General features: G+C 39.2%; 2 protein-coding genes across 2 annotated transcripts; one reads left to right on the top strand and one right to left on the bottom strand.

Annotated features, from left to right (window-relative positions):
* Positions 1–9,101: 9,101 nt before the first annotated feature.
* Positions 9,102–27,215, top strand: sec22a (SEC22 homolog A, vesicle trafficking protein). The gene is made up of 7 exons (XM_053328911.1): positions 9,102–9,180; positions 12,652–12,862; positions 16,597–16,760; positions 18,109–18,288; positions 20,067–20,185; positions 21,404–21,469; positions 22,977–27,215. Exons 2-7 carry the CDS (start codon positions 12,681–12,683, stop codon positions 23,175–23,177), a joined length of 912 nt encoding a protein of 303 aa, XP_053184886.1. The 5' UTR covers positions 9,102–9,180; positions 12,652–12,680; the 3' UTR covers positions 23,178–27,215.
* A 3,823-nt stretch (positions 27,216–31,038) lies between these two features.
* Positions 31,039–123,899, bottom strand: adcy5 (adenylate cyclase 5). Its single transcript, XM_053328097.1, has 21 exons — positions 122,964–123,899; positions 81,313–81,462; positions 78,122–78,243; positions 63,171–63,282; positions 58,558–58,685; positions 57,050–57,208; positions 56,794–56,935; positions 52,881–53,018; positions 49,136–49,158; positions 45,829–45,988; positions 43,561–43,658; positions 41,302–41,389; positions 38,735–38,851; positions 38,472–38,624; positions 36,358–36,536; positions 36,219–36,239; positions 35,212–35,344; positions 33,538–33,801; positions 32,723–32,927; positions 32,507–32,631; positions 31,039–31,314 (listed from the first exon to the last, which is right to left on the bottom strand). Exons 1-21 carry the CDS (start codon positions 123,897–123,899, stop codon positions 31,186–31,188), a joined length of 3,582 nt encoding a protein of 1,193 aa, XP_053184072.1. The 3' UTR covers positions 31,039–31,185.
* Positions 123,900–142,956: the final 19,057 nt, after the last annotated feature.

Raw genomic sequence — 142,956 nt, 5'->3', positions numbered from 1 at the left:
ACTGACCCCCTGCTGAACCCATGGTGGTAGTGGGTGGTGTTGGTGGTGGTGGTGGTGGGCCATCCAATCCATCATTAAAGGTGGTTGCCACACCGTCTGTCACTCCACTAGGGGTCCTAATTCAGTCCCGTCAGCCCCCTTCGCTGTGTCTCCAGAAGAGAGACAGAATGCTGATACACATGTCGGTTCCCATATTTTTGTACAGAACCTTCACGTCTCCAGTCCAGAGCCATCCAGAATATTGCTTTATTATCCTCTCACATCTGTTAGATCACTTTATTTAACATCTGAAAAATCCCAAAGCTAGCAAAATGTGAAGTGCTACTGTAGGTAATGAGGTACTGTAGCAATGTAGAAGAAGTGAAATTATGTCCAAAGGTTCAATATTCTGCATGGTTCTGGGCCACCATGATTAGTTTTTGATTTTAGGAAATACTCTTTGTTTAGTTTTTTGTTTTGCATAAAACTGTGGCCTTAAGAATAAAATAAAAAATAGAGGGAATTACTGAAATATAGATATGAATGGAAAGGAATCAGAGGCCTGGCGCCCATGCAATTCCCTCAAGTCACGGACCAGAACAAAGCAAAGGAGAACAGAATTAAAAAAAAAAAAAAAAAAAGATGAATGCCAAATATTACTGCACATAGCCCTTGATATTTCTATGCTTCATCCATTTCCAAATATGAACAACATTCACCGCTGTAGTTTTACCTCTTTTACCTCCGCTGTTCACTCTAAATGAGATTTCGTCCATGTCGGTGAGAGATGAGAGAAGGGCCAATTTACATAAGCACGGGAGATGTTCGAGTGCGGCGGCTAAATATTGCATGTCGATGATAGAAAAAAAACCCACCATGTCCACCGATGTAATCACACATTCGACCCCGTAGCCCCTCAGTCCTCTCTGCATTCACTCATTGTTTCAGGGAAATGCTGGAATAATTCACACCGCCGGTTTATACTTTGGACATTCAGGGTGTTGATTAAAGGGTCCCCACTTTGTTTTATGCCAATGTCATTCCACCGAGAGCTTAAACAACGACACTCTGGCCAGCTTTGCCTCAGTGTGGAATGGCTCAGCTCGGGTTAGACTGGACAATCACTCTCTCTCTCGCTCTATCTCTGGCCCTCCGTCATAATTAATGGAAGGACTTCACAGAACATCCGAGGAGTAATTAAGTATTAAGTGAGTGAAGTCTCCAGACTCCCTCCCGCTTCTCGTAGCGTAACACCATCATCAATTCGGGGCCATTATCTTTACCTTTGTGGCACTTTTCTTAATACTGTGTGTTTTCAACTCCCACGCTTCGGCCGCTATAAATATTTAAAAGGCTTATCTGTAGCTGAACTTGTGTTTTATTATTCAAGACTTTGGTTTCTTTCATTATGAAAAAGGTTCTCAGGGATAGCGAAACACAATTAAAGGGAACTAGTTTGTTTGTAATTTTGCATTCCAGTTGAATCATTTTGAGCCCTTTGGTCACCAAATTAAATATTGTTTACATTTGTATCCCATGGGAATAAAAAAACTGATTGAATGATCCTTTTTCTGTGCTGTATCATGACATGTATTGAATAAGACGTACTGTCAGTAGATGTTACTGAACCATTTCTCGTCAAACATAAACATTGTGATTCTTAACGGACTCGTTCCAAGTGAAACTGTCTCAAATGTTCTGGCTGGCACCAAACACTGTTTTTTTTTGTGTTGAGTGTTCAATGTGACGATTTCATGGTATGCAAGAGCATTTTGGAAGAACGCTTTATACAGTAAGGTGTTGACATATCGCTGTAATTAGGTGTTCGTCTCCTCTCGAGAGGAAAACGATAATTCTCATTGTTTACTCTATCCATTTGTTTTCTTTGGGAGCCTCTGCAGTGACATCACATGTATGTTGAATTATAGAAAGACCCAAAGGTATCCATGTTGTGTGGGAATTTATCACACTTATGCCAAGAAGTCATTGTTGCCTCCGTTGATTTTCCATGCCCAGCCATATGTACAGTTTTGCCCCTTACACTAAGGACCTTGTGAGATGAAAAAATAAAGTCAAAACCTTTCCCAAACATTGCTCACCTGTTGTTTTAATACAGTGTTGAAATCTATCGCCTCTTTGTGTCATTCTACACCCAACAGGTGACAAGATTGGTCAGACAGTCAGTCAGTCGACCGCTTTGGTCCAAACAAAAAAGTTTTGGATTGCCAGGATGTTTTGTACAGACATTCATGGTCCCCAGAGGATGTGTCCTATGGATTTTGGTGATCCCTTGACTTTTTATCCAGCACCACCAGCATCTGGTGAAAACATACCTAAAATATCTTCTCCTGTGTCATTCTACAACCAACAGATGGCATGATCAGTCGGTCAGTCCACCACTTTGACTGACTAAGACAAAACAAAACAGAACACAAAATCTATTGGATTGGCATGAAATTTGGTACAAATATTCATGCTCCCCATAGGATGTTTCCTGTAGATTTTGGTGACCCTGTGACTTTTTATCCAGCACCACCAGCAGGTGAAAATTCCCCTTATCCAGTAAAATATATCTAAAATATCTCCTCATCCACTTGATGGGTTGACACAAAGGTTTGTACAGTTCATGGTTCCTAGACAGTGTATTCTAATGACTATGATAACCCCCCCCCCCTCCCCCGACTTTGTAGCACCACCTTGTGGATCACATTTTTAGTGAAATATCCCAACATCTGTTGGATGGATTGCCATGAAATTTGGAACAGATATTCATGTTCCCTACAGGATGGGTCATATAGACTTTGGTGATCCCAGCAGGTGAAATTTCCCTTTTCTAATAAAGTCTGTCTAAAATATCACCTCATCCACTCTTGATGGATTGGCACAAAGGTTTGTACATTATTAGTGGTTCCAAGACAGTATATTCTAATGACTATGGTGGTTTATATCACCACTAAGAGAACCATATTATTAGTTTTTATATCTCAACATCTGTTGGGTGGATTGCCATTAAATTTGATCCAGACATTCATGTTCCCCACAGGATGAATCCTAGTAACTTTGGGATCTAGTCATCATCAGGTGAAATTTTAAATTTGTCCAATACTTGGTTTATACTTGAAAACTTTATATACTTTTTATGAACTTTAATACTTTATACTGTGAAACTAATGACAATCCCACTTGTGTGTGCTTGGTGCAAATGTACTAATGCTAATATGCTAAACTAAGAGATAAGTAAAATAGATTAAAGTAACCAACACTAGAAACAAAAGAGGAATAATAAAAGATTTTCAACATTATGACTGTTATTTCCACCATCAGTCATTGTTCTCAGTGCCATCATCACTGTAATGACCAATGTTCATGTGCCTATGAAGCTCAATCTTTGTGCTCTACTGAATGATGATGCTCTTCCTGTGTTGAAGGTTGGCAAACATTGTTAAAAATGCCACACAGTAAAAACACACACAGTAGACACATGGTCATTTGTTCACTGACACAGCGTTGTGGAAGCTTCAGAGCGTGAGAACATGTTTCAAGTGAGCGTATCATTACACCACACAATAGTTGGCACAATGAAATAAATGGAAGTTGACCTTGTTGGGTCACCAAGCTGATGGACTGTCCTGGTAAGAGCCATTTTCGTGCGGGTTTTATTTTGACATTTTTCACCGTTCCGCATTTAAGAAGGGAAACAAATGGACAACAAGCAGCTCTCAGCAGATCTGACACTGATGGTTTTATTATGAGAAATGGCTGGAAAACGGCAGCGGGACCTAAAAGTGACCCTGCTACGCCGTGACGTCCGTGAACCTCTTAGCTCCACATCTCCACAACTTCAGTATTTCCAGACTGACAAGCATGTTAAATATTACCAGTCATAGGATCAAGGTCCTTGGTAAACCTGTGGGGAATATAGTCCGCACACACACGAGCCAGGAGTGACTTTGAGACTGAAGTTTCTCGTCTTGGGTGTTTGCAGTCTACATGTCTGCTTCGATAAAGTGTTGTTATTGAAATGCACGCAGTGTTGAACCCCAGCGGTCTGATTAATGCCTGTGAGCGCAGGCAGGAATGCCCTCTCAATCCCAATTTCACCTGAGAAGATTTTCAAAGGGGACGTGATACTTTTTCATGCTTGAGAGCGTTCATTGCTTTTTTGGTGTGTGTATATTTGGAGGGGGGTGGACAAGCTTTTTAACCTTTAGACAGTAAGTATAAGAAATGGAGGGCAGAGGGTTGCTAATGCAAAGTCAAGGTCTGCTTAAATTCAAGTACCCTTCATAGGAGCCATTTTACCATCATGGATAATTGTGTTTGGGGTTGTTCAGGATTTTATCTGCTGGATGTCAATTTGCATTCATTCATTTTTTCCCCCCACCTGCCTGTCCTCTAGCTCACCTCTGCTTGTTTTTGTCATCATTATGTTATTCATGCTCTTTTTTATTCTTTGTACAAGCCCTACCCGACCCCTCGTTCATCAAATGCATCTTTTTTCTTTTTTTTTTAAAGGCGACTTTCATCTTGATAAATGATATTTCTTTGGATCTTTTCTGTACATTCATTCGTTTCATCTCATTATTTTTGCAGTGTTCAATATGCTGACGCTCGGACAAATTGGGACCAAATACAAGCAGCCGGAGAAATAAATAGACCTCTAAGTATCTGCTTGTGAGAGATAAAGATTTTCTTTACCTCATTTCTCACAAGGCAGTAATTAAAATCATTTGCATCCCCCCTGCTGGAAGATCCATATGTTTACTCTCTGTGCAGTTTAATGGGGCCGTCATTCAACAAAAGAACCCTTTTATTATATTATTGATAGAAATTGGTAAATTATGGTTTTGGAAATCAATCATAGGTACAATATGAAAATGTCAAATGCTGACCCTTGATTGAATTGAAACTGTCAGAGGAAAATGAACACGCCTGCTACAGTGTCCAAATACAATGGATGGTTCTACTAATGAATGTAAAATGGATTTATGGATCCATCCATAACTCCATCTTCCTCTGAGTCTATGAGTGTGTCTGCTGGAAAGGACTTTTATGGTACCCATCAAATATTTTGTAGATATTGAGTCTTGATTGGCAGCAGCCAGTCACACAGTTTACAGCTTGAATTTATAGGTGAACTGCCATCGAGGCATTTACAGTCAGTTATTTATGATCACAAGTCTCTCAATCAAGAGCACACATGATTCAACCAATCAGCTGTCTGAAGATTGAGATCAGTTGATTAATTGAGTGGTGTGCTCCTGATGGGTTGGAATGAAAACCTGGAGCCACATGAACCTGTATGGAATAGTTTGGACATTCCTGATTTAACATATCATATCATTGAATGTATTTTCCATTTAAACTAGCTTGTTTTGACTGTTCAACATACCTGCAGCACTACACCAGAATAAAACTCAATATTTATAGAGCACTCCAACAGTTCAATGCTTCCATTCAATTTTGCACTCAAGAAAAAAAAAGATCAAATCTTTTTCAGCACCGGCTGACACATCCTTCCCATAAGGCATTTTGATAGCGTATAACCCTCAACAAATATATATAATCCATGTGTGTCTGGTTAGTTTCCTACAGTCTGGCCCAGAAGAGGATTTCTAAGATAGCTTACTACTGGACACACAGGCATGAAATTTGGCTTGGATATTTATGTTCCTCAGTGGATGATTTCTAGTGATTTTGCAGGGCCTCTGGATGAAAAGACTTTAAATTCTAATGAGCCCATGGTCTTCCTTTTAGCACTGCCATAAGGATGAACTTTTTAATGGTCTGTTCAAAATGATGAACATTTCAGCCTCTGGGGACTACTAATATAAATCAATCAATCAATTAATTAATTAATCAATCAATCAATCAAACAAACTTTATTTATACAGCAGCTTTCATACAGGTTAATGTGGTTCAAATTGCTTCACAGTTGATTGACAAGTTGATAATAAGACAGAACAAGTGGCAACATAAAGAAAAGGAACAAAAAAAAGAACAAATAAAAAAGAAAAAGAATTGAGACCAATGCACACAAGAGAAAATAAGCATGATAAAAATGTTTTTATAAATAAAGTAAAATAAATGAATAGATAAATAAATAAGAAAAATAAGTAATTAAGAAAAATAAATGACTATATAAATAAGTAAATAAAAATACAAATAAGAGTGAATAAGAGAAAAAAGTGTATTAAATTGAGTAAATACTAGTTTAAATAGATTAAAAGACAACAGAGAGAATAAAATCAAAATAAAATAAAACTTATAAAATGATAATAATAATAATAATAATAATGATAATAATGATAATAATCAATTAAATATAATTAGATGTAAAAAGCTTTATGCATTTGTTACAATATAATATAACATAACATAACATAACATAATATAATATAATATAATCTTATGTACATCAGCAAAGACAGGTAAAAAGAAAGTAATTATCCTGCTAACAGAAACAAGCAATAGTATAGCAGATATATTTTAAAACCTGTCTCAGTTATCAGAAGTAGCAGCTGGGCTACAAGCTGAACTGTGTAATGATGACATCCATCCTGTTACTGAGACATTCACTGCTCATGCATTCCAACACTGATGTGTTTGCACAACTGTTTAGACTGTGTCACCATGACTGGGCGACATCGCCTTCCTCCCACCTGACATCCTCTGCACCCAACACTGAGACCTGTGGCTATTCATCAACGTGTCAGCGGCTCCCAGCATCCATCATCTATTTTCACCCTGCCAGTCTCTCTCTCTCTCTCACACACACAAAATCATGTTTCCATCACTTCAGAGGACATTACATTGACTTATACTAACCTTAACCTTACCTAACCTTAACTTTAAAACAGCCTAAAATCTACTATTTGCATTAACATGACTCCTTTGAGATCCCATGTGACTGTATAATCACATTTATGTCCCCACACCATGATGAATGCCTGCTACACAAAGCCATGAGGACAGTAGGGAGGGTCTCTCAGGCTGACACACTGCCCGGCCTCAGAGGAAATTGCATGGCTACGTGTGAAGGATGAGGCCACTAACCGTATCTGTATTGTTGTTTTCATTTCCTTCCAGCCACAATTGCGGGGTTTTTTTTCTTTTTCTCCTCCATATTCTAACAGGAAATGTATGAAAGTAGGAGAAAATGCTGATGTCAGTGAGTGGCCTATTTCAGGTTGGCAGGCGCCTGGTACACATTATTCATTTTTCATGTTGTTTTAATTTTAAATATTCAAAAATTCACAGTGTCGGATGCTGGGAGTACAGAGCTAATTTGTGAGTGGCTTACAGTGGGGAAGAAGCAACTGGGCCAACCGGCAGAGATGAGTATGAAAGAAGAATGTTCTGGAAATCTTTCTATCACACTAGTCACACTTGCAGTCTATCCATCTTGCAGCCCAGTTGTATCTCCATTGTGCTCCAGGTGACTGGGTGACATCACACTGATACAATAAACATTAAAATCTGCTTTCTTATTTCAAGTCCCAGCACCACACAAGTTAAAGGAACAAGAGCCTGTGATGGTGTTATACCTCAGATCAGCTTCAGTGCTCATTGGTATTGTTTCTACAGTCAGAACTCTACAGAAGGGATGAACACCATTTTTCCAAAACACATCCCCTCATTTACTGTTTTGATGATGATGATGGAGAGAACTGTCTAACACATCAGTCCAGAATCTCCCACAAGTGTTCAGTTGGGTTGAGATGTGGTGAGTGTCGAGGTAATATAATATGATTCACATCACTTTCATACTCAGTCAGCCCCTACATCTAAGTAAGGCGATAGCCTTACCTTGATGAGATCAATGTGTGGATGACTCATAAAATCACAACAACTCATTAGCCTACATGTAAGTAAGGCTATAGCCTTACTACAGTCCCTACATCTAAGTAAGGCTATAGCCTTCCTTTGATGAGATCAATGTGTGGATGACTCATAAAATCACAACAACTGATTAGCCTACATCTAAGTAGGGCTATAGCCTTACCTTGATGAGATCAATGTGTGGATCAGGGTTTACGTTAGCCGGTATATTCCGGCTTTTGGCTGGTACAGTATAACGTGTAATTGGCCGGCAGATTAAGATATCAACGGACAAAATGTCCGGCAGGAAAAACGTCAAATAAATAAATACATGTATTCATTAATAACATATCAAATACTAATATTATCATATAATATTATGTGATATAACCTATTGCCTTGACAACAATAACAACAACAAAGTTGTGCAAAAGTTTTGTTTCCTTCTGTTTCATTGAGAACTTCACTGAGTGTTTGATCATGTCACTGACTGCAGCACTTATAAATCGTATGAATGTGAATTATATGTGGAATTTGGACCAGACAAACATCTACTGTAGAATAATGTCTGTATTTAATACTGAGGAGTGATTTTCACAGTTATATCTGCAGGAGTGAGCCCTCTTAATTCATTCATTTCTCAACATTAGTCAGCAACAACATTCAAAATCAGACCACGAATAAATAAACAAATACATAAATAGATAAACACAGTGCACAAATGCAAAAACTACATACATGAGAAATGAACTCCTTCTTGCAGAAGAATATTAATAATAATAATAGTAAGTGTGATTTATATAGCGCTTTTCACAAACCCAAGGACGCTTTACAATGGACACCAATGTTGGTGATAGTAACTGTCTAAATGTTGTTATATTGTTGTCTGGCCCTCAATATAATGACAATAAAGCTACTACTACTACTACTGCTACTATGTACATTTTATATTCATTTGTTCTTATTTTGAGGAAGCTCTATCTTTAAATATCCATTTTAATGTGTGTGCAGATGTTAAAATCTCCCTGATATTATTATTATGTATTATTATGTTTTTTATCATTATTAATGTATTTATGTCAACAGTGTCCTTATTATTTTATTATTATTAATTATTTAGTCATTATTTATTCATTTATGTCAACCGTATCTTTATTGTTATTATTTATTTATTTATTTATATATACGTATGTATTTCTTTATGAGAGAGATTTTTTTTCCCTTTGGCGCTGATGGGGGATTTGGTTTACCCACAATGCATAGCGTCACAGCCACGTAAACGTCCAGTGTCGCTGCAGTTAGCAGTTAGCAGTTAGCTGTGTGCAAAGAGACACAGCTGCACATCACTGATTTCTACATGATGCTACACTCGTTTAGCAGGTACTGCACACTTAACTACCTTTATTAACCTATCAGACGCGTGAGTGTTGTTTCCAGGTGGACTAAAAGCCTTGTCATTGGTCTCTGGATGTAAAGTAGCTAGCTAAGGGAAATGTTGCAAAAGCTAATAGAGTTAGCTGCTAACCTTTCTGTGCTGTAAATTAGCAGCTCGCATTAAAGGAGACTTAGCAGCAAATAAACCGTGTAGCTAGTATATTCAGTGTTAGACTGGCAGTGGCAGAGTTAACATATTAATAAACCAGCTAGCTGCTGCACAGATGAAAGCTACGTTACTGACAGACATTCACTAACATTAACTAGCTGATTTGTTACACGTCTTCTTCCTGTCTAATCATAGAGTAGAGTCTTTCTGGTGGCTCAGTGTATCAGACGTGTTAATGTTGAGCTCTGGAGTGTGTTTCGAAGTTGTTTGTCCTGCATGAATGCTGTCAATTCTCGGAGCTAATGTTAGCTTCATTTCAGTTACTTTGTGGAGCTGTCCATGGTTCTAACACGCTGACCACACTAGACCACACACTGAGGATACACCCACTGTACACTCGCTGCATACCACACACCTACTACACAACTCACACACACCTACTACACAACTCACACACACCTACTGAACACCTACTACACAACTGACCACACACCTACTACACAACTCACACACACCTACTAAACAAGTGACCACGCACCTACTACACAACTGAAACACACCTTCTGCACACCTTCTACACAACTGATACACACCTACTACACAACTGACCACGCACCTACTACACAACTGACACATACCCACTACACAATTGACAGCACGTTGATCCACACTCTGATCAGTCACCTACTACACAACTGACCACACACCTTCTGCACACCTACTACACAACTGATACACACCTACTGCACACCTACTACACGACTGACCACGCACGTACTACACAACTGACACACACCCACTACATAATTGACAGCACGTTGATCCACACTCTGATCAGTCACCTACTACACAACTGACCACACACCTACTACACAGAAACTGACACACACCTACTACACAACTGACACACACCTACTACTACACAACTGACACACACCTACTACACAACTTACCACACACTGACTAGACAAATAACACACACCTACTACACAACTGACCACACACCTACACAACTGACTGAACCGAGTTAATGAACTGGAGGTATTCCAGAAAGTGGGTTATGTGAAAACTCAGAGTAAATTAAACCTGAGATGAGGGGAATTCTGTGTTATCTGTTCTAGAAAGAGAAGGTAGTGAAACTCTGACTCAGTCACCATGGTAACTGACTCTGTTTTCTATAAGGAACCGAGTTTCTACCTGTCTCCTCCCATCTGAAGCAAGCTGCCAGACATGGCTTGTCCGTTTCTTCGCAATCCGATAGATATGGAGGCAGAATTAATTTGCAATGTCTTACGTCAGGAGAGGATTTTCAGAGCTCAATTGGATTTGCTCTCATTCCCAGATGAATATCTGTTTGAACAGTATCACTTTTTATTGCATTCAATAATTTCTTAACATTCTCAGGCCAAACTTATCCAGGCAACACAGCAACATTTTGTGCATCGTTTTTATGCAAATGATAAATTGTGTTAAATGTTAATCTACTAAGCAGGATATTAGGCGAGAGGACATATGTGTTAAAACAGCAGTGGTTTCAATTACTACATGTTGAAATAGCCACTGAATTAATATTTACTTTGTTTAATAGCCTACGTCAATTATTTTCTTTTTTTTTTTTCTTTTCTGAATGATGGTTTTGTATTTCATTTTTAGCTGCTTCCATTTACGTTACACCACTTTTTCACCTGTGTGCTCGAGGTATCGGGGCTCCATTGATGTTGGCTTTTTATAGTGGTCGCGCACTCACTTAATTCAAGGTGAACATACTCTGAGTATGAACTAAATCAAAATCAAACCAGATATTCAGAGTTTCCCATCTCAGAGTAAGTCAACTCAGAGTTCAGGGTCAGACTTAGTTTGTTGAACCTCCTTTCTGGAATAACTAAGTATGATAACATATGATAACATCTCCCTTAGCCAATTAAAATATAATGAAAAATAAATTCAGAAATCAAAATACTTAATTTTTTAAAATACAAGTCATTTTCATCAAGCGTAAACCTTATTCTACATGTTTAGCCAGTATTACACACTAGTGAGTGAATGTACTGAATTATACATGTGTATGCATTAAATCACAGCTGGATAAATCAGCTGTTTATTTTGATAGAGTTATTAAGATAGCTCTTTAGTTAACTTTAAATTCATGTATATCTCAGTATATGTGGATGTGTGTCTCTAATATGTATGTTAATGACTGTGTGTACGTAGTTGTATTTTTTAAGAGAAAATAAATGGATAAAAATAGTAGTTATACTAATTGTTGTCTGCTCTATTGCTGCAGATCACATTGTTAGTTCAATGATTTGTATTGTTGTTTTCCTTCACACATAGTGTCTCTGTTGTAATGATCATCTACTCAGAAGCAGCATATTCACCTACATGATAGCACATTAGTGACTTTTAATAATCAAATGCATTGGTATTAGTATCACATTCTGGCTTCAGTATCTGATCAAATCCAGTTTCTTTGGTTTAATTTCACCTATTCTTACTATATATATATATATATATATATATAAAACTTTTGAATCAGTCTTTTGAAGTCATCAGCTTTGTTCTGGGAGGACTCCATCACTTTTCCCTGTGGGTGCTATAGTGCAGGTGTCTAATAAGCTCATTAGCTGCTTTTAAAGCTTTTATAATTGAACAGCTCTCCATATAAAATACACTGTGTCCGCTCCACATGTGTTCAAGCCTTATGAAACATAAAGCTTATTTTAATGTTCTGACATGATGTTAGGTTGTGGATGGGGGATTGTGAGGAACAACAGTGAGGCAGGAGATTGCTATGAAAAGAGATGTAACACACATTGTAGCAATATAAGCAGCTAGAACAGTAAGGTAGAGATGTTATAAGTACCTTTTGAACTCTGAAACCAAAAAAACTAACTAACTAACTGAAAACAACCTGAAATATAAAATATAAAAATGTATTGTGTTGGAATCCACCCATAAAGTGCCTGCAGTCATAGTTGAATTAGCCTCACACACCTATTGTTGCACATATATTGCTGAGACACTACATTAAACTGTTATTATTATATTATATAATATTTCATGTTTATTAGTAAGAGAATGAACTGTCTAAGTGTTTCACTGTAAGATATAAAGCTGAACATTTCCATCCACTGTCTAAACAGCAAAACTAAAGCAGTACCTTCATTTGATTTCTCTATTTGTTACAGTAAAATCCTCAGTAGTATAGAAAAATTATAGTATTTTTTTTACTCATTTAGAGTGAGGTGAACATGAAACACAGCTTAAGACTCATCGCACTTCTGATCTCTCTCTCTCCATGTCTGCAGGGTTTCAGTGACGGTGTCAGAGCTGTAAGATGTCGATGGTGGTGTTTGCCTCCGTGGTCCGGGTCGGGGACGGCCTGCCTCTGTCCGCGTCCACCGACTATGAGCAGGACAAAGAGCTACAGGAGACCAAGAAGCACCTCAAAGGTCTCTCCAAGAAGCTGAGCCAGTTCCCCGACCGCTGCACGCTCAGGACGGGACCGTATAATGTCAAGTAGGTGTCACATTGTTGATGTAAACACACCACCTTCAAACCACCTATTAGTTTAAAATGGCATAATAAGGCAAATATATCCAGTATATCTTATGTTAAAAGTGGATAATATTTAGTATTTTCCAAGAAACTCAAATCCAGAGATTCACTTTTATAGATTTATTTCATCTCCATCCTTTAACTTCCATAGGCGATTAAAGGTTTGCAGCTGGCACTCCTCCTGACCCCTCTAACAAAGTTTTGATGCAACAAAAAGCTTTTTAATGTCATCAATATGACAGCGAGGCCTTAATTTGAGGTGTTAAACTGTTTGTAAAAAAAAAAAAAAAAAAAGCTAAAACCAGAAATCTTTTAGCATTTTTAACTTGGTATATGAATAATATACTTGTTGGGAAAAAAAAAGTTGAGTGATTTTTCTGTTGATTTATTAGCTCATCATCACAGACCTAATTAGGCCTGTCACAATAATTACAGTATCGACTTATTATACATAATTATCAACATCATCACGTTTATATATTGACTTATCGTATGATATATGGACATGATATCATTATATCAGTGGTATAAAATGATCTTCAAATGACAATAATATTGTTTATCGTGATTATTTCTGAGACAATATATCGTCCAACAAAAGCAGTTATGGTGACAGTCATAGAACTAATGCAAAGCTTCAGGAAACTGACAGAACATCCTGCTCTCACACATCTACACCATCTGTGCCTGGCCCCTGGTTTTCCTCTCTGTGTCATTAATCACCTGGTTGTTGTGCTGTCTGTCATCCGTCAGACACTTTCATCCAGAAGACTAAACAGCGCTACAACAGCCCTCGCTCTCTGTCCACTAAGATCAACCTGGCTGACATGCAGACGGAGATCAAGCTGAGACCGCCGTACCAGCTGTCCAATATGACAGCGAGGCCTTAATTTGAGGTGTTAAACTGTTTGTAAAAAAAAAAAAAAAAAAAGCCCCTCTGGCGGCGAGAAAAATGCTTTGAAAGTCTCTCTCGCTCTCTCTCTCACGCACTGTTTGTTAAAGGCTAATTAGTCTTATTAAGATAGAGGACGCTAGTTTAAAAGGAAGTCGGAGTGAGCCGTCAGCGAGCCGCGCCGTGCCGTTCAACAAGCGCCGTCCGCTTCGATAAGTGTCTCTTTCATCAGTGAGAGCCTGGAGCGTGTGAAGAAAAGAAGGTTAGGAGACAGAGAAGGTCAGAGTGAGGCAGGCATGGGTTAATCTGTTCTGTGATATATGAGCTCCTTTTAGAGGCTGCTCTTATGACTTCAATATCGCTGTAAACACACACACACAAATATGTGCATCTTATATTACGCTCATGTTTTTCTTCTTCTTTTTTTCCCTTTCTTTTTTAACATAGCTTTTTACTCCTTTTTAGATACTTTTAATGTGAAGGGCTTGATGTATGTAATTTGTTTTGTTGTAAAGCACTTCGAGCTGCATTTCCTGTATGAAAGCTGCTATACAAACAAAGTTATTAATATCTGACTTCATTTGGAGTTATTGGGGAGACTAGTGTACACTAGATGACATAGTTTCAAGCCCTGTTCAGTATTTTTATAATATCCCTATAGAGATTTAGAGCATATCAGTTATATGGAGGATTAGATTTGCCTTTAGACTTTTTTGTTGTTGTCACACACTGTGAGATGGGTCTAATAAAATCTATGTCACACTGCTCACTATCAATTTGAAGCTGTCACATTGTGCAGTCAATGTGTGAACTGTAGCACCGCCAAGAAAAGACAAAGAAGTATATAAAAGCAGAAGATTTCCTTTTTTTCACCTCTATTGTTTTGTGTGTTTGTTTGCTTTTCCCTCTAACTTTATTTAAACATGCCACTCAGGAATGTATTCTGCATTATTTCATATTTCATTGTAAGAATTTGGTCTTAAAGTTATGACAAGGCAAATTTAATTTTTATAGCATATTTCAACAACACTGCAATTCAAAGTGCTTAATATAAAACATAAAAAGCATCAATACAAGGAATAAAAGCAAGAAAAAGACATTTAAATACGATTAAAAGTGTTTAAATGGATATAAAATGAAGATAAAATAAAAGATTTCCTCATGATTGTCAACCTTGTGTCTCAACAGTGTAGCAGAGCCTTTAGTGACTTTACAGTAAGCTTAACAGGCTGGTACATGTTATCTCTAAAATATTTACAGTCAAATACCTGATAGTAGTGATGGATTTTGGAGGAGTGCAGGCTTCTGTCAGATGCTCCTTAATCAGCAGCAGGTGTCTGAGGTCATCTCATCAGTGCTCGCTGCTTGTTTCTCTCTACAGGCTTTAACTAAAGAAGACGCTGACTTTGAGGTTAGGGCTCATACATTTTGGAATTTATTCCCTTTGAACTTTTTTTCTGTTGCTTCAGTTTTTTTTATTGTGAAACACTTAGTGACAGATGCTTTAGAAAGGTGCTATATAAATTAATTTTACTTTGTTACTATTGGTATAAAACCTAATTACATCCATATTAGTATTGCCAATCAGCCTTTATTTCTAAAGCAGCTTTCATACAGGTTCATGTAGTTCAAAGTGTTTCATACTGAGGACAACATAAAGAAAAGGAATAAAAATAAAGAACAAATTGCAAAGAAAAAAAGTAATAATAAAAAAAGGATTCATAGTAAAAATCTAAAATTGATAAAGTAAAATAAATAAGAGAAAATAAAATAATAAGAGAGAATTAGAGGAAAAGTTAGAGTAAAAAAACTAGGTTAAAATAGATTAAAAACACAAAACAAAAGTAAAATTGAATAAAAGATAAAGTTTAATAAAACCTAGAGTTAAAAACTAGGTTAAAAAATATTAAAAAGACAGAAGAAACTGACAAATAAAATCAATAATATGAAACATTTAGAAGTTTGATAATATTTAGGATTTCTAATAAAAATCTTAAGGTTAAATAAAAATAAGAGAATTAGAGAAAAAGTGTATTAAAAGTTAGAGAAAAGAATAGTTTAAAAAACATTAAAGACAAAAAACCACTGAATAAAATCGATCAGAAAAAAATAAAGTAGAACAAAACAATTTAATTTATTTTTACAAAGCTAGAGCCGCAATATGAACAATTGTATAAGCTCATGAGATGCATGTGGCAGCCAGCCTCTGTGAGTTCTGAGCCACCATAACTAAACATTGACACGCTGGCATCAGATAAACCCTCATCCTTCACATATCTCCTGTACCTCTGTTTTTTTTTTTTTTGTTTTTTTGTGAAGTCCCATGATAAGCATCGCCTCAGTCTGTACTGTTTGTAGACATTTATGTTCCACATCAATTTAGATGTTGTTGTGATAACCGGCTTTTCCCTCAGTTGCGCTCTGAGCTGTTCAGATAACGTACGAGTCTTTGTGTCTGGGGAATTTAATTTGTGCTCCGTGTATCAAATAACACCGCAGGGCCCAAAAAGATGCTGTCTGCCATACTGCATTAGAATGTGCTGCTTTGTTTAATTAGCTGTGAATGTGCAAATGTTAGTGTGTACTTTACTGCATTCAGAGCTGCAGAAATTCCATTGTATTTTCTTTTTCTTTTCTCGGAAATCTGCACCTTATTTAGCTCAGTGTCCTAATTACAGTTTCTCCATAGTTTGTGTCATAATGAGTGTGTGTGTGTGTGTGTGTGTGTGTGTGTGTGTGTGTGTGTGTGTGTGTGTGTGTGTGTGTGTGTGTGTGTGTGTGTGTGTGTGTGTGTGTGTTTCAGTTTCACGAGCTCGCTGGGTGTCGGGTATATGATGGTGTGCACTGCAAACTACCCCAACGTGCTGGCCTTCTGCTTCCTGGACGAGCTGCAGAAGGAGTTCATCGTCACCTACGACACGAAGAGGATCAGCAACGCCGTGCGGCCGTACTCCTTCATCGAGTTTGGTGAGCCACGTGGAGTGTTACAGCTGAACCTCATTATGTCAGTCACCAAGAGTCAAAGAGCAAAGGCTTCTATGTAGACTCATCAATGTGATCAACTATTGGTCAATGAAAGGGAGAAAAATAGGAAAACTCCTACAAGTTTAGCCTCATGTCACCAACTCTCCAATCCCACCCCCCAGCCCCCTTGCATTATTATGCTATTATATTATCATTATATCAGTGGTATAAAATGATCCTCAAATGACAATAATATCATGTATCGTGATTATTTCTGAGATGATATATCGTCCAATAAAAGTAGTTATCATGACATGCCTAATATCATTTAGACTGAAGTTGAGAGCAATCAAGTCACAAGAAGTGTTCAAATCAGCTTATTGTATGTAATTCAGAGCCAGAGACAGCGACAGTACCTCCCACTTGGTAAAAACAATTTCAAAATAAAAGCCCCCACCTTTAAATTTGAACTCGATGAACGAAATTTCGAAGGCATATGTATCACGTCAAGATGCACGAAAAAGCCTATTGGAGCAGTAATCTATGTCCAACATGAATCCAGCCATTTGAATTTCCTTTGCAATTTTTGCAAGTGTAAGTGTTATTTCGACCCTTTCTTGAAATATCCGATAACAGCTCAGGTCTGAAGACATGAAGGCTGAAGGCAGCCGGGCAGGGGTGCGAGGGCCCAATCAACACTGCCTGCACCTTTAATTTTGTACTTATGTATGTATGAATTGTTTAGTTTGTAAAATATTGTAAAACGTTGTGAAAGGCCCCTAGAAGTGAACATCTTCAAAATTGCTTGATTTGTATAACCAACCGCTCAAAACCCGAACATATTAGCAGTCATATAAAAATTTGAAAAAACAGCCAAGCGTTACATTTAAAAAGCTAAAACCAGAAATCTTTTAGCATTTTTAACTTGGTATATGAATAATATACTTGTTGGGAAAAAAAAGTTGAGTGATTTTTCTGTTGATTTATTAGCTCATCATCACAGACCTAATTAGGCCTGTCACAATAATTACAGTATCGACTTATTATACATAATTATCAACATCATCACGTTTATATATTGACTTATCGTATGATATATGGACATGATATCATTATATCAGTGGTATAAAATGATCTTCAAATGACAATAATATTGTTTATCGTGATTATTTCTGAGACAATATATCGTCCAACAAAAGCAGTTATGGTGACAGTCATAGAACTAATGCAAAGCTTCAGGAAACTGACAGAACATCCTGCTCTCACACATCTACACCATCTGTGCCTGGCCCCTGGTTTTCCTCTCTGTGTCATTAATCACCTGGTTGTTGTGCTGTCTGTCATCCGTCAGACACTTTCATCCAGAAGACTAAACAGCGCTACAACAGCCCTCGCTCTCTGTCCACTAAGATCAACCTGGCTGACATGCAGACGGAGATCAAGCTGAGACCGCCGTACCAGCTGTCCCCCGAGGACCTGCAGACCATCAACGGATTCTCAGTGCACGCGCCCTCCAAGTACAAGGGCATAGGTGGGACACGAGCTGCTGCCACCACGCATACACACACATACATACACACACACACACACACACACACACACACACACACACACACATACATACACACACATATACCGTAGATGCTCCATTTAAGCATGAAAGAGGTTTGCTAGTGTAATAGACTACTTAGTTAATTTCTCTCCTGAGGATCGATAAACTCTTATCTTCCCCTGATACTTGGCATTATTAGTCTTTGTAACACAGTGACATTGAAAGGTTACTGGTGATGTCTGCAGTAAACTGTATCCTTCACTACAGCAGTGAAAGAACACTGAATGCACCATCACACCTGTCAATGTTCATTTCTGAGCCGCTGGGTCTGATAATACATGGAGACTGTGTGTGTTGCTGTTTTGATGTTTAAAGGAGCAGTCCAGCAAAATTAACCCACTTTCTGCAATCTTAAATACGTCCTCTGCTTGCATATAAATGTGGTTATATTTTACTGTACTATACTGCGTTATACTGTCAATCATGTAGAATATCACATGACAGAAGTCTGCTCTTCTGTACCTTTTAATGACATATATTCTTTTAATAATAGTTTTTTATACATAATCAGCAGCTTCCCCATCACTTTCTTTCTTTTTTCCCCTTTTAGATACTTTTTATTTAGTTCAAACAGATGGAACATCATACAATACCCCCTCCCCAGACCACTGTACAGCACACCCAAACAGAAGAGAGAGGGGGGGGGGGGCAAACAATAAAATAAAATTCCATTAAGAAGACTAAAACCAACAATACACTTTTTGACTTCTGTAGCCTGTAACTGTAACCAACCTTTTTTACTTCCTACATGGGAATCTATAAAAATGGCTGACATTTTTTAGAAAGACGCAGTAATGTCATAAAACAGCTGGACTCTGCAGTTTTTGTCAAACTCAGGCAGGGGGGAATAATGTATGTGTTAATCACATTTGGTGCCGCAATGAGTATTTCAGACAGAGTTTTGTGTGTGTGTGTGTGTGTGTGTGTGTGTGTGTGTGTGTGTGTGTGTGTGTGTGTGTGTGTGTGTGTTTTTCTGGTAATGGTAATGAAGAAACATTTCAGCCAGTGCTGCATTGTGGCTCATTGATGTGTTTGTAATTGTTTTGCTGGGGGGGGGGCGGGGGGGGCGAGGAGCTCTGTGACACAGGGGAAAAGGATAGATAAAGCTTTTGTGCCTGTTAGCAGGCCTTTCATGGCATATGTTATAGTAAAATATCCCCAGCCTTATTCCTTTAGGATAGTGTGTCTAGTGGCTGAATATCCCTCTACTTAGTCTAACAGCTCCTCTGTCCTCTGTGGCTCAGACTCTCTGCCTCTCAGCCGCTCCAGAAAGCAACCCTTTTGTAAGCATCGTCACACCTCGACTGCCCCGAGCCCAGTGATGCCACCTCAGGTCACTTAGAGCTGCTGTGCCCACCCCCCCCACCCCCCCGCCTCCCCACCACCACCACCACTTCTTGACATCCTCTTCAAGGCAGCTCTCCATGCGTTGTTCACTCTCCGCTGCCCTTGCCAGTCTCACTTTCCTAAGAACATAAATCATTTGGTCCAGAGGGGTGAAGTATGCTAATCTGATCATAGTGACACATCGCTCTGCTTACCATGCCAAAAATGTGCTGGAAGACAGAAATCGGTGCATTTCATAAAACGGTACATTTTGTCAAAGCAAAGACTTTTTACCTAATGATGTGGTTAGTTCATTAGTCCAGGCTGATTTCGCAGAGTTGGTAACACTGTGCGTCCTTCCTTGCTTCCAGCTCCCACACAGATGTTGGAGCCGGTGACTCTCCCAGGCATTGTCTCCTGTGTGCTCAGTGTCCTCTGCGGAGGCCTGAACCTGCTGAGAGGAGTCCACGCTATTGAGAGTATACTACAGGTGAGGATATGACCTATATGACATTCAGACAGTCAGTTTGTCTTAAAAGAAAAGTCTTATTTTCTTGGTTTTGGCTGTCTGTCATGTAGTTAATAACAATAATGTTTTCATAAAATGACTGCCTGAGTCATGGGAACTAGGGTTGGGTGATGTCAACACAATTGGCATATGACCTCGTCCACAGTGAAACATTGTTACGGACAATGGCGTTGGGATGGGCCACAACAGTAATGTGATGACTGTAGCTGTCGTCAACTCAAGTACTACACGCAGCTCACTGTCTCTTCTTTCTCTACTGCACCAGAACTCTCTCAAACACACACACACACACACACACACACACACACACACAGCACTCGGCCCTGCCCGCAGTGAAACAGGAGAGAAACTCAGCGCGACCATAAATGACAGGAAAATGCAGTAGATGCTCACACTGCACATAAATTAAATAAATAGGACAAAAAAACAGTCTGTACTGCATTCCACTGTCATTTACAGTCACACTGAGTTTCTTCTCTTTCACTGTGTGTGTGTGTGTGTGTGTGTGTGAATGGAGGAGAGGAGACATAATGAAACAGGTGGAGCTGACAACAACTAACTGCACTTGTTACATTACTGTAAGAACAATCCAAACTTCACTAATAAACAGCCAATAAGTCTCTTTAAATGACATGAAAGAGTACGGTCTAGACCTGCTCTATGTGAAAAGTGCCTTGAGATGACTTTTATAAATAATGATTGATGGATAGAGGCTTAGTGGTTGATGACTGTCTTCCATTGATGATAAACAATGGTATCGTCCAACTCTAGTAGGAACACGGCTACATTGTTAAGATGAAGTCTGATAGGTGGAGAAACACAAGCTGTCATACAATCAAACAGTTTTAAACAAAGCCCTGGCTTAGCAAAATATCAAACTTTATTGTAGATGTTATCATATAATGTCACAATGTAAAATACTAATAGAACCAATCAAAACAAAGGCAAAACTACCAAAATGTTTCCTTTTAAGAAAAGTTTGTAGAAAGTAACTGTGGTGCTGCAAATGTGAAATATCATATTGTGTAAATCTAGCAGACTAAAAAAGGTAGGGGGGTGACGAAATCCCACAAACTGTTAATATTCTTGTCATGTTGGTTTCATGATGCCTAGTCTAGACATGGATGACTGGTGCTAAAAGATAACCCTGTTCTCTCTACCTTTTCTCCCCATCTCCAGAACGACGATGAAGACTTTAATTATGTGATTGCCTTCTTCCTCGGCACAGCGGCCTGTCTGTATCAGGTAAGTGATAGTCTGTGGTAAGAGCAGCCCATCACCGGCTGACTGGCTGACTAACAGCCTTGCACTTTACAGCTCAGCAGCTTGTCAGCTAGACTAACATTAGCAAAAGCTCAGTGCCTTTCACCCCCACTAAAACATATTCATCGCCTCTGTTGTGCACTTCTTGATACTAAATGGAGCACTTGAGATCGGTACACTGATGGGAGGGAAAAAAAGTTTTCAGACAGGATTTCTTACTTTAAAGGATAGTTTTGATTTTTGGAAGTGGGTGTGTATGAAGTAGTTATGCATATTCAGTGAATTATCATTAGACACCCTCAGTTTGGAGAAGCAGGCATAGAAGCTAAGTGTCTTCTGCCAGCAGCATAATGTATCTCAGCCACCTAAATAAAAGCCTACATAAAAAGATCAATATCAGTTTAAGTGTATGCTATATTTAGAATATGTTCACCACTTTACTTTGCCATCATGTCTGCCCTGTCTGACAGGAAGGTAAAGCAGTGAAAATATTGTAAATATATCATACACTTCTACTGATAGTGATTTTTTAAAAGTATCTAGAATATGTTATGTACAGTGCTTAGCGTCTGTGCCGATACTTGTGCCTGCCCCCTCTGCCAACACCTGTCCACTGTCTGGATAATTACCTCAGAAAGTCTGAACTATCTATTTTAACCAGACAGGCATCGTACAGATTAAACCACTCATTTTAGAATTTGTGTCAAATTTGTGCCATATAAGCCGTGGTTTGATGAGCAGTTTAAGGTAAGACCCGACTCCTTGCCTGAACAAGCCTGATTGTTCAGGCAAGGACAGCTCTGGGCCTGACTCTGCCTCTTGGACCAAAGTCAGACATTTTGGTTGGCTGTTTTGCAATTTGAGCAGTTCCATGATCCAATTTCATGCATGACTGCTGTCAAAAGATGCATTTTAAAGCATAGTAAGCTTGTTTTAATATTACTGGGGTAACCACTAGTACATACTGTGTCTAAAACTGCAGTGTTAGCTGTGACTGCTGTGATATCAAACTGAAGACAATCATATTGTCCATATATCCAGATTGTCTGCCTCTGTATTCATATATTTTCTTCATACTCTGCTCATAGAAAATGTAGAAAGCAGTATTACATTTTTCTTTTTGTCAGCATTGTGGAGGATGCGGCCGCCTTGTTAGGGTAAACTTTATTGGACCAAATGGACTGGAGGCTCCTGTGCTAATGCCCAGTGTGAGCTCCCTCTACAAGTCGCGGCTGGTTAATTGATCCCTGCAGTGCGAGCATAAAAGTTGCAGGTTGCAAAAAGGCTTATTTAAAAACCTGTAGTGTGAGGTAACACAATACACAAGACTAATAACAAAGCACATTGTCTGGCTGGCTTTACTGAGCAGACTCATTGGTCCATGAAGGACATTAAAGATGGACAGACGTTATTGCTCAGTGCCAGTCTTCAATGACTGACATTTGCAGCGTGCAGCATTTCAATTCTTCTTCTGCCATTTTCCTTTCAGTGCTACCTGTTTGCCTACTTCTCCGTGTGGAGGAACAGTAAGTCCTTCCTGGCCTTTGCACTCATCTGTCTGTCCAACATGTATCTTTATGAACTGAGGAACATGTGGCAGATCCTCTTCCATGTGGCGGTGGGGGCCTTCATGACCCTGCAAATCAAACTGAGGCAACCACTGGGCAAAGCACCAGATTACAACGTCTGACAAAAGGCCTTAAACACAAAAGGACTTAACGGACCTCCACTCAGACGTCCCCCACACACACACGCGCGCAGCACAGATGGCACAGAAGCCGGTCTGGGTACAACGTTCAGGAAGACAAACCAAAAACAAAAAAATAGTGGCAGCACCACAGTTCCTGTCTGCACCATCCATCGTCCAGTGATCACAGAGTGGACTTGGAGGAAACTATGCCGCAGCACCGAGCATATATGGATCTTATTTGATTGAATTTTTTTTGGAGCCATTGTTTAACAAATATGTTTGCTTATTTAAAGTTGAAGTCAGAGTCCTGCACATGAGCAGTTCTGCAAACCTGTACCTTCCACATAGCTGCAAAGTAAAGTGAACCAAACCTACAGTATACTCACACACATCAACACACACACTCTGTTAAAAGCTGTCTAATTGCTACTGGAATGTATTTTTCAGTTTTTTAGATGGAGGTGCAAATACAACATCTGTTTTGACCAATACCAAATTTTTTTTTTTTTCCCTTAAAAAATTAAAGGTGCAGTGTGTAGAATTTAGTGGCATCTAGCAGAACAGACTTGCTAGAAATAGAATATAATATTCATAAGTTCATTTTAATTATGCATAATCACTTGAAAATAAGAATCATTGTGGGTCCACTTCCATGAATGACACCATGTTGCCCTGCCATGTTTCTACAGAAGCCCAGAATGGACAAACTAACACTAGCTCTAGAGAGGGGCTTTCACATTTTTCGCCACCATAGTTTCTTGTACATTCCTCACCGCTAGATGCCAGTAAATGCCTCACACTGGTCCTTTTAAATGACACTGATCAAGTGAATCAATGTTAAGTTTTGTCCTAACTCAAAGCCATCATATAGAGACCCTGGTGTAGATACATGCAGTCTGAAATGAGTAGGAGTGGTTTAAATCAAGGAAAGAATAAGTCATCAATACTTTAGTTGTGCTGCAGAGCATGTTGCCAAATGTTCATAATACAAACCTGACATGAATCATTCTCTCTCATCGCTCTGTTATCTCCTTAGCTCCACCAACAACCCATGTAGTGTTAACTAGGCTGAATAGATTGTAGCAGCATTTGCTAAAGATCAACCACAAAGGCTGCAAGACTTTAACTCTTACATACTGTCCATATTATTTTGACCCGGTCTTAAATTCCCCTACGTAAAAAGTGTCTATACCAAATGTTGAACCACAGATGTGTTTAGAAAGCATCAATAGTCAATCTGACTGATCAATAAATGTGTGATTAAACCTTGATTCATGGTTTTACACCACTCATTTATGGAGAAAAAACAGCTTCTCTCACACAACATCATGTCCTATTTTACCTAAGACATGAAAATATAAAAAGGAATCCTCATAACTACTATCTTATTAAAACTATTAACTATTCATTAAACTAACAGACATGCCAATAGATATGGGTCAAATTTGACCCAGAACCCCAGAAAAGCCTCAATGGACAAACATTTCTAGCATCTATACAAAAGTATGACATTTTGGGCCACTTTAGTCATAACATTTCAGAGTAAAAGACATTTGGGGAGTTTTTACTGCTGTCATGTCAAAACGGCTCAAATTTAAACCAAACAGTATGTAAGGCCTGCTTTTTTCCTTCTTTTTTTCTCTCTCTCTTTTCTTTTCTCATTACATGCACTTTTTGCACACATACCAACGTGTACCTGACCTGGTGCAGAACGTTGGTCTAGGTCTTGGTTTAAAACTATGCAAAGCTGCCTCGTGTGTGTGTGTGTGTGTGTGTGTGTGTGTGTGTCCTTCATCTCAGCGTCAGTGTATTCTGTTATATCTGATTTTGCATTTGTCATTTTGTACTCTGTTAATTTAGCTATTTATTTACCAACTGACGCGGCCAGTGAAGACTTCTACACATTTGTATTAGTTTTTATTTGTTTTACGATTGCTCAATGTTTTTTTAACTCTGACTGATGTCTAGCCATCACTAAGTCACTCATCCTCCAGCTGACACACACAGCATGTTAGCATTCATTCCCTACTTCCTCGCCTACACAGCTCCGAGCATATGCCAGTGTCAAGCGACTGTGTCAATAAACAGGTCTGTGTTGGCAGCGACGAAGACGCGCGGCTGTGTTGTCGAGGCCGACGGCTGCCTGTAGCATCCGAGCTACCCCGAGCTGCGTTTCCTCCCACCCGAGCCCCCCCCCCATCCTCGATTCAGACACGCTGGCGTCTGCCACAAGACAAAAAAAACTCTATTTCACCCTCTGCCTGTGTGATGGATATTAGCAGCGTTCACATTTAACACAATTACAATGAGGAGATGCCACATTCATCGTCGTTAGGCAGGGTGAGATTTGTTAAGGGAATTATGGGAAGGTTTCCTGGCTTCTTGCACACCACACACCAACAAATAATAGCAAACAAATGGAGAAGAATAGAGAATTATATCATGTCTTTATTCATTGTACGCGAGTAGCTCGACATTTGCGTTAAGATTGTTAGAAGTTGTTTTTCTTTGAAATAGTCAGTTTCTCTGGATGACGAGTGTGTGTGTGTGTGTGTGTGTGTGTGTGTGTGTGTGTGTGTGTGTGTGTGTGTGTGTGTGTGTGCTCCACGTCCATCTGGCATCTGCACTACAGATCTGTCAGGGGACCCTGTTAAAAAACTCGGGGCCTCTTATGATTCATCATCGCGCTGTCTGAATGTTCTCTGCTTTGCAACAGCGGGACCACACCTACATGACCTAATAGCTTCTTTCTTTTTTTTTTTAAACCACGTGGATCAGGATTGAGCTTCACTGGCTCAGATTGTTCATCACATTCTCCTTTTTTTCCACAGCTAAGTTCCAGTAACTGTGTAGAGTGGGTGTGATGTATGAGAAAAGGAGAATTAAACACAAGGTTTCTATACTGGTTTATCTATGTGTGGGAGATGAATGTGATTATTTCCAGCTCTTTAAAACTTTGAAGTGAACTTCTACAAACCTACTGTATGTGTTGTGCTAAATTTTTAATGTTTTATTTTATACTAGAGTGTCATGTGACGCCTTTTTAAAGCCCCTTCCACTCATGATTAGCATATACATATTATGAACTCTGTCTAATGTTAAATTTAGTAAATGAAGACCTGGGGAAAGAAGAATGGGATGTAATGAATTGGAAAATGTGTTCCAACACTGGATTTGAAACATATCAGAGATCAGAATTTTGTCAGTTTTTTTCTGTTGCTCGTGGAGACGCTCATCATGATGTGATCTGGTTCAGTCCACTTGAAATATATCTTCTCCTGTATTAGGCCTCACTGTCTCTGGGCTCAGCTGCAGAACATGAAACATTAAAAAAAAAAGAAATTACCATCAGTGATATTCATTCTTTAACCAAAATTGAATGTCCTTATCGTAGCACAGCTGGAGTTTAATGAAGCATTCAATGAGCTCTGATGAATGTTGCTGTAATTGTGAAAAAACTGGAATTATGGGGGAAAAAAAATTACAAGATTGAATGTATCTTGTAATAAAGAGAATATCAGATCCAAGTCTTTTAATTTAAAGAAAACATTTATCTAACTGTGGAGTCTAGAGCTTCCAGTAATTTATACACATGTGCTGATGTTTCAGCAGCTGTATGTAGTAATCCTCCACACCCTAACTCTTTTTTTCCCTCTTTAGAGCAACAAGTAACAGAACGCCTCGTGATTCAGAGGCAGCTGAAACCTTTTCAAAACAGCACTTTTACAAAGAAAAAAGTAATTGCACAGACATTGCTATAATTGATATGTATGTGCACTTCCTTTTTCCACATGTAGATTAATGACAGAGGGTTACATTTGACCCTGAGCAGGAAGTGTGTGCATTTAAAGGACAAATACGTGCTGTAAGGTGTAAACCACAGACGACTTGAAGCATAATTTGTGCTCGACATGCTTCAACTGAATGTCAGCGGTGATGATGTGTTGGGGGGTTTTTTTGCAGGAAAGCTCACATAATCAGTTGCTCGCAGGCTGGCTGTGCAAAAAAAAAAGGTCAAAATCATTAAACTTGTTTTGAAAACTCAAATAAACTAATTTAAAACTGAAAGTTATTCTTTCTGACTTGGGCTCGAGTTCAACCCCCTGAGAAAAGCAGAGTAAACACCGTTGTGGTCTCTTGCCTGTTCCTCCAATCATTAAATTGAATCCAAAGACACTCCATTTATGCTGAGAAAATTAAATTCTCAATTACGGTCCGGCACAGCTAATTACATTCATACACACACACAAATGACTGACTCAAATATTAACCCAGACCCTTATTCCTTCTTATTGGATGAAATGACCAGTGATTTGACTTGTATATAAATATAGATATTAAAGCTGTAATGAATGAAGTAACAGCGAGGATGCTAATCAGCAGATTATCATTTTTGCTTCCGTCTCCACCATCATGTACAAACAGTAATTATGATGTAAAGGAGACAAAAGGACCCTCCATGAAGACAGAGTGATGTACTGCTGCTGCCATCTGTTGGTGATGCGTGAACATGTCAGAATCATTTCAACCCAGCGTGGACTGAGGCAGAGAGAGGGGGGGGGGGACGCTTGAAGCCCAAGCGTCGTTGCATAAGAAATGTTATAAAAGCAGGATCCTCTCCTCATTTAAGCATCTTAGTTCTAGTAGGCACTTTTATACTATACGGCCAAAAATATGCACCCACTTAAACATGACATATGTGGTTGTTAAAGATTACAGTCTAAAGCCATCGTTAATCTGCTGCTGTAACAGCTTCTGCTCTGCTGGCTGCACACTTTCAAGCAGATGTTGGCACCTGGCTGCAACGATTTGGCCACAAGAGCATCAGTGAGATCTAAAACTGATGCTGGCTGATAAGACCTGACTTTATGCACTGTCATGGTGAAACAAGAACTGTTATTAAAATATCACTGTGTCCAAGCTGTAGGTCATGTAGTGTATGTTTGAGGTCTTTGGGAAACACCACTAGCTTAGTCTCCAGCTCTGGTACTGTATGAGGATGATGATGATGATGATGCTTCCTAAGACACCAGCTTGCACAGAGTAAACAGACAGTAAATCCTCTCAGTAAACTGACAGCACAGATCACGCAGGAAAGAATGGAGATGAAATCATGCAGTACCTGTGAAACATCTCAGCAGTTTATTTGACTGTTTGTTAAAAAAAAAAAAAAAAGGAGCATAGTGTTTTGGCATGACAACAAAAACAACCCATGGTTTTTTTGTCTTGAGCTGTTTTTTTTGCCACCGGCGCTGTCTCGCCTTATCTCATCAGTCATTATGAGGATCCTCAGCTGTAGAAATGGAGAAAAAAAAGTGAGCTTCTACTTTTCCAACCAACTCAGACACCCCCCTCCTCATCTCTGATTTGTGCCTTCTTTCCAAACCCCTAACCCCACCCATTTTAAGTTTTTTCCAAATGGCACATTCCTGCACAATAAACAGTAGAAAAAAGGGGCTCACAAGGGCTTAGAATGGCACTGCATTCAATGAGTCAAATGGGATGACTTCAAAGTTTTAGTAGTGGTGTGTGAAGATAATGGGTGCAGCAGTACAGTACATTAACAAAAAAACAACAGAAAACCGTCAGAGTAGACCAGTGCAGGCGCATTTTCATTCTACACGCTTCATGCAAACATTTGGACCAAGTACCAAGTTTCTCTTCTTTCGTTTCAAGCAAAACCAGCAATATTTAAAACAATGTGTCAATATTTGTCTAAAACTGATAAAAAGGGTAAAACCAACAATAAAATGATCCATTCATTATAATGAACATGTTTCCTGCTGCCTGAAAACAAGGTGCTGCACCAGATGTGTGGAACAGCTGAAAATCACTGGAAAAATTAATTGGCAGATTGGTACACATGAAAATTGTGCTTTGCTTCTAACTGCTGGTTAAAAAAAAAAAAAAGCAACTTGTCAAATCAATTCTGGGGAAATTTTGTTGGGTAGGTTTCACTCTTTTCTGACATAATTTGGACAAAATAATCTTATTGTGAAAATGATCAGCAATAAAAACATTTAAATAATTGTTAGTAGCAGCATTTGTGTGTTTAAATGGTCCCCAAAAAAATCTATTGGCTGTTTGAATAATAAGTGCAGTGTCTGGCTGAGTAGGAAATGACTGAGCCTCAGCTGTTGGGCTGAAAAGGGAGGGAGGAAGTGACAGTAATAAGAGACGGACTATAACATTGTTGGTTTTGGTGACAATAATCACAGAATAACACCAACCTAATTTCTTTCGTATTTGTTTCAATGAACTTCAATTTTCTCCAGATAAAAACTTGAGACTCAGTCCAGATGTTTGCCTCATAACGTACTCTGGGTCTTAGCCAAGACAAACAGAACCAGCTGTAGTGTTTGGTACCAATATCACTCAAAATCACCCAAATCTATGGAATGTCCAGCTCTGAAGACCTTTTTTTGCCAGATGACAAGGTGAGTTATGTTGTAATACTGGAGGAAACTACTCTGGAAAAGAACAACAACAACAACAAAAAAAAAACAGCAGATAAAAGGGCACATTTCACATGGGCTCGTCTGCCCCTGTCCACAGGATGAGCGTCATCACCATCGTCAGTATAGAGTTCATATTAAAAGGCCTCATCGGAGATCATTGGACATTCATTGGGTCGTACCATCTGATTGAGCAAGCAAAAGGAGAGGAGGGGAGGAGGAGGGGGGGGGGGGGGGGACGGTTGAAAGCACTGGAGTGCAAAATGGCTTTTGAGCACCAAGAGTGATGTGTTCCACGTCCCCTAGCCTGTCATTCAAAGTCCTTCCTTGTTGCAGTGAAATTCAGACACACGGGAGGGGAGAGGGGGAGGCTGGGGGGGATGGGGGGGTAGGAACATCAGTAACCTCCATCCGGTTGGCGATGAGTCGACGCTGGGAAAAGAGCGTCGGGAGGGGCGGGGGAGGGGAGGGGGGGTTCGATCCTACCGAAGCTTAAACGGTTCATTAGCTGTGATGCTAACGTAAAGACCAGGCGACACCAGTGAGGACCTCCACAATCCCAACATGAGAGTGATACATTATGTACATCTGAATACACATCGGTGTTTATAGATAGCTCTCTAATATATTAATGTACAAAATATAGACTCTTAAAATATCTGATAGAGTTTGGTAGTTTTTTTTCCGAAGTCGAAATACAAAATGTCGAAGATTAGAAAAAGGTCTTCATTGACATCCTCTTGTGTGTGTGTGTGTGTGTGTGTGTGTATATGCTGTTGATACTATAGTGTGAGTGTGTGACGGAAGTGGTTTCTCTGTTCTCTTAAACTCTCTTGAGGGACCTCGTCGTGGATAAGCGACCATTTACTGCGACTCCTTCAATCGATCGGTTAATTAGTGACGTGATGGGGTATTGATACAGGGACGGATAGTGCTGCTCTGGTGTCCACGCTTGAGAGATTCGTACCTGTGTCACAACAGCGTGGGACAAAATGTGTTGGGTTTTTTTTTTTTTTTTTTTACATACAATCATATACATACACATAAAACTGTCATGTGTTTTACATGTACATATATATACTTCAGCAGGAGAAAGGCAGAGCGATAGGAAGGGAAGTGACACCGTTCAATGTCCTCCCGCAAGTTTTGTCCACAAAAAACCCTCAGAAAAAAAATAAATCTAGCAGACTTGAAGCAAACAAAAGTTTCTCAGAGAATTTTTACCCCCGTCAGGACCGAGACCCAGGCGGCAAAATCTGTCTACAACGCTCTGATCGGACATCTTTGGTCTCAACGACAGACTCAGGCTAGCCCGCTTGTGGTTCTTCCTCTACAGGCTGAGGTTCGGTGGGTTCGGGGGTGAGTTTTCTCAGCCGCCCCCCCCCGCGCGTTGTGACCTCCCGTAGGTTCGAGAGGGGACGTCGGCGCTGCGAGAAGAGAGAGTGTTGGTCTCAGTCCGCCGTGAGCTATTTGAGGTCCGTGAGCCTGCTAGCTGTGTCAGAGGCAGAGCTAAGGTGCCTACAAAGTGTGTCTGTCTGTCACTTTAGTGTGGGTTAACTGCTCGAGGGTCCGCCGGTGAGAAAATAAGTCATCATCTCTCCTTTGCCCTTGACTGTGACCACGCCTCTGTATTCTAATGTGTAGTTATAGGAGCTCAGGACTTGGTACAGATCTGCAGTCACCTGAGGACGGAGAGAGGAAGCCAAAGTGAGTCCACATGTTCATATTAACCGTATTTCATTGTATTTATCATTGGTTTGTTTTTCTGTAGCACCTAATGACTCCTGGTGAGCACAGATTTGGAAATAATTAGCTCATCTCTACATGTAAATGTTAGAACTGGGCTAAAATTGGTTGAAAAGTCGATAAACCGTGAAGCAAGTCCTTAACTACACTTTGAAATTGTGTGCAGCTGCAGTGTAAGTATAGCAGATTGTTCATTCATCTTACTCGCTTTGTTTTTCTGTAGCTTTCAGCCACATCTCGCAGCAATTTCCATCTACAGGAGAAAGCCATGACATGTGGCTGAAAGATCTGTAGAAAACCAGTAAGGACTTGGTGACAAAAAACTAAAATGTTGTGTTGTGTGATTTTTACCAGCACAAACAAACCTATATAGTAAATGTACAGTAACTGGTTACACACAAACAAAGCAGAAAACTGTGAGAAGTAAACTGCATATAGTCTATTTACACAATAAAGGCTTTTATCTTTTACTATTTGTCCTTTCTTGGGGATTTGGACTTTTTTTGGCCTAGCAAATGCTTCTGATTGGTAAAAAGTGACAGGTATGGCCAACCAGTAGAGCTAAATCTGTATTTCAACAGCTTTTTTTGTATGAGGACAGGTTAAAAAGATAACAATACATTATGTTTATGTGGCATCTATTCTTACAAACATGAATTCAATACTATAATTTTATACTTTATACTTTATGTAAAAGTCCAGTTTCAGCTTGTTCTCTGCTCATTATCACATACAAACAGAAGGACTCTCAAAGATTACAACCAGGTGCTAATGGTGTCATCGTGCTGCTGCCTTGTCGATTGTATGAGCTGAAAGCAGTTCATACAGTATTTGTTCTTGTGCTTTCAGGAGGACAAATTAAAGGGTTCCATCTGTGTTCAAAACAGCTTTGAGTTTAAGCTTTAATGGTTTCACACCTGAGCAAAACTAATGTGGCTGTTTTTCATTATTATTAGTTCAGCTATCAGCCATGTGTGAAGTGCATCTTTGCAAAGCTTATCTACATGAGATGAATTTGAATTTTTTGATTAAAATGGTCTTAACTGAATTCTGAGACGGTAAAGTGAAACTAAAGGCTGACAGGACAGGATGAGATACTCTATGTTTAGATTATCTTAGCAGTGTCACCTGGATCCTCTCTGGTACACCTGTGCTGTCCATGCGACTCGCCACGTTCACCGTGTTTCCCCAGATATCGTACTGAGGCTTCCTCGCCCCAATCACCCCGGCAACCACCGGACCCATGTTAAGACCTATGAAACGAAATCGATGTAAGATAACACGTCTAAAAAAAAAAATAATTTAAAAAGCTACGTTCTCCTCCCTTTTTTATATTCAACCCACCTATTTTCATCTTGAAGTTGTTAAAGGAGTGTTCATTGATGTATTTCATCTGGTCCATCATCCTCATGGCGTAGTCGGCCAGGGCGCGGATGTGCGAGCGCCCGGCTTTGTCGTACGTGGAGTCGTTGAGGCCGGAGGCCGCCATGTAGGTGGAGCCGATGGTTTTGATCTTCTCCAGCTGACGGAACTGGTCCTCACTGATGATCTGAAGGTAGGAGCAGAGGGAAGGTTTAATGCTTCTATATGTAGCAGCGTTGGGTTCAGGTAGCAGGTTCTATGGGTCCAGATCAGTTGATGAAATGACCAAGATCTGAATGTAATGATGCTCCCATTGAATTGAAATTTGTATCTTCTGCATTCTTCTTTGGTAGCAAAGAGCAATGTACAAAATATTTAAATTTTACTTGAGGCAAACTGTAAATATTTAATCTAGTTTCAGTTTGGTTTGAACATCAACTTCTTAGATTTAGTTCTCAAACTTTTAGTTCTTCAAACTTTTAATACTAAATTGATATGTTTATCATGGTGCTTAAAGGATAGAGACTTCTCACTAATCCTGCTGCTCTACTGAGCTTTATAGCTTCTTTTGGGTCATTTTTTTGGTTTTACAGCTCATTTACTGTATGGGTCAGTCTTACATCATCTATCATGAACCCTCTCTTTTCACAGACATTAACTCGGTGTAGAGAAATGACTTACCTCCTCTCTTTGCTAGAGACCAAGAGCTTCATTAAGCTTCACTGACTCCCATGGAACTACCTTCCAGTGGAGGCCACAGACCCACACCTTCACACTAACACCTGTTCACATCTCACCTCATCAAAGTCAGCGATGATCTCATTGAGCAGCCGCAGACACTCCACCCCCTCGTTGTTGGCCTCCAGCTCCACGTAGAACTCTGAGAAGTTACTGATGGAGGCGAACATGACAGCGACGCACTCGCACGACTGGTAGTAGAGCTCGTCGTTGCGCCGCTCGCGCTGCAGGAAGTGGGCGGCCACGTCTTTGGGCAGAATGTTGTGGAGCAGGCGGCGATTGTAGGCCTGCAGCTCCTCCATCTCCTCCTTCTCCTCTGTGGCCTGGTGATAGGTTGGAGACGGGGACGAGACAGGATGTACTTAGAGGCAGATCCTGACACATCATGTAGGACAGAACAGAACAACCAAAAGCCACACATGCTAACTGCAGAACTGTTTATCTGGTAAGATCATGTCTTCTGTCTTTGGCGGTAAATCTTAATGACTGTGGTGATCCTCTGACTTTTAATCTAAAACATTTCGGTGAAGCATCCACTAGATGAATTAACACAAAATATGATACAGACTTCTAAGATTCTCCAAGGATGTGACAATATGATGCACTGTCCAATGATCAGAGAGCACAATTACAACTGCACCACATCAACACCAGCATCAAAAACAAATGTTATAATTCTTATAATTAGGCTCTATTTACACACGTTACATTACAGCTTCACATAACTACTGTGGCTGGAAACAGTCTTGTTTTATACTGCTGTGGCAGCAGAAAGCTGGAAAATAAGGCATTTTTAAAAATATATCTTGTTTATCCTCTTCACTGGATTACCCACCACAGGCAGCACAGAGAGGAGGTTTAGGACCAGTGTGTATCCTGGAGTGAGGTTGCAGATGGCAACAAACTGAATATACCTCCCTTCATTCTTCCCTTCCAAGGAAGCTATCTATCTACCTACCAACCTACAGTGGCCACCAAACTCACAAAAAATTAGGAAAAATATGACAGCCCTCTCTCGAGTCAGTGTTTGATTAGCCTGTTTTGGGTTCTGGTTCTCCATTTCTGCCCATAGACCCCCTTAAATCCTATACACTGGTTCTTTAACCAATTGCATACTTACTCATACTATTAAACTTCACTGAAGATCATTTGATTGTCAAAATTGGTGGCACTGACAAGTTTGTAGCTTGCTGCTTTTTTTTGGGGGGGGGGGGTGTGGCAGTTTGGACTCACAACAATTGTTTCCAATGAAGGAAGCTTCTTCAGGATACAGCTAGATACTTTACTTCCCTGTCACACTATTTAGTCAATATCAGTGCATGATTGTTACAGGTGTAGTCATCCATGAAGAGGCTAGCTACTTTTTAGAGCCAACAGATGATGTGTCACTCAAAAGACAAGATTTTGTTGGAATACCACTTTAAATAAATATTGCAACACAATATTCAACAAACACAATATTCAAATTATGGTTCACATGACAAGTCTTGGATCTGTAAACCAAACACACATATATCTGACCATGGTCACTTTTACACATTACATAGACTTACATTTATTTCCTGAAGACTTACTTGCCTAGCCCTAACCCTAACCCAACCTTAACCTAAACTTTGACCCAAAAATCTGCCTTTTCCCTCAGTTGTGGACATGACTTTTGTCCCCAATTGGACAAGACATCCCCAATTAAGTGGTTCTAAGTCTGAAACTTGTAACCACACACACACACTGACCTGCAGCTTCCACAGGAAGTCCAGCCTGGCTGTGGACTCCACCTGCTGGGCGTGAAGGTACAGGGCAAGAACAAAGACGGTGATGACCACTGGTGTCATGATCTTCAGAGGAACCTTGGAGTCCATCACACAGCTGGAGATCAGCAACACACACACACACACACACACACACACACACACACACACACACACACACACACACACACACACACACACACACACACACACACACACACACACACACACACACACACACACACACACACACACACACACACACACACATGTTAGGCTCTCAGATTTTATACTAAGCATTGCTAGATTGAGTCAAACTGTCAAGTTTAATATTTAGAACATAGTGAAATCTATCAGCACTGACAGGACAATCCTGGTTTGAGGAGAACATCAAAGCAACTTAAATGACTTCACTCATGAATAGGTAATGCTGGCTGGTTTGATCATTTCCTAGCTGTAATATTAATCAATGAAAAGGAACAAGCTTGTGGACAGTTTCATGCAACCATTAAAAAGACTGTTCTATTCATATTACTTTGTATTATTATTCTCTTTCCTTTAGTGGTGACAACCCTTCCATTGATACAGATAGACAGGAGAGAGCACAGACACGTTTTATAGTCATCAGCTGTCAGTAGTATCTAAAATGACTTTCAGTGTTTCAATCTGATGGTTGTCTCACCTTACTATATTTTATTTAGAGTTTGTTAAATTATATCTGTCAGATTTTGTTGTCTATGCACACAAATGTGCATATAACCAATCCCAGTTAATCCTGCTGTTGGATGTATATTGATTGTCTTTGCAGTAGGACTGAGACACAGAAACAAGCCACCCTCTAAATATTGGCTCATTAGGTTTAGCATCTGTTGCCAGTTGGTCATTATCATTAGAAATGTGCCAGCACAGTGATAACGACGCTGTTAGCGTAATCAAATGACAGAGGTGATGCTTTGGGTCTCTGTGGTGATAAAAGCTGCAAACAGTCTCACCTTGTTCCATTCATAGGCTCGCTGTGAGGGGAGAAACAGAGAAGAGCACATCTGCAGTTAGAACATCTGCACACGGTCACAGCTGTAATCAATCACGTCTATCATCTCACACACATGCAGCAGGAATGAAGGGACTCACTTGATGGCGTTGGCCATGACCAGCAGGTCCTGGTTGTCGAAGAGACTCACTTTGGGCACCTCCATGATGAGGAGGTAGAGCAGCTCGATGAAGAGCATGAGGAAGAGTTTGCCGAGGCTGCTGACCTGCAGGAAGACCGAGCAGGCCAGCAGGCTGAGCAGCACGCAGGATGAGAAGTACTGAGGGAGGGGGGGGAAAAAACGGAGGGAGAGAGCGTTAGGAAAGGAAAGGTACATTTGTTTTTATGTTTCAAAATAAAGGTTTACGCTGTGTAACAGAAAGGTCAGTTTAAATGTATCACACCCAGAAGGGTTATAAAACACCCGATAAAGCCACATTTCTAACCACTTAACTGTTCATTTAAATATCAACACGCACAGCAAAAGTCAACATGTATACCTGCAATTAGCATCACTTAGCATCAATTTGTTCTGCTAGTGTTCACTTTACAACCACATTGTTGTTTCTCAGCTGACACACAGAAAACAGCTACATTGCAGGACTGGTATAATAAGCAGCACGTTTGGTTGTTATGACATGCATGCTGATTTGATTGCACTGCTGGACATCTACACATATGATTTATGCACATGCATATTAAAGCATTTGTTCCATTCTGTTGACATTTTATGCCTTTTAAACAGGACTTGGCAGCAGCTCCAAAGTCTGTCTTGTTGAATGAGTGAGACTGCCTAACAATTGGAACAGATATGCTTGATCAGTGTAATCACTCACAAAAATACAATGCTGCGTCTAAAAATGTTATTTTCTTGCTCAGATGAGCGTGAAATTTGTCAAAGCCTCAGTTTGCCTGCTTTCACTTCACTTGCATACATTAATGGCACCTCTAAATTTGTTTGTTGCTGAAATAAACTATTCTGCTTTAAATAAAGCTGAGAAGCGAAGCATGAAAATACATTATTAACCTTGGAAATCAGTAATTTGACCAAACTCTCTCAAGTAAAAGGTACAAATACAAGCTTTTTCTTGAGCTTTTAACTTTATCAACTGCACAAACTCAATCCATCGATGAAGACCATGTGACAAGGTTGAAAGCTCCAGAAAAACATATTAAGCGGGCCTTTTTTAATCATATTGGCATAGAAGGAATTTTAAATGAGAAATCTACTATTATTTCTAGTACTGGTACTACTACTACTATTGCTGCTGCTACAACTGCTACTGGTACTGGTACTACTACTACAACTACTACTTCAATTGTTAATAGTACTACTACTACTACAACTGCTACTGGTATTACTTCTACTGCTACCACTACTACAACTACTACAACTACTACAATTGCTACTGGTACTGCTAATGGTACTTCTGGTACTACTACTACTGCTACTACTACTACTACTACTGCTACTACTACTACTACTGCTACTACTACTACTGCTACTGGTACAACTTCTACAACTGCTATTGGTATTACTGCTACTGGTATTACTACAACTAATAATACTACTACTGCTACTACAACTGCTACTGGTACTATTACTACAACTACTAATACTACTACCGCTACTACAACTGCTACTGGTACTATTACTACAACTACTAATACTACTACTGCTACTACAACTGCTACTGGTACTATTACTACAACTGCTACTGGTACTATTACTACAACTACTAATACTACTACTGCTACTGGTACTATTACTACAACTGCTACTGGTACTATTACTACAACTACTAATACTACTACTGCTACTGGTACTATTACTACAACTACTAATACTACTACTGCTACTACAACTGCTACTGGTACTATTACTACAACTACTACTACAGCTGCTGCTGCTACTATTGATAATACTACTAGCGATGTGCCAGTATACACTTTCTAGTATATACTCTGGTGAAACACTGATGGTATCAATACTGCCAAATATTTTCTATTACCATCATTACTGTGATTATTGATGTTTTCATAGGACACTGAACAAAGAGCAGCACTCCTGCCTTCATTAGCAGTTTGATTTTGCTTAGCAACAATCAGCCTCACAATATTATGTTACATTATTGTGTTAACAAATTGACTTTTCTTCTTCTACTACTACTACTACTACGTGCAGTCACACAGTCAGGACAAGGCACACCTGTACCTCAGGAAAGCTGCAGATGAGTGCGTCTTCTTCACAGGGGTTGTGCTCCAGGCTGAGGTTGAGGGAGTGGGCATGGCAGGCGTTCACAATGTCCAGGCTGATGTTGAGCTTAGCCTTGATGCAGCTACGCAGGTCGTGGCTGCTGCAGGTGAACTGAACGAGGTCAAAGGTCAGTGAGGAAGTGAGCAGCCCATACAAAATGTATTAGAACTGTATTATAAAGTACAACTTTTGTTTCGGGAGTCCTGCTAAAGAAAACTCACCATATTGATGAAAGCAGACAGAAAGACGATGATGATGGTGAAGACGCCCACCAGGGTGCTGTTCAGTCTGGACTGGACTATCCTCTTAGACAAAGCCTGCAGTGGGATTGGGAAGAGCTGAGAACAAGAACAACAAGGGGAAGGGAGGAAAGGATGGGAGTGATGGGTAAAAAGAGGGGAAGATACGTAGTGAGAAGGGGATTCAGATACCAAATCCATCCTGTAAGATCAGTAGATGAAGTGTGGACATTCTGCTCTCGTCTGTCCCTCGTGTCCCGTCAGCAGCCGGTGAGAACAGGAAATGGTTGGGAAAAAAAACGTCTCCAGAGGTCTGACAGGTAAGCTCTCGTCTCAGTTTATAATACACAAACACGAGCGCATGAAATAATGTGCAAGACAGTGTGCATGTGGGAATGAAGAAATTGTCCCACATGTATACAGTACTGCTGTTTCTATAGAGAGGATTCTGTTTCATCATTATTTTCAAAGGATTTCAGGTCTGAGAGCAAAATTCCTTTGATGAGTCAGACTTTTTGACAGGAAGCAGTGATAGGTGTTAAATTGAACAAAAACTTACTATTACAAAAATATAAAATAAACAGCAGTGTTGGAGTCTTATGATTTTTAACTTAATGCACCCACTAATCCCACAAGAGCTTGGAGTTATAATAGTCAACTAAAACTTGGCATTAAAGAACATGAATTACCTTATAAACACTACATCTTTGATAAAACATAGCATCACTTTTCTTGAGCTCTACATATAACAAAAAAAAGCCCATGTCCAAATGAAATCACATCACAAACAAACCTGTTTGGCTAACAGTGGCGTATAGCAGGATCTACATTATTATATCATAAGGAAATATGTTCATGATTTAAGTATTTAACACACATCAACATCTATTTCAAAGCATCAGTAGATCTGTCATGATAACTACTTTTGTTGGACGATATATTGTCTCAGAAATAATCGCGATAAACAATATTATTGTCATTTGAAGATGATCATATTATACTACTGATATAATGATAATATAATAGCATATTTATGCAAAGGGGGGTGGGGGATGAATTGGAGAGTGGGTGCTACCCTTATATGATAAGTCAATATATAGACATGATGATGTTAATAATTACGTTAATGTACGATACGTTGATAATGTAATTGTGACAGGCCATGCATCTCATAAATTCACTGATATTTGGAGGTTTACATCCGACTAAAAAGCCAAAACAGTTGTGAACTGAATCTGTGTGACTGTCTGAACCAGTCTGTTCATGAAAACCAGAAGAAATAATCTAACAACAGGTCTACAGTGGACTCACAGTGTTGTCATCTTCATACCTGGTTTGACAACTGACAGGCTCACAAAAACATTTACAATAGCTTTGTTCTTCTAGAATAAAGGTTTACACAAGCTGTCTTTTTATAGCACATCATCTCAATGTCACATTTTCAAAGCTGTGTTTGGTCAAAGTGAAGTCACATAGTAGCATCTGCTCTTTTGCTTTAATAAGATTAGTCAGCTACAAGTTACTTTAATCCTCCTGTTTAGCATTTATAAGCACTGTCTATACATGACAGCTACATTATATGTCATATTATATGTATATGCTTTTTTCCCATTAATGTATTTGTCCACAGTTATAACTCATCCTTTGAAAACATATTTTATATTACTGTACTGTGTTGTCTTTTTTTATTGAAGTGAGCACGGACCTTTCAACATATTTGTCATTCCTTCTAGAAATTAGATTACAAACATTTGATCTGCTTAAATTGCTCAACCACTAGCTTCCATTCAATCACATTCAGTTATCATCAAAGGTATTATATTATCCTCGCCCACCCAATTATATACACACACTTTGTACATACCCCTAAATATAGCCCACCCACACTTATTCATCAATCCCCACTTACGACTACCCACAGGAGGACTTACAGTTCCTAATAAACACATTAATAAGCACTTATATAAGCACTATTATATTTGTGTTGAAAAAACATTCAATACATTTGACCAGCCTGCTTAAAGAGGCTAAATAGGGGCAATTAAAGTAAACTGTTAGCGATTACTTCTAAATGCTTCTCTGGAACAACTGGCAGTGAGGTCAGAGGCTGAATATGGTTCAATTTCTACATCAGTGAATGATCTGGAATCAATGGTAAGTTCAGCATTAAAGCACAGTCTGATAAATGATTAGCTGGTTGGCAACGTCTGCAGATATTGATCACCAAAGCACTTATCAATGAACTACCAGCATGCATTTTCTCTGTGTTAGTTTTGAATTTGGGATGAGTTTTTTTTAAAGCATACTTTATTTGAACTTATTTGTATTTTATATTCTATTCACATAGTGTTGTTATATTATAATGTATAACACAAAGAAACGAGAGCCAGTAAGAAACAGAAAAGCTGTCAGTCAGTCCTTCTCTGTTCATCATGACATTTGAGTAAAACTCCATCCTTGTAAACAGAAACTTGTCTTATTACTCTGTTAAGCTCATATCTGTACAAAGAGTTGATTCTTTATTCATCATAGGTAAAGAGTCGACTCACCCCGAAACAGCAGTACACAGCTGACACGAACATGACAGCCGTCAGGATAATCAGACAGGTGATGAAGAAGCCGATCATCAGGCTGGAGCTGCAGACGACACACAGTCAGGATGAGATTACATTCACATAAAAAACTACCTGTTCATTTCTGCCTGTGTTTTTAATGCTTTTTCTGTGACAGGGTAATAACAGTGTGAGGGGAAGTGCAGCAAACAGAGGATCAAAGGTGTGAAAATGATTTAGGAAAACAGATTAAAACAATGCGAGAGGAGAGGAGTCAACAGAAAGGAGGGATGCAGAGATGGGCGAGGTAAAGACAAGAATAAAAGACGAGAGGGGAGCGGTGAGATGAAAGGTTAATAAAGAGATGGGCTAGAGGAGATCGATACTGAGCGATGGGCAGGGAGAGAAGTCTAGACTGCAGGAGAGAATGAAGAGGGAGAAGAGGGAAAAAAAAGAAAGAGGAGGAGGAGTCGCCTAGAGACAAAGACCTGCTAGAGCTTTATGAGAGCAGTTCTGATTTGATATTCTCTTTTATAACTCGTCTGTTACACTTTTTTGTGTTATGAAAAGGACTTTTTCATTTGATAATTGTTTGAAGGGTTGTTAGATGGGAGACGTTGCTGTGCAGATAGTGATGATAGTGTGAGGACTGAAGCTGTGTGAGGATTTGTGAGACTTCAAAGATTAAAGGCACACATTGAACATTGCCACAATGATGAGATAATGTCAGATATTAGAAGACTGATATAAAAGTCACACCACTTTCTAATAAGGATGCATAACTATATATAGCTACTAAACACATTTGTTAATACTTACTAGACTGATTATATGTCATTAATAAGGATAACAATTAGGTTGCCGACTTCTTAAAAAATGCCTTTAACTGGTGTTTATCCTTTTCCATCCTTTCTCATTCTCTTTCTCTCTCTTATAGTAGTATAGTTTTAGTAATCATTCTAAGTAGTCATAAAAATGCAGAAAAGAAAAGGCAAGTGCATTTTAATTATGAGCTCAACATATGGCCTCCTTATATTGTACTTTTATTGTGTTGTCTGACAGTCTTATCATTTTCTTTAAAAATGATTTAAGAAAATAAAACACTATATACAAAAAATGCTATATACAATAAAAACAATCTCCGAATGCTATATACAATAAACAGTAAATATACAATACATTAGTGGGAGTGGGAGGTAGTGGGAGCAGTATGGCATTAGATACCTGTGTAGATTTATTTGATCATTTTTGAAAAGTATCCGTTATCCAATATGATAATCTATCCATGCAAATGATCAGACGTTTCTTGTATTAGACATCATTACAGCCAGAGCTCAACAAGTACTGTAGTGAGTACAATGTTATGTTATCATAAGAGACGCAAAATAAAACCCTAAAAACAACTAAAAAAGGTGGAATAAAACTGAATTATCATGTTAAACTGTAATTATCATGCACCCTGCACCTAGTGTAACTGGATGTTTGTACAGATAGCTGAGCACTAATGATTTATTAACATTAATGAGGCCATTAGTCAGAAACCCCTGTGACTTACTGGAAAGTATTTCTCTATAGTTTGGGTAGAGGTGTGATCACAGATAAAAAAAAGCAGAATTAAAACCAAAAATCTTATTCATGTGTCCCTGTGTGACTCACTTCAACACACACTAGTGTTGAGTAGTAGTGGGCTGTTTGACTTATCCAAGGTAAGAAAACCAACATTTGAACAGTTAAAAGTTGATGTTTTATTATTATTATTATTATATGGTTAATGAAGTCATATATTTTACTTCATTGATCCTGGTTCTATTGTTGGAATTATTTCCCACTGAATACAAAGCAGCCTGTTTATTTCCTGTGCAGTGATTTTTACTTGCCTTCAACACTCTGTACACTTCCTATGTAAACAACACACTGCATCATTCAAAAAGTTTATCATTTATCATTGGAATTTATTTTGCTTTAGCTTGGCGCTGTCACTAGTTTCTAACTTTTGAGATAATACACATGATTTAGCAGAGTGGATGCTAGTTAAGCATGCGGGGGACACATGGGTGATTTTCAGCATCTGTCACTGTTATTAGGCCTTCTGTTGTTAAATGGCAGTAATAACACAAGTGTCTGTGCGGAGTCAAATTACTGTCATCTCTTCCTTTTTATCATAATAATTAGAGTTGGTAATAGGGACATATTTCAGCGATGGGAGATAAGGAGGTTTCTTTATCCAGATTGGAAAGTGTGAAAGCGATGACTCACGGTGGCACGATGATGATCTGGATGAAGCAGATGAAGAGAAAGACGAGGGAGGCGCAGGCCACGTAGGCCCCGAACCTGGAGTCCACCTGTTTGGAGTACTGCAGGAGAGAAAAGAGAAGAAGAGGACAAAACAAAACTGTCAAGAGGTGTAACATGTGATCACAGACTTTCTGTTGTTCTAAAGCAAACACAGTCTGTCTCTAACTGATTCAAAGCAATTTTGCTGTATTTAACGTTTGTGTCGTCCTCCCGGGTCAAATTGACCCTGTCTGTTTTGACTGTTCCTTCTTTCTTCCCTTCCCTCCTTCCTTCCGTTTGTACTTCCTCCATTCCTCCTTTCTTCCCTTCTTCTTTCCTTCCTCTGTCATTTCCTTCCTCTTTTCCATTCTCCCTCCCTCCTACCTACCTTCCTTCCTTCCTTCCTTCCTCCCTCCCATCCTCCTTTCCTTCCTTCTTACTCCCTCCCTTCCTTTCTTGACTCGAGGACAACAGGAGGGTTAAGTAAGTAAGTGCACAAATATGAAAGATCTGACTTGGATACAGCTCGCTCAAGAAGTCTCACGAGTGTTAAGTTGTTGCAGGAAGACATCTAGACTAGACTAAAGCTACACTTTCTATACTCCAACACAACACACACTTCCTGACACTCCTCTCTCTCCGACTCTCACTCACATTTCCACTGTTGTCTTCCTGCAACAACTCAACTCTCACTCACATCTCAGAGCGAGACCTCTCCTTGAGTGACACTTGATTAGATGCAATACCAAAACAGACAGGATCAAGTAACAGGTAAAGAAAAAAACATTGTATTTCTGTGTGGTTCTTTCCATAATGATGTCAGACATGTCTAATAACTATTTGAACCTGTCAGTGGAAAAAACAAATACTCAAGCACTTTTAGTGGACGTATACTGACAGGGTGGGATTGGGTCGGCCAGTGTACGCTGTAGCTCCCAGTGCAGGTATCATTTAATAGGATATCACAAGTGACATTTCAAGCCTTTTGCTCTTCTTCAGCCTAAACACAGAATGTATAGATGCCATCTTAAATACACACAGACCCCGATTTGTATTATCTTTTTTACACTGAAATGTACAGCTTTAAATATTTGAGTGGGATTGGCACATCATGTGACTGTCAGGTGACCTGGGTCTTTGTGTATTTAAGATGGTGACTCTACATTCTGTCTTTAGCATGAAGAAGAGCAGGCTCGAAATGTCACTATTAACCCTTTACATACTGTTCATATTCTGACTCATAATTAGTCTCTACACCAATTCACATTAATTCCCCATCAGTCATTAATAAATGTTTGATTCATCCTTCTGCTTGTTTCATCTTATTGTGGTCCAGGTGAGCATTTTATAGAATATGATGAATACAACAACATGTTTGAATGCCCATTTTTGATTTTTTTCATACATAAAAATATCTATCAGCTGCACTAAAATAAAATGTTTTTTGTACTGTGGGTCACATTAGGAAAAGTCCAGCTAAAAGAAATGTGTATAAGGTTATTTTACAGCTCTCAAATGTAAAAATTACAGATTTAGGTATTTGGTCCAGCACCTGCTTTCCTATTCCAGATGTGCGCATCTACTATATAACTTTTTATATGCGGTTTGTCCACATAGTGTTGCCGTACCTAGCTCTCCAAGATGACGGACCTGCTTGTGCATGAAATGTGTAATATATCCCTCACACTGGTTTCATTTCCTGACTGCTTATGGATTTTAGACCATGGCCACAGTGCTTTAACTATTTAGGCTGTTAAAGTAGCACTCAGAGGTTGCTTCTGGGCTGGATGTATAGGATGAGTGTGTTATATGAAGCAGAGACTGAGATGATTTCACCCAAAACGAGCCGGAAGCTCACAAAAAGTCCTTCATATCCTCTCTAAGTCTTCACTTACTAACATTTTCACCATGACAGAGAGAGTAATTGAAACTTGAAAGCAGGTCTTCTCCCCCAAACTCTTTTGCTACGACCCAAACTCTAACCTTTTCTTCTCGACCCGTCTGTCTATAGCAGTTTACTTCCTCTTCTTTCCTTTAGTAAAGCTGTCTCCAGTCAAACCTTCAGCTCCTCCCTTTCTATGTTACACTTTGCTTTGACTGATTTCCTCAAGGGATGGAGAAGAGAGAGCGGGCCAGAGCTTTTTGCACAGGGAAGATTGCTTGTCACGGCCAATTATCTGCTGCTATATTGGCCCGTGTGTGTCTTTATGTGTGTATATTGTGTGTATGTGGGTGTGTGTACAACCTAACCTTTTTCTCTAGGTCAGGTTCTCTGAAGGTGAGCAGGAACTTTTTCACGTGTTCGGAGCGCAGGCGGTCGATGCTGCGTGCGTCGATGGCCCGGCCCAGGAACTCATCCACCTCGTCCTCCGGGTTTAGATTTTCCTGCGCGTTTCTGAATATGAAATGCCTGAATAAGACAAGATGAGACCAGGTGACATTTATATGTCAGGGCTCTTCAGTCTCGGCTGCGGCTTAACTTTTCCAAACTCCAAACTCGGAGCGAACTGCGAAAGCAACATCTATAATGATTGTATGGTCAGCTACCCTGAGCTGCACTCGTATTTAGCTAATTACATGCAAAGTGAAAAGGAGCACTTGACCTTTAAAAAAACAAAAAAACACCCACCACTAACCCTAACCCTCAATCACAAAATACACTGATAAGCAGGTTCATTTCAGACTAATCACTAGATGTCACTTCCATTGATTGAAATTCTCCAGCCTTGTTGACAAGCGCTAATCAGCTGATTGAGATGTCATGCTACTGAGATCACACTGATTATACTGGTGTCTAAAGGCTGTCACCGCTTTTTATCCCTCGTCGACAATGTCGTATCCGAGGGCAAGCGAAAACGACAGCGCGCTGAGAACGTGTGTGATGAAGTGAGAACAACCCACAGTGGTTGTGTTTAAAAAAAAAAGGCTGAGGCAGAAAGCAATGCTGAGAATGCTGAGATGAACAGACTAAAAGTAGCAAATAGACAGCACCAGTTTTCGCAAGAGTTGTCCATTTTTTCTATTCTATAGATCATCTGAAGTAAGAATACTTCATGTAGGGGCTTTAAAAGACACCTTACAATAAAACTACATTAATAGCACAACATTATTGATTTTGAAGGATTAAGCACATTTTCTCTATGGAACTCAAAAGAATCTCTTTTAGTGAATGGTAAATGGATTGCACTTTTCTAGGACCACTCAAAGTGCTTTTACACTACAGACTACATTCATCCATTCACACACATTCATACACTGATGGCGCAGCCTTTGGGAGCAATTTGGGGTAAGTATCTTGCCCAAGGACACATCGACACACGGACTGAAGGAGCCAGGAATCGAACCACTGATCTTCCGATTAGTGGACGACCCGCTCTACCTCTTGAACCACAGTCACCCACCACCAAGTAAACCATGTACAAGAGAAAATGAGGAATTATCAGAGATGTCCTCCTCCTTTGGCATTAAAGGCCTTAATATAGTGGCAAAAAATGGTTTTAGTAGTCTAAGAGGCTTTTTCACCCCTGAAATGCCTGCTTAACATTCAGGGTCAGAGATGATTTTTCAGAGTCAACTCATAAATGGACTAAAAATATGTGACTCCTCACTGCAAAAAGCCTTTGAATGCACCAAACGACGCAGTGAGGCTGTGATATCATATCTAATGATACTTTCTAGCAGAGCACGATAAAAATAAAAAAAAACGTGTATTTGATTCTCAGCTCCAAAAAAACCTGTCGGTCTGCATAAGAAGCTTGATCCCTGCTGTAGCCCCGAGCAGAAGCCTGTCAGCCTGGACGCTGGGGCTCAGTGTGATGCCAGAACCGACTCACAGATACAGAACAGCATGTGAGGAGAGGAAGGAGGAGGACCACTTCTGTAGAAATGACTGCAGTGCCTTGATCACTGACAGCCCGTGGCTTAAACATCCCCTCCTCTTGTCTTTTTTTAAAAGATTGCGGCCGAGACAGTCGTCATTGAATCCGCTTTATGAATATCTATCAGCGACGGCGGTAGACCTCAAATGACGACATAGTCTTTGAATTGTGACAAAATGGGGACATTTTCTGTAAAAAAAGGGACTGGAGGAAATCTGTCACGGTTACAGCACTGTTACAAAGGCTGAGGTTGAACGCCTATTAGCAGCATTTATCGGGTATAAAAAGCTTGTCAGGCCATCAAGACTGAGTTTCTATAGCAACTTGGAATAACTAATAGCATTCCATCGAGGACAAATCATGAACAATCCTGACATCACATCAACAAATGACAAACACAGTTCCAGTGATACAAACCAGGCAGTAAACAGTTTATAGCAGACACTTTTACAGCAGTGTTGCAATAGTGACTTTTCTTTTTTCTTTGACATTTAGCAGTGAGAACAGTCATGACACTGTGGTTATACACTGTTGTAAAAACCTTTATTCTTCTATGTTCAAAGGCTTTCTACGCGATGTTGGAACCCGGCTGCAGGAATTTACATCGGTTCAACAACAAGAGCGTCAGGGAGGGTCTGAGAGCGATGTTGATGGAAGAGGGCGCCTCTTTAAAAACTGCTGCATCCTCTAGGTGCTAAGCAATCAGGTACAAAAGGCACTAATGTTACCATCTGTGCTTTGTTTCTGCATGTAAGCAAATTGGTAAGTGTCTAATAGGTGTTTACATCAGCCATAAACAGCAGGAACATAGTCTCTCATAATATTTCATGACCGCCGCTAATGCTGGTTTTTGTCAACAGTGTGGACACAAAGTGAGCTCTCAGATGAATTTTTAAAAGTACTGTCAATTTGTGGTCTGATTCAGTGCCAGACAGTCTGTGCAGTACATCCTTAACTCTGTAATGCCAAGTGAATCATATTTGCTACATGAGTTTTAGAGAGTGATCAGATATGTGTAGTTCACAGATACACCACCAGGAGGCAGAACACATGCATAAAGTAACCTTTAATTGATGTTGTCAATCAGTGAGCCACAATTTTGAAACATATTTTAAAACATATTTTTGCCAGTTTAGAAAAAGTGAAGGTAAGAAACACATTCAAATAGTTAGTGATACTTCAATAGGAATAGTTACTGGATTGATGAAATGTTCAATGACTAAATATTGTGTAGCTTATCTGATGTTCAATTCCTGTTGAAAATGTGTGTATCAGATTAGATACAGCAGGTATATTTTATTGCATTTCATGTTGTGGATGATATTAGCTTTATGCAGGACCTTTAAGGGCTTATTAAAATAAATTCCAAAAATTCCAGATGTATCAAATATGATAGGAAACAAATTCCATATATGCAAAGTGTTATTTAATTATTTTCAAAAATTATTTATACCAATAGACCCTCCAGTTTCAAAGATTTATGATTTTCTGGCAATTATTTGATGGTTCAGACTTTCTAGGGTTAAAGACCACAGAGGCTTCCTGTGGCCTAAACCCTGAGTCAAAGTCATTAACAGTGCCATGGCTCACAGATACAAGATACAGATATGAGATAACGGATAGAAGATAGAAAGGGATGAGAGGTAAGACAATCATGTTGAAGTATAGTAACAACTCACTTGTCCTTGGGGTCTTCAAATCCCTGCAAGACAGAGAAAAGAAGAGAAAATGTAAAAAAGACAATTAGCTGAAAATGAAAAGGTCTGGTTTACACACCTGAGCACACTGAGCTCTCTACATGACTTCGTGCTTAATTATCCCATTTACAAAACTGTCACATATTCAGTGATTTCTAGTGATTGACAGTAAATTATACATATATATTTAAAAATCTTTGTAATCATTTAAATTTATCAAAGAAAAGAAACAAGCATTCTTTGTCTCCAGTTTCTCAGATGTGAGGATTCTAGAGATCATTTCTTCAAATTAAGAACCGAGCTGAGCCACTTCAGCCACTCAATCATCCATCTGAGTGCGCATCAGTTTACCCGGTTGAATACTAATTATCAAATTTCATGTTGTCCTCATAATTTTGTAGATAACAGCACACAGAGGCCTGCTGACACAATGACTCATTTGAGCCAAAGAGCATAAAAATGAAACAGCAGCAATAAAGGGTTCAGTGAGCATAAATTAAAAACAAAGTTAAGCAGGTTTCTGCTAAAATATAAATGAGCAAGCTGTAGTCAACAAGCAATTATAATAAGAAGTAGGTGATTTTTTCCCCTTCTATCTCCTGAGAGGGAAGGAAGAGATAAAAGAAAAGTGGTATCGAGCACAGACATAGACAATGAGTTGCACTTATATTCTGTAACTTTCTCATCTCCTCTTTGTCTCACTAGTGTCACCAGAGTGTGTCGATATTTTTCATTAAGGTGTAAAGTTGATAACATGACAGCGGTGTACTGCACATAGTAATCATCCACTCCTCCTCTGAGATAGGACTGAAAAAGACATCTGAACTCTGCTGCTGCTCAACTTCAGTATTTAGTATTTATTTCACAGTGAGGCTGCAGAGAGGCTGTGTGACACCCCTGGGTGCATATACGTACATGTATAGATGTGTACGTATGTGTGGATGTGTGGGTAGGGACATATGTACATAAATATCTACATGACAATATAGGCCTGATATAGACTAACTACTGTTATATTATATTATATATTGGATTAATTATACAGTGATATTTCTGATCTAATTAACAATTATACAAGTTTAGTATATTAAAAGTCACGTATGAAGCATGGATTTATCAGATTTTGCACCTGAGTGTGTGTGTGTCCGTATGTGTATTAGCTTCAGCAAGGCTACAGCTATTGGTGATCCTAATAAAACTAAACTAAACTCCTCTGAACAGTACAACAGTATAGCATCACATTAAGCCCGAGAGGCAGGTTCTAGTCTCTGGATTAACCAGTTTTACTAATTTGACTGTATTTTAAATCAGCAGTTCAGTAACCCATCCACATCCACATCCACATCTACTATGTACAGTATTAGAATGAGGTGAGCTAATGTGTCTCTCTAGCTCCCTCTCATGGATAAATACAGCAAGATCACAGCTGGGGGAGCACAAATAGTGCAAACACTGCAACATGAGAAAGCAGAAGGTAAAAACTAAAACACTGGCATTCCTGCTGCTTCCTCTCATGTCCTCTGCTCAGCTCCATCTGTCTGTGGATGGAGGAACAAGACAGAATATACATCCATAACCCCCCCATCCCCATCCCACTCTCCTCCCATCCTCCTCCCATCTGTATCTACATTCTCTCCCATGCCCTCTGTGTGTCTTTGACTCTTGTGTTTTTTGTGTGTGTGTGTTATTTTTTTTATCTCTGGAGCTTTGCCGGGTGATTAATGAGTGGTAGAGAGATAGAGAGAAAGACTGACAGGCAGGAGGGAGGAATGGGGGATAGGCTGGGGGGGGGGGGGGGGGGGTAAAATAAAGTTGATGTTAGGGTTTGTGCAAACTATGAAAGAGCTCTCTTTTTTCATGCAGACCAGTCTTAGCTGCAGTATTTCCACTTTTGTAAAATGAGCCTTGCTATATTTTGTGTTTCAGTAAGTAAGTTTTTTTGGCCTGTTTAATTCACAGTGGCTGTCGTGATGACGCCAACCAGCTGCTGAGGAGCCCTTTGGGGGTCAAACACAAACATAAAAGTGAACCTAATAAAAATAATTAATGTGGAATTCTGTGTGCTGACTATCATAAAGTGAGTCACTGTTTAGAAAAAAAACTTTAATATCATGTGTGCCTATGAGTCACACCAATTACTAAAGTTATAAGTGAAAATTCCTGTATTTATTGTTTATAATTAATGCATTAACAAATAAATAGGTCTTGATTTGCTTTGACTGCCCCCTGTAGGAACAAAAGCTAACTGTAAACTCATCCTTCCCTAACAAACAGTTATTCTCAATATATTTCTTATTAAAAGGAGTATTCCAGTCATTTAGAGTTGCACTGCCATAAAGCAACCCTCTAGAGGATAAACTGTATAAATGTTTTAATGTGTGGACATTTTGGGTTGAGGCTTTCCTCAGTGCTGTCATTATTAGATCCTACATGTATGGCAGTGAAACACAGGCATCACACTGACTAGTCAACACTGTATAGCAGCACAAAAGATATGTGAAAGAAAAATCCTAAATTTAATCCATCAGGTGTAAAGTATGCAAAAAAATCAATCCAAAGAGACTTAAAAAAATAAATAAAATAAAGATCAATATTGATGCACCAGATCTTGTTACATACTCCCTAGGGTTGAGTCAAGCCCCATGTTGCAAATTGAAAACAATATCCCTCTCTGATAAATGCCCACATCTTTCAACCTGCACACCTCCAATGTCCAATATATGTGAAATATTTTAAATCTCCAAACCCTGATAACGCTGATGTAGAGGAGATATTATATCTAATAATGATCTGTTTTCTCAGGCTGAGAGTCTAATAACCTGATATTATTATTAGAGATTATGAGATTATGATCTGATAAGACTGAATAACAAATTACATTACTTTAAAACTGTTTAATCCATGTGTACAGACTTCCTTTTCAGTATTTCTTTTTCTACAATGTGACCACCAGGGGGAGTCTGTAGGCTGCTAGAAACACAACTCTGTTTTTTTAATTGGGAGATGAAGTGTGCGTGTGTGCGTGTGTGTGTTCAACAGCAAAGTAAAACTTGAATTTAAGAGAAAAAATGTGCATGCTTTGTCATCTTCTTCACTATTACAGATACAGCCAGAGAGGTGGGTGGACTAATAACATGAAGACAAACAAGAAGTAATCCTCTTGAGTGAGTGTGTGTGTGTGTGTTTCAGGTGTGGGTGCATCCATTCACTGAGTGAGTCACTGTGCGTAGGGTCGGCTCAGTAGGGAGAGCAACAGTATGTAAATAAAAATGAAAATCTCCATATGGTGTCATCACTCTGCTGCTGCTACTTTTCAAACTTTTTCCTCCGAATCAATTTCAGCCCAGGAGGAGTTGAAGTTTGGAGGATGGAGGACTGGTTCTCTCTCTCTCTTTTTTTTTTGGCTGTTCAGCAGGTGGTGGACTGCAAATTTGTTGTGGTACTCACTAACATCGCGGCCGCCTACATGTTGCTGTTGTCTCTGAGTGCTCCAGAGAGCCTCTCAGAGCCGACCCGAGGTGTGAGAGGCGGAGTGTGCCATCAAGGGCCATCGCTGCTGCTTATCAGGGCTGAAGATCAAAGGATCATGGGTATTAAAAATGTGTTGTCTTAATCACAGAATGAGAGCCGGAACGAGGTATTGGGAGGAGAGTCACCTGGTTGTTGCACTCTATTAAACCCTGACATGAATAATGTTAAGATACTTTCTAATAACAATGGTCCTCACCATCCTCTTCATCTCCTTGGAGATCTGGTTGCCACCCAGATGATTGTAGAAGGGACGGTCGGTCCAGTGGCCGCTGTTGTGGGTGACAGAGTTCGTCCTCTGTCGGTTCATCTTGGCTATCATCGCCTTTTCCTCTTTCTGTAAGAGATAAAGACACAGAGGAGAGAATAACTCATTACCTGCTGATGAACTAAGAAACACTTCATAGCAACTAGTTCAACAGACATTAGATGTTTTGTACCAAAGTGCTATATCCCTAGACCTCTGAATTAGCATATTCTGGAGGTTCCCACCTTTGAAACCAAGCCTTGAAAAAGCAATTAAAAGTTTTAGTTTTTTTTTAATCTTCACCAAGATTTAAAAAGTTAGATCAGCTGGTTTCTTTAGCTGAATTTTTAAGTGAGTCCACTATTGACCATAGACTGGCCCTACTGGCTGGATGATTCAATCTGCAGATCTTTAAGAGAATGACTGTAAACTCTAACCACATATTCTTATATTTATATGTATGTATTGCTGTTTCAATGGCTTTTTTAAATTTAACCCCTTATTGATTTTGGGGCCCATGGTGATGCAACGTGGTTGGGACACACTGAGAACAGTCCGATCTGGTCGACAGTAACAATCCAGTCATTGCAAGACTATCATTGCACCAGTATTGGAACCATAAACACCAGATTTAAAAACTCTCGTAAAAATGGTTAAAATACAGAGATTTACCTTGCAGTGATAGGCTTAATCAGCATTGTGTGCACTCATCTGGCGTTCATTTATATGTAAAAGTCCTGCACTCCTGCTTTGTAATTATTAACGTAACAATTCTGCCTTTATAGTCCTGTGCTCACAGGGAGCCCGAACAAAAGGAACCGTCTCAATATATTGGTGGTGAAAGGCATTCTGTTTGGATTCATGAAAGCATGAGAAATTTACATGTGTAAAACCTCAACAATAATGTGTATTCATAGAAACAATGCCTCTGTTACTCTGTACAATCCATATGCATCACTGTGAATAATCAGTGGGACCATTTCTTCAGTAGAAAGCAGTTCCAATAAACAACTGTTGAACTGTTGAACAAATTCTGATATCTTAAATTCTGGGCAAATAAAACCAAAAATATCATGTAACTATAGGTAAGAAGATAATAGTTTAGTTTAGTCATTTAGGCTGAACTGACCCTTTAATATGACCGAAACAAGATGCATGCACAGATAATGGTTGATTATGCCACAACTCTGCTCTGTTCCTTATTTGTAAGTTGTATTGTATCATGTACACATTGTTATGCAAAAGTGCACACATGGCTTGCAGACACATTTACAACAGCACAGCTGCTTCATATTGTAACTTCATACATAAATATGTATTTCTTATTATTACTTCAGTTGGGTGTTTGCTCTTCACCGTGCAGAGTGATGTATCTGCAGAGTTTGACACTAGGATGTAGTTTTCACATTCATCTGCCAAAAGTGGAAAGTCAAAGATCACTTTAAAAGGTGCAGTGTGTAGAATTTACTGGCATCTAAAAAACAGATTTGGCAGAAATAAAAATATAATATTCACAAGTATGTTTTCACTGGTTTATAATCTCATTTAAATGAGAATTGCTGTGGGTTTTTTTTTTTACCTTACAAAGAGCCATTTATATCTACATAGGCCGCCATGTTTTTACAGTAGTCCAGAATGGACAAATCAAACACTGGTTCTAGAGTTTTGGGGCTACCGTGAGTTCTCCTACACTCTTAGGAGGGAGGTGGGGTATTCAATTGGTTGTAACCTTACCTTATATGCTGCTAAATTCTACACACTGGTCCTTCAAATCTGATTTTAAGACATACACATGAAAATTCTGATTTCTACTACTGCAAGCTGTGGTCCGCTATACAACTTACAAACCTTCAGTGACATACACTGAGAATGGACCTTTTAGTAAAGTAAGAAACATCCTGCCTTTAAATAACAAATATTAATACTATTCAGAGATACTGGATTTTTCAATGAGGGAGAAAGATTAGTTTTAAATTGTAAGAATTTCCAATTCAGAAAAGGAATTTTATTTGTGGAAAACCCATATCAGGCACATATTATTCAAAGTCTTTTTAGATGTTGTAAACATGTCTGGGTTATAAAGATGAAGTCAGTGATACAGGAGAATTATTGCTGAAGATCTTAATGATTTAACTTTGTTGTTCACACTTGACAACTAACTGGCCTGTTCCTGATGTTTCTCCTCAATAATTGACTTTTTTTCCCTGGCAGCACAACAAGACAAAACAGAGTCGGCCAAAATCCAAACCCAAGCAGTAAACACGGATCCCCAGCAGCTGCGACTGTGTTGCTTTCAAAGATGGTTTCCGCTGATAATATCTCAAACTCTTTTATTCCTTGCAGATCTGAGATTAGAAGTGCACACTCGCTCTAGGATGTATTTTTTTTAAGAATAAAAAGAATTTGGAAGCCAACTAAAATAATTGGACTGTACAATCTTCCCTCTGTCTCACAGCATGAGCAGCAAAATGAGAGGAGGATACCACTTCACATGACATGCTATCTATAGTCGCAGCTTGTGATACTGCTGGAGGACAGAGACAGCTGATAAAAGCAGCCCAGTCATAAACACAGGAGCTCACGCAGAGAAGCAGAGACAGACTCATTCCTCTCACACAATTCACAAGGGACAAAATACTGGTTTATAAACAAGCATATGTTTAATATGGCCTGGTTGTGTGTATCTTAAAATATAGCTCTATCAGTAACACTCTACCTTTGTTTATAATGATGCATCAAAAATGTCAAGTGCTCAGATTCAGAATCGTTCAACGTCCACATGAAAAAGGTCTCAGTAGATTTTTGGAAATTGTGTTCTTTCAGGCCTTAATAGACATGTGCCATCAGCTCTTGGCTTCAAAAGAATCTATTTTACATGAAAAGTACTGTCCACTGTAGCTAATGCAGTTAATGCAGTCCCACATGCATGTAACATAGTTAGCAATCAGTGTTTAATTTAATTATATATACCAAAAATACAAATGTTTTTGTAGCAATGGTTGAGTGTTTCCCAGATTCTATGTTCCTAGTCATTAAAGTTGTCATGTTCCCTTTTCAGCACATTTTTAACTACTTGTAAATTGGGCCATGTGGAAACGAGGACAGCTCAAAAATTGCTTTCACTTACAAAATGTGAAGGGAAAAATTGAGGGGAAAATGCAAAAGTTGCTGTTTAAGCTGCAGATGAATCCCTAAAATGAATCCCCCCCAAATAATTAAGAAACAATACAGTAAGTGATGAAACTACAGACAAAAGCCCCTTTCACACATGCACTGCAACCCTGACCTGTATATAAGAATGGACATTAAATGGACTTTACCATGCCAACTCCCTAGTACAAAGTCTGTAATGTCCGATTGAGCCCATGTGTGAATATAGCAGTAAAGAATACGTTTATACTAAGAGGCCAACGAAAATGACTAAGTGGGGAGACGATAAGATTCAGTAAAGTCTTGTTTGTAAGGGTCGATGCCGAAATGATCAGACAAATTCAACGGAGGCAAGAAACTCCTATGACCTAATTACAAACTGTAGCATACTTTTTACATCACGTCCAACCTGCTGCACACTCTATCCAGGCACCACTCCTCACCTAAACCAAACAGAGTATTTCCAGTAGGTGACAATGTGTCTGACATGGACAACTCCGGACAATGTCCAGATATACAGTAATTCTCCTGGTGCTGTCTGGCGATAATATGTAAGAGGTGTCTTTCAGTCAGCTTGTTTTGGAACTTTTCTGCCCCTTAGTGGCCAAACATTGATTACTGCAGCTATAAACAAAACCTACATGTGGTCTATCTGTTAGTGAGTGCAGTAGAGATAGTTAAGTAAGTGGTTTTCGGACAATAATAAAGACTGTACCCGTTTTTGACTGCATCCCACAATGAGGTAGGTTTCTATGTTGTTCTTCTTCAGGTAGGCATTTCTTTCTCCCCCTGCGCCTGGTTCCACATCGTAGTCACCGTTCAGATAATTCAGAGTGGCCTTGGTGATGTGGATACGTCTGCAATTAGAGCAAAAACACACAACGGCAAAAATGCTCAGGTCTGCAACGCAAATAGGCAACTTGTCCATGTTTAGCAAAACTTTGGAGTTGGTTACAAGTGGAGAGACATACCCAGCTTGGCCCCCAGCCTCCATCTGATTGGCTAGTGTGACGTCATTGGACCAGACGTCAAACTGCCACTTCCTGAGTCCCAGCACCCCGCAGTGCACCCTGCCGCTGTGGATGCCCACTCGCATGTTCACGTTCACTCCCGTCACCTCCCGTACCAGCCTGCGAGAAACATTGCAACAGTCTGTCAAATCATCTTTAAAGGGCTAATCTGTTAAAACATCTTCTCTTCCCAGAAATCATTAGTCATCACTCTACCTAGTATTGTCATGTCTTAATCACTGTTCTTCATTTTTTGTTTGTTATTGATGAAATGTTCTTTTTGACACTGCAATTAGACATATCTCTTTGTTATGACTGAGTGTGATTAAAGAGTATCTGAGTTATCTCTGCTTTGGGGAACAACTTAACATCACAAGGGTCTCATCTCACCCAAGTCACCACCTTTTCACCCTGCTGCCCTCTCTGGTAGGTGATACAGGTCCCTAAATATCGTACCACAGGATTCCTGGCAAGTTTTATCCCATTGCCATCAGAAAACTAAACTGATGAATATCAGGCTAATACGTACAACTCTATCTTGTACACATGCAATAATACCCTGATCATGTGCAATATTATCTTTGCTATTCACTATGTGCAATAAAACTGACTACGTGTACTCACTCTGCTTTTTACCTCTCTTTTATACTATTTATTGTTTGTTTTTATTTATTATTCAGAAAGTAATGTGTCTAAATCTCTGTAGATTTTTTATGTTACTGTTATGGTATATACCACTGGAGACACGCAATAACAAAGAAGACATCGATTTGAACTGAATTAATCACTTTTATATCCACCCAACAGTCCAAAAATCAAATACATTAAATTTATGATATGAAACAGAAAAAAATGTTTAAATTCTTGCATGTGAGAAGCTGCATCTTCTGAATATTTAATATTTATTTGGCTTGATAAATGACTTAACCAATCAGTCAATTTATCAATAATTATTTCATTATTATCATTATTATCCTAGTGCATGATGGGATATGCTCCCATAAGGTTTAGAGCCCTGCATTTCTGAACAGGATAAGTGGGAACAGATCATGCAGAAGAGAGAATCATGCTAACAGAGGATCATGCTAACAGAAGATCATGCTAACAGAGGATCATGCTAACAGAGTGGTGTGAAGCAGATCAGATGCTGTACATTACAAACTCACAGTTAGAAACATCTAAAGGCTTTGAGGTGCATGTGGACCTTTAGGGAAGTGAGTAACAGACAACTTGTGATTAATGTGTCATTGTGTCATTCTCAAGCCTTGACCTGTAACCTAACCCCCTGCCCCGCCTCTGAAACCTCCAGGACAGAGTAATGACGTGCGAGCATTGATCTCTGATCATTCACAGGAGCAAACAAAGATATGCAAAAAGAGCAGAAGCAGCCACTAGTTCTTAGTTTTTTTTTTTTACAAATCAGTCACACGTTAGCCAGTGATGACTCGTTAACCCTTGGGGCGACTTACGAGATCGCCTCTATCATATCACACCCCATCTCCACACAGCAGTGGGCGTGATCGGCCCTCGCCTCTGGCAGCCCAGACACGCAGTAGTAACAGTCTCCCAAGATCTTGATCCGCAGACAGTGGTTCTCCTGTCAGGGGGAACGAAGAAGAAGAAGAAGAGGGAAATGTACACCAACTCATAATTATGAATGAGTGTTTACTGTGGTGGCTTTCATAATGGTTTCACTTTTATAGTTCTTCGCCTGGATAAAGTACAGATTGTTCTTCTCATACGTCATAACTTGATTCATCTTTTATATCAGTGGCTGTGGTGGGTGGTGGGTTATATTGAATGCAACATAGATGTTTCCAGTCATGAATATGGAATATGAAAATATAAGAAATAAGCAGGCATTCACAACATGCTTGTTTCTGAGACTTGCAATCAAAGGAAAACTGTACTAAAAACTACACTGCAGTTTCATATGGAGTTTATTCCCTATCTTAATTCAAGAGCATATTAAATGGATTTGAGAGCAGTATTTATTGATTTCATGCTCAGATTTTGTGATATTTTCTCTCAAAACTCTGCTCTCGCACTCAAATTTGCTCCCTCGCACTCGGTTACAACGCTGCTCGCACAGATTTCCTGCGCTCACACTCGAGTTCTTCCTCTCGCACTCAAGTAGTTTGTGCTCGCGGATCTCTGCTCTGCTCTCGGATTTTTTGTGGCTCAAAGCTGTCAACCAATAGAAGGCCGGCTAGTATTGACCAATCAGACTGTCCCTGTTTGTTTATGGGTGCGTTCACTGTTCTTGGACCCTTCTAACCATAGACATATATATGTCTATGCTTCTAACCTGTTCAAACGCAAAACAATCATCTGTGTCATATAAAACAGTTGTTTATTTTCACATCAGCAGTAAATGATCAACATTATCATTCATTTGGAGTCATGACACCGGTGACTGTACGTCCAATATTCACTCTCTTTTCTCTTTGTTTTTGTTCTCTAACAACTCCTGAGGGAAATATTCAGCTCTTTAGCTGCTAAATCCTCCTCAAACATAATTAACAGCTCAATATTTGGGGGTTTTGTAGAGTGGATTTTTAGAGCTTTCTCTCTTAAAACAGCTGAGCACTGACAGTGAACCAAAACCATAAACCAAAACACTGACCAACAGTGGTCAAAAAAATGAAAGAAACCACATTTATTACAGCAGCGGAGGTCAGGAGTGTATAAACCCGGTTGAAAGAGTGCCCGCCCGTATGCGACGCTCCTCGAAAAACAGCGAACGCACCCATAAACAAACAGGGACAGTCTGATTGGTCAATACTAGCCGGCCTTCTATTGGTTGACAGCTTTGAGCCACAAAAAATCCGAGAGCAGAGCAGAGATCCGCGAGCACAAACTACTTGAGTGCGAGAGGAAGAACTCGAGTGTGAGCGCAGGAAATCTGTGCGAGCAGCGTTGTAACCGAGTGCGAGGGAGCAAATTTGAGTGCGAGAGCAGAGTTTTGAGAGAAAATATCACAAAATCTGAGCATGAAATCAATAAATACTGCTCTCAAATCCATTTAATATGCTCTTGAATTAAGATAGGGAATAAACTCCATAGTTTCATAGCATCTTTCAACCAATTGTAGCAGGCAGCTACTCCAAAGAATGGTACACTCCTTGCCCACAACCAAACTGCAGACAGACTTAATTAGTGAAGAGAAGGTGAAACTATAAACATTTCAATGCTGATGAGTCAGATATCCTCCCCTCAGGAGTTGGTGGAGACCAAAACAGAGTTTAAAGGAGAGTGAATGTTGATGATGAATGACATTCACCAGAAACAGGAAAATGATTTGTTCACATGTTGCCAAATCAACTTTATAAGGTTATAACACGTCAAATTTGTGTTTGCAATTTGTTTCTGTTGACCGTAAGTGGTCAAAGAAGTGAATACTGGTTTAAAACTATAACTATCTGCACCACCCACTCCTGGTAAGTAATAAAATATTTTACTGGTAAAATTTAGGTGTACTGACCCTTTTTCTGCCACTAAAAAGGGAAGGAAAAGCCAAATTTCTACAAGAGCTGCGTCTCACCATAAACCTCTAAGCAGTGTTGGATGGTCATAATATGGTTTGTGTGTTTTTCTCTCTCTCTGTGTGTGTGTGTGTGTGTGTGTGTGTGTGTGTGTGTGTGTGTGTGTGTGTGTGTGTGTGTGTGTGTGTGTGTGTGTGTGTGTGTGTGTGTGTGTGTGTGGATCTGGAGGGCTTGGGGAGAGCACGGTGTCTCATGATAGCCACCTGAGTATCTCTCTAGCACATGGCTCTGGGAAAATACAAAGGCACCCACTGTGTAAAGAGCACAGATAGTGAGTGTGTGTATATGCGTGTGTGTGTGTGTGTAGTGTATGCATGCATGTGTATACACAGATACAAGGTACATCTGGCACGGACATAAAAGTGTCAGTAGCAACGTTTCTGGTTTATAATGCCATTGTGTGTCTGTTATACTCATAAATATTGATTAGTGCCTTGTTTCACCTTTCATAAACAAATGACATACATGGAGTGTAACCTGAACAAACAGTGAATTGTATTGGATAAGAAAAAGAAAATATCAATATTCATGAATATGCCAGCGATGAAGCTGTGGTGCAGAGACATGTAAACAAGTGTCAGGCTGCAGGATACGACACATATGGAGTTGATCATTTGGAGCTTTAAACACAGGGACTCAGAGCACGCATCCGTGTGTGTGTTAGGACTGGTTGATATGTGTTTCATAACTGTCTTTTAGTCTCTTCTAGCCCTCCTGTTGACTCCCCCTCGACTGTGCAACTTTTGTCCTGTTGGGTCAAAATTGACTCAGTTTGGTTTGACTATTTAAAAAGCATAAGGTATAAATTATCACCCTTTCTGGGTTAGATCTTTGTAGCCAACTTCATTCCAACTTATTACCAAACGTTTTACACTTTCACACAGAAGAATTATGGCCAATAGGCCTCATTTAAATGAAATTATACATCACTTTTAGTTCTTAGGGCTCAAAATTGACCCCTCAGGACAACAGGAGGGTTAGCTGACTTTAAGAGCCCTGAAATGCTATACATCATTTAGAAAATAACATTTCAGCAGTTTTCAATTCTAACACAAGACATCTGGGTGTGTTGCTAACTGAGTAATGCCAGTTTTATCTGTCTGTTTTTAACTACAATGAAATCAGGACCAAATAAAGTTAAGGACTCAACCACACATATCTATTGTTTTTTTTCTAAACACCATGTCCAGAGTGGATAAACCTGCAAACGCCTGTCACTTGCTTTAGTGTGGACTGATCTTTTGGAAAACGATGATGTAAGCTTGTTGTGACATGCAAACTCAGTTGGGGGGTTTTAGCCAGCTTAATGTGGATACAGTCCAACTGAAACAGAACCATGTGACATGCATATGCCTGATATAAGCCATGTCGTTGCTCACCAAATATGTCAGAGCTTTAGAGCTGGGTTGGGTTCTAAAAAACTGATAAAAAGCTAGAGTACTGCTGTAGTAAACCTGCCACAGGTCAGCTGCAGTGTAGTATCAGTTTTCAAATCTGTTACGCCTTGTTCACACTGGCTGTATCAGTCCATTTATTTGCTCTTCGAGTCCCATTCTTAATGTGGCACTGTTCCCCTTCTGAGGTGGCAGCTGAATTGGATTTCATGTGCACGATATGATTGGTTTGATGTCCATCTCAGCATCTCTCTGTGTCTGTTTATCTAAAACATCATGTTGATTATAGCCTTGAAGAATAAAATATGTTGTGAAATATCAGCAATGTACTAACTGTGATTCAATAATACATCAAATATTCTTACAGTTGAGATTATATGAATACCCTGAACGCCTCAAAGCCTTATTTTCCATGCAGCTTCTACTCCTCCTGTCCAGGAGCTTCAAAAGAGCTTTTTTCCCCAAGTATTCCTCATGTACAGGATCTTAAATCAATGTGTGCTCTTCAGCTGCTTCTTATGCAATGGACGTTCAAAACAGCATGTCCTCCTTTATGTTTCTTCATATACAGGAACTTGAAAAGAGCCTTTATTCTCTCATCCTTGTGAATAGGGGCTTCATTCTCTTTTGAATCTTTCTTATGGACAAAGGTCCATGAGTACATTCTCCTCTCCTACTCCTTAAGTATTATAGAGCCTATACTCCTCTAGTCCTTCTCCTATACAGAACTTGTGGTGCTTCAGCAGGTAGACTGTCAGGAAAAGTACCTGTGGCACTGGTTACAGCTAATGATGATCCAAATAAATGAACAAATAAAGAAATCTGAACACCAGAGGTATGTTTTTTAGCTGAATAGCTGAGTCACAGTCACCAGCAAGTAGAAGGATCTCAGGAACACTAGAACTGTGATCAGGCTTGTCTGAACTCTAACTAATGTCACACATAAGTAGAACTGTGGCTGACTTCATAAAAGACACCCTACGTAACACAGGATTCTGTCTGGACAAGCCATTCATTGGTGTTATCTTTAGAAATGGAACCATATATTTTCTGTATGAGTGGTGTGAACTAGGTCATTTGTTGTATATACTGTTATGTTTGCTGCCTTTTGACATTGATGATTTTTTGTGACTGTGTCCTTACCGCTGCCAGCTTGTCAAAGCGAGCAAACAGTTCATTGAGAGTCATCACCAACTCCTGCGCTGTGCACTGGGACGCCAGACTGGTGAAACCCTCGATGTCTGCGAATAAGATGCTGCAGAGACACAAAGACAAAAAGGGACACAATTCAACATTCTTGATTTGGAACATTTTCTTTTGTTTCTCCTAGTTTGAAATCCCCAATTCCTTCTGCACAGCAGTCCTCGTCTCTGTTAACTGTACTGTTTGCCTGGAGAGACTGAAGACAGACATGTGCTACTTATGAGAGAGCACATGCTGCCGCCAGACACTTTATTCACCCTCCAGTGATGATCTTCAACAGGGATACAATGGGAGGTTTAACTTATTCTACCCATTACCAGACTCTCAACCAACCAGTAGGAATTGTTAGAGAAGCAACAAGAACATGATCTCTCACCATCTTCCCACCAGTCAACACAATAAGTTGTTTGTTGGAACACGTGCCCAGAGGTACCACTACTGGGACTGAGTCTCCTGCATCACCCATGGCAGGGTAAGCATTCTTCAAAGGATATGCTAGGAATATTTTACTTTTTTTAATATTATCACCAATTCCTCTCAAGAGATCAGAAGCAGAATTTATCATCCCATGACACAGCAATCTATCTCACTTCGCAAACAGCACTGCCAGGAGTGAGGAGAACCAGTCATATGTCACAAGTCGTTCTACTTCTCTCTCTCTCAGCCTCCACTTCCTAATTTTCACTAGTTTCTGCTTCCCCTTGATGCTGTGATTTCATGATGAAATTATACATTTTCATCATGCTGCCAGCGCACCAACGCAAACTGAACAACAGTTTTAAAAATACATCTCACATGATGAAAGGAACGTGAACACGCCCAGCTGATTCTAGTGCATTGAAGGTTGCTGTGGCAACTGAGAAATATTGGACCAGATCAGTCAGAGCATGAGACAGACAGCATAAACTAAATCAGACAGGATTTTATATGTTGGAAGTTTAGTCATTTCTTGGTGAGATTACCTCATATGCACCTTAGTGACACCTATAAAGTTTTGGATTTGAGCCTTTCTATGGAGGCTTCACATGTCCTCCATGTGCATGCGTGGGTTTTCTCCAGGTGCTTAGGTTTCCACCCACAGTCCAAACACTGGTTAGATTAACTGGTGACTCTTAATTGCTCTAGGTGTTAAACAGAGTGTGAATGGTTATCTCTATGTGTCAGACGGGCAACCTGTCCAGGGTGTAACTCAGCCTCTTGCCCAATGTCAGCTGGGATGAGTTTCAGGCCTCCCAACAGGTGGATGGAAAGCTGTCTCACGTCACGCAGATGTCACTGAGCATGCTTGGGGACAAGTGTCCATTGCTAATTTGATGAGTAATAATCTCTGTCATTTTAATCAGAATAAAGACACATGTTAACCTCTTTCATCTGTTTTAATAGTTCATAGTCAACAAAGTTCTACAATGCATAAGGTACTAGTACTATATATCAGGCTACTTGATGTCAAAAGTCATTACAAAGGAACTATGCTTGCGGTCAACACCCATAAAGAGATAAAATACAGTAATAGGCAGTAATTCAGAGTTACCACTGAAGCTATCGATGGAGGTGAAAGGTGCGAGATTATGATTGGAAGGACTTTGCACAGTCACGTCTAAATGTAATACAATGCCTGTAATCTAGTGTTGAAAAGTACTTGATATAGCATTTGTGCTAATGAGGTGTTGTCCTGGCAAAGTAGCAGGGAGTGAGTATGAGTATGCTTGTGTGTATGAGAGAGAGCCCAACACATTTGTGAGCACATGTAAAAAGTTCCCTTCCCTGAGAACAAGGTAAAATGATTCGCCAAAGGTCTTTTTGTGATTGGGGCATATTCATTACTCTCATAACGCTGGAACAACAGCAGGGCAGATGATCTCACCAGGCTGAATCACATCTCTTATAAAAAAGGAACAAACAGACCAGAGCTGGCAGGTAGAGACTGTAATAGGCTCAGCATTAGCTCTGGGTGACAGTCAGCTTGGTCTCACATACACTCACATATACGGACCCACAAGCTTGTCCTGAATGGCTCAAGTTGTTCTGTAAAACATCACAACCCTCTACCACACAAAGTCCCATCTCATGCTTACTCACAGATACAACCATACAACACTTTCTTTCTCAAATAAGAATATTTATTTTCTGGTTACCCAGTTTCATCCTGGGGTGAAACATGTGATGGACCACATAAGTCAAACTCAGAAGGCAAGACCATGCCTTGTCTTTTGATACTAAATACTGCTTTCATCATGCTTTCCCTACAGTAACTTGATGATGATTCTATAAGGATCCTTGACTCAGCTATTTAAAAGGATCCCTAATGACTTAATAAACTCAAAAATAACACTCTGTCTGTGTGTGTGTGTGTGTGTGTAAGCCAATTCTAAACCTGTCTCCTACCTTCAATTTATTTAATTTTAAATCAGGTCAATTAGCAGCTTTGCTATAATCCGGCATTTACAGAGATGTCTAATATCGATGTTCATCAATATGCACTGTCCCTATCCAAAAATAAAGTATTATTATCATTATTATTATTATTATTATTATCATCATTATTAATAACAACATGTTTAAGTTGTTAGTTTTTGTTATTAAAAAATGATGGAAAAAAGCTTTAGCCAATTACAGGGAGGGAGCAGGTGGTATCGGCAGGGCAACGCAAGACAAAGTATCAACCAACCAACTCTAATGGGACGTTTACATGATGTTCAATGTGCTGCAACAAGCTAAGGTACGGAACAAAACATGTGTTCATGTTTGCAAGTTAGATTAGAAGACTTTGGCTGGAAAGCTAATATGGGTTGTTTTTCAGTCTGTGGCTCTTGTGTTGTATAGCAGGATGCAATCAGGCTCAGTGTGACCATCTGCTCTGCCTGTGATAGAATGTCATGCTACCGCTTTATGCAGGATTTGATTAGCTGTATGCAAACGTCTCTATCTATATAGATGATAGTAGAGAAAGAAAATGCAGTTTAATTTCAGCCTTTAACAGCAAAGCTAACATTACTATTTCCTGATAGGCATATAACCTTTTATTGACACAGTGCCATGTAAATATGATATGAACAAAAATAGCTCATTCAAATGAATGACACACAAAACTGAATTAACACAGTTTCCATGGCAACAATGTTCAGAGACCAATCATTTTCTTCAAATACAGTAATTGTTATTCCATAGATATTATATTACATATTAGAGATATGTTTATATAGATATTTATAGTGTTTTTGGGCCAACTGGGTATAAAAGCAGCTTGTATAGTTTGAATCGGGCGCTGTGTTACTTTAGGCGGAGCCGACTATCAGCTGATCTGTGTTCAGCTGATTTTATTCACATTCAAATAAATTGGTAGTCATAACAATCTAACAATATGCTCTCATTCTGCAGATTATTCATCTCACTGCTGCTTTTGCACATGTTGCTTAGTCCTACCAGTTCATCTAGAGTAGGGTTATTATCAATTGTCATACTCATAGATGTCAAATAAATGACTGTGTAAGACTGAAATGAGAGCTTGTTTTCTTGCCCATCCCTTGTTAAGCCATCATTAATAAATACAGACAAAATACAATACCACATAATTTAAAACACATATCCCTAAATCATGCACTACTACTCTAAAAGACAGAGTGAAAGTGCAAAATTCATTGATTTTGGCTACAAGTTGCTTCAGGCCAAATTCTAAATTTGGCTTTGAAATTCCTAACTTATCAATAACTCTTAATTGGTGCAAAGTCAGGGTTGGAAAAATCTTTTCCCCAAATCTTTTTGTGTGTGTAAATTATATAATGTCTTCAGTATAAATGTCTAGTAATTGTACAGTTAATCCTCATATTGTATTTTCAGAAAGTTTTGGAATAGGTTTCCTTTTCCAAAATTTGCCACTACCGAAACACACAACATATAGTATAATAAAAGGGTTATATTTACTTGTTTGTTTTTATTTTTATTTTTATCTTATTAATGTCATTTTTTGCAATTTTATTAAAAGAGATAGACAATAACAATTAAAATTTTGACAATATTTTGAGTGTAATCTTTGAAATGTATTAGATTTTGAATCCGATTTTCTTTGTAAAGAGCATAAACTTGATCATACTGATTTCAAATTTCAGGATACATTACATACACCTTAAACTAAACACTACCATAACATCTTGTACTTTTTGACAAAACATCCCATTTTTCGCTAGTGACGTGTTGCAGGACAAGATTGATGAGTGAAAATACAATGTAAAGCCATAAAGCTCTGCCAACCTCCACAAATTTTTTTAATTCATTTGCAGACTTGCCATATACTGTAGCCTTCAGCCCCAAACAATGACCAATGTATTAGACCATATGGAGCCATAACATTTTTATCACATACTATCTGCTGTAGTACTCCCAAACACCTGTAAACAGACTTTAGTGTGTAAAATTTCAATATTTTCCACAAATGATTGTACTTAACTGTACCCTTTCATCATAATGCATTAATGTGTTTAACCCTGCCAGATGACTTTAAGTAGAATAGGCCATATATAGTTGACACATGATGTGAACACAGATCACAGCTGGATTAGAAACTTCCAGGTTAATGGATCCCGTTGTATCCAGCTGCATGATAACGCTTGACCAAACAGGATTATTGTTATTTGATTTTTGTGAAGCCAGATATTTCAACAGCACTCTGACTATTTAGATGCTGCTTTGTGAGTCAAACCCCCAGGAAGGAGAAGAGAGAGCTATAAATAAACTAAGGTTTCAGACCAAACAAACTCACATGAATCTCACACGGTAGGTGCCTGCTACACAGCCAAGAGAACACAGTGTGTGTGTGTGTGTGTGTGTGTGGGCAGGGTGTGCAGGCATTTATGTTCAAATATGCATGTACAATAAGTAGTCTATATTCTGGATATGTGACATTCATACTGAGTGTTAAGGCAGTCTTTTTCTGGGTTCACAGCCTTTTTCTCTTGGCTGATTAGATGCTCTGATCAACCTGTGTTTCAAGATGCCTAAATTTATTCAATTTGGGTTTCAGGCTGAAAAGGATTAAGAGCCCCTACTCTGGGAAAACATTTCAGAGAATAATTGATTGTCTTCTGTGAACTGTTGCACCGGAGGTCGAGTGAAACCAGACACTTGAGTGACCGGTCTGAGCTCAGACACAGGTCTGTCTCTGCACGTAGAGGCAGTGGTGATAGAGGAAAATGAAAGAGGGAGGGAATGATGCCATACTCTGGAAGGAATAGAGGTGACTATGGATATAAAGATGATTGACCAATATATTTTAAGTCACTTGCTTTTACACACATTTAAACCAAACTTTTTCTATGAGAGTTAAAGCTCATGGCATCATCATTAGTAGTAACCGCAAATCACATGAAGCACTTCAACCTAGAAAAACTTTTCTTCCAGCATGCAATCAATACAAAAAACATCTGAGGTAAAAGTAAGTTTTAAAGAGTTTTATAAGCCCACAAAATTGGAAACCCCAATAACTTGTTCAGTGGATTCCCCTGTGAACAACCTTCATAGGAATTAATGGTTTACCAGCTTGGAACAAGACAAATAAGACTGTATATGTGTTAATGTTAATTATCAAGCCTGCAGGAATAGCACTGTTGCATAATGCACAGATGTCATGATGGACACACACGGGAGCGAGCAAGCCCACAGCCTGATGTAACATCAGATGCTACGGTGGGTGGGAAGCTACAAAATCAGGAGAGAGTGAGAGAGGGCATAGTGGGCATCATGCTCGGGGAGGCAAAAATTCAGCAGTTGAATTTATACTGTAGACGATGTAGGAATCCTTGAACCTGTAGGCAAAGACATGGCTACAGACGGGTTCTCCTTTGATTAAAAATGAACTGATTCAATTTGTTTCTTTAGAAGTTAGCTGACCGGCTGAGGTGATGGTGAGCATGTTAGAACAGCATCAGGAGATAGATAGAGAGAGAGATCAATAAAAAGAGAACAAATTCTCACCACTTACTGTTTTCTTTGGCCAAACACTGTAGAGTTCAGCACTACATTCCAACCCAGTCACTAGATATCACACATCTAATCTGTCCCAATCCACACTTAATTATGACACAAAGGCACACGAACCAAATCAATATGAAAGCAACACACAGGCTTAATACGTAAAAGGATATGTCCCATGTCTAGATAAATGATATACTTAACTGACAGAAGATAAAGTCACCTGTCCTGCACAAAGCCTGCACACACGGTTCAAAATAATCAACTGATATTGACATTGGATTTGTATTTACTCTTCTTCCCTATGGGCTATCATTCATTGTGCATTACTCAGCTTTAACAGTAAACTGTGACAGATAACTGACAAATCTCTACTCCATCAGAGTGCTGATAGGATGATAGACTGAGAAAAATCATCTGTTGATTCAGGCTACAGACATTATTATAACAGATTAAAACGAAGTCATGAACGGAAGAGAAACGATATTATTGTAGAAAAACTGTAACGTTATTACACTCTACCAGATTTTGTCTGAGGAGGAGCATATTAGATAGAGCTTGAAATGAAAAAGTAATGAGCGGTGGTGCTCTGAATTCTTATTATTTTATTTCATCATATTAAATTTAGATTGTCATTATTATCTGAATGAATGAGGAGCCCTGATTGTTGGTTCAGTTTCCTAGGCTCTTTGCGTTCATTATCAGGCGGTCGTTGAACAATATGACACATCTCCTTGTGCTTAAAACACAGAATAGAGATCATAAGCCATAACTAGAGGCCTGTATCCCTTTCACTCTGTCATAGCCGTCTTTCTCATAGTTGGCAAGCCAAGTCATTTACAATCACATTCAACGTTATGTTTTCATAACCATAGCAGTCTCTTTACAGGTCTTTGGAAGCACTATATATGTGAGGGGAAAAAAAGCTGTTATTTGATATGCTGATATTTGCATATTGTGTATTTATTTGTAATCATCTGTCATTTCTGATCTGTCATGCCAATAAAGCTTACTTGAATTTAAAAGAGTTCACCCACCACGACCCCCCCCCCATTTCTACTATTATAGTTTTTAATACTTATTTATTGTTCTTTATTCTTTCTTATTGATTGATTGCTTTCTATTTTTTACTGTTGCTGCTGTAACACTGCAAATTTCCCCACTGTGGGACTAATAAAGGAATATCTGATCTGATCATATCTGAAAGGAAAAACTGATATATTAACTCAAGTGATGTCACTGAGTCAGCATCAGATGGAGCTGAAACTTCAATGATAATGTTATAAATAGGAGTGCAATTACAAATAGGTATAATATTCATTGAATGGCAGCTATACCCTCTGAGAGAAGGTATGAGAAAAGAGACGTGTGGTCTTTAAGTCCTGTTTCATGGTTACCTTGGTGATGACTCACCACTTAGCATGGAACATTAATCCTGAGAGATTTTTGCCTTTGTTAGTGACTCCAGCATAGATCTTGAACTGACAGACACTGGAGTCTCAGTGGGGAAAGGAATAAATAAGGCAGTATTATAAAAAGGGGCAAGCTTGTTTAAAACTTGTTTATAACCGTGTCATTTTTGGAACCCTCAGGATTAAAAGGCAAGAACTTTACCAAATCGGTAACGTGACATGATTAACAATGATAACCACACAGTAAAGTTCTGTGAAAAGACCAATGCCTCGCAGAGCAGTTTAGAATTTGCAGATGAATTCAGAGAAATCTTAAATCCTGTGACCCGTTAGACGTTAAAAGGTGGCGCTGCTCACTTATCAACGTCATCCCACGAGATGAGAGGAAAGAGGAAAAGACGGTTTGGGTTCACTCAATACAGACCCTTAAGTCATCAGTGTCCTGCGTATGCTCGGACTGTGTGGTTCTCTTTAACCTCATGTAGGCTGAGCCAGGCATGCTGCTATTTATAAAGCCATTACTGGAACACTACCACAATACTTATGTCATACATTTAACAAGTGTGAAGCCAGGACATACATTAAGTTCCAATATACACATAGTTCAGCCCACTATGTGATCATTTTTTCATGTTATAAGATTTTGGAAATGTGCATTATATCCAAATTACAAGGTAAAAAAAAGAAGGTATTTTAATTCAACAGAGTGAAACTACACTTAGAGCGTTTATCCATAATAGAAAAGTGCAGAGAGTGCAACAATTTATGCATCTTTAGTCAGCAGAGATGATCACAACAGAGCTCTTCAGTCACAGATTCACTTTCACATAGGCTAGGTCTTCTCCACTATGGCAAAACTAATCATAGTCATTTTGGTCAATACTGAGATCACATGATTATTGAAACACTTCAAAGAAACTTAAAACAAACTTCTTCTTATAATAATACATTTCCTTACATTTAAAATACTATTCAACTGGAAAACAATTTAATAATTAAAAAAAGATATAACATACAAATATGTAAACATTTAAATAAGTAGATTTTAACTTTTAAACTTTGTGTTCTTTTTGGAATTTTTTGATGAGGAAGAAGAAATAGCTGGAAGTTTTTTTTAAATAAAAATATATTAGACACATTATTAGCAGACAACAAACAAGAAATTTAGTTTCATTGACTTGCTTCACAAAATATGATCGCCTGGTGACTTTCATAACACATGCAAATCTATAAAAAAGTATTGTAAATACTCTACATTCTAATCAGGAGGAAAACTGTGAGCAATGCACTAATCATGCCTTATCAGTTTAAAAGTGGTCAGTTAAAAATAAAGTACCATAATAATATTTGAGTGTATATAAATTGCAGAGTCATTTATATTACTCAACCTGCCCTATTAACAGAAAAAAAGAGAGAAAGCGTCTGATGATCTTGGCTTAACCCCTAGATCATTTCAAAACCTAAAAAAAAAAAAAAAATCTTTCTGGAACATGTGCATGTAGTAAAAGCTTTTTTAATACCGTGCAGCAACTTGTGTTTTAATATAAAGCATTAGAGTCAGTAGAGGCAGCAGTGGTGCAGATGTTTCGATTCCCAGTAACCAGCTAATACCACAGTTATGCTTCTTAGGAAGAGGACAGATGAGGAAAGATGGGAACACAGGAGACAAATAAATAAATACAAACTCAGTATATATGCAGTCATTTTTCCTGCGTAAAGAGCTAACGCTGCAAAATCTATTCCCAGCCAAATCTCAGCTAAAGCAAAAAGCTGTGCTGTGCTGCGCTGGTGCGGCCTGACCCCTGTGATCCCCCCCTCTCTCTCGTCTGCCACTAGCGCTGCTGCAGCCAGACAGCTGCTGGTGGCTCGCTAACCTCAGCCAGGAAATAAACTCCCACAAACCCCTTCAATCCTTTTTCATCGTTTGTCTGGCTCAGACTTTTCCTGCTCCTCTTTTCTCTCTCTCCGCTGCTCTCTTTATCATTACGTTCAACATGCATCTATTACTCATTCCATCTGTCGCCGTTTTCATTTCCTCTCTCCTTTCTGTCTGGTTAACCCCCTCCGTCTCGGTTGCTTCTAGATCCTTGGCCAACCACTTTGCCTGTTTGGAAACACTGTGTGTGTTTATGCTGATCCCTCTCGATCTAAAATCCATCAGTATCTAGACACCTGCTTATGGATGAGGCGTTTTTGTCATCGGGGGTTAGACAACAAATCTCAGCTTAAAGTCTAAAAGTATGTTTTAAGGCGGCAATGACCGTCATGACTGTCTGTTCACCAGGAGCAGATTCTCAGGTCAGGCCTTGCTCCAACACCATCAACAGCCTTATGTAACAGAAACGTGCATAATTAACTGCATCTACACTAAATGCCTTTTTTTTCTCTCTTTCTCTGTTGATTCGTCTCACTTCAATTAGTAAGTACACAGAGAACAAAGGTAAGGTCAGCTCCTCTAATTTATGCAATGTTCTTTCCATGTCTTTCTCTTCAGGGTGCTGCTGGCCTACATAAAAAAAACAACAAAAAAAACACACAAAAACAACAGCGGTTAACATCCACACTGTTCTGTTTGAAAGAAAGATTTCCCAAAAGCTCACGGGGCGACCCGGCAGCGTCAAAACATCCGCCCCGAAACCCCTCTTGTATAATACTTTGTCAGCACACATCGCATGGCCTCATTGCTGAAGCCACAGGACATCGTTTTTTTTTTTTTTTTTTTACTCCAGAGGACAAACACATGCAGGGTGCCTCAGTGTCAGGAAACGGTAGAGCACAACTGCACCTTCAGGGTATGAAAAGGCTTGTTGCGTGGCCACTACCCTGGATAAGAGAATTATATTAAGATACAATATGTTCAGTAACTCCATATCTATAGTACCTTAAATGGTGTCTTCAATTGTATGCGTTAATGTAACCCAAGTGACCAAGATTTACCTTTGAAAAGAAAAAAATAAGATAAACTTTGCTATATTTCTCCATTTCTCTCATGATATAAGGAGACAGTGTAGCAGAGCCATTAACTTGAGATTTAAAACTTGGGTGTAAAGTCAGATTTAAGTCACAAAATTGAGGGTTTTTTTTAAAGGAAAATTTGCCAATGCCAGTTTATTGTAATGGCCATCAATTTAGATACTTAAAAATGACTTTCCTTCCTCTCTATTACTGTCTCTCTTTCCTATTTCTCCAGAGACTTGTGACTGGCTCTTAAAGACTTGGATTTGATTTGAATTACTAATGATTTGAAAGCTTTGAAAATGGCTTTGCTGTGTAGATGGAACAACCAGCAGACAGTCGTACCAGATTCCTCACGGTCTTTCCACCCAATCAACTGACTTGTGCTTGGTGGGGCCACGCTGCCTGGAGGCACTGTTGCTTGAACTGAATTGAACTTGGGGCTCCACTGAGGTAGACAAGTGCTTTTTCTCCCCTGTGCTACTCATGTACCTCATTCATTGACTTTAATAAGGGTGCATTAAAGTTGGGGGCTGAATTGGTGCAAATGTCTATGTTTTTCTTCTTGTTCCTTCAGTTGGATGTTTGAGCTTCACAGTACAGGATGATGTATGTGCACAGTTTGACACTAGAAGACTGTTTTCATATTCATCTGCTGAAGGAGGAAAGTTTCTTTGAGCTCATTAAAAAATCTGACTCAATCCTGGTCCAATATTCGCTTAGTTACGCAAGTACGATGTGGAAACTTGAAGCCTCCGGTGCACAAACTCCAAGGATGGAAGTAGGAGACATCTTGGCTCCAACAGTTAAACTTTTGAGCAATAGAGTATAGGCAATTTGGTAGAGACTGGTCCCCTCTTTACCTCACCGCCTTCCTCCGTGTCCTCTCTTACTCCTTAATCGTAGCAGTGGGAGCTGTCATTTCTCTTCCTGTTGTTACTCAGCCTCTCAGCGGAGCCCCAATTACCAAAAGCCACCGCCTGCTCCCCGACATGCACGGTCACACCTGGAAAGCTAGCCATTAACCGCGCACCCATGACCACATTTTTTAAACTAAAGTAGAACACAACTAACGCCTTTCCATCTCTCTTGGTTTCTCTTCGGTTCGGCTGAAACTGTAGATTTCTAAACAGCCTGTCTCTTCTAGTTATGTAAAAGGGTAAATGTCTTCACATGTAAGGTTGAGTTAACATGTCACGTAGCGCAAATTCTGTTTACGGTTGACGGCCACAGCAGTGAACACGTCCGCGCTGATCCAACATGACCCTCTTGGAATTCACCTCTCAACTGCACAACACAAGTGTATTGTATGCTCATGTGGCTCGGTGCACACTGGGTTCAGTAACAACATCTGTCACATGCCTTGGAAATATCCTCATTTTTCACTCAAAAAACACACTCTCGCTTAGATTGAACTCTTAAAATTAGACACCAGCAAATAAAAAAGGATAATTCCTGATAATGATCACACGAACAGTGATGAAAGACCTTTGTGTACGAAAGCTCTGAGTACGTGACCTGATGCTCTATCCTGTGAGTTTTCAAAGAGACACATCAAAGTGATAAAGAACTTCAATAGCGCCCATTATGTATCAAGCTTTGGGCTTCCACCTGACTGTGAAAGCTACAGGCCATAAAACTGCACAGTATGATACTCAGGCTGTTGTTGCCCCCACACACAAACACATTAAGAGGACATTACTGACTTACACCAACCCTAATAATACTTACCAACTACTAACTAACTTTAAACCAAATGTCACCTACAAATATGGTATTGATTATGGAGACTAGCTTTATGTCCCCAAAAGGAATGCAAATCTACCCATGTCCCCAAAACTTCAGTAATACAAGCACACACACACACACACACACACACACACACACACACACCTAAGAAGTCAATTTCTCATTATCACCTTGATGTAGTGTTTTCTTACTCCACAGGGTGGTGCCACACCTAACCACAGCTTGTAGTTAAATGACTGCATCAATCTTGTGGGTTTACACAGGATATATAATGATCTCTTATATTATTAACTATATGATCAGCATCCACAGTTATAGGAGGAAATCATACACACCACACTGGACAAAAGACTGAATGAACACCGCAAAAACAAAGAACATCCTCTGTGTGTGTGTGAACGCAGGTCACAGCATCAACTAGGAAGGGGTCAAAGTCATCGATAATGGATTTCCGGAGAAAGATCAAGGAGGTCTTTCACATCCGCTTCAGGAACTGCGACAGCGGTTTTTGATCCCCACCTTGCATATGTCTGCCTGTTATCACATGACGGAAATTCCACACTTACTGTGAACCCGCATCAAATGCCAGATGTCAGTGACACGTAAGAGTCCATCTGTTCAATTATTACTGAAACTGACCTAATGTTCAGCCGTCGCTGTGCGCTGATAGGACAGTAGCCGGACAGAAAGTGCAGAAAGTGAAGCACATCTGTTCTTTGAGGGTCGAAATGCTGTTTGGATTGGTGAGGACTGCCCTTTAGATCATGTGATAAGAGCTAAACCATTTCCATGACAACTGAACAAACTCCAAACAGCTGATGAAGGCCATAAGATACGGCTGAAAGCTCCAGAAGAGCTTTTTTTTTGACTATTTTCAAGGTTGAGGTTAGGGTTATGAGACTAAAACAATAACAGCGACATTAAAACCATCATCAGGAGGAGATAGACATCATTCATTATAACAATATATTGAATTGATTTTAACATTTAAATTTACAAAGTGCATTTCTATTTCGACTTGTGTCCTTTTCTTTTCTGGTTTGTACTTGTTCCTGTGATTTATTGATTGGGCAGGCTTGAGTCAATGCATTAATGCTGTAAAATTGCAGCATCTGTCCCAGTTGGTGTAAATACTAATAAGGTGACAGCTCAATGTTAACCTAAAGAAGGCAATTTACTGAAATCATTCATTTTCATTTGTTGAAATAAATGCATCAGAGTTGTTGTTGCACCTCACTAGAATAGGTGTGTTTCCCGCTCAATTAATTTCCCCATAATTAACATCACAGAGCAACCAGTTGGCACATGAAGGGTACCAGAGGTGCTATTCCTCAACACCCTTCAGCTCCTCCTGGTGATAGTATTATAGTAAAACTTGACATATAGTCAACATGCATCAGTGATATGTTTTGAATATGCTTTTACATTTTTTTTTAAAGAAACCATTACCAGCCTTTTTTAAGTTGAAATCAGTCTTAAAAGATATAAATTCATTGTTTACATCATAGTAGTAATATAAATGTTAGTGTTGAATTAGGTTCATTAAAAGGTAAAATATGATGTTTAGATTTTACTCTGGATTTTTGGTATTTCACTCTGTATGGATATTAAAACTGGCACTGTATGTAGAAACAGGTGGAAAATACTCTTGAAAAACACCACGCAGCTTATTGTCATGGCGACGCCTGCACTTCTCTCTCTCTGTCTCTCTTTCTCTCTCTCTCTCCCTCCTCCTCCTCTGCCTCTAGCTGTCTATCTCCCTGCTATCTGTGGGTGTGCTGCACCAGTCAGGATTAACTTGGATTAATTTGTGGTTTATTGTACAATTCTGCTGCACTAAAAATGTTACACTTTGTCTGATTCTAAACATTTCTTTTACACTGGATTACACCACAATGTGAACTATTCATTTTAGATTCTCACGTTTAATCATACTAATACAAAACTTTGCTAAAATAATCTATGATAAAACATTCAAATCAGGTTTAATTTAAAACACCATGTGTTGCATGATTTAAATTGATCACTGTATCAGTAAAATATGGCTCAACCTTTGCAAATCAAACATGTTTTATATCATAGTCTTTTCTCTTCATCAGGCTAAAATCCCTAAATTGAGAGAAAAATCACTTTTTGGCTGAATTACTTACTACTCATGTTCACTCTAATGAGAGGTCACTGCTTCATCACTGGGGAGCACTGATTTAAATAAGTAAACATTAGCTGTGAATATGTTATAATAAATATAAAGTGAAATATTAATAGATATGGACCAGGCTGGATATGATCTTTGACAAAAGCTAATAAATTAAACCATCAGTGGTGCATCCTCAGGCTTTCACACAGTAACTGTTGGTTGTTTCTAGCTGTAATTGTAACTCTTTCCACAGCACCGAGCTTAACCAGCATTAATTGATCATAAAAGCACAGCAGAAGAGCTCAAATGTCTCCAATTTGGCCAACTAATTAATTGCTTTGTTGTTGAATTAGAGGCCAAAGAACAAACAAACAGACAAAAACACTACAATTTCATGTAGTATCTATGGTCTAAATTTTCTACTGGGTCTGTAGAAGTGTTCAGCTGACTCTCTTCTCAGCCAGTGGCATCATGTGACTTGTTGGAGCTTAAACATTTAAGTTCTCACGACAGAGCTCACAATTATTATTTGTGTTTATAGATTAAAGTTTTTTTATTTAACTGCCGAGTAAATGTGTTATTTATAGCAGCTTATAACAACATCTGCCTCCACTCCTCATCCCACCCCCCACCCCCCCCCCCCGTCTGGCAGGGCGGACGGCCAATTATGGTACCTGACATTGTCGTGCTTCTGGATGTAGATCTTGTGAAACATCATGTCCTCCTGCTTGGCGTTGATGTCGGCTTTCATCTCCATGGCAACGTGTCGGGGAAGCACCGAGAGCAGGAGGCGCTCCTGTGGGAAAGCACAGGAGAAAGTAGTGAGTAAGTTAAGAGGTACAGGCTGGGGAGGGACATGGAGAGAGTGCCATTGACAAACCTAAATAGCAATCACCTTGTTCACATGTCTCAAAATCATTCACAAAGCATCGTATAACAGCTGCAGGAAAAAAAGGCATCCTCTGCATGACAGTTTGTCAATGTATGAGGAATACTTTTGTCTTTAGGTCTGATTTCCTGTGAAATGCACTGATTAAACCTGTAGTACCGAGCTATAAAGCTATAAATACGCTTAATCTAACTCTTCTTGTTCATGGGGAAACTCTCTAGGAACAACCAATCTTTCTCAATACTCCAGCCAAGTGGCAAGACAGGTTTGCAACAGTGATAAAACCCTGCTGCACCGAGGGACTCGCCACAGTAACACCGCTTTAAGTAAATGTGCAAAGACAGAGTGTAAAAGCAGACTCCTGAGATGTGTGGTAAGAATCACATCCATTCACAAAACTTTAAATTCGTGTGCACTATAAACAGTGAGCAGAAGCTAAAGAATCACTATTTTTATTCTTATTAAGTTTAAGCTTTATTTTATTTAAAAGTTACTTTTCCTAGGTTTTTCGACATATAATTTGTATATATGAAAAGAAGAATAACATCACCTTGTCCAGCCATCTTTTTAATGGATGCTTCACAATAAAGATATTTGAAAAGTAAGGGAAATTCAGTTCACTTCAAGGTTCTGGGTCCATTTTGGGTGAATTTGAGAAGCGTGGTAGGCCTGTCACAATAATGACGTTATTGACTTATCGTACAATAATGTAATTATATATGGACTTATTGTATAATACATGGACACGACCCATTTTTTTAACCTCAATGTTGCCACACTTCACATCAGAGACAGCAGAAGCGAGCGGCGCCACTTATATGGAATGAAAGGTAAATAACTCTGTCCCGATAATATCATTTATCGCGATTATTTCTGAGAGAATATATATATCGTTCAACAAAAGTATTTATTGTGACAGGGCTAAAGCACTGTGCAGTGTTTTGAATGTGTTACAACTCTGATTTGCACCTTCTCTATAGTAATGGCAGCTCAGGCTCATGACAAACCAAACCGCCTGAAAAAAAAAAAAAAGATTTCCCAGAAACAAAATTAAAATAATTAAAACTCATGACCAAAATTACATACTGTAAACCTAATATAAACCTGCAGTGCCATTAAATCATTAAGGGAACTATGTTGTAAAACACTGAGGATGTCACTTTAAAAAAAGCAAATGACATACTTCCGGAAATCAGCAGCGTCTTCCAATTCACAACTCTGCTGCAGAGAGCTGTGGTGAGGAGTTAAGGAGAATGGTAAATTAAATCACAGAGATGATTTGTGAAAGTGGAAAATGCTCCAATTACCAACTATGTGCCTTCCAGCTCGGAGTACATTTTGAAAATGGCCAGCTACAAATTGTCAAGGAAAGAGCTTTTTGTCCAATTTGGGATGTGCAGTATTAAGAACAAACTAACAAGAGGTGAGTCAGAGGTGTCGCAGTCATGTGGTAGTTAAATCTGATCCGAGGGAGAGTCCTGGTTTACTGTACGAGAGCTCACTCTGTTATTCTGTGTTTGTATCTGGTTTCAAGAGACGTGAAGCAGTTTGGCAGGCTCTGTGATCAATGCTTTGCTGAATTGATAAATTAATATTTGCTTTTGAGCCAAAAAGATCTGGGTAACACCTACTAGAGAGCTCCCTCCAGAACTAAATACCTTCAAGGGCCTTTCTTCTGTTTACACTTAGAAATGCTGAAGTGACCGGCCAGAGGTGTGTGTTTGTGGTGTGTCATGGGTTGTGTGTCACATGTTTCGTTCCCGTTTTTAAGGCTAATTTTAAGAGCTGTGTCCTAGAGTTTTACACGTTTTTTGAAAATGAGGGTTGCTGGTGCTGCATTGGCTCATGTGATCAGCCAGTCAACATACACGTATGCCTAAGCCAATCACTGTACAAATACATCAGTCAAGGTTCCTGTCATGCTGGGAGAGTACCTATCCTGAAGTAGTTCCTCAAAAACAGCTCTCTAACTATATTTAGTTTTGGCTGACATTGACCATAATTATCAAGTCTTGTTTATAAAGTGCGCACTTTGTTTTCTCCTATCATTGAGGGCCCCTTTCTACTCAAGGGCCCCTGGGAACTAGCCCAGATTGCCCGTATGAGCCAGACAGATGGTTTTGGATGGAAAAAGTCTCACTTCAAATGATCTTAAAAAAAGAGGTATGTCAGAGAATCATGTGTCCAGTCCTTTCATATGCAAACAAATTATATTATACATCTGATATTATTGTTTCTAGTTTTAAATTCTGCCATCATCTTTTATTTTTTTACAACTGCAGGAATATAAAAGGCAGTATTTAGAGTGGTCTTAATCCATTCTGCCCACGCACTGAAGGAATCAGCTAATTTGTCACCTATAACAAGATGTAACTTATTGGTATAGTCCAGGTTAGTGTTGTAACTGCTAGCAGCTGTGTTACCTACACCTATAAGTTTGTGCCCTCTTGTAAAAACACAGTGATGGAACTGTAAGGACCAGAGTTTCATATGAATTCATGTCTAAAAAGTACATTTTTCCATCGAGTTGCATCATTTGTCAATACTAAATGTACTAATACATAAGAAAACACGATAGAACAATGTGTTTTGTGAAACCTGCCTATAATAGTAAGTTCCTATAAATAGCAATTAGAATATGTGGTCAGGTCATTTTATACAGTATCTTGAGTAAAGAATCTGACAAGGTGTGAAACACACAAACAACAAAAGGAACAAGCTACACACCTTCCAGAGAATTTCTTCAAGCTTGAGTGTTGGGTTTGTGTGTGTGTGTGTGTGTGTGTGTGTGTGTGTGTGTGTGTGTGTGTGTGTGTGTGTGTGTGTGTGTGTGTGTGTGTGTGTGTGTGTGTGTGTGTGTGTGTGTGTGTAGTATTCCTTTAATAGACATGTTCACTTGATTCAACCACTTTCCTGCCTTCCTTCCCATCCATTCATCATTAAACCCCGTCTCCACTCTCTGTCTCTTTGTCTCACCTGCTGCTGGTTTTCCCTCTGGGAGTGAAGGCGAGCTTGTATGCATTCCCTGGTCTCCTGGAAGGCCTGCCTCTGGGAGCCCTCTGCGGGGTAATGGGTGCACACTCCCACGATGTTAGTACAGGAGAAGATGAGCACGTTGGACACTATCTGTGGAAGAGAGTGAGACAGAAAGAGTTAGAATGCAAAGAGAAAAGCTCAAAGCCTTGTGCCCCTTTTCTGCTGCTTCTCATTCATCTTCCTCTCTCCAACCTGTTGCTTTATTTATCATCGAAAAATAGATAAGGAGATTGTAATTTGACTACTTTAAATTACTCTGAGAACACAATAAAGGCTCAACATCTATCTAGTTTATCAAAAGATATGAGTAACAGTTAGATATCTGTACTACTACCATTCAAACTAAAATTGGTACTCTTTAAGAATTTGTATACCTCCACATTGAGTGATATAAAAATCTATTTGATCATCTTTTTGGCTCTATATTGTCCATATTGATACGTAGCCATATGAAGGTAGGTCTTACCCAATGAGAGCTTTTCAAAGGGTAGATGCCAGAGAAGTGAGAGAGGAAGAAGAAAGGAGGAGAAAGGCTATGTTGTGATACCAATGACCATAAAATGATAACCCTCAGAGCTGAAGCATTTTGGTTTCGTTTTAGTTGCCTCTATTTGTTCATCTAAATGAACTGAAACCAGTGCTGAGCTCAGCTTAGTGCACAACAGGTGACAGGAGCAGAGTTCTCACCTTTATACAGTAAATGTAGTTTAAGCATTGCATGATTTTAGTCTAGAGTCAAGGCGGATTTGCTGTGGAAGACAAAAGAAGTCGAGTTCTTCTCCAAGCAGGTGTACAACTTCACACAGATCAGTGTGTGTGTTCTAACAGTGTTAATCAATATGTTAGATTTAGTCTCCAAGCAGCTACACCTGGCCTATTATGTTCAGCAGTAACAGCTGTTTGTATGGAGAAAGCATGATACAAATTCATACCTCAATTGAAATTCTAGATGAAAATGTAATATCACCACTAATATAAAAGTATATAATAGCCAGAACCTAGCTCTTTCTGACTACACCACATGGATACACTTCAGCAGGTGGATTTTGCTCTTGATACCACACTTTCAGCATAAAGAACATCCTGACTGTAGGATTCCTGTTACTACTGACAACCCAAATTTTCCATTGGTTCATACACAGACATGAATTCACCAAATTCAGAGTAGTTTTACCTTTCCTACCTCAACTTGACAGAGCCCAGTTGCTCTCCCTGCTTAGTGCACTTAATGATGCACATCTGTTGCCACTATCACTGATTAACAGATGATCTGCCCTAACATCACACAAATACACACACATCATAGCAGAACTTAAGTACAAAATCTAACTGGAGCACAAACTACTCAACTGAAGCTTGTATTGTGTTATTTGTGTAGCATGGCTGATAAATTAATAGATTAACTGAAACACAGGATGGAAATTAATTATTCAACACAGCACATTGAAAAGAGAGAAAAGCAACCTTTTGTCATTTTTAAAAAGACTACAAGCAATCCTGACACTTTAAATTAGTGTGTTTGTTCTATAACAATGACATTTTTTTAAACTACTGCTCTCACTTTATGCTAAATCATCTCATTTTATTTTTCTCTTCTACAAAACAGAACAATGATAGTAATTACTCAAACTGAATTGATGTTAATTCATGTAACTGTATGACAGTGACAAGACTGGAAATAAAAAAGCAAATGTTACAAATGTAAGACATTTAGCTCAGGATACAACTTTTACAGTAGTAATGTGGTAAAATGTTCTTTTATACTGACTGAACGAGCCTTATACGAAATGTATTCAGACTTCAAAACATCAGAAGAAGATATGAGTTGCATGACAAAGGTGGTGAGAGAGAAACAAAGTGTTTGATGTACTGTTTTCCAGGCCTGCAGCTGTTTTCCTTCTAACTAACAGTACAGCACTCTTTGTTTCCATCCCCTCCTCTTGTATGCCTCCCTCTCTGAGGCGGGAACAGGGCATCTCAACCCTTTCTCCTTCATTTTGACACAACATCACACGCATCAGAGTATCCCTTCCCTATACAGCAACAAGACAGTATCTCTCTTATTAGAGGATTCCACACATGCTACATGGTTGTATGTTTGAGTGTGTGCTTATCAGTGAAAGTGCTCTGGTATAGAACAAACTGACCAAGTATGTGCCCTTAGCTGCACTTTTAAGAGACTTTGGACATTTCACACATACTTGTGTCCGTGTAAAGTAAGAATAAATATGTGTTCTGAGTTTGACATACCACAGAAAAGTGTGTTGTTAACCACCCTGACAAATTTGAATGATTAAAAAAAAATAGCCAAATATATGAAGTTAGGCTTCAAAGTTGTGTAAAAATCTGCCTCTTTCTCTCACCACCTCTACTAGTCACCACCTCTACCAGAAACATGGACGCTATGTCTGAGAGCTTTCTGCTGCTAACTCGGCGGCTAACTGTAGACTGTAGTAGTAGTAGTGTGCGCAGAACATATTTATACTTCTACAGCAGCAGGGGCAGGTTTATGCTAATCACCGCCACGTGATTTTTTCAGCCCCGCCCACTAAATCCTGAACACAGAAATCTTGAAACACAGTTTGTGAAGCCTAGCTCCACAATTCAAATCTAAATGGTTGAAATGCTTTTTACACCTTTATTTAGAAATACATTTATGACCTATTTAATGTGTTTAGAAGAAAATGTCTGAATTCACTTTACACAGTCTTTAAATAATCTTATACTAATTGATATCATGTTACAAATTACAGGTTTATCCAATACAGACCAGGCTGGACATCTTACATCCTTGCATCATGTGAACCACCCAGAACATTGTAATCTTTCTTTATACAGCATTTGTCTTTTTAAAGCCACAATCATAATGACCAAAAGTACTATACAATAATTGTTTGTCCTGAGTCTGGACTGTGGAAGCTGAGTATTTTCTGTTCTCCGGTCAAAGGCCTTAAACAAGAGTTAACACTGTTTAATATCTTTCGATGGCCAATAAGCAGAACATCAGCTTTATCAGTGTTCAGGGCAGGATGTCTAGATTATAAAACATACTGGGTTGACACAATAAGTACAGCTGTGTCAACATCATAACAGCAGCAGGAAAAACAAAGGTGACACAGTTAACTGGAAAAATAAATTGGGCTAGGCATTGAACCTTGAGGAACGCCACACAACATTATTTTAAGCATTTCATGATATGGCAACATTAGATCCTTTACATGCTTCATTTATTTAGCCTGGTTTACCGTCTCCTTTCTCCAGTAATCAGGTTACTTGAAAGTCATGTAAACAATAGACCTGTCACAATCATTATATTATCGACTTATCCCCGCCCCCCACCTCCCCGCCCCTTACATTTTTATGTTATTACATTATCATTATATCAGTGGTAATAAATGATCTTCAAATGACAATATCGTTTTCATGATTATTTCTGAGACAATATATCATCCAAAAAAAGTAGTTATCATGACAGGTCTAGTTAATAGAGAAACCCAGTTTACTTAAGTTGAGTAGGGGATAAGACCAACCCGATGTCCCTCACTGGATTTCTCTGCAGAAGGGGCACCCTTGCACCTAAAGAGTTATGATGCTAACTATGAATCACAGTGTCACAGAGTTATATGTGGACCTTTTAGAGTTTTTCCATTAGCCCGAGTTGGTGAACTGTAGCTGCGCCATGCCAAGCCAAGCCAACCCGCAATTAAATGCATTTCCACTACAGCCTCACAGCAGGGGATAGCTGTGGCGAGCCGTACTGCTGCGGTCTTGCTTGCTGGCACGGCTGACCGTGGCCAACCCATGACAACCCCCCACACCTCCTCCCACTAAACAAGTGGTGTTTTGCAGACTAAACTTGTGTGACTGTGCTAGAGGCCAGAGAGAAAGCTATGTATTTAAATCTCTCTGTGTATAGCTCTTGGTATTTTTGTGGCTTCTAAATAATTTTTTGTGATTTGAAGTTTAGTTTTTCTCCTGTGTTCCTGTTTGTACTTCCAGATAACAACCTTATTTTAGTGTTTCCTAATCAGTTTCTACCATGTTCAGTTATTGCTGATGGAAAGCCATTATTTATTCATTGTGAAGAAGGCGTATGAAATGAAATGTTTTATCAGCGAGTTAGAGGAGCTTTTCTTAGTGATCTTGTTCTTCAATAAAAACAGGTCTACACAATGAGATATGGAGATATTTAGAGCTCTTTGTTCAGTAGATCTGTTAAAAATACTCTAGGGAGGAAGAGTACAAGCAGAAACAGTCACAGATCATGAGATGTTAGCTGAAGGAGCTGTAGACAACAGAGCCTTATTGCATTTTCTGCAAACATCACACCCCCAACAGGTCTTTTACCTGTGTGGTGGAAAAACACTTAAAACTTGCCAGCACGTCTAGACTGCTTGCAACATGGTTACATGCATCTACCCCAAAAACCATGAAAAAAATCAAATCGTATTTGTTGCATCCCTTTCACCCTCATTCTCCATCATATACCCACTGTCTCTAATAAAGATTGAAAATGCCCAAAAAATACTTAAAAGATTTCTTCTGGAGGAAGCGTATATCTTGATCTGTATGTATAATTGGGTTTGTGATTGACTTTTTACGGTACATGGTGCATGGCGCAAGTGCATGAAAGAGTTCAGTCAAGGAAAGTTTGCAGTGCTGGATGAAAGGAAAATTCATTATACATAGCGATACGTGGTTGTATTCAACATAATTCCATCCAAAGTTCAAATAAAACTCAAATCAACACAAAGAAGCCTCAAGAAATCGAAAGAAGTTCTATTTCTACAGTTAAGAAAAACACATTTGTAATCCTTCTGAAACAAGTTTACATAGTGTGCCTCAGTGTGTGGCTGAGAAACTTGCAAAAAAGTGAAGGGCCCTCCCTAAAGCCAGTGTTTGGTTTGTCCATTCTGGGCTACTGTAGAAACATGGCAGTGCAACATGGGAGCCTCTGGAAAAAACCTTTGCAGATATAAAGGGTTCATTCTAAGGTAACAAAAATACAATAGTTCTTATTTTCAGGTGATTATACACAACATTACTTATGAATATTATATTCCAGCCCATTCCAGTAAATGCCACAAAATTCTATACACTAGACCTTTAAGTAGCAGAAAATCAGTACATTCAAGTTTTATAGACCCCGTCCAAGTTTCCACCTATCAAACAGCTTGCAGGCTGTCATGTGTCCAAGTCACCCGTGCTAAAGACATTGTTTCCATTCAGTACCAAGCATACAGTGGGTCCTGGGACCGGCAGCCAGCAGTAAGCCAAAGCCAGCAGCCCATTCTTTTCACAGAGCCATTTAATAGGCTGAATCAGCCAGCTGAATCATATTCACACCACGGGCCTCTCTGTTGCCGGAACAAACCGAAAAAAAACACAGCATGTCTTTATCAAGTCAAAAAGCCCTTCTGCAGGTCTGAGTGCAAAAAGCAAGCACACTCAGAGAGAGAAATGAGTGGTGGGAGACAAACCTGGAAGTGAGGCATGGCTAAGGAAAGAAAAGAAATGAGGTGTGAGATGGAAGGAAGGTGGTGAATTTAGAAAAGGTTACTCCTTGCTATTTCTGCCTCTTATCTAACGGAGACACTGTTCAGCTGAACTAGACTGAACCACAAGAAGACAAATGGCTTTTAAGATAAATACAGTCAAGCCTCTACAGGCAGTTAGGCCAAAGTGTACAGAAACAGAAGGTTATTTCCCACGATATTTTCTATTTTGGCTGCTTGAATATTTGGATACCATAATTTATGGATACAGTACATTATCATTCTTGCCTTATCACATTTCAGTCAGGCAAATGTTACAGGCTCTAATCTTTAAGAGAGCTCTCAAAGATGATTAACTCTTAACACATGAACTAAGCTATACTTAGTAACAGCTGCCAGCATACTTTGATTGAACATTACATCTTTGCCAATTAAACAATGCAAAAAACTTCAGCACATTAAGGATTAGGCTAGGATGGCAAGGGCAGTGTTGGCATGAGGGTATGAGCAACAGTAAAAACTGTCAGTAGCCTACACCTATATGAATATATTCAGGTGTGTCAGGACTGTACAATGAGCAATATTTAGAAGGCCTGTCACAATAACTACTTTTACTGGACAATATATTGTCTCAGAAATAATCGCAATAAACGATAATATTGTGACAGGTCTAAGTGTTAGAGTAAAGTGAATGTCAGTATTTAGGAGATACATATAGGAGGTCAAATTGTTATAGAATGTTATTCAGTAATGTCATAGTTACTGTAATATTACACATATTTTAAGACTAAATATCAAAGATTTTCATGCTAAAAAACACCAAACATTTGTTGTAGTAGTTCTACCTCCTAAAAGCTAAGCCCTGACTTTGCATGACAATCAGTGAACAAGAATGTATTTTGGGTGAAATGCCTCTTGACAGCTGAAACTCTGCTTCAGAATTACAGTGTGTTTTCCAGTCCATAAGTGGCTAATCAGCATTACAAATGTGTTTGAGGCATATAATCAGTAGTGCAGGATGAGCTATTTTGCCCTCGGAGAATTGTTACCTAGTAGAAAAACCCCACAGACTGTGTGTTTGAGTGAAGACACTGAGAATGGCCACGGAAAAACATAGACTCCCGCTTTAGATCATGTTGAAACTGGCCAAATCTGACATTTAAAAGGTGGGTTCCTGCTACCTACCGTGGAGTCAGACAGCCAGCTATTGCAGCACATGGAGCTACACTGCAGCCTCGTAGCATCCCGCCCCCACACTACCATGGAAACGGCATGCATCAGATAAAGTCTTTCAACAGGTCAATACAAATATTCCCTAGCAGCAGTCTTAACTCTATTAATACTGCCAGTGCTCACCCAGGCCTTATTTGGAAACCTATGGGCTTTTCCTCACTAGAGAGGGAAAGTGAGAGCAGAAAAACACATCTCTAATGTTTAACACAGAGACGCTCCCCTGGGTAAGAATGTAGAATTCTATTATCAAATAACAGCAGCGCTAAACTGATGAAGTCTCTGCTGATTATCTGTGTTAATAGACGGAAATAAATAAACATTTTCTCAAACTTTACGTACACAATCAGGGAAGATCATTTTCTATAATTTCCCTCGGTGATTCACGCATATTGTTTTGCTCACACTGACTCATTTTAATACTATTCAGAATCAGCTGAACCAAAGACAGTCAAGAGCACTCAGGCAAGTCATTGTGATGGAAAACACCAGCAACCTAAAATCAGCTTAGAGTCCCCAAATGACCAGCTACCTGCGACAGCAATGATGTGCTGAGCAAGAAAACGCTGCAGCATGACACACAAACACATGCACATATTCCCAACTGAAGTGAGAAAATGTGATGTAACACTCCAGGCATGAAAAAACCCCAACAACAACCGTGAGCTTAATGGCACTCCCACAGGTATTTTACTCTTTATTGCCCTTGTTTCTGTTATCATCTGATTAGTGGAGACCACTGCAGCAATCAGCACTCATGATCTGTCTGAAAGTGCAGTTCCCCCCGTTTCATGTATGTAGAAAAAAAGGCCAGTCAGCAGCACATGACACCACATTAACGAAACAGAAATTTAACTCCAGTGTCCAAAATCAGCTGTGAAGACTTCTATAGCCTACTGTAGTGTTTCACAATAATACTACCTTGTAACTTTTATCAAAGATTACGTTCTTTTATGCATGAAAAACATTTCCTAATTAGAGATAAATAGGATTTTAAGTCTTTTTAAACGTTTTATCATATTTTAATTGCAGTCAGTTCTCCTCATTGTCTTTATAAAGGATTTTGTCTATCTTAATCCCTTCATTTTCATTCGTTTAAAGCCCCAAATAATGCCAGTATGTATCAGTACCTTTATTCTAGAACTCATGTGGCTTTTCTGATTACTTTCCTTTATGTATCATGAGCATGTATAGTCTACATATTATATAGAAAATAAGACCTCATAAGCATGTATAGTCTACATATTATATAGAAAATAGGACCTCATACAGTTCATACAGCATTTGCCACTCCAGGTTATTAGTGTAAAACTATTGCACTCTAATACAACAGCACTGCCATGAATTCATGACAGCATCAGAGTTTTTGAAACTTTATAGTCATTTGGATGGTGTACAGTAGTTTGTGGTGTTCTTGAGTGAAGGTGGACTAAATATCAGGAACACCTGTCAGAATAGAGCTGTTGTATGTGAAGCTTTATTTTATTTTATTTATTTACTTTTTGCATAAGTGTTTCCAATAAACTGGCAACTGTTGACCACAGCTGAGAGATACTTGTAAACCATGTTACATACATACATACATTTTTGAAATATCCCTTGTATTACTGGGATACAGTATGTGATCTACCATATTGCCCAGCCTTAATGTTCAGACATGTCTACTGGAGGTTTAATCACTAACTAATCAAACCATAAATTGCTAGCATCGTCACAATCCAATTTTGACAGTTATAAACCTTACATACATTAAAATGCTCCATAGAGTTTCTGCAATTACTTTGTATTCACTTGCCTTCACTTTGCCAATTTAGCTTTGACTCCTATAACTGAGCAAATAACACCAACTTTAGACTGCTCTGAACGCTCAGTTTCCAACATTTCTTTCTACTTTCAGCCTGAGCTGATGTCAGCTCGTGATGTGAGTGTTTTCTACAGCACAGCACAGCAAAGTCAAATAAGTTGACCTGGTGGAGGTGTGGTTGTGGCTTTTTCTGTTTGTACTATTCCTCCCTGCTTTATTTCTAACTGATCCACTCAACCAAGAGTTCCATATATCATATGTTGTTGAGTCAACTGGATTTTAGTGCCGCTAATGAAGCTCAGCTAACTGGATGAGGAACACGTTTAATTTCCTGTAAAATCTCCAAAATAAAAGACTCCCATTATTTAGTCATTTCAAAGCTTTTAATATGAAGCAGCAAAGCAGGAATTGTTGGGTTTACATCAGCAGTAATTTAACACGACTCTGATACAGCTGCCCCTTTGCAGGCTTCCAGAAAACTACTTATCAGAAAAGAGTGGGCTCATAAGGAGGGGGGCCTTAAAAAACAGGAGCCAAGGATACCTGTTAAAGAAAGAGGCTGAAATGAGGAAGCTGCATAAATGGCCATTTAAGAATAAAAATATACAGCTGAAAATGAGCCTACTGAGTCCCCTTTAGCTTGTTCTGTGTTTTTATTTTTGTTGTTGTTTTTTGTAGAAGATGTACAACCCTCAATATTTTACTTACAGGTACGGGTCCAGATAGGATGGTGTCTGGGTCCGGATCTGGACCGCTGTCCGCCTATTAGTGACCTCTGCTGTAGAGCAATGTTTTTATAGCATGCCAAAAGCACGGGGTTGTAAGACAGATTTCAGCAATGCCTGTTGACAGCTGGTGGAGGTAATACACCCTGAAAGGTGGGCATGGTGGCTTAAAGGTTAGGGAAAGTCCCCTGTTCAATCTAGTATTTACTTCAAGTCCCACTCCCAACTAGCTCCATGAATCACAAGTTTAGTTTGAGCACTATTGTTATTTAGGGTTAATTTTAGCTGTAAAGTTATCAATGTTTTTCCAACATTTGAGTTGGCAAAGTTTGTTGGAAGCAATCCACTGCCTGAGAGTATGCAAACGCTTGAGACTGGCAGTTTGAAATAATTATTATATTAAGAAGCAAGACAAAAGTGCGAGCTTTTTCAAGTAACACAGGGATTGGTTTCATTTAAAGCAGAAATGACTGTCACAAATAAAGTCACAAATTCCTGGAAAAACTGGCTTGCAAAACAAGAGAACTTATTTTGAGCAGAAGTACGTAAAAGAAATAAACAGGCCTCTGTTAACTCTGTTTTGCCCCTCGGTAAGTAATGCAACACTGTGTCATTCCGATTTTTACTTTTACTTTTGATTAGATTATTAAATTGATTACAAATGTACACCCCCCCTTAGTTAGCACACTGAGGAACATTGTGTGCTTTAAGGATATAATGCAGGTCATGTGCTGCATGCTGATTACTGTGTGCAGCCCACTGCCAGCCTCACTCTGCAGGGCAATGTACAAGAGAGTGAAAGTCTCTCACGTGAGGGCCTGCAGTTATTTGTTGCAGGATTTTACCTCAAAAGCTGTCAGCTGCTATATTAATGCCTTTGCAAACCCGAACAAAACGGAGGATTAAGTTGTATGAAGCACGGGAAGGTTTTGTTGTAGGAGCTCTGTGTAGGTAATATATTTTTTATCACTATGAGGATCCTATAAGACTGCTCTTATTAGACTCATGCTGTTTCTGCTTTGGGAAGACAAAGTGCACTCTACTACTGTACATTAACTTAACCCTATTTAATGAAAACTGAAAGCCTTTTATGAGGAAATTATTATCATGTGTCAATCATGTCTCCTGCATCACCTACATACTCTATGCATGCCTATATTTTAAACACACACAATATATATATATATATATATATATATATATATATATATATATATATATATATATATATATATATGGTATTTCATAGGCACACATACACATACAGTGCAGTACACTGTAGCATGCAAACACACACTGGTTGTAAAACGAGTTTCCTTTTTGTCATATTAAACATGTGTACAACATACCGCACACCGAATGAACAAATGCATAAAAGCTTTACACTTTATATATGGTATTTTCCAGTATATGTAATCATCTTCAGGAAATCTCATTTTCAGCTTACAGGCTAACAGGAAAGGTTTTTTCTAGTCCTGAGAGTATGTTTGGTGAAGTGTGAAAGCTATTATCAAGCTTGGTACCAACACAGAATAGTGTTCAAAGGCTTTGGTTTAAGCAGTTTCAAAGAGTCTGCATGAAATGTGAGAGGAGGCTGCTTTCATACACTGTTAATCTGATGTCTAAATGACACATAATGTTGACTGTCATGGTTACTAGGATGAAGATGACAGAGTCTGCGGATGTCACAAAGTCAGTTTCAAAATGAAAACGCTCAAAACTTAAAATTCTGACATCATTTTAACAGCAATAATGCATTTTTTGACCTCTTGGGGGCAGCACTGCAAGACGTAAACACAACATCTACATATTATTACATTATAAGCTTGTTGTGGCAATCATTTCTATTGCCACATCTTTCTATTCACACATCCATCAGCCAGGGACTAACATTAGGAATCCTGTATCAGGCCACTCGAGTCCAATATGTTCTCACCTATTGGCTCTTTTGGTCTTTACTATCTCTTGAGGGAAATATGTGGCACTTCAGCAGCTAAATACTCTCACTACTGCTCACCAGCTGGTCACTGACTTTATTGGTCTGTAGTTTGGTGCTGTAGAAACATGGAGGTGGAGGTTTCTGGCACAACTTCACCTACTTCCAAGGTGCGTGGAGAAGGAAAAAGTCTTCATCAGGGTCATCACGTAAGGCCACAAGCCAAAACGTGTTGTGTTGCGACAACGTTAAAGTTCTCCCATATTGAAAGTGTTACTAGAGACTGACTTTCTTCAGTCTGTAATCTGGTGCTGGACAGGTGCACAGTAGATTTAACAAAGTTTTTCCATGTAAATGAATGTGTTGAACGTGTTGAAAGAAATCTATTTGGTTGAGGAAAGATGCTAAAACAAGTATTTGATTGTGGACCAAGTGTGAAAATGGTCGAAATCATACATCTGATCTTCAGCGCAGCAGCTTCCTGACACCTCAAGACCATTAAGCACCAACCAAAAAGATATTGTTCAGCAACAGAATGTGAAGAAGCAATTTGGCAGTTTTGCTTTGACTGGTGCCTCATAGGAGGCATCGGAGCGGCTTGAAAGCATTTGGTGATCACCTGGGAACTGAAAGGTCATTCTATGAGTCATGCCTTTGAAGAAGAAAGACAAGCACACTGACGAACAGAAGAAAAGGCACTTTTAATTTTTCATCTCGTGCTTCAAAAGAGAAGAGACAGAGAGTGGACGCTGACTTACAGGAAATTCTTCCAAATATAGATTCTGCATTTCAGCACCGGCCAAAGCTGCGTGGCACTCTTTTGATGTCAACACCTAGCACTTGAATCTGTTTCCCTCCAATGCTTTGAAAACTCTGACAGGAAACAAGTTCTTAATAGCTAGGCAGGTCTTTGCATCCAGTGTCCTGCTATAAACCATGACGAAAGGGAAGAAAAAGACAATTTGTAGGAATTTTCTTTGCTCAGACAGACTTATCCAAAGCCGGAGGGGGGTGAATACATTCAGTCTACATCTTACCTCTAAAGCCTCAGAACCAACGCAGCCTTATGAAACGGTCTAAAACAATGCTACAAATATCCTGCAACACACTCATCGTGTTACTGGAGAGGCCCAGAGCTGGAGGAGAGAAAAGAAGTGGACTGAGAAGGCGTCCCCTAGTCTGCCTGAATTATGAAACGCCATGAGAAACACTAATGTCTCTCCTGGGATGACCTGTCCTGTAATAATGCTTGTCATGCATTCCCTTTAGCTGCTGGAAACTCAACTGTTTTCAACTCATTTTACTGCAAAAGTGGCAGAAAATTAAAAATTAAGCAAATTCAAAGCAAACCACAGTACACTAACCTGACATTATCACCACAATTATCACTGTACTAATAACATTCATGTAGACGTGCAATGCTTAGTCGATTAATCAATCAACAGAAAATTGATTAGAAACTTTGAAAACCAAATAATCTTTACATTTTTTTTAGCAAAAAAAATTACTAGTGTTAGCTTTCAAATGGGCTGATTAGCTTTATTTATTCATTTATTTTTGTCATACATGATGGTAAACTTTGATAATGAAATAATCCTTCATTCATGTAATGTGGTAATCTGGTTATAATGCTAGATTCGAATCCGTCATCAAGATGAGAAGGTTGATACCACGCTCATGTTTGTGTGGTAAATATGAAGGTAGAGACAGCTGGCAATTAGCATAGCTTAGCATAAAGACAGGAAGCAGAGGGGAGAGGGTTAAAACAGCCAACATTTGGTAAAAGGTAGAAGAGACAGCCTGGCCTACCAAATCATTATTCTATTGTTGCAGTAATCAACATAACAACATTATAAATACAGGTTAATGATAACAGCTGTGTGATCGGTTTCATTGACTTTTAAAACATGTGATCACAGAGATGGAGATGACAGAAAGTTGTCTCCTTTAACTTTACTGCTCCACACTCAACTGTGACTGAGCAGCTACAGACACAAGCCCATGCCAACCTATTCAAACCTCCATCCAGTCTCCTCTCACTGTGATCTTATGTTGTGTTTTAGTAGAGCCAAATTCACAATACACTTCTTATTTACCTACCGTTCCGTTTCTCTCGTCATACAATGAAACAAGTATGAAATAATGACGTAATTATGGCTCATAAGTACTACCTGTTATCTCATGCTCCTTCTGTGCCACACTGATGAAATCATGATTGTATTGTTGCGACGACTTCAGACAAAATCAACATGAATTAAGGTTCATTTACAGCTGTGCATTTGGCTATAATGCTAAGTTAAGAATGTTTTGGAAAATCTCAAGAAAAATGCAATTTAAAAGAGAATGATGATAGATTTACAATTTAAAGAATCTTCTTTGTGTCCAGTGACTATATGTTGTACTTATCAAAATGTCAAACTATTCTTTTAAAGTACAAATAATCAGCTCTAAAAAAAAAAAAAAAAGAAGATCAATCAAACTGCCACACATTCTCATACAAGAGGTAAACGAGGACGTTGGATGTCAGGAAAACACAACAAGACAAGGACACTAACATTTAGTCAGAAAGAATGGAAGGAAATACCTGATGGAGGAAGATGAATCAGAATGATTATAATCATGGGAGCAGTATTCATTCCATTATCCAAACAGGCGTATTTAGCATTTTAAAGCATTTTTCTAGACTATAACAAGAAATCCCTTCATCTGAAAGCACATGGTGATTAATTAATAATACAACCAATCATTAGTTGCAGCCTTGTTGCCTGTTAAAGTAATATTTTGTCAGGAGGGCAGCTTATCTGCAACCTTAAGTTCAATTATACAACACAACAGTAGAAAGTGGCAGTGTTTTAAATAACTACTAGACACAGCTCATTAAAAAGAACTTGCACAAGTCTGCTTTTGAATAATACTATAAAACACTGGAGGCACACTGGCGCTTCAAATGCAAACTGAGACAGCGGAGGAAAGTCTAGTTAGACCTGTGATAAAGGACCTGAGCTTATTATTCAAAACATGCTGTCAAGTGAGCACTTAGAGCCGTGAAGGAGAGTCTGTTGTCTCTGATGAATTTGAGTGACACGGCTGAACTCTTCGTGTCCTGATACTGCGTGCCCACTGCAGAAGAATTCACTCTGGTGGTGGTGGTGGTGGTGGTGCTGTTGCGAGCGCTCCGTCTTACAGCACTCACATTCACTTCCACAAATAGCAGCAGCAGCAGCAGCAGTAGAGTCAGAACAACAAGGATGTCTTCAAATATAGTGTATGTCATTATGCTGGAGTGGGAAAAGAAAGCTACTAATCAGTATTGGAGGGGGGGGATTTATTGAGCTCATAAAAATCATTTGTATATGTAAAAAGCCCAGTTGTTCTCTCCTTATGTCTTTATCAGGTGTTTCACTGTAAGCAGAGGTTGGCTGAACTTCGCTGGAACTTGATTTACATAAAAGCGCACGATTAGACAAAATATTACTCATCGCTGTGCAGACTCATTTTCATGCATGTATGCCAACAGCTGTGCTTTGTAAGAAAAGGCATATAGTTGGATGAGAGCTGAGTACAGTTGTAACTGAGTGACAACTGTATGATTCATAGTCCAGTTTTGGGCCGGTGTTAAACATACAGATATACAAGCTCTCATGTGGGCCAGACCAGTAAAACTATTACATAATATATATTATAACTTTACTATAATAAACCATCTACTCACAAAACAGCCTGAGATGTCTTCAGAAAGATTAGTGCAATGTTTCAGTCTGGAATGCAGTTTGGTTTTATTGATGCTCATTGCAGAAAAAGCTTCAATCATCTCAAACATGTACAACATTTTTGCAGCCAGGTCTGTCAATTTAGGGTTATTCTGGTAAGAGATAGAGATAAAATGTGTCCAAGCCCACTGAGACAAATTTTGTCCAGCCATGACTGTAAAAATAAGCAACAGAGGACAGCAATGTGTTATATTGAAAAATTGGAATGAAGTTTTCTGCAATTTTCATACTTTGCAAAGTTATCCAGCTGGCCGGAATGGATCCTTTGGTGGGCTGGTACTGGCCCACGGGCCCTATGTTTAACACCCCTAGTATAGGAATTTAAGTGCATGGATTCTAAGTGACACTCTAACCCAAATACGGTAGAGCGCCAAAAAAAAGTGCAGTTGTTTCCAACATGAATGACAGTTTTTGTGGTTGGCGTTGATTCATTTGCTGTTACAGTATGTTCTTATAGTGAAAATTCACCATAACAGAAAAGAGAGCAACCAAATTCCTCTGTCCATCCATAGTTTCATTATGTTCAGTCATAATATTGATGGTTAAAAAATATGGCACAAGTAAGAAAGTAAGTAAATTACAATAGAAATTCAGACCAACAAATAGAAGTTAGTTGGTCGCCAATGAGTGAGGAAGAATAAAGCAGGTTTGACCAATGCAAGAGCAAGAGACAGGCGTGAAGATTGCCTTTTTCCCTCTCACTAAGAAAACTCTCTTTTATTGATTGTATAATAACTGTGGACCACAGCCTCTATTCTCTGTGAAGAAACTTAACTACAAACTTTTCAGGCCTACTGAGACTGAAAGTTTAACAGTCGACAGATAAGAGGGCTGTAGTGAAAGTAGAGAGTTGTCTTTCATCGTAAAATATAACAGCTCAAAAAAAACCCTGCAAATGACAGTGGATGAGTTAGAACCAGCCAACTTAGAGCAGCGGTACACTCCAGGCCCACTCAACAGCAGTGCAGTGAGACGGGCGTAAACTTGGCTGCATGTTGAGAATTGCCGTTTTCTCTAGTTTGCCTACTTTTAATACTCCCATGGAGTTGGTAATATTTGTGTGTCTGAGCCAGTTGGCCGAAATATCTCTTCTAAAATAAAAGCCAACTGCAAACTCCCAATAGCAGCAGAACAAATTTTAAAAAAACTATCCAAATCACAATCTGCTTTTTTTTCTCTGAGAAAAAAAATATGTGTTGATAAAATAGACTTTGGATAAGAAGAAGCGAGCGGATCAGCCAGAACTAGATCTGAGCTTTCTATTAGCAGGGAATAAGAGTGAAAGAGTACAGTACAAGATCCTCTGACAAGAGGGCTTAAACCCAGTTAAAGCCAGGTCTAAATAAATCTGTATCTCCTATGTGATCAAAGGATGCTTACTGCAGCTCAAACACACTATAACATTATGTGATGAATCATGGCTGTCTCAGGAGTAGTACCAGCTGAGTGAACCAATAATTCCTGTTTAGGAAAAGTAAACGGTGGATGTGTGTGGGCAAGAGGGAGAGGAAGTGTGTGTGTGTGTGTGTGTGTGTGTGTGTGTGTGTGTGTGGAAGTGAGTGAGAGAGCTTAGTGAGAGAAAGTACCATAGCCTCCAACATACCAAGCATGCCATCTCTGACCCAGCAGTGGATAAATATTAATGCTGAACCTGAGAATATGTGCAACTCTGTCCCTCTCTAGATATTTACTTGACACCGTTTCAGAAAAACAAATCCAAATATAGCCAGAAGTGGACATTGTAAGGCTGTTAGAATAATATGCCAGTAAAGAGTGATGATGACTTAAGTGAAAATGGAAAATAAACTAAAAAGATAAAACTTAAATAATGAAACAGTTCATTTGAAGATCAGAACATTAGATAATGTAGCCTGAATTAGAAAAACCCTACTGACAAGAATGCAACACAATGCTTGAGATTTAACTGCATTGAGTTATAGACATGGACATTTTCACTTGTTAAACACAGGTGATGCAACTGAGACATGAAACTGATTTGTTTTAACGTGTTTTTGTTTTATTTTATTTTATTTGTTTTGATGTTTTATGTTCATCTCTTTTTAGCCTAGTTTTAATCCATCTTTTATTAAACTTTTATCTTTTATTTGACTTTTATTTTGTCTTTTTAATCTATTTTACTCTTTAACTTTTAATGAACTTTTTCTTTTCTCTCTTATTTTATTCATTTATTTAATTATATGATTTATTTACTTATTTTTTATTTAAATGTTCTAAACATTTTTATCATTCTTATTTTCTCTTGTGTGCATTGGTCTCAATTTGTGTCTTTTACTTTGTTCTTTGATTAATGTTGTTATTTAAATGTATTTTTCTTTATTATCAGCTTGTCAATCAACTCATATAAAGCACTTTGAACTACACTCGTCTGTATGAAAAGGTGATAAAGTTTGATCGATTGATGATTTACTAATCATGAAAACATCTGGCTGTAAGAGGCTCTATAAATCTGACATTGGAGATTATTTTTTTTAAAAGAGTGCTCTGATACTAGTAAGGCTATAAAGGCTCAGATTAGAAGGATGTATTCAGAAAGCAAAATCAACATGTGAAAAGAAAGGATGGACAGACATTGGACAGGGAAGAAAAGAAAAACAGGTGACGCTTATCAAGCAAATATGTCGTCAAATCCAAAATATGAAGAATATGCCTGTCGTTACTCTTCAGTTTATCGTCAAATCATCAGGAGGGATTTTTCTTTTATGTGTAAAATCTCTATTATATTAAAATAAACTTGAAATCCTATCCTTAAGCAACAAGTAATGAGAAACATGTGCTGTCCACTTTGTTAATATTTCAGTAAAATATCAACTTGGCTCCTTTTGTTACGAGTCATCAAAGTATTGTCATTGCTGTATGATGTGTTTAGCATGGAACCATAGTCCAGTGTTGGACGAATGACACTTAACCTCTGTAGAAAATAAGTCTTATTACTTCACTAACTCCTCCACAGCAGTGACACTTTACTTTCTTTACTCAGTCCTGCTGCGTCAGAGGTTCCTTTTAAACAACCTCAAAGCCTCCACACCCACACGTCACTGTGTCCAACACGTGTAGACAAAGAAAACGAGACACTGCGGTTTAACAAGCGGCCGGCCTACGCAGTGAGCTTTTCCCCCACCGTGTGACTGCACGAAATCCCAACCTCGCAGCGAGGCGCTTCTCACACCCTCCGACTCTCAACTACAACACGTCATTCCTAAACGCCTTCATTACCTGTGGTTAACACAAACAAATAAGACCGTTTTAGAGTTACCTGGAGTCTCATTTCTCTCCTTTTGGTGGCAGCTGACCACATCGTCGCACCTCCACCCCCGCAACAAGCTAGCATGAACTGAACCGTGTCTGTCTACTGAACCCACAGACGCCAAACTGATATTAACCCTCCATCAAACTACCAGGAATGTATAGTATAAGGGACTGGAATAGTACTATAACACAGAACAGCAGTGTAGGAGCATAGGAACCCAACACCATAGTGTGCTTAGGGAGGTGGTTTCACATAATGCAACATTTGGAGCAGAAAAAATTGATGATGCCACACAAACATGACAGTTCCAGCACTATGTTCCCAATAATAAACATCCAGTAGGAGCTTGAACTACATGTATATGTCAGTCAGATGTCCCATGCTCCTCTGCCGTCCAGCCTCTGCTTGTTTCAAAGTTGTATCCACATGGCCCTCGCGATGATCTGTGTCTGCCGGTCTGTTGTGTTTGGGTGTCTGGGAGCCGTCCGGCGGCCAGCAGCCATGACAGTCCTGTCGGAGTGATCAAACACACCCACGCAGTGATTTCCACAGCACCAAGCCAAAACAGACTGGAGGCCGTCTGAGGCTGTTGGACCGAGTTTCGACTGGCCTGTTCAGTGACAGTATACACTGTAACACCTTTCAAAATATGCCAACTGCACTGCTGAGCCTGCCAAAAACCCTTCAAATTGTTGTTTGGTTGTGTCAACATTCCCCAAAAAATGTATTTATAATGACCATGTTGGACTAAGATATTGTTTAATTGGTTAATTGTTTAATGTAATTGCCTGAACTGCATGACAAAAAACTACTGCATATAATCTCATAATTCCATATTGATGGGCAATGTTGGCTGTTTTATTCTGGTAAGTGATTAATGTGCTTTTAAAATGAAATTGTAGGGATTTTTAATTGGTCATACATGATACATATGTCATACAATGTTGCTACACTCTACATCTTCTCTACATCATCTCTACATCTTCTCTACATCATCTTCAGCAACTTTTGTTTTAAGAACTCATTTACAGAAAAATGACTTGATAAAGAGGCCAGTTCACAATTGATTATATTTGCTGAGACATTCCACTTAAAGGTCCAGTGTGTAGGATTTAGTAGCATCTAACGCTGAGGTTGCAGATTGGAACCAAATCAATACCCGTTACCCTACCCTTCCAAGTGTGTAGTAATCTACGGTGGCCGTGAAACTTGCAAAAACCGTAAAAGACCCTCTCTAGAGCCACTGTTTGGTTTGTCATTTCTGGGCTACTGTAGAGGCAAAGTTATGCAACATGGTGGTATCTGTGGAAGGGACCCACTCTCTATCTAAGGTAACAAAAAGACAACAATTCTTATTTTCAGGTGATTACACACTAATGAGCATTAAACTCCATTTCTGCCTAATTCTGTTCTATGACACTAAATTCTACACATTGCACCTTTAAATCCACAATAGCCAAGCAGCACTATCATCAAAGCCCTTAATATTCATACTCTGGGGACCATAATTTCATGGCAACCTATCCAATAGTTGTTGAGATATGTAAGCCTGGACCGAGCAACACTAGCATCCCTAGAGTCATACAGCTAGCAATGGCTAAAACTGCCAGATCAAGTGTCCAAGCAGTGGGAGCTTTCAGTACAGTGTGTGTGTGTGTGTGTGTGTGTGTGTGTGTGTGTGTGTGTGTGTGTGTGTGTGTGTGTGTGTGTGTGTGTGTGTGTGTGTGTGTGTGCATCCAGCTCCAGCTCCCTCCCTCTGCTGTCTTTGATCCAGCACCTGTTTGTTGTTTATTACTAAAGAGGTTCTCCATTAGCTTCCCCTGATGCAGTTACTGCTCTTGTAAAAAGCTTTTCCCTGTGTATGCAAGAACCACTGAACCATTTCATATGAAATTCCAGATATTTATCAGAAATGAAACAGTAGTACAGTTACAGTTCAAGAAGATGTGATTCATCTAGCAGGTTTTATTAGCTATAATTTATGTTTTATAGATCATATAAGTCTGCTGATATATTTTGCACATTTTGTTGCACATAAATCATTTTAAGACGTATCCTGTGACCCCTTCAAAGGATAGGACTGAAGACTGTGAGCATGAACTTCAACCTCTCTGGGCCTATACTGAATTGCATATATAGAAAAAGTGAATTGAATCAACCAATCAATCAAGTGTTTAAAGGCTTTAAAGACAAAAATATGCTTGTATTGTCAAAAATCAAACATATTTCTTATGTTATATCCAAATGTGGACTGTGCTGTGTTTTCAGATATGCATCAGCCAATGGGTAATCCAGCAAGGTGGGTCATGAGACTTCAGGCCAATCACTGTCCCAGACAGGATGGTTATTTTTTGCATATTTTTTCTGCTCTATTTGAATGCTGCTTGAAATGTGTTTTATGATGACCCTGATGAAGGTCGCAAGCTGAAACGCATTAGTGTATTTATTAAATTCTTTGGAGTGTTGCTAGTATTGCTTCAGACGCCCCCCCCCCCCCCCCCTTCTCCGTGCACCTTAGAAGTAGGTGAAGCTCTGCCAGAGAAACCGCCACCCTGTGCTGTTTTCCCAGGTAACCAGGAATTCCTCCCTCCATCCCTCCATGATCCCTGAAATGTAGCACCTGCTGGCTGGCCTTTAAAAAAACTCTCTCCCTCTCACACATTGCAGCCAGTATCAGCAGCCTGTTTACCAGCCTCCACTTTCTGTATCTTCTGCTGACTTTTATTTGCTCAGTTTGAAATAAACTTTGCAATTCATAGGTATTGTTCTCCTCTTCTATCTTGCTTCTCTTCAGTCAGGGTCGTAACACTTTAAGGATACTCAGACTAACAATTTACCGCCCACGCTATGTTCTGATCCTATTTGATCAAAATACAGCTCCGAGTATTCAACTGTAAAAATGAGTTAGAACTAAAATAGCAAAGCAAAAACCTTCTCCAGGTTATTCAGACTTTTCACAACCCACTCCTGTTGCAACAAGGATGCCAGAGGTCCTCTTCCAGCTATCAGCTATTGTTCTGCTGCGTCATTTCTGACACGTCGAGCTGACAGAATGCCATTAGGGAGGCGCGAGACCAAGGCAGAGAGTAGCACCATGTGAAACACAGCTTGGTGTTTTCATGGCAACGGCGTTCGCAGCCTTCTAAAAGACGTGGCTCCTTGATAGATGGTTAGGTGAAAGAGAGAGGTCACTATTTTTAGAGGCAGTAATTGCTTGATTTCTTCTTATAACGCACACCTTTTGATGGCGAGTGCAAGGACATCTTTGTATGCTTCATTGTTCAAAAGGGAGGTTTAACAAATGTGTTCACTGTGTAAAGAAAGAAAAGCTCAAAAAGCAGGAAATGTCTCTATATGTGGAATGTTCTGTTGAAGGAAACTAACCCTTCCAAGTGTGTAGGAGAATGTACAGTGGCTGTGAAACTTGCAAAAGACCTTCTCTAGAGCCACTGTTTGGTTTGTCACTTCTGGGCTACTGTAGAGGCATAGTGATAATAATAATGAATAATACTACTAATAATACTAATAATACTACTACTACTACTACTACTACTACTACTACTACTACTACTACTACTAATAATAATAATAATAATAATAATAATAATAATAATAATAATAATAATAATAATAGGTGTGATTTATATAGCGCCTTTCACAAACCCAAGGACGCTTTACAAAATATATAACAAACAAAAAAACAAAACAAGAAGAAATATTATTTTATCAAGAAAAAAAATCAAATCACTAAATAAAACATTCTAATGAGTATTGTACTCTATTTCTGCCAAATTCCCATGAACCATGGGACCATGAATATGTATACAAAATTTCATAGCAATCCAATGGAAGGAACTAAAGGTGCAACTTTATACATGCTTAGCACTATTTGTACTGTTGTACTCTTTGCCTTGACATAATATCAGATGAACATAAAACCTCATGCATCCATTCACTTTTTTTTGTCTCCACAAATCACATCTTACCGCACATATGTATAAAATCACTCTGTGGGCAGAGTTTTTTCTTGTTGAAACACCTCTAATTTAGGAACCAGAGAAGAAGAAGAAAACATGCAGTTGATTCCAGAGAACTGTGGAGTACGAGCTGTTTTTGGCTGCTGAGGACATCCCACTGAGACAAGAGACACAATCCTATCACCATTGACACTGCTGCGAAAGGTCTCATGTCATAATTGAGAGAACCAAGAACTTAGACACTCTACACTTTCTAAAACTCAAAAGTCTCCAGTGCCAGAGCTTTACTTCAACAACTGAGTTTCATATCATCCCTTGAGACCCAGATGCTGCCTGCAGTTATGCAACCGCTGCTATCTCCACCAGACATGCACTGAATATGATTTAGATTAGAAGTAAAAACCATCTATCAGTGAAGCTTCATGAAGATGACAGCTGTAACTAATCATTGACCTGTGGCTGGTGAGCAGTGTTGTCCTGCTCAGCTTACGAAGCAGCCGAGGTTCAAACTCCATCCATATAAGGCCAGGTGAGGAGACTCTGAGCCTTATCACCCCCCTGTGTTCCTTTTCCTGCTGTGCCTCGCAGTCATAACACATGTGGGAAGCATCTCTGGAGAAGGATCTGAGGACTGAGACTTTTCCTTGACAACCAGCCACAGAATAATGATAACCTCAAGAGTTGAAGACAGCGCTTCCCGCCCGATTTAGGCCCATCTGTAATTTCGGAGCCACTTTTAGCTCAATCTAACCAGCCCTCTCTAAATATAAAAAGAATAAACAGATGGGCAGACACACTTCTCTCTCTCTCTCTCTCTCTCTCTCTCTCTCTTTCTCTCTCTCTGTCGTTCTCTCTCTCTCTCTCTCGTGAGCGTAAATATACTCAGACAAAACGTTTGTTTCTCTAAGGGTGATCATTCCTTCAGGATAACGTAATCTGCATCAACAATCTGTGTAAAACCTGCATTAAATAAATAACACATTTACCAACTGAGAGAGTATACACATGTAAGCTATTAGTATGCATACACAAACTGATGAGTTAGGGTTACAGTTAGGGTCAAAAACCATCTATTTTTAGATTATATACTGTATATTCTCTGCTTGAGAACCCATTGTTTGCAACATTCCTTTATTTGCCAACTAGTGCTGGACTATAAGCGATTGTTTAGTTGTGTAACAGTCAATCATTTTGATAATTGCTGAAAGATGATGCTTTTCTGTTTTTTATCAGTGTAAATTGAATAAATCTTTGTATTGTTTATCAGACAAAACCAGCTATCTGAGCTTCTGATGTGCTCTTTTCATTATGTTCTGAACAGCTAATGAATTGACCATGAGAAAACAATCAACAGTAACTGATTTCCTGCTTTACTTCAGTTGTGAGTTGAGAAGAGTCTGTAACATGCCTGCTCTCCATATGGCACATTTGTACCCCAAATGGCTCTGTTCCCCATGTAGGAGGGGTAATTGGCGATGGGCATGCTGCCCCATATCCAGCCTCTGTCATGCACTCTCCCTCCAGAGCAGGCTGCTTTTATGTCTCCCTCACAATGGTGCCTCTATAACACTATGAAGGGGTCTGTGGGAGCTAGAGTGAGACCTGATGCCAAGTAGACTAATTCTGTCTGCTCTGTGGGTCTGTGAATCTGCACATTTACAGATCGCAGGTTTTTCTCTCAGAGCATGAGTCACATTTATGGAGACATTAGATTTGGAGATCTTTGTCCATACTCTACATAACATTTCATGGCACAGATCTGTACATAAACTCTATGGTCAATCCTCTAACTGTCAAAGCAAAGAGCATTTCTCACATATCTACCGTTTCACTGGTGAGTCACCTGTAATCGTGAAAGATAATGTCTTGTATGAGTAACAGAAAAACATATTTTCTCCCTCTTTCCTTCAACGACCTGGAAACAGGACAATAGATTTGCATTCATTACTGATAATAATGGAAATACTTTCTACAATTAACGTAATGGCACATAATAGGCTCAATGGACTCTTCGTGCCAATTTGACAATGGTGGCCTGTGAGTCGCACAATGTAACTGTGCATGTGAGCACATTTTGTGCACTGCGTACATGCTTTAATCAGCTCAGGGCTCTGCAGCTACACTATCTGAAGAGGAAAATAATAAGAAACAACAACAACAACAACATGGTAAGGTCATGTGATACTCTAACTGCTTTTTGAGTAGTCTTATTTTTAACACCACACAATGCAGAAGAGATGAGTGTCCAGTTCCTTCAGGTTGAGAAGCCAAAGATTCACTCTGTTTGTTCAAAGAAAGCTTCATATTATGGACACTTAATTCTGAGGAGATAGGTCACTCCAAAGCTGCACTAGTCAGTATTAGCAAGCAACAAACACGTCGAAACACGTCATTCATAGTGATCAACACTAGAACAGAATTATTATCAAGTCTGCAGCTCCACAGAACATCTTTCATTAGTATCTTTCAGTTCATTCTTCTTTTTTTATTTTGGAGGGGTTCGTTTTTCATCTCACTGTGTTTTACATTAACTTTGCTTAAAGTAAAAAAGCTGATTAATCCATTGTGCATAAACCAAACTTAGTGTGCAAGTGGATCTATATAAGCAGCAACCACACAACTACACTTTATGAGTTGTGCATGCCACAAATAATCACCAAAGTACTTTAAACACAAACATGTAATTACATTATTGCCTTACAATAATGTAATTATCAACATCATCATGTCTATATATGAACTTTTAGACTTGGCTATTCATGGCGCTGCTTATATGGAATTAATAGGTAAATAACTAAAGCCCAGTCTGTGTTTTTACACAAGTGTAGCACCCACTCTCCAATCCCATCCCCCGCCCCTTTGCATTATTATGCTATTATATCATCATTATATCAGTGGTATAAAATGATCTTCAAATGACAATAATATTGTTGATTGCGATTATTTCTGAGACAATATATCGTCCAACAAAAGTAGTTATGGTGACAGGACTACAAACTCACAAACAGAGGTAGGATTATTAAAAATTAACTATCTGCCGTACCCATCTCAGACGCTCTGGTTACATTAGGAAACATATGGCCAAGTGGGAGGTGAACAACACGTTACAGCCAGCTGGGCTGCAGGGACTAACTGTTTCTCCGGATATTATGGACTCTGCTGGTTTTACACATGAGGCCAGAGGCACACAGATCAGATGAGAAGACAAGTTGTATTCCTGAGGCTTTACCTGGCATTTGATTCCTCTTGCAGCTGCAGCTACCACAGGCAAGAGATTTGCTGTCTCCACTCATCGAGTGCCTCTGATTTATTGATTATGAGGTAAGCCTGCGAGATGGGAGAGGAAAATATCCCCTATGTAGTAGGCAGAGAGGAAGGCATGACTAATATAAATGGATGTGGCCCAACACACACAGTCACACAGAAAAACAATACTTGATGTCCTCATTTCAAGCGGAGTTAAATTAAAATACATTACTGAGTTGTTGCCATTTTAAACCGCCACTTCTCTCCAGTTAAATGTTACAGGTCAAGAATTTTACTCTGGACTTGGGTCTGATTTAAGACCAGCCATGGACAAAGAGTCTGTGCACTTGCTCTTTCTGCCACAATCCCACATACAAACACAGGCGCAGTATAGTGCCTACTTAGATATGAGACCTCTTCAAAGAAAAGGGCACAATCCCCTAGGACACACTTGTTCTTGGCCTGTTCAAATACTTATTAAAATACTATTTAGCTACTAGATTGTACAGCAGCTAGACAACAACAAGCATCTAAATCTACACGCTTGGATGGAAGAATCTGTAAATCTGTGAAAGTGTTTCTTTACTGTTATAATGCAATACATAACAGCTGTGATGCACGTACACCCATGATACACGATCAACATACATTCTCTTGTGTTTCCTAGTTTTATTGACAATTAGGTATTTGGCTTGCTTGAAGAGCAATAATGTGACATAGGATGCAAAATAAGAATTCCAAGAAAAATGAGTAAACTGCAGACTTTTTAGAGGAGGAGGTGATCTCAGAGGAGCAGTAACACACGCTGCCTTCAGATGACAATTGTGCGTATAGATAATGATAAAAGGAAAGCTGAGCACCCGGTGCACTTATGACCAAACTGGGGATCCAAATGCATGAAGAAAAGAGTTACTTCAACATTTTAACTGTTTCTTCAACTAGTCAAAGACAAGACAAAGTAAAAAGAAGAGGGTAAAAGACAAGCCTGGAGAGTTAATAGCACAGATCAACAAGTAATGTTTGCTTGAATGCCTAATTTCAATTTCAATTTCAGTTTGGGTGCTCTAGTTTCTCTACTGATAGGAAATACACCTATATCAATTAAAAAGCAGCTTTAGCAAAAACAGAAAGTGAAACAACAACAGATGAAGAGTCTTGCAGTTCCAGAAAGGCAGAGCGTGCATGTCACAGTAACCTGTAGCTTTAACATCTGCTCTGATCCAAAGTGAGTGAATCGCCTCATTACTCGTGCAGACCGCCGGGCCGTGACCCATGATGCTGTTGACATCTTCCAGAGAAAAATACACACATAAACTCTGCAGAAGTGTGTTACGCCTCGTAGAAATGTACACCGACTGAACCGAATCTAATGTAGCGCTCAGTAATAGAAGCGTGTACTGTAGTGTGTAGAGAATAGTAACAGCATATCAATCCCAGAACCAGCATTTTTGTTGTATTCATTTAGTATAAGGGTGTGTTTTCATTTCTTGGAATGAAACTGCTGATCTCTCTGAATTGCAAAAAAATATACATACATCACAATGACTGCTTCCATCAGGACAACTCAAGCCTTTGTTTCAGCACAAAAATGCTGCTTTATGTACTTTTATGAATACATAAAAGACAGCACAGTTGCAGCATTGTGTGTGAATGAGAGTTAGAACTTGTGATGAGCAGGTGGGCAGCTTGCATGGCAGTGTCAGCGTATGAATGTGTGTGTGAATGGGTTAATGTAGGCATGTCGTTTAAAACAATGTGAGTAGTTGAAGTCTTTCATTTATATATGACATTCACCTTCACCTTATCCCCACATGAGGGTGTCATCACGAAGAAATAAGCTATGTAGTATCCATGGCTGCGTAACAGGTATGTGTTTCCGATGCCAGCAGTTGTCATTTAATCAATGACTTAATTCATGAAAGAAAAAACCACGGGAGAAACTGCAGGGAAATGTCCGCTTGTCTTCCCCATATCGAAGACAGAGCTGTCAACAGCATGCAATACAGCAACCACAAACAGAGAGCTGACCACAGGAAATGACCCTTTGGTTCCTGAGTCAATATTTAGGTCATGAGACTACCATAACAAAGTCAATATCACATTCATTTTGACACATTAGTATAAATAAGCACAGACTCATCAAGTCTGTAAAAAGGATTTTCCATTAACAAAGCTGTATAATGCTCAGCAGTGACTTTACAGTATTTCTGATTAAATGAAGGTCTACGGAAGTTTAAAGATGCCATGTGGTGATTTCTTGTAAACAAACATTCAGTGATTCTCACCAAAATACATTGTGTTTTAAAAACACTTGAAAAGCTGATTTTTCTTAAAAAGTCTGATACGTGCGATGTTAATCTTCATGTGTACTAGCTAGTGCTCTTCTTCTTTCCTACTTTTGTTGCCACATTGCTGTGTTTCTTGGAGGTTATCTCCACCTGTAGATCAGTGGAATGGTGGGAAATCATTGACAGAAATGTGTTGCATCACCCACATGTACCACACCCACTTTAACATTGCTCCATAGCACCAACAGTGATTGAAAATATTGACACGGTAGCTTTAAATACTAGTTTGTCAAACACTACTTCTGTCTACTTTTGTATTTGTCATGCTTATGTGAATGCAGTACATTTTCCCACACTGAAGTGATGTAGACATGACTCAATTTTTTCTAACAGACAACTGATGACGAGCTGGTTTTCCTTTATGTTTGGTTCATGAGCCTGAACAAAAAATGCACCGAACAGGTTTGATCTGCAAAATTGGGTACTGTGCCAGAGTTAGTTGGATGACCCTCTTATCGTGCTGTGTCAGGCACAAGCTTACAAAAACCATAAAACCTAAATGGTTTGACATATGATCAGCTTAAATTGAACATCTAAAGTTCCCAACTGCAGTTAGGTTGGATTAAACGGGCATCATGTACAATCATAATTCTGCTTCTGGATAAAACATTTTATGTGACATAATTACTTTTCAGGGCACCGTCTTGATTAGTTTCTATTTCCTGATTTCCTGGGAATGGACTGCAACACCATCTGTCACATCCTGAGTAAATCCAGGATGGTAGAGGTGTAGCCTGTGTTCAGATCACCCTGCCTGTTGGTGATTAGGATGACTGTATGACATGTTGCCGGTAAATAAAACTGGTAAATTAATGTTTAAACAAGTTAAAAACTGTAACGTTAACAGCTGACGGGGAGACTCTGCTGCAGTTCATATCATTTAGGTTTAGCATGTGTGACTGTGACGATACTGTGTGTGCTGCTGTGTGCGTGACATGATCAGTGGCCGATCAACCGGTTCATCTCTACATATCACTACACTGAACTGTCCCTTTAATACAACTCAAGATGTATTTTTGCATTTGATGCTGCGGCATGATTCATTTCCTGGCACCTCATTGAGGATTATTGGTATTCTCTCCTGGAGAGAACACATCAAAGAACAGATAGAGCTTAGTTAACCTCTCACAATGAAGCAACTTCAATGTCAACAAGCCCATATTAAGAGTCCTGGAGGAGAAACTAAAAGGACATGGCCCATGACCAGGATGAAGAGAAGATATTTTTATGGTGATGAATGAGAGTCGCAAAACTGAACATTACAGTACATACATATGGAGCAGCAACGCTCAGAACAACAATAAAACCCTCCACCGACAGATCAGTCCACATCTTGCAGAGAAAAGCTGCAGTCAATCATGTTTCAGTCTTTCATGTCATCTGTGGTGATTATTGCTCACAGGAGACTTTTATTCCCAGACTTCAGACTTCAAGGCGGTGCCTCCATCCAGGCAACATATGTAGTATGGGGTTCTGTAGAGAAGGGCTGTTGCTGAGGACAAAACTCCAGGGATAAATATCTCTTGCCTTACCTCTACTCTTGCTCAACCTGTGAGCTTCATGCTCAGAAAACAATCAATTCCTTATAAAGCCAACCACTTCCAAGAGGTACAGCTGCTAGTCTGTGTAGCTCATGAACCCGTGCGTGCCATGGTGCCTACTGTTCCACCCAGCTTTGAATACTTCTCTAAGAATAGGCAAATATAGGGAAATCGACTTCACATCTCTCAAAAGGTGTTCAACCTGTTGAACCAGAAATGTAAAGCTTCATGCTAATTTCCTACAAACCTCAGGTAACATACCCAGGATGTCTCTGAGCAAGTATCCTGATAAACCACCCTGCTTTACATGAAATCATTGGCTGGAGGATTATTTAATCTGTTTAACATGGAGAGAAGAACAGTTCTCACAGATTCTGATGAAGGCCTGGAAAACCATTGGGTCATGGTCAGCAACATAAGGGAAACATACCATGTGACTCTTTTATGGTATTATCCCATAAACTGTTCTGTATGTGGAATGTACTCAAATTGTTGAGGAATGGAAAATGACTGGATTACTGTCATTGATACATTAATGTACAACTTTACTTATACGGGCCACTGTTGGGTCGTCATAACAGTGCATCATGTTCATCGCGTGTATTTTATGTAAAAGCTTAACCTGTTACAGTCAAATAAACAGAAGAATTAAAAGTCAATGATCAGAAGGTAGTGACTCAAATGAAGCCAGAGTACCTAAAATATGCAAGTTCAATACTTCGTCACATACCACCAAGGTGTTGATCAATGTTACCTCAACCAGTGCAGACATAGCCTATTTAATCTCTGTTAACAAGCATGCTGGCCTATCCTCTGCAGTTTGCCACCTACCTGGACACCACTGGGTGCGACATACCAGACAGTCAGTGGACCGTGAACATTGCAATGTGGCCCGAAAGTGAGATCAACAAGAGGAGTTGTTTTCTGAGTTACAAACTGCATATTAACAGCACTCTTTCTGATTCAAGTGCTTTAAAAACTGTCTTCTATTCACTCACTGTTGCCATAGAGTCAACGTGCAGCCATTAATGAGTTTATTAGGGAGAATGACAAGTATGAAGAGAAAAGGAAAGGGTGCATATTATAACATGCATTCTCTTCATTGTCACAATCCTGCATCTACAAAATGTTATGAACTAAGAACGCCCCGGTTCCACTTCTGTTTCAGTACATGTTTATATTTGTGCTTTCATTTTGAAATGTGTTAAATAAATAAAATGCTGGAATGCATGTGGGCGAGAATCTGTTTACATCCTGGGTAAAATATTTATTGCTTATTATTATTATATTGATATATTGGTGGTTTCCTCAGTTCTCAGATGCCTTGTTGTAAAAAGTCCCAACAAACCACTGGGTCACATTACAACATAAAGCATCAATCCTCTAGTAATGTTAACAATGCAAATGACACCACCACAGACTTTAATAACTTTCACATGCCTGACACGAATTAAGACAAAACCTAGTACTGAAATGGCACATGACATGGAGAAGACCATCTCAAAGCCCTAGTGACCAGCAAAATCCTGTTAAACTATGATGTATGAAGCTGTGAATGCTGATGCTGAACAGAGAAGCACCAGATGAACAGATGGGCTAAACTTATGAGCTTAGAAACATGAGTCAAAGAGGTGCTGTTCTAAAAGATCATTTAAGACAGCATTGCAGTGCTCTGTCAGCATTTTTTGGTCATTTTTGTAAGTTTCTGAAATGGACAAACCAATATTCACGTTTTTTTCTTAAAATACCTCCTTCTGCCACAGTCCATGTTTATAGTTGAAGACCAGTAACTGATTGTGGGTTTTTGCAGGTAGTTCAACGCAACAAATCTGCAAATGGACATAACTGCGCACACTTTCAGTCTCACCTCAAAAGCTAATGTATGGTTTTGCACAGCGACTGAAGTAGTTGTGTGAAGAAGAAAAAAAAGAGTTTGAGAGTAAAGTCAAAGCTATAAAATGTAACTATTCTGCATTAAAGTGTCTAAAATCGACTAGACCTATGTTTTATTATCACAAATGTTTCAAACTGAGAGAAATGTATAATCCTTATCAAGGTAATGGTACGTTTCCTTTGGTCACCTGTTAAAAGCGTAATACCTCCTCTACCAAAGAGTATATGTGTACAAGATAATACATCAGCTTTGCGGCTGTCTGCCTCATAAATGGACTTTAATTCCATATTAAGCCAAATTTTTACGATAAACTTTTGGTGGTTAAGTATATCTTTTAACCGGATGAATGATTTTAGTTATCAGACATCTGGGTTTTAGTTATCAGAGCAACAAGCTGAGCAAATATTAGCAGCAGCTCAGTTCGCAGGCCCCTCTGGGTGCCCTGTATCTACCAAAACACTGATTTTTAACGTTACACTGCTTTATTCAATGTTCTTACCAGTTTATATCACTAAGTCTGTTTGTTTTGGAGAGGAGGATGTGGATAATTTGGTTCCCGATAAAAACCTTGTTGTTGTTAAACAATGAAGGCAACAATTCCCATGATCCCACGATACTTCAATTGTTATTGTTTTGATTAAGAGACTCCTAGCGGCAGAAATTACATGTTGTGCCTTTAAAGGTCCTGCCTGCATAGCTTGACAAAATGATTGAATCATACTGGGAAACCAAATGTAGTGAATGTAACTTTATGAAGCTTCTACGAATCTTAAACAACAGTATGACCTAAGTTGTCAAAGAGACAGACTTTTCCTTAAAATGAATGATCTGAACAGTTTCGATTCGTCATCCTCCCCCTGACCAGACACTCGACCTCAACCTGCTGGAAACGAGCAGCAGCCCGAGACCCTCCTCCCCTTCTGCATTCATGTCAAGTGCTGAAGTGTTGCTTACACTGTATGCAGCATGGACGCTATCGAGCAGTTTCCAGTAAGAGCTGAAATGAAAATTAAACCCCTTCTTACTTCAATAGACATGATTAACCTCAAGTTAAGTGGTCCTAGCCGATGCTAATTGGGTCTCTGGATGCATCACATCCCATTTGGTAAATGCAAGATGAGCCTCTCTCAGAAAACAACTAACAAGAATCCAATGTCAACCTTAATAATGGATAAAAAGACACTTGACACGAAATATCAAGCTAAAAAAGGCCAGCTTTTGCTCAGAATAATGACTAAAATTAATATTTACGGCAATGACATGAAGCCAGAGCAGTAATGACAATAATAATCATCACAATTCTGGTGTGGTCAGCAAGAAACAGCAATGCTTTATCATAATACAGGCCCTCAGAGGATCTCAGATCTGAATCATAATTATTTGTAATTCCCCCTGCAAATAATATAACCATGAGTCTGAATTCCTACATAGCAAACAACCTAATTAAAGCTAATGAAAGTCAGATGAGCAGAATGAAGCAATGAAGGCCCCAACAGTCAAGTGTTGTTCAGCTCACCACAGTGAAAACACAACAACGTGGTGAAAAGTGGAAACTATCCATCAGTCTTAAAATTCCACTGACGAGGAATCTGCACTTAATTGCAGCAACATGCAGACATTAAATGGACAGGGTGTTTTCTCTGTGTGAAACACGCAGCAAGTTGTCGGGTAAAAAAAGAAAAGGTTTAACTCTAAATTCAGTTATTAACTTTTTAGGAGATGCACATTAACAGTCAGATGCAGTACAATTGATGCAAACTGTCATTACAGAAAAATTACTTTAAGAATTCATGCCTGAAATTAACAGTCTGGATGTTTTTTAAATGTCAGTTTCTTTTAGAAATATCATGAAACATTGTGGTGACATGCCATTTTTGAATTTACAATCTCAAATGTGTCACTTACTGAAAACAGCTTGCTCCTCACTTACTGCTATTTTTAACTTAAGTAAATAATAATAATAAGTTTTGCATTTCAGTTTCTGTTTAGTTATGCCTTTTGGCTTCAGCACACTGCTGCATTCAGAGTCACACGCATAAGTACGGAAGTTTCTTGTTTCTTGGTTGGATGGCAATGCAGAAAAATATACTCCACTGCAAGAGGACATTTATATACCGTTTTAAAAGACCTGAGTAGAATTCAAACTATAAACTCAATGTGCTCTTTATGGGAGGGAATCTATGTGAGGTTTTAATGCTGCATGAGCTCTCACTTAGAATAATTAGTTGGAGTTCAGATGAGACAATCTGTGGGATCAGAGAGTTCATCTGAATTATGCCATTAAACATAAGTCAGACTCATCACACTGTCATTCTGCCATTTTTATTTTTACATCTTGTCTTTTTGCCAGTGTGAAGTTTGGATTTCATTTATTTTGGGGAGTTTTTTTGGCATTTATTCATCAGTCAGTGCAGAGAGACAGGAAACATGGGGAAGAGAGGAGTTCAAACCACTGACATTGCAGTTATGTGGTGCATGCCTTAACTATTAGGCCACTATGGCACCCCTAGTTTGAATTTTATGATCTTTCTGATTTTAAGATCTCTCAAGTTCATTAGAGCTGAAGATGGTTGGGAACAGACGACAATACTCTAAAATAAAATAAAAAAAGCTGTAAAGGCAACAAAACAGTCAAAAACATGTTTTAAAAAGGTGCAAAATTACAACATTAAGCCCCACTAGGTGTCACACTAGAGCACCCGCATCTCTGTATATCTTTCACTCAATAAAGTTGGGGGGGGGGGGGGGGGGGTCGTCCAACTGTCAAACTAGAACTTTTCCCCTTTAGATTAAGTCTTGAAATTAAATATACTCTGGTGTATCTTTTAGCTGTAATATGAGAAACTTTGTGACCTGGCTGCCATGTTGAAGACAGACGTGGAGGACAAAGGGAGGGACTCACATGCACGCTCACATGCACATGCAGCCAGTATCCAAACAAAGAACAGAGAAGCTGGGTTACACAGAGGGAGTGTGACTTCATTCTCTGCTCGAGACGCCATTAATCCAATGACTGAATATTGTATATTGCACCTTTAAGTTGTGAAGGATATTTGTTCTGAGTACCACAGAAAAGTGTGTTGTTAACCACCCTGCCAAATTTGAATGATTAAACAAATTGCCAAATATATGAAATTAGGCTTCAAAGTTGTGTAAAAATCAGCCTCTGTCTCTGCTCCCAAACGATGAAACCCCGCCCCCTACCAAATGTCACCTGTCAATCAAAATCATCACTGCTACCTGAAACATGGATGCTCTGTCTAAGAGCTTTCTGCTGCTAACTCGGCAAACTGGCAAACTGTAGACTGTAGTAGTAGTAGTAGTGTTAGATGTAGTTACAATAACTCGTCACTAGGAGACCGGCCTCTCTGTCACAATGTAGCCATTTTTTGCAGGCTCAGAAAATCAGGGAAAATGAGAGGGAGAAACAGTTGAAGGCTCTATCTCCACAATTTAGTACTGCATAGTTATCAGACTTTTCACATGTTTTCTGTAACTCATTTCCCAACATGTATAATATGTTTAGAAGTAAATCAATAAATTGACTTTACACGGACTTTGAGTTGCTGCTGCTGCTCTTTTTCCTTGTCTGATCATCAATACTTCTGTCACTGTTCCTGCTAAACCACCCTACGCTGGATGTTTGGAAGATGAATGTTGCTTCACTAATTGTGTCTTATTATATAAATGTGTTATTTTATGGTACACAAAAACAAGGAGAACATTTTGCCTCTAGACTGTTTGATCTTATCTCAGATCAACTTCTTAAAAAGACTAATTCCATTATATTTTGGCAGTATCTATGCTTTAATACTCAAATATACATACAGTGCAAAGAGTAATGTGTATCCTGTGTATCAAGTGCAGAGGGGCAATTCTACAGAAGTTATGTATCTCACTGTGACAGAGAACACACAGGTGCTCCCAGGAAGCACTGAGAGGACTTTGATGCTGTTAGTGAAATAGGAAATCTGTTGCTATGTTACAAGAATACTGAGCACGGTTATCTGAACTCATAGGGGAATGCATCGGCGGTGGTTTCCGAAAGGTGCTCTGGCTTGCCCTGCATCCACATTTGGTTAAAATATCATCTCCAAAAACAGCAACATCCTCTGTCAAACCCCTCAGCACCTGGCTGCTCAAATTCTCAAACACAATTAAAGCGTGTAAACAGTAGCTAGAACTTCATATTTGGACACTGCTACAGGGGACATGGGTAAATCAGTGAATCCTATGATGCAAAATCTGATGTTTAGATCCTGATTTAGACAGCTTTCCCACGGGGCACTTTATCTCATCACTCTATAACGCATGTGGCTCGTTCTGCAGGGATGGAAAGTGGTTAAGTCTGTCCACGGGGGCTGAGTCTCACAGGGAAATTAAAAGCATGTCTAGAAGCAGGTCAGGACCAGGAGGGATGAGTGTACGAAGGCAGGTAAAAAAGGATGGAGAGATGAGGTGGACATCTGTTTTGGATTTCTACACATTACGAGCAACGGGGCAATTCAATTAGACAGGCAGAAAACCCTGTTAGCACTGGAATCCTGCCAAATGGGACTGGTCCGCTTACGTGCCCTCCTCTGTGAATTTGTAGGGGCGGGGGTGGTGGGGGCAGAGAAGAATAGAAGCAGGGCTTTTCAACCAAACAGTCCCATGAACTACTGAGCCCCCAGGAAACAAACTCCAGGGAGGAACTCAGCGTTTTCCACCACATCTGAGTAACTGTGGAGATTAGTTAAACTGGTAATGGATCACATTGGAGATTATTTGGGGGATTGTATTGTTCTTCATAACTTTAAAAAAATGTAGGTGAGGGAGATTTTGCAGGGGTGATGCCAGAGGGGCAAGACACCTCCCTCCAATGTAGAGAGCTTCTTTTCTTCTATATTGAAAACATATTAATATGAAATTAATCAAATATCAATCTTGGTTCTCTTTTTTAAACTGGTAGGGAAGCTGGCTATATAACTGTCCTTCCCACGTTTATAGTTCCCATACAAATATGTCTCATATATCCCATTAATGCTGTATGTGGGCAAGTCCATCTTTATAAGTTCTGATCAGAACGAGCAAAAAACAAAACCTAGAGCAGAAATCTGTAGTTTAAATTTATGTTTTGTTCCCCAATAACCTGGTTAACACTGGCATTCAAAAATGTCCTAAGAAGTTTCATATAATAAAAAATTAAAATAAATTAAAAACTATTTCCTGCTTCTATGTACTCTATGCACTGCCTGTTAGCTCTACACCCTACTGGACCTGAACTTAGCTTTATGTCACTTACTCACATCTCCTGACTAGATCCTTGCTTGTGTTGTATTAACTCTTAAATGTATGTCACTTTGGACAAAAGCATCTGTTATGAAATTACAACACTAACAAGTTTTCAACCAAACTTAGCCCACCTAGTCATCTTTATGCCTTTTGAATGGTCAACCATACTTTAAAAAGGTGCTGGAAAAGTTCAAAAAGAGCTGTGCTGTGTATCATCATCATTTTAATATGCATCACTCAGATTGCAAGATTGTTGGCTGATCAGATTGAAGTCTTATCTGTAATGTACCACAGTACCATTCAGCACAGGCGATAATGGGTCACGTGATGCCTACTGTAGGGTTGAGTTCATTACCATCATTACTGTATTTAAAATTTTAAAAAAGGCTAACTGCAATGGTCATATATGGTATATACATGGTCTAATTTGTTGTGGTAATACATTGGAGATGTAGGAGGATACAGGATACATTAGAGGGATTTGCGTCATCTTGCTCCGGGCATCAAACCACAAGACCTCGTCATCTCCCCACTAGAACGACCACCCAGTGTGATGCCAAAAAAAGCTAAAGACTATCTCCAGTGGACCAGCTCTCCTGTTAATCTTCCTCATTGATGTCTGCTCCACCGAAAATAAGTTAGACTACCCAAAACTACTTCTGACCTCCCTCACCAGCATTTGCTACATGACAGTATCCCCGACTCTGCTATCCGACTAGCCTGGCTGACCGCACTTCAGTTGGGCAGGTGTACAAATGTGTTGGGCAGCTGGTAAACCATCTAACTGCACGGTTGCGCTGCTTTTTCACCACGCTAAGAAAAAAAACCATACCATCTCAGCCCTAGGACTGTGAGTCAATGTGTCGTTGCCTAGGAAACTCTTAATGTAGCTCCTTTAAGCAGTAGAGTAGTATGTAATGTGTGCGTAGTGAGTGTATGGTTGAGCGAACAGGAGTAAAACAATGGTGAATACAAGTGTAGCAGAGGGAAAGGTTAGTAGTAAGTTGTTAATATGGTAGTGATTGTATAGTAGCCTCCAGGTCTAACCTGACCAGCCTCAACCTTTAAGGTGGACCAGCTACTGTCATTTTAGTGTCAATCTCAGCCATTCCTAAACAGAGAAAGTAGAAATGTTCGGTAGAGCAGTTTCTCCCACCCACCCAAGAAATACAACCACCAAAAACAACCTGTACGAATGCTGAAAATGTGAAAAACAACATCCGAGTTTGGTGCTGATGTGATTTCCATGCTCATGACACGGAGCATTAGGAGAGGGGAAATATCCCTGGGAGTGCATGCATAAGAAAAGACATTATCTTGGGATCTCACATAAACAGCAGTGGTCTAACTCAGAGACGAGGCGAGTCCTATGTAAACAGGAGCGAACAGATATGCTAAAAACAACAGTATGGTGAGGAAAGAACAACAAATACAGCAGCTCGTTCCCACACACTCACATCAACACATCAAATAACAAAGCGGCTTTGGCGGAAAATACAAATAGATGCAGGGCTGAAATACTAAACCATCAGCCTTCTCTTTACATATACAATCAAACTTTATATTATGTAAAGAAACAAAACGGATGGAAATGTTTAGTGACACTCTACATCCTTTATGACATTCGACACATTCTTTGCACGCCTTCATTGCTGGGGCGCTGGTGATGCTTAGCTGAGATGACTGGGACTGTGCCATGTCACGGGGCTGTCCGTGCACTGCGCTTGGGTTTTTAAATGGTGTACAATTTAATGTTCTCTTTCTAAAGTTGGATACAATACTGATGGCCCAGATATACTGTGGGACATTTTCCTTTTCTAATTTCTAGAGCACAATGTCCGCCGTTAAATAGCTCATGTGCGAGCCTGTTTTAGGCTTGATAAGTAGACATATAGGCTATTTACTTACACGAGACGGTCAAAAGTGAGTGGACACTCACTGTTCCACACAGTCATTAATTTATTGCCACTCGAGCCAGTGTGAGTGCAGCATCCTTTCTCTGCTATCAGCTATCATTACATGTCTGAGCTCTCATCTCTGAAATGTTAAATTCATTTATAAATGTATACTAATGCTTATATCTATTGAAAAATGGTATGAAATGAATATTAAAGGAGACATAGTATGTGTATTTACAGGTCTATATTATTATCAGAGGCTCAACTGGAATATCTGTGCATGATTAACAGTTAAAATAAATTAATTTTTTACTTCATCTTTACACTTTATGCAGCACCTCAGTTCAGCCTGTCTGAAACAGGCAGTTTTGGCTCCTGTCTCTTTAAGGCTGCCCATGGGCCCATTCTGTTCTAATTGGTCAGGTCTGGAGACTTCCAGCCACTCAGGAGGCTACATCAACAGACAACACAACAAACTACAGGCTAGTAGCAGGATTTCACTACTTTTTCTCGTTCTTCACTCGAAATGTCAATTTCTCAAATACATCTGTACATTTTCGAGCAGAAAATATGAGATGGACAATGCAAACAACACATGGAAAAACCTTAGCAACAACCTTAGAAACCAAGGCGTGCCGAACAGATGGTTGTTTATGGGCAGGTGTAGCGAGCTGACCTTAGCTTGTCAGCAAGGTAGAAAAAAAGACTTCAAAACAAAGTATTCATAGCAAGATGTAGCCCTCACTTCTGACTTGAATGGAGTATTTCTACAACGTTAACATCAAGTTTTGGAACTTTGACTATGTTTAGTATCCGATACATACATCATCACAGTATAGGAATGATAGAAAAATCACAAAAAGCATAATATAGCACCTTTATATAATGCATTTGTCTTTCAATATTTATAGCACAACTAGTTTTTCTCACGTGTTTACATCTAGTCTTCAAAGTCTAAAGCAGGAGGAGGAATGCCCGCTCTTTCCTCTGTTCATATACTCTACTGAGGAAACACAGATAGGACAGCTTGCTGCGTTCAACAGTTCAAGTGCAGCCACAAAGTGTCTGTTACCACACTGATCATAAATGAGCAACAGATGTGTTTTCAACAGGCTTGTAAAATGCAAAAAAGAGGTTGGTTAAAAAAAACAACAAAAAAAAACAAGAAAGTGTCTTTTACAAACTGCCACCACAAAGGTGTAGGACACAATTCCTTAAAATAACAAGAGGTTTTCACTTAATTAGAACTAACAGGTCCAACCCAAACCACACCAAAGCAAAAAAAATCCACAGCAACTTACACTTGAACCACTTTGAGATGAACCATTTCATTTTCAGTGAGGCTCTTAGACGCAGAAGAATTAAACAACACATTGCCTTCTCTATGTGACACTGCTACATTGTTAGAAAATGTTTATGAGTGCACCGGGGCCTGATAAAAACACTAAAAGTGAGCACGGCCCAAACTATGAGGCGAGTTAGAAGTTACAGCAACGCACAAACACGCACAACCGAGAACACAGTTTGGGGTTAATTATACTGGAGTTGTAGAACTCAACAGATGAGGCAATTAAATGTACTTCTAAATAATGGTGGAAAACCCATTTGTGTAAACACCTTTATTACAGATTAAGTCCACAAAGCCCCAGAGAAATGTTTTGAAAGCAATATTGATGTTGTAAAAAAATACTACCAGAGGCATTTGGATTTCATTAGGAACATGTAGGCTCAGCGGCACATTAAGACTATTCCCCCCCGCAACTATCCACTGTGAGCTTATTACAAGTCCAAATGAAGTAAAACCAACAACCTGGAGAAAGAAATATCAGCCTTTCCAAAGCTAAAGTATTTACAGCAGTTTATCCAAATTTTACATGTTAATGTTAGGTTCCAGTTCCTAACTGTTGAGCACTGTTGCTCATTGTGCTGTACAACTAAATATTTAATCCTGAATTTGTTAAATATTTGTGCTTATAACTGTGCTTTAAGTCTAACTTTAAGAGGCTGAGAGCAGGATTTATATTAACTGAGTGTTTAAGCTGACGACATAATGAGTAAGTTCAGTAAAGCACAAAACATGAAATCTCTAAATATCCGAAATCACTCCCAAAATTTGGAGTTATTTATCTTAATTCAAGGCATGCGTTCAAATGTTTCTCTCACTATTACACTAATGGACAAAGATTCAATTCAATTCTCTTTAATGACCACACAGTGAAGCTGGTGGAATTTGATTTCAGTCAAAACAAAGGACAAAAAGGAACTTCAGACGAGTGCAGTTTTATACAGATGTATTTTACAGTGGCAGCATCTCTGAGGAGCAACAGCTGACAGCCTCATCCCTCAGCATTCATCCCATACCAACCACTATCTCATACTGTCTACTAATGTTTATCAAAGAAGCAGAAGTTGTTCCACTCATTTAAAAATAGTCCTGTTTGTTTTTTGTGCTGAAGTGCCCCTCATTCTCCAACTTCCCATACTCCGTCCTACACGACTATAAATTATCTGCCATAATGGGGTTTTATCCAAGCATAACTTTTACTCCAGTGTCCCACCAATGTCCCTCTGTGTTCTGTCCAGTTGACACTTTGTTTGACCTCTCTCTTCAGCCTAAATGCTCCACAATGAAGTTTAGCCATAAATAAAGCTTAAAGGCTTCAGTGTGCTTCAGAATAATCAGTGTGACAACATCTAAAAAGGCACAAGTGTTTATACTTGTTTCAAATGGTGACATGACAACAGTGTGTTTCTCCAAAAACTCTTGTATGTTTAGTGTGTCATTGTAGCTGTGATGTGGTGAATCATACATTCTGGGGTTTTTTTTACTTTTGCACATAAACAAAAAGTGTTTAAATGAATGAAGTAGATGTTGTGTCCATTTAAAAAAAAACAGTTATCCCTTTGCATGCCTCTGCAGTGAGGGATTTTTTTTCAGTCAACACAATACCTAAATCCCCTGATACACGACAGGCTACTTATCACGTTAGGCTACTGTGTGAGCTGCCACTTGTGAATGAAAAGCAAGTCCAGCAACAGGCAGCTGTTTAAAAAGAAATGTGCGTAATCTGTGGAATCTGTGGTGCGTTATTGCGCACGGTGAAGACACAGAATCCTCACCTCTCTGTGCCAAAAATGACAACATTTTAAAACAAAAACTTTTAAAAACATTTTTCTCCACATACCTGCTTCCATAGAAAGCTGTCCGTGCCGTTTAACATCCAAGAAACAGCCACGTGGATGGCAGATAGAATAACTCCAGTGATGACCGCGGCTCTCATCCTGACGGGCAGCAGAGTGTAGATGACATGGATGAAGAACACCGTCCACCAGATCCCCTCTGAGGCACTTCTCGGCTGCACCAGAAGCACGCCGATCACCTGGATCACCAGCACCAACAGGATGACCAAGTAACACACAATCCACATATGGTCCTGGTGAAAGCCGTTCCTGTTACAGACCACCATGAGTATGAGTGTGAGGAAGATGGCCACAGAAAATACCACCACATAAGTAACGCTGGGTCTCGCTGTCCCACCGGAGCAGTGGAAGACTAACATGACCGTGAAGACCAGCACCAGCACTGCCATGAGCATGGTCAAACTGCTCTGGTTAAGACGGAAAAAGTAGCGCTGGTAGAGTCGCTCCAAATTCTCCGACTGGAATTTCTTGGATTTAAAAATGTGCATGACGCTGTTGCAGCAGGCAACTAAAGAAAAGTTTACTTCGGGCATGACCACCTCCTCGTCGGCCCTCGGCTTGCCTCTGCGCTCCTCCAGACCCAGCTCCACGGATTTGGGTCTCACCTCGCCGTCAGGACGCTTAGGGGACGCGCGGTTGTTGTCTCGGCTCTCCTCACCATGGTCCTGCCAAGCCGACCTGGACGTGAAGCTGACCCTGCTGACCGTTGTGGAGGCTCGCCCGGGCTGCCGGTGCTCCTGATCATCCTCTTCTCTCCAGCGACTGTTGGTCCGGGTGAGCTTCTTGCGCGGAGATCTGGCTGAGTACGGGCACCCGTTCGCCACAGACTCAGACTCTCCCCAAGCTGATCTGTGCTCAGTCCCTCCCCTCAGCCCGGGCGCACCGACTCCGGGTGGGCTGACACTGTTTGATCTGGACATTGTGGAGGAGGGAGAGGAGGGAGGGGATGGGGAGGGAGGGGGGTAAGGGGGAGTGGGTGCAACAGCAGAAATGTGCCTGAACAAAAAACACTTGAGGGAAAGTTCTATTCAGTGAGTCAGGAAACTATTTAGTCCAAAAGATGAGCCACATTAAATATAAGCTAGAAACTGAATTGCCCATTGTTGATCACTGATCACAAAACAGGCTTAAAAAGTGTGATTTCACACCTTTAGAGGCAAACATTCATTCTAAAGATATTTAAAAATAGAGATGTGATAACTGAAGATAGTAACCGAGAGAGGTGCAAAGCTCTGGGAATAAAAACAATTGAACATGCGCAAAGTCACAGGGGGGGAAGTTTCGCAACGAGAGGAGGGAACATCAGATCCAGGTGGATTTAGCTCTACATCATTGTGCCCAATTAACTACCATCCATGGAGAGCTTCGAACTCAAGAGAGTCCCCGCAGATCATAGCGCAACAGCATCAATTACGCTGTGAATCCGTCATATCTGCGGACATGTTTCCTTCCCATGTCTTCTTGCAAACGGCTTGTGGAGAGAGATGACGGAGGGAGAAGAAGGATGATAAAAACAAATTAAAAAGGTGAATCCCATGTCGGTTTCGACTTAGTCCCCTTAGGTCTTGATGCACCTGTGTTGAGCACACATTGCCTTGATGGCAGGGTGCAGAGAGGGGGGGGGGGGAGGAGGGGAGGCTCACGTTTGGCCAAAAAGCATCATCACGACCCTCACACACTTGTGCTGATCAGAGCAGGAGGAGAAAACTCAACGGCTCGTCCTCCTCAGGCAGCCACAAAAAACAGCTGCTCTCTCCATGGTGAGGCGACAGATCCCGCGTTACCTCACAAGCCAATTTAACAGTGTTTACCGTCAAACGTTACATGTGCACCGGATCAATGTAGCAAAGCTTGGTGATCACTGCTGAATCCTACACGGATCAACTCCTGGTTTGATTTAGAGCCAGACTCCGCGCCCAGTCAATCCACGCAGCCGCGCACAAGCAGCACTTCATCCAGTCCTCTCCTCGGTAGCAAAGTGCGCAGCCGGAGCCTCGGACAATCCTCTCGATGTGTGTTTAGAGCTTGGCATCATAACATATTTACAGCTGATTGCCGTTTTAATAGCCATTCAACCAAGTGTGCTTTCTGTGGTCCGCTTCATCGCAGAGCTTCCATTGGAAAAGAAAGAAGGTGAGTCACGCGCTGACGTGCTGTCATTGGACGACAGGCCGGTCAATCCAAAATGAGAGGATGCGACCCCCGGCTGCTTTCGATGAATGGGCGGGTCTCTGTGCTCACAGCTGGATAGTCCTCACACACACCTACACACACCCACACACACACCCAAGTAAAGCCTGTTTGCACGTTTGTTGACAAATTGAGGTCCCAGGAACTTTTGACGAAATGGGGACCAACATTAAAATGACCGTTTATGACAATTATTCTAATCTACTATTTCAAACTATGCTAATGTGGTAAAATTATATATTTTTTTCGAATTATTGTGTCCATATTGCAACATGATATCCCCAGATTAAGCTTAAAATGAAGGAGGACATCTTTGCCTTATAGGGCCAAAAACAGTAATTATAACATATTCAGTCAAAACTGAGTCATGAACAGAATCTGACTTTTTGACATTTGAATGTAGGCTATACTCTGAGGGAAAATAATCTGCTATGTTTGCAAAAATACAAAACAGAGCTAAAAACACCACCATTAAGCTAAAACTAAATAGCCACAGAGAGTAAAATATAGCCTTCTAAAAATCCTTAAAATATCTTTTTCTATGATTCATCATTTTAGTATCTCAATTTATTATACCTTATGAGGCAGTTTAATCCAATAAGGTCAACATCAGCTGCTAAAAGATAGGCCGACTAAAGGTTTGAAGATTCTTCTCTACATCGGTTAGCCAAAGACAGACCATGAAATGACCTGGCTAAATCACATTACATTATAATTTATCTACCTGTGACAATGTTTGGTTAACCAGCCTGGAAATCTTTATTTAACCCCCTTTTTATGACAGCATCCTTTCTTTAGCTGCTGCTCTCTTTCTTCATATGATAATAATAAACTTTACTTATATATCAGTTATCAAAACAAATGTTACAAAGTGCAAGGCAATAAAACAGAACAAATTACATAAGAGTAGAGACAGAAGAGATCAGACTAGAGCTAGAAGGCAGCTTAACAACAAACAAGAAAACAATATCACAGAGAGTTTTACAGAAATCAAATAAGTCAAATAAAATGTATTAAAAACAATACAGTGAAATCCTATTTTAAAAAACTGGTAAAAGAAAAAAAATAGTGTGCACACAGATAACATAAATACACTGTCGCCCATAAAGTAGGAATAACATATTTTTTACCTCTTCCCATGAAATGATTGTGACAATGTGATTCATTCTTGACAGATAAAGTGTATACCTTCTCAAAACGGTATTAATCAATCTCTTCCAAACATATTACAATAAAAATTTAAATAGGAATAAACAGAGGATTGTGTATGAAAACAAAATTATTCCAACAGTGTATATGTGTAAAAGTACACACACACACACACACACACACACACACACAAAGGTTTTTAACTGTTGTTTAAATGCTGACATTCATGTAGACAGTCTAATATCCATAGGATGTGCATCCTAGAGTTTGGGGGCCCTCATAGCAAAAGCCATATCCCCACTGGTCACAAAGTTGGATCTGGGAACAATGAGGAGGGGGCTCATAGAATGTTAAGAGGTCTGTTATATATTCTGGGGCCAGTCCAGGTTGAGCTTTAAACATAAGTGGTACAACTTTAAAACAACCCTAAAATCAAAGGGAGCCAATGCAATGAGACTAAAACAGGTGTAATGGGTTTCCGTTTTCCTAAATAGCCATTAAAAGCCTGGCAGCTGAATTTTGAACCAGTTATAGGCATGACAGTTGCCTCTAAGACAAGAGTGCACAGAGTTGTAATAACTGAGTCTAGAAAAATAAAAGCATAGGACAAAAAAGTAGTCATTTTGGAGATAGTTCTCATTTCCCAAAAAAAAACACATTTGGACAACCCTCTTGACCTGTTCCACAAAAGTGAGGTTTGAGTCAGAAGGGTAATTTTGCCTTCTCTTATAATATGTTTTGCATTTCCTCTGATCCACAGAGGAAGGCTGAGCTGCAATGATTATTGAATATTATATATCAGATATTTGACTGTGACCGCAGGACAAGTGCATGCACCCTCAGCTCTGCCGCAAGTTTGTATCATAGCAGAGGCCAGTAAAACTAGTTCTCTCACTGTTGCAACATGACACTGCTACCATGGCTGTGATTTTTGCCTGTAGTCATGTCTGTGGCTTTGTCTGTTATGATGACCAAGGCTGTGGCATGTTCATTTTTCATGGGTGTGTGAGTGAGTGCAGTGCCATGATATGACTGTGCAGGCTGAGCTGAAGCTTTTCCTGAACTCCTGAGGTGTATGATAACACATCTCTCTCTCTTTTTTTATTAGAGTACAGCCTATACCTGCTCCATGTGAAAAGTGCTATGAGATCACATCTATTGTGATTTGGTGCTATATAAATGAAACTGACTTGACTTGACTGACAGAAGCGTTCATAACACAAGCTGTCAGACTTTCCAGTGCTTTTTCAGTCGATGTAAATATGAACAGTAAAGAGCAGCCACAGTACATCCTTCATAGCCATATCTATATAACATCATAGCATCTACCACAACCATGTCCGCAGTCACAGCCCCAGCTCCAACCATATGCAACTGACAGTAGTCAGAGCAGCAGCTGTAGTCACAGCCAATGCCTGTATACTGCCGGAGCTTGGACTTCAAATGGAGTAAAATAAACAATAACTGCATAATCTACAGTGACAGATCATTTTGGTCCAGATCAGGAGAAGTGTAAAAGTCATTGCATGGTACAGAAAAGTAGTCCCCCACTTAACCTTTAAGAGGCTCCATACACTTGAAAGTCCCTCCTCTCATATTTGGTTGTGTTGTGGATATTTGGCGCTTTATTTTGTAGATCCAATCTATCTTGCGAGTAAATCTGCACAATGTTAAACTGTTTATGACAGCACCATGAGATTGTGAAATTGCACCCCCACCCCACCCTTGCAGCCCTTTAATTCTTTCCTCTCTTACTCACAGTGTGATGTGTGCATTATTTACATATGTGAAGAAAGCATGTGTATGTCATTTAAGTTGTGTGCTTTGTGTGCTAATGAATGTAAATCGGACATCTGATGATGCAGCCTCATGTGTTTGCAAAGACCGGCTCACCTCCAAATCAATTCTCTTTGCCCCCTTTGGAATTTATCGAGGGTGAAACAGTGTTAACTGAGAGAACAGGAGCTTCCATTCAACACTGTCCTGGTCAAACAAAAGGGGAACTCAGATATAAATCAGACACATATTTATCTTGATTCAAGTTGTGCAACTTATTTTCTCTGCTTGTCTTATGACTGCTTGTTTGCTTGCTTGCGCTCGACCCCTCCTGCTATCTCTCTCACACACATACACAACTAACACAATTTATTCTTGCGTAATAAGAGAAAATAGAGATTTAACCGCATTAAACTCACTCATAAAACATTGATAAGATAAATCAGGATAATTTTGGGAAATCTGACTGCACTCTCTCCCTTTTCCCACGTTATAGTGTTCAGTTGTGGAAATTAACTCAATATTTTTACTTGAGTAGTCTATTTAAAAACTAAAGCCACACTCTAATTCAACTAGGATGTGAAATGCAACAGATGAGTGGGGTGTAAAATAAGAGCAGGAGATGATGTTTTAAAGTGATTGGCCACGCTTTCCTCAATCTGCTTTTATTCTGAACAGGAATAAAAGGAATCCTTCTTGTAAACATAAGCAATTTAAAATGAACGGCTGCTGCTCATTGAATCCTTAAGGTGATTTTCGTTAAATAAATGTGTCTACTAGCACTCCTGCCTGTGCATACTTATGTGACTAATGGCTGATAAAAGGACTAGAATTTGTGTTATGTAGACTTACTTGTGGTTCCTAGTATCTCTAAAAGTAGAATGGGAGGCAGAGCCTTCAGCTATCAGGCTCCTCTCCTGTGGAACCATCCTCCAGATTTGGTCCAGGGGGCAGACACCCTCCCTACATTTAAGAGTAGGCTTAAAACTTTCCTTTTTGATAAAGCTTATAGTTAGGGCTCTTTGAGCTCTTAGCTTGTGCTGCTATAGGCTTAGACTGCCGGGGGACTCCCATGATGCACTGAGCTCCTCTCTCCTTCTCCCCCTCTCTCTCTATCCATCCATCTATATCCATTAACATTCATGTACTATTAATGCATTCAATAACCTAAACTTCTTCCCTGGAGTTGTCTGTGCTTTCTCGTCTCACAGGTAATCTGGGCCTGTAGACGTCCGGATGACAGATTCCAGTCCCGGACCTTCTAGCTTCATTGTTGATTTTCATTGTGCTTCTCTCTCCTCTCAACCCCAACCGGTCGAGGCAGATGGCCGCCCACTCTGAGTCTGGCTGTTAAAAGGGAGTTTTTTCTTGCCACTGTTGCTCATGTGGGAATGTTGGGTCTCTTTAAAATTAAAACCTGAAGAGTTCGGTTAAGAACCTGCTCTATGTGTGAAGTGCTTTGAGATAACTTTGTTGTGATTTGGCGCTATACAAATAAAGATTGATTGATTGATTGATTGAAGTAATAAATAGCAGTTTCAATATTATACTATATAATATATATTTATATTATATATGTTTCAATTTTACTATAATTCTTTCCTACTTCATTACATCTCAGAGTTCTGTTTTAGGACTAGATGATACAATCCCTTGTGTCCTGCATTTATCTAAGATGACGTGAATGGGGATGATCATTCCAACTGTGGGTTTCCAGGAGGGTCCCATGGTGGGTATTTGAGGCGCAGCATAGAGGGACGTTAAAGCTTCATTGGGGTCATTGTGGGCACCCTCCGTCATCGGCACCATCTGGCATCCCTCTGCTTTGACTCTTTCTCCTCACTCTGTTGCGGCTGATGTTTTGGGGGTCCAGGTGATGTCTCTTCTCTAGAACCATTCAGCAGGAATCCTCCTTTATAATGGTGTCGAGGTTTAGAACAAACAGCAACAAGAACAACAGTGTTCGGTAGGTGAATAAAAATAGAAGAAAATGAATATGATGCATTATTACAAAAAATTCAAGTTAAAGGCCAGGTGTTTGGTGCATTGTAAGAGAATGTTATTTTTCCTATTTCATTTATGATAATGAAGTGTAGAGCAATTCTGTGAGCAAGTACCAATATTGTGTTATTTCGGAGTTGAAAGAGATTAAATACAGGGTGCAAATGTCTGTAATAAGGCTTTACAGATCAATAAAAAACAATGGTGAGGGGCGGCCAGCGGACTTTTTGGTAAAGTGGTGGGTACTGTAGGGATCATTAGTTATCAACCTGAGCTAAGTGGTAGACAGCACCCAGTGATTTCAATGGAGAGGCAGCAGCTTTTTGCATAATTAGGGTTTATTTTTGTCTGAGGTTAGCACTAACTTATGGCTTTGTAATTGGAGCTGGAGTGAATCAAATGATTGCAGGTATTCAATGACTGACTGGGGAGTGGTTGCAGTATAATATAAAGCGTAGTCATCTGCATACAGGCAGATTTAGCAGGATTCAGAAGAGGGGACAATATTATTGATGTAAATTGAGAACAATATTGGACCTAACACCCAGCCTTGTGGAACACCTTTAGAAATATTTAGGAATACAGAATGAACACCACCAATAATTACACATGGTAATCTTTTAGATAGGTAGTTAGACAACTGACAGAATCAAATCCGATATGTGCAAGTTCCTGTATAATTAACAAGTAACATTATCAAATGCTTTAGACAATTTTATAAACTTGGTTAGCAAAAGATATGTTGCCATCCAGAGTGAGCGCAATGTCATTTAAAACCAGGAATGTTGCGATATGGTGCTTTGCATAGACCTAAATCCAGACTGAAAGGGGGTTAGTACACAGAGAGATAGGACCTGAGCTGATTATTAACTGAGGGTCCCAGGATTTTAGCAAGACAATTATTTAGGTAATTATTTACCATGGGTTTGCCAGCACCTTTATGTAGAGGAAAGACTTATGCTGTTTCCACACCATGGGGATTATTCTAGTTTAAGAAAAAGGGCATCCAATTTATTAGCACCAGTTAATTTGTCAATAGTAAGAAGAGCATCAGTAACTTCCTTAAGACTAAAGGAGGAAAGGAGGAGAAATATTACCGTCTCGCCAGCTTGTGGTTTGAGGTTATAATTCAGTTCCTTCATAGTAATATCAAAATGCCCATTGCCAATGTGAGTTGGAAAGGAGTTGTTGTTTTTTTAAATTGATTTAATAGCTTTCCAAAATTTACTTGGATTATGACATAAGCTAGTAAAATAGTGTAAGTAATTTTTTGCAGCAGTACGATTCCTAAGTTGTCTGAACACAAGCCAATGGAAGGGGTTTTTTTGACCATCTAGTTTGAGCCCAGCTTGAGTTTATGTAAAGAGAAATTGATCTCACCTGTAATGTGAAAGCTTTTGAGATAAATGTATCCCTGAAAGCCTCACCCTAAAGATTATGTTCCCCTTTGGTTTGACATAGAATGTAAATGTGAAATTCACTTCCTCACCAACAGCATAACATTACTCACAATGCAAATATGTATAAACAGATCCAATGACAAAGTTATGTTTGCTCAATACAGTGTTCTACTCTCTTGTTATATGAAACCACATCTAGTTGGCTCCAGTTTTGTTTGCAGAGATCTCTATCTCAGAGACTTCTCAGAGACACAAAGCATTGAAGACAAAGTGTCTCCAGGAGCAATGTTTCTGTTACTATGAATAAAAAGGGAACAAGAGAGTAAATGAGTTAATTAAACCACTTTAAAAAAACATACATTTACCATAAAATGAATTGTGAGGGGTATAAACACAAAGCAGTAATCTCATACTGCCACCATGCTCATCCACCCCCTGTTCTTATGGAATTTAAAATACAGGATTAGTAGTAATATAGTATTTTTTTCCTGCTCATCTTTCAGTATGTGTCCAGTCACGGTAAGCAGAGCAATATGGTGAACAAACAAACAAACAAAACAATTCATTTAATTTTCTATTCTACTCTATCTACGAAATATTTAACATAGGAAACTGACTAAAAGCAGTTAACTAATATACATGCTGCAGGACTTTCAAACCATTTTTCACCATGATGGTGGCCTAACGCAATCTCACAAAATCTAAATAGTACGGAGGGACAGCAAACTTGGTTTTAGATTGGTCAGAACCCGAGGCAATTCAAAGATCTTAAAAAATCAGGGTTTGGTCTGTAAAACTATAGAACCAATTACAATGTTTGTTTACAATAACTTCCAGGTGGAAAACCTCAAGCAGAACAACACAGTACATAAATAAGCACAGCAGAAACATCAGATGGATTGGACCACCATGTTTAACTATATATATTTACGTTACCATTATGATTGAAAATGATGAAAAGAAATCATCATTCTTTGCCGATTTCACATATCTCCGCAATTCAAACCGCCAGTTGTAGACCCGGTAGTGACTGTTGTTGTTAGCGACATCTCAGTGATTTGGTTATAGAAGTAAACAACCAGACATGTGCTGACTGGCAATGCCTGGGCTACTCATTTACATCATGGTCCCTCTTGACAGAAGTTCAACATCATTTGCTGTTTCCCCTCGGTATCATCAAATCATACATTTTAAGCCAAGTTTGAAAGGATAGCAGAAGCAGTTTGGGATATTTTAACAAAGGATATTCATATGATGTTATTCTCAATATGCTCAAACTGCTGAGGAGTTACAAAGCAGAAACAGGAAATGACCTTACAGAGTCAAGACAATGGTGTAAATGATTAGCCTATAGACGGTGCTAGTCAGTGCATCCGTGCTTGTTGTTTAGTAGACTATCACAGACCAAACCTTGAACTCTGAATTGAGTTGGATTCTTTATGATATAATACAACATTTCCTTTTCTGTACAATTCTTCAGTTTAGTTGTAGTGGGTTTTTTTTTTTAATTTGTAAATGTGTTTTTGTCTTAGAAGTTGTTGTGTTTTGCACCGCCGAGCCACTGTAATCTAGAGCTCAGAATCACAAAACACATCTCAAAAAGGAACACGTCCAAACTCAAACTGCTGAGGAAAATCTTGTGGATCTTGTGGTGAGATTGTTTTGCCAACAGAGACAACATTTGAAAACTTGTTCATCATGTGATTTGGTGCAAACCCAGGACCTGACAGTCTGCATTCAACCCTGCACGGAGGTCAGTGCGCTCATCAGAGTCAATGAGAGCTCAAGTCAGAGATCTGATGCAGAAACTCTTGACCTTTCTGAGATCCTTCTTTCAGTTGCCTTTGCCTGTGGCACAGCTGTGCCCGTGGCTGTTGAAAGAATAGCTAAAGGAGTTCATGTGATCCTAACAAACAGTAGGAAAGTTGGCTGCTGAATGTAAGTGGAAGCCAGAGCAGACAGCAGCCGTTCTGGGCATCTCTTATGTGTTATTAAATTTTAAAGATCCCCTCCAGACATATTTTGAGATAAAATACTGAACTGTGATTAACAAGTTGTCTCCGATGTGTTTTTTTCCTCAAAAGGTTAAAAGTATTACCACATGAAAATCATTTTTTAAAAACACATCAACACCATCTCCCTCACTGAAAATCCCAGAATCTATGAATATACAAATATTTTTCATTGCAAAAGTTTTTTCTGCTGGACACAAGACATCTCCAAGTCCATTCTCAGTGTTTGTGCACTAATGGCTTCAAGTTTTCATATTGCATTTGTGTAAATTGCAAACTTGAGCAGAATTAGTTCGTAAATATTTGTGATCTCATAAATCATACCAGTCTTCTAGTTCCGAGTTCAAACATCTAACTAAACATTTTTTAAAACCATTTATCGCTCTTTTTTTCTCAAGTTATTCCTTACTAAAAGGGCAGCAATGTTATGTTACACAAACCAACACAGAGGCAACTCACAATTTAAAGATAGGAGCAGAATTAATAAAGAGAATTGAAAGGGAAAGAAAATAAAAGTTGCCATACAATGCCACATCTGTTGTAACAAAAGGACATACTATATATACACATACTATATTCAGTGCTTTTCACAACAGTGACTGAAGGAAAGAATGTGAGTGTGCTTATTTCAAGGTCAGCTACAGAACATCACTTTACCTTCGCCTGTGGTTGAGAAAGGCAATTTTGCTCAATTAGACTCTCTGAATGATATGAAGTGGCTGTAGCTTCTGTTGAAAGACCCAGATTCTTAGGAAAAGCTCTTGTTAGCACATGTAAGGCCATGAAGCCATACATTATCACAATCATCATGCTGCAATATGTGCAGATGTAAAAGACATTAAAGTCTGTGTAAAGTAAGAATAAATATGTGTTCCGAGTTTGACATGCCACTGAAGTATGTTGTTATAATAATAATAAAATAAATAAGATTAAATAAAAGACAGTAGCAATAACCTAACTGAACAGACAAGCAGATGACATCACATGAAAGCTAGTCTGTAAAAATGACTTTTGAGTAGTGATTTAAAAGAAGATACTGAACGTGCAAGCCTTATTTCCTTGGGCAGGTTGTTCCAAAGCTGAGGGGCCCTGATGGCAAAAGCACAGTCCCCCCTACATTTCAGCCTTGACTTTGGAAAAACCAGAAACGCCCCACCCGAGGATCTAAGGCTGCGGGCCGGCTCATAGGGAGTCAACATGTTAGTTATGTAGCTTATGGAGCTAGACCCAGTTGTGCTTTAGAAGTGATCAGTAAAATCTTAAAATCAATTCTAAAATGAACAGGGAGCCAATGAAGAGAAGCAAGGATTGGGGTGATGTTATGTCTTCTGTTAAAACCAGTAAGAAGCCTAGCTGCTGCGTTCTGAACCAGTTGGAGGCGAGAGAGACATTTTTGAGGTAACCCAGTCCAGAAAGGAGAGAGTTGCAATAATCTAAATGGGAAAAAATAAAAGCATGGATAACCACCCTGGCAAATTTGAATGATTAAAAAAATCACCAAATATATGAAATTAGGCTTCTAAATTGTGTAAAAATTAGCCTCTTTCTCTGCTCCCAAACGTTGTGGGAGTGCCCACCGAGTTCGCTGAAACCCCGCCCCCTACCAAGTGTCACCTGTCAATCAAAGTCACCACCTCTACCAGAACCATGGACGCTAGGTCTGAGAGCTTTCTGTTGCTAACTCAGCTAACTCGGCGGCTAACTCAGCTAACTGTAGACTGTAGTAGTAGTAGTGTGCACTTAATGTATACCTCTACAGCAGCAGGGGCGGGTTTATGCTAATCATCGCCGTGTGATTTTCCGACCCGGCCACTAAATCCTGAACACAGAAATCTTGAAACAGTTTGTGAACTGTGAACAGTTCACAAACTAGCTCCACAATTCAAATCTAAATAGTTGAAATGCTTTTTAAACCTTTTTTAGAAATACATTTATGACCTATTTAATGTGTTTAGAAGAAAATGTCTGAATTCACTTTACATGGTCTTCAACAGCAGGGGGGCATACTTACAGCAAACTCTGTAGTACCTTTTAAATGACAAATGAAAGTACATTATGTTAAATACATTTACATATTGCACACATGAACTCAGCCAGCTGAAATACAATACAGCCACTGCAAAACCTCTAAACTCCAATAGAATTCAAATAAAATGACACATAGAGAAACATTCCGTATGAAACAATATTACAGGTAAATGGACTGTACTTATAAAGCCTAGTTCTAGTCTTTCAATCATTTAAAGTGCTTGTACACTATATGCCACATTCACACATTCATACACCAATGTTAGGGGCTACCACGCACCCATCGGGAGCAATTTGGGGTTCAGTATCTTGCCCAAGGACACATCGACATATGGACTGGAGGAGCTGGGAATTGAACCACCGATCTCCCTTGGTGGACGACCTGCTCTGCCTCCTGAGCCACAGTCGCCTCTACAGCTGCCCCAAATCGTCCAGGTGACAGGTCCATTAAAAGTTCCAGAATAACTACTAAGTGGATGAGGTGAGGTTGTTTTGTCAAAGGAGAAAATGTGGGATCCTATTTTGTTTTGAACTTTCCAATAGACATCTGAAGATCTAAACCAAAAAAGGCCAAGAGGAGTGTAAATATTTAATATAAGATTCATCACATGAGGTGTTTTGAATATTCCAGACAAAGAAAAGACAAACATCTTAATAAACCTTCACAGTGTTACTGAATTGTTTATGTAGCCCAGCTATCCCCTAATATAATCAGGGAAGGGCCCTGAGTTCTTTAACTGAAATAAAATAATATAATAAATAATAGTTAGGTGATGTAATCTGTTCTCTGTTACCTTTTAAGCTTTTTTAAGTGTCTTGAGTCTTTTAATCACTGCAAATTAACTGTAAATATATGCACTGTAATAATCTTTTAAGCAGTTACTGTAAACCCAAGTCTCACTGAGTTTTACCTGTATTCAAACACAGTAAACTCAATTATTTACTTAAAGAAAAATATGTCAAAAACAAACAAAATGCAGTCTTTTAAAAATAAAATATAATTCAGTCTCTTTAAACCACTTGTTAATCTCATAACACAATACTCAAATGACATTCAATTATCCCTTTTTTAAAATAAAATAAAATAAAATAAAATACCAGTGGGCTCCCACTCCCACACAGTCACAAGCCGGCAATTAGTTCACTAATTTCCTCCTTGTTGCAAGCCTGATGTGATGCTCGGGTATGGTGAGGCTTAAAACTCTCTGGCCACTTCAACAAATAAAAATATGGTACCTTAATCAACAGTGAAGTCAGTTTGGCTGTATACTCTTGAGTTTGAGGGTCTCTTCTTCTTCTTCTTCAAATCTCCTCTTCGGAAAAGATGAATTACAGCCTTATTAATAAGCTAATTTAGCTCCTGTGGCTAAAGTTCATTCACTTGGCTAGTGATGCAATGCTAACCACACACCTGCTAACAACACACCTGTGATAGCTAAGGGGTTAATAATACATACCATGAAAAACTGTTCAACAACACTTCGGGTAGAAATGTTCTCAGCTCCTCACAGATGATGAGCAGAATAATGTCTTAGCACAAACTGCCTCAAAAAACACCAACTACATACTTTTCACATACTTTTTTTGGTTGTAACCATCGTTGTGACTCTGCCAGTCAAGCGACATACATCCACACACCACTTCCTTTTCCTGCAATTACCTTCAAAATAACACTCTTCAAAATAAAATGAAATAAACATTTACTCAACATACTTATCTTAACATTGGTACCTTTTTAACTTATTTATCCCACAGCACTTTTTAATCTTTCATGAAACAAGAGATGGAAGCTATGATACTGTGTCCTGAAACCAGGTAGAAAAGAACAGGCAGTGAAGGTGTCACACTGAAATGAAGAATCGCCCACCTGCAGTACCTTGTTAACACTTGTGGTGAAACACAGGTGCCAAATTCAATTTAGATCAGTGTAGTTTTATTCTTTGAAAATAATAAAGAAAGTGTTATGACTCATCCTGGCGGAGAGAAAGTGTTACAATTACTCAGGGGATTGTGCAACGAAACACATGCACACACACACACACACTCATATATAGTCTATGCCTCTTGAAGATGGTTATATGAGGAAGGATCATGAGTGCAACTCAAACCTCAAAACTTTTCTGGTACACATTGAAATGTCTCATCACCGAAAGCTGACACTGAACAACAGGTCAGATCTATCATCTCTACTTATTCAGTGACCATTTATTTTCTTATTTTAATAGTAATGTTGCTCATTTTAAACTGTATTTATTCAACAGAGCTTGCACAGCTGCTTATGTAATTTAGAAAGCTTTTCACATTTGTCACAAAAAAAGGAATCTAAAAAAGGAGCACTCAGATATCGTATAACAGCACTACTTTTTTAAATGATATCCCAGCCATGGTTGTGGGATTGTATTACAGTTGAAAGGCTTGGTGTTGATGTTTTCCACAGAATGATGCATCAGTGTGCCACTCATAGTCAATAACATTACTGAGAATTACATGCTCAGCCTGTAAAAACAGATTTACAATGTCCTCTGCGGCTATGGTGGAGTAAATAACCCCTATTTACGTCATCAGGCTGTCATCTAGGGGTTGAACACCACAAATTTGAACAGAAACTTTTAACAGAGCTTTTACCAGGCGTGAGGGTCTAATAAAAAGACACAATGAAGTTCCAGTGTGGGAAAAAAATAGGCACGTTTATTTATGTAGCACATTTCAAAAACAAGGCAATTCATAGTGCTTTAAAATGAATCAAGACAGAATGTAAAAGCAACACAAGGAAATATAAAAAAGATATTTAAATACAGTTAAAAGTGTTAACCTGGAAATAAAAATAAGCTAATAAAGGATAAGATAGACTGATAAGATAAACCTAAGTCCTTTGGTCCCTGATATATTCTTCAGGTGATGTTTTTATTATGGGGGGGTGGGGGGGGGGGGGGTTAATTGTATGTTTTAAGTTTCTCAAATTACATGTTTTTCTGTTTTATGTAAAGCACATTGAATTGCCATTGTGCATGAAATGCGCTATATAAATAAAACTGCCTTGCCTTGCCTTCAGGTGATGGTAGGCTGTATTATTGTCTTAATGTGGCTGTTGAAATTCAGGTCTGAGTCCATAACTGCACCAAGATTTCCGGCTTGGTCTTTAACATTATTGATTGAGCACTGCGTTTTAAACATTTTTTATCAGTTCCAAACACAATTACTTCAGTTTTATTTGTTCAATCGAAGAAGATTGTGTTACATCCAATTGCTGATTTGTTCAAAGCGCTTGCATCTGACCATAGTCCAGAGTCTAGAACTTGACCCATACAAGGGACTAAAAGTCAAAATTTCTCATTCTCTGCTACTTTTATGTTGAGAGGTCTTTTTAAATATGTTCCTGTCTCCAATTCTAATTTGCTTATTTGTTTCTTTAAAATGCTCTGATTTATTATAATGCTAATACACAGTATGATCAGAAGAAAAGGTTGAATCCTCTGTATGTTGAATGTCGTAAAGCATGACGTAAAGATGACTTAGATTTTTTTTTAATGTAACTACATACAGATGGTACGTTCGGTTGAGATCTGACGACTGTGAAGCCCATAGCATATGATTCACATCATTTTCATACTCATCAAACCATTCAGTGAGCCCTTATGGGAATTGTGGAAGAGACCACTCATATCATAATAATGATGTTTCATTATAGGATAAAGGTGATCATTCATAACAACTCTGCATTGTTTTGTAGCGACCCTAAGGGTACAAGTGGACCCAAATCATGCCCCTCATAGCATGACAAAGCCACCAGACCACTTCACTGTAGGGGTTCATTAAGCATTCTGATCCACACCAGTTTTTCCTTTGTTACCCGTCTGTATGCATTTTTAATCAGGTAATACATCAAATAGTAACATTTATATGTCATATTGTACACAGTCCATAAAGAATTTTGCTTTTAGATTGTTTGCTTTGTTTATATGTATATTAAGAGTACAGCACAGATATTATATGATTGCATACAGCACTCTCCCCAACATTTGATCTGGCTGACAATGACAGGGTGAGATTTTGTTATATTCTCTCTGATGATTGGCCCTTTTCCTGTCACTGAATGTACCTGAGCCTGCCAAGTATTAGTACTCTTACATTTAACCGCTGATAAGACCCTAACAGCAGCACACAGATGAAAGACACGGTCATACTAAGAAGTGCACATCCTGACCTGCTACATGCGTCAAATCCATTTTCATTAGAGTGTCAAGCATAGCAGTGTAGCTAATGGATTTTAAGACAGTTTGGAGTTGGTGTGTATTTAGCTGGCAAGGCCTTCCAGTGCTACAGACAATGTTCTTACCTACATAGTGCCTGAGTGAATGAGTCATCAGTACATTTAAGGCACACACAAAAGACAGCCAGTATACTTAAACTCACAGGCTCCATCAAATTCAAATAGTATATATTTATCAGTACATGTCAAATAAGTAGTAAATATGCTTCCCATATTATAGGTTTATTGTAAATATATACTCATTATTCATACCGGTACAAAGTCTGCTGGTCCCATGCAAAACATTTGTATCAAAAACTTTATTCAGTAGAATCAGTTCTGGAGTAACATATGCCATGCTTTTCTTTTTTTTTAAAGTCAGGTTGTAACACAGATCCTCATTCCAGGCATCCAGATTCAATCTTTCATGCACTTTTACAAAGAGCTGCACTTCTGCTAAAAGACATTTCCAACAAATATCCCAAATCATGCTCAACCATTTATGAGGGCAAAAAAAAGAAAAGAAAAGCACAAAGGTTGGATGTGAGATCACAGCTAGCAGCTGTTCACTTCTTTGCTACATAGTAAAAGGGTGTAAGAGAGGTTTTTTTTTTTTAGTCATGACAACAAGCAAGAGTGTAGAGACGTGTATGTTTTGAAGGTAGGATGAGAGGCGCTCTGATAGATGTTAACTTCTAACACATGACAGTGTGGATTAGACTTGGCAACAGTGAAGGTTTTAAAGGCATCATTCAGGTTTCACCCGATTTACTTCAACTCAATTTGAGATGTTTTACTTTCACCTAAATACAATTGGAGGTGATTTTGTTAGCGATGCTCGCAGCATTTTAAAATATTTTCTTTTTTTTAAATAAAAAAAACTATAGCAACATCTGTTTCTAGAAATTGTTTGCTGGTCACACTGGGTTACCCACAAACCTCACTGCAGTCACATTTCATTAGAGTTACTCTCTAACAAAAAAGAAACCTCATGAAAACTGCTGATGACTTCCAAAAGGACATACAGGGACACATTTTCAATGCTGCACACCACCACAAAATGAAATTCACCTCCACTGTAAAGGGGTGGAGGCAGAAATCCCACAGTTACATCTAAGTATATTTGAATAAAACCCAAATTATCTGTATGCAGAGATACCACCAGAAATTAAGAGAGAGGGTATGTTTTTCTAATTCGGGTAACCATTTAAAGGACCAGTGTGTGGGATTTAGTGGCATCTAGTATTGAGGTTGCAGATTGCAACTAACTGAACCCCCCCTCCACTCACCTTCCCCTTCCAAGTGTGTAGGAGAACCTACTATGGCCCCAAAACTTGTGAAAAATTGAAAATGAAGTGTTCAGTTTGACTGTTGTAGGCTACTGTAGAAACATGGAGGCGCAAGATGGCAGCCTCTGTGGAAGAGGACCCGCTCCCTAAGTAGATATAAAAGGCTCATTCTAAGGTAACGAAAACACAGTGATTATTATTTTCAGGTGATTAAGACATTAATATTTTATTCCATTTCTGATAGATGCCACTAAATTCTACATGCTGCACATTTAAAGAGTAACTTTGCACCATTTAGATATGCTGTTTTTCTGACCTCTAGTGGTTGAAATTCTCATTTTGCAGTAGTGAAGTGGAATGAGGGAGACAGCTCAGTACAATAACTTTCAGCCTTGGTGTTGAGTTTGTTTTAACAGAACAACCAAGCTGAATAAAATAAGGAATATGTGATTGAAACTAACTCAGGATTACAATGTAAAGAAGTCAAATGTATGATTGTCTTAAACACTGAGCTGACACTATGGGAGCAAATACAAAATCCTTCTTTCATCGGGCCAGAAGAAAAGACAGAACTCGTCTAATTCCCAGCTCTCGCTCACTGTGCACTGTACGTTATTAGATTCATTGCATTGAAAAGGCATGACTACAAGCTCACTAACTGAATTCAGTACCATGTCTCTTCACTTCAAAAAAAAGAATCCAAAATAACTTTCCCCACATTGCAATGGCATGTCACTTGGGAGGGGGAAGGGCAGCATTTTTAACTCACACACTATTATAATCAATTACCAGCTTTATGTTTTGAAATCATAGTGAAGACGCTTTTAAAATACAAGTGCATCAAGTTGAACATCCAGGGCTACAATGCTACAAATGTTTGTTACATATCAAAGCTTTTTTTGTCATCTTTTGCTACTTTATGTTGTGCTTTCTGTTCTTTTTTTTGCTTAAGTATCCCATAACTTAAATGATTATGTCATATTTGCTCTTAAGTGGTAAAAAGGTTTGCATGGCCGGATCTACCATACAGGCAATCTAGGGTTCCCAGGGGCCCTTGAGCAGAATGGGGCCCCTGGTGATGTTGATAATTACAGTCACTGTCAGAAACGTGGTACCTCCAAAATAAAATATGGAGTCACAAGGTTTCCACCTGACAACAGCGTTATCCAATCAGAATAAAAGTTGTTTGGGGGGCCCCTGGGGATACTAATGCAGCATTGATAAGATGTATTGACCTCTTTTTAATTGATTAGAAATATAATTGAGAGAATATGATAAAGCATGAATTAAGTCTTATCTGGTCGGTTTAAGCATCACTGGAAGCTAAGAATGGTAACAGTATGTACTCTCAATAGATAAAAGAAATAAAAAATGCAATCACATGACAACAAAAGAGACATCTGTTTACTTAGATGGATATGTGAGGGGATAACATAACTAGTCTCTGCACCCACCTACTGGCTACTTTAGGTTATTAATGTATAAACCACCTAAATGTAAGAAAAATGAGGCAAAAAGACAAAAAAGGACAAAAACAACATCCAAGCAAACACCAAACAAACACAGGAGAGGAAACAGAAACTCATGCAAGCACAGAATGAAAAAAAAAGTTTATTGAACTAAATTAGGAATGTAACCGGAATTTAAAAAACAAAACAAAAAGAATTACAAATCTGGACAGTTTGCACCGACAAGCTGTAGATGTAAAAAAGAAAATCTACATGTGTGTTTCAATACTAGTAGTCTTCACATTATTCTTCCTACGTTGCAGTGAAGGAAACCTGCTTCCTAATAAGAGACCAAAAGATAATGATGAGCTTATGGGGGGGGGGGGGGGGCAATCTATGAGGGATTTTTCTACAGTGTCATTTTTTTTTTTAAAA

The sequence above is a fragment of the Scomber japonicus genome, chromosome 11, assembly GCF_027409825.1.
Source record: "Scomber japonicus isolate fScoJap1 chromosome 11, fScoJap1.pri, whole genome shotgun sequence".
NCBI lineage: Eukaryota > Metazoa > Chordata > Actinopteri > Scombriformes > Scombridae > Scomber > Scomber japonicus.
This window is presented reverse-complemented; position numbering and strand designations above follow the sequence as displayed.

Bases quoted from the DNA above. Each gene is read 5' to 3' on its own strand.
- sec22a (XM_053328911.1), top strand. From the start codon at position 12,681: ATGTCGATGGTGGTGTTTGCCTCCGTGGTCCGGGTCGGGGACGGCCTG. The intron at 20,186-21,403 runs GTGAGGATATGA...CCCCATCTCCAG, and splicing joins CTATTGAGAGTATACTACAG to AACGACGATGAAGACTTTAA. The intron at 21,470-22,976 runs GTAAGTGATAGT...TTTTCCTTTCAG, and splicing joins CAGCGGCCTGTCTGTATCAG to TGCTACCTGTTTGCCTACTT.
- adcy5 (XM_053328097.1), bottom strand. From the start codon at position 123,899: ATGTCCAGATCAAACAGTGTCAGCCCACCCGGAGTCGGTGCGCCCGGG. The intron at 38,625-38,734 runs GTGAGTTTTCTT...GACCTCGTTCAG, and splicing joins TGTCTGCTTTCATCAATATG to TTCACCTGCAGCAGCCACGA. The intron at 36,537-38,471 runs GTACAGGTGTGC...CCCCTCCCTCAG, and splicing joins TCATCTGCAGCTTTCCTGAG to TACTTCTCATCCTGCGTGCT.